Consider the following 144,179-nt stretch of genomic DNA (forward strand, 5'->3'; position numbering starts at 1 on the left):
GTGGCAGTTAAAGCGGTGTCAGGCTACACTGATTCTGCAGTGTGGCAACAGCGTGGACTTGAAATGGAATTGCTGCTGTGAGGGCATTTCCCATTGTCAGCTCAGTTCCCAAAGAGGGATTCTGGCCGGCCTGGAAGTTTGGAAGCGACTTGAACTTGCTGGCAAGTACATAGGGAACAAAAAACCTGAAAGCAGAAGAAATTAGCAGACAAAGAGAACTACAAAGTGGAGTTTAAGAAAGGGAACAACGTGAAAAAAAAACATCCCTTTCCAGAACATGATGTTTTGTGAGCTGCTTTATTATTGTGAAGCCAGTGCCAAAATTGTCTCCTAAATTGCCCCAAATATAATATAATTTACTTCTGCACAGAAGGAGAAAAGGAAGACATGCAACTCTGTTGGAAACCTTAAAACCTAGTGCTTCAGTGAACCCGACAGTCATTCATGTACTAAAGTGTTGGATTTTCTTCAGGCAGACGTTACCATCAACTATAGTCTATGGTTGTCAGTAAGGATGAATCTCACCAGGGGAGACTGTCCCTGTGAAGAAGGATTGTCAGTCTGATTGTACTGACTGAAAAAGTCTACTTTGTGAGAACCATGAAGGCTTCTTCTCTAGTTCTTACCAACTAAGGCTGCATTTGTACTGCAGAAATAGTCCAGGGTGACACCACTTTAAATGCCATGGCTCAGTGCTATGGAATTCTGGGGAATTATATATTTATTGTCTCAGGAAGTCCATTTTAGGAGAGTAAAAAAAGGCAAAAGAAATTGTCATATGCTTGGTTATAAGAGCTACTAAAAGCTGGCTCTCACGTGCAGGTGTAAACTAGTTGTCAGTATATTTTTGCCCCAGGCTGTGTAAAATGTCTCAGGTGCATGCAATGGGTTAAAAAGGAAATGCTGACTCAGAGGAAGCTGATGCAACATGAACATGGAGATGAGTCATAGCAGTTCCAAACTGCACTGTCATTGCGACTACATGACAGGAAGTGATGAAACACTAGCAGGGGGTTGGATCAGAATTCTAGCTGTGTTTGTGTATATAAGGATGAATGCTCCAGTACACAATGTGGTGGTGTGGATGTTGGTTGATGGAGGAACATTATGCTGGTTTGTGTAAATATTTGCTGCAACTAAAATTTAAAACATGTTCGGAAGAACTTCAGCAGTTGTGAACTACTTCCAGACTCTGCAGTGGTGTTTGTGTTCCTGGCTGGCAGTCTTCTGCATGTGGAGACAGTTGTATCCCAGCACTAACGCTAGTATCCATTCTTGGGGATGCAGCCTCATGGGTTCCCGTTGAAGCAAACAAAGGCCCAGTACACACGGACCAAAAGTGGCATGCCGCTGCCGATACTAGGGTTCGGAAGTGCACAGCAACCTCATGCTCCTGAACCCTAGTATGTATGAGTGCCGCCATGACTGCGCTGCCCTGCCACATGGGGCATACATGTATGATACAAGTGCTGCACAGCGTCCATATGTCACTGCACTGCATTTGCGTCACTGACATGCCACAGTGCACTAATGGTGCACTGATGGTGGCGCAAATGCATGCCCTAAAGAACCCACTTTTAGCGGGTTCTTTTTGGAGTTGAGGGAACCCATGCAGTTTGGTTGCTGTGGGCTCCCTCCGGAAGAAAAACAGGCAGCTACAGACTGCCCTTTTGGGGCAGTCTGTCGAGCCCCAAAGAGAACAACTAAGGACCAAAAATGATGGCCATATAAGGGCAGCTTAACGCCACCCCTTTGAGTGCTGGATCGTGGCTGTGGCAACTACACACCACAGCCCCGATCCAGCTCTTCTCCAATACAAAAAGAAGTGCTAGAAAAAGGGCAGCCTTTTGCCACCGCCATGGCTTTTTGGCGCTCCTGCGGTGTGCAGTATTTAAACACTGCACCACCGAAGCATCAAAAAGCTGCCACCGTGTAAACAGCTGGGGAGCTTCATGGCAGCTTCCTACCAGCTTGAGGGTGAGCATCTTTCATACACCACGCCGCCAAGCTACTGGGAAGATGGTATAGTTTGCTGGTCTGTTCTGGCTATTAATTCTTGAGAGGAGGAGGAGGCAATGTCTCCAGGTAGGAAGGCAGCGGAAGGCTTGAATACACAGGCCAAAGAAAGATATAGAGAGGCAAAAACAAAGCACTGACATTATCTCCTCTCTCACACTAATTACTTTATACCAGTGTTGATGCCTGTTTGCTTCCAATAAGAACCTCCACTTTTGAGCAAATCATTTCAATAAAAGAACAGAGTTTGGAAAAGTCACTGTTTTGGTCTTTAGAAATCTGGGAGCTGTGGTCTGAAAAAGTAATGTCTCCGAGTTCTGTGCGGTGGAGCAGCGAAAGTAGAGAGGGACACCATGTGACTGCCAATCATATGAATGCCCCAGGCAGTGTGTGTGTGTGTGTGTGTGTGTGTGTGTGTGTGTGGCGTGCACCAGGGTGACACCCCAAGGGTGGTGGTGTGGGTGACACCACTGCTCCTCAAACATCTGCATTTGGGCAGAAATGGGCTACGGCATTCGACTGTATCCCTTTAAAATGCTGAAGAAATGGGTGAGTGGGGTGAGGCTAGTGGGAGGAGAAAGGAGAGGCCCTAGGTTTTTTTAAAAATCAAATTTCAAATTTAAAAATTTAATTTAAAAAAAATATACGGTATATATTTTAAAACATCACCAAATTTTCCCATTAACCCCTTGGAACTATGCATATGTAAACACATTTATTCTGTGCCTATGATATTATAATTTAAAGGCATAATTTTAAGTTTGCTAGTTGTTTATGTCACAACTATTGCATTACACTGAGGGATGTATGGGAACTATGATTTATGAGTAACATTGGTACAAAAAATATTACTAAGGATTCTGTAAGGTGTGGTATGGGAGGAAGTTAATGTGGAAGGTGATACCATGGGTTAGCGCTCCAGGTGACACCAACCATAGTGATGCCACTGGCCCTGGGAATGGCTTTTCATACTTGGGACATTGTGCAACTGGCAACTCATTCATGATTTTCCTCTGTGAATGAAAAGGAACCAGTCAGGGACAGGGCAGCTATGGGAGGGTGCCATGTGATCAGCATCATCGATGCTGCTTCCCTCCCAATGAAATCATAGTTTAAAAACTGGGTGATGGGATAGTACCATAAATTGACAGGTTTATGGCAGTAAAGGCAAAAGCAAACCATAACATCAGTACATGTATTGATGCAGCTTTATGGTTTTCCAAAAGTCCATTTAATGAAATATGGATACCTTGATACATAACTATGCAAAAATATGACAATGCAATTAGCTCAGCAATGAAGTCTCTTGCACCAAGCCCTTATATATATATATACGGGTATATGATGAAGTCTTATTACAGATTACGGTACTAGAAATTTTGATCAGTTTTCCAAACTTACTAAAAGTTATTTAAAAACAGTTGTTCTTACTATTTTTACAAACAGAAAAAAACCCAGCTTAGGAAACCTTTTATTGCCCACCCCTGCTATGCTCTCTCTCCTTCCACATTTGTTTCCTCTCAACATTGTCTTTTTTTTAAGGTCTAAAACACACTTCAGAAATAACCCAGTTTGAGACCACTTTAACTGCCCTGACTCAAAGCTAGGGAATTCTGGGAACTGTAGTTTTGTGACGCATTAAGCCTTCTCTGTCACAATTCCCAGGATTCCCTAGCACTGAGACAGGACAGTTAAAGTGGTCTCAAACTGGATTATTTCTGCAGTGTTTTGGACCCCCATAACTTCTGGTGATTGCTCAGCTCTAACCTCTGTTACTTTCCTCCAGCTTGCCATCAGTACTCTCCTATATCTTCAGTGGAACCCCATACAGGTCCTCTGAAGTAATGAATAGCTCAGGTGTCAGGTCTGGTTCCAACTTTGCTCTAAAGTAGGTTGGGGACATCTCCCACCTAGTGAACCAAAAAGGTAGTGCGTGCTGCAGACATTTTTATTAATTTGTCCATTATATAAAACAAGACAATTTCAAGATTCTCTTAGCATCCAAGCAAAGTTTCAGTCTTAAAATATTTCCCCAAATTTTGATTATGTATGTGAATGTTTTCCAAAACAGACAAATAAGTGTCTCTGTATGTTTTTGGATGTGTGCCTGGTCTAGTGTCCCAATTTATCCTTCCTTCGTCTTGGGTGCATTTGAAAGTAAATGCAGTCGCTGATCTATTTGGGATAATAGTTCTGCTGGAATTAAAAACAATAATTGAACCTTTTCTCTTCTGGCAAAACATGATAAGAGAGGAGGCAAAATGAGCCTTATGGGGGCATAATAATAACAATATTCAGTTTTGCAGTTATGGATTAATAATGTACAAATCCATATCTGATCTGTATTCAGCAAGACTATGCAGTCTTACTGGAAACCTATGTAAATACCACAGAGCCCCTGTTGCATGTCCATGTAGTAGGATAGCTCATGGAAGCAGAAATGTCCTACTTGCACACACACACAAAAAAGAAATTGAATGGATATCCTTTGCTTAGTCCAGTTCTTGGCTCTTAAGGTGAGCTGGGGGTAGTTGGGCTGGACAATGTTATGTAGTTGTGTGTGTGTGTGCCTTGTGTGTGTTTCAAGTAATTTCTGATTTATGGTAACCTTAAGGCAAGCCTATCATGGGGTTTTCTTGGCAGGATTTGTTCTGAGGAGGTTTACCATTGCCTTTCCCTGAGGTTTACAGCATGTGACTTGCCCAAGGTTACCAGTGGGTTTAAAGCTGAGTGGGAATTGAACTTTGGTCTCAAGAGTTATAGTTCAATGCTGAGACCACTATGTCATACTGGCTCTCCAGTTACATTTATGCAAATAAATAGATGATCTAGGATTCTTGATCACCATCATCACGACCACGACCATCCCAATTACTTGTGTGTGGCCACTGAGAAAGCTTTCCTCTTACACCCTTATGCCAGATCTTTTGGGTAGCTTAGACACAGAGGCCATCTCCACTAAATGTTGGGATGTTTGTGGGCAAGTACAGAAAAAGGTGGGTATTCTAGATTCCAGTTATTTAAAGCCTAGTTTAGAGGAAGTCACTAACACTTTGACTCACTCCCAGAAACAAGATTCTTAACTAGTCAGATTCTTGCAGGGCACATATAAGACTGCTAGACTGAAGACCCACATGCATCTTTCCTGCATATTCTGGAGCCACTGTAGTCCAAACCCCTTTTCCCAAGGTATGATATTTTTGTCAAACATAACAGTGGTCAGAAAGAGCTCTGATTTTCTAATTGTACATCATGGCCAATTCTTCACCTATTTGCCTTCCTGTGATTATAGATCTTTTTCCTCTGAGGAAGGGAACAAACTGTTTTAAAATGTACTTCCCTTCTGATCAACTTGTGAAGTTCAAAGATATGGGAGCCTTTAAACTAGGGACAGTTCAGTATTATTACTAACAAATAACACTAGCTATAAGCCAGTTAGGGGACATATTGGTGTGGCAAATAGCTTCTACATTAGTATCTCTGAGTGAAGAGGAATGTAGGTTAATGGGATTAATAGCAATCGATCCAGTTGCTATGCATGTGACAGTCCTGTTAGAAAACTGGCAACGTCACTGATCAGATAGGGTGAGAAAGGCAGTGATAGTAAAATATGTGTGTGTGTGTTTGGGAGGGGGGGTTGGTAATATTAAAAAAGCTGCTTGAATTAATAACCAGATTTCTAATGGGGTTCCATGTGCACACAAGAGTTGCATCAGGGCAGTTTTTGGTGCCTATTTGGAACAAATTCAGTACTTCCATCTTGATATACTATAGATGCTTAATATACACTATACACATTTTTTTAAAAAAAAGAAAGCTCATTTTTAATTGATATTTCTCAGAAGATTTTTTTTAAAAAATACATTCATGAATCATGGCAGATGAATAAATGGAAATAAGATCATGCTGTTTTAGAGCTTTTCAAATCATTATGATTTAAAGGCTTCATTTAAAGACATTCACATTAGATCTACAGACCCTAAAGTTAACGAATATAAAAGTGTTTTTCCTCCCAGACATTTCAGTGCAATTAATTTTTCTCTTCTGTTATTACTATAACATGAGCTAGAAGGTGTCACTTTAGCTTATGAAAATATCAGTAAATCAAAACATTGCCATTTAAGAAGCTATGTTTCTTCCACTCACAAGCTAAATTCTAAAATTGCTTAAGCATTCAGGCAAATCAAGCCTCTGTATATGGCACAGTATAGTTGAACATCAGATAGTCCAGATAATAGAAGTCATACATTTTCTGCCTCTCACTGTCAGGAATCTCTTCTAAGTGCTTTCTCACAACTTCTAAATTTGTCCTTTTGTCAGTGGAATGTCTGTCTTTGAAATTAGGAAATGTCAACCCTTCTGGAGCACCTATCAATCTCAAAAAATAATTAGCATCTTCTTCCACTGTTTCAAATTTGCCAATGAAATCATAACCGATAACACAAGGATAGCAAAGTTTGTTGATCTGCTCCCAGTGAGTGTCCATACCTACTGGCCGATGGGAATCTAATAAATATTGGACAAATTCTTTAAACCTGACTCCTGAGCCTGTTTTCAATGCCTCTCCGTCAGCATTAAGTCTGTATTTCTTAATAATTGCCTTGCCAAACACAGGATGGTAGTAGCTGTTTGGATGCTCAAACTTATCTCTAAATGCAGAAACTAATCTTTCCATGGGATCCCGTACAAATATAACTTTGGTGTATGTCTTTAAACGCATGTGTATTCCTTTCAAATCATAGCTGTCTAGTTTCTTCAGATGTTTTCCATAGTGCACAGCATCATGGCTAATATTAGCAGCTGATTTGGCAAGGCCACTGAGAACCATCAATACTCGTTTCCAGTTGGAACAGCCTGCCTTAGGAACTTCGCAGTACAGGAGCTTGTGTTGTTCTTCCACATATATTCTGGAAACCATGCGCATAAGATGAGTCCGAGGTCTGTGTTCTCGAAGATATTTTTTGCAGAAATTGTATAGGAAAGACCTTCGTTCCTCTTGCATTTCATCTGTGGCTTTCCAGCGATCATCTTTGATGAAATTCTTGTTCAGAGGGTGCATGGCTGGTGGTAAATTTACTTGCTTGAACTGTTTAAGCAGAAATGTAACCTTCTGCAGCTCTTCGGATATTTTGGTGGTCATAGAATCTGGGCTCTGTAGCAGAGGGCTAACATTTCCTAGATTATGTCCATTCTTAGCAACAGCTTTACTTGGTTTGCTAAGATTCCCAACAGCGATCCAATATTTTGTTCTTTCAGATTCCTCTGCCGGATAGATTTTGAAGCCCTGTTAAAAACAGACGAAGTTTAAATTTATATAGAAGCTAACTTGTTCTACTGAACTTGTTAGAACTTTTTCTAATTTGTTCTATAGAAACTAACTTGTAAGAGAATGAAAAGAGAATCAAGATGTGAAAATATGTTATGTTGTATTGTCTTGCTCCAAATAAAAATCATTCCCCAAAAAATCATCTGACAAGTGTGAACTCAACTCCAATACTTACATTTATTTACTTCATTTTATTAAAATATTTATATCCTGTCCTATAGTCAAAGATTTTAGGGAGGTATACAATAGAAACAGTTTAAAATGGTTTAAAACAGCTGGGAACAATAAAAATCAACATAAAAACTAAAAACATATTAAATAATTTCAGAAATTCAAATAAGACAGTTTCAAATCAACTGAACCAGTTAAGGCAATTAAAGTATGCACATATGCAGATTTGGATGAAATCAGTTACACCCTGAAGGTTTTAGTGAAAAGGCGTGTTTTTACTTGGCACCGGAATGATGCCAGTGGTGACACCAACTGGGCCTCGAAGGTGCAGTTTTCTACAAATGGGGTGCCACAGAGAACTACACTTGCTGCTCTTGGAAGGTCAAGCTAAGCGTGCTAATATCTGCCCCTGAACTTTCGCTAAGGAAGCCTTAAATAATCCAATTTCTCATTAAAATGAAATGAGGAGACAATTGCAGCTTGTAAAAGGTGAAATATTCTTTCCATGGGAGTGGCCAGGCCATGTAAACCTGTTGCTGAAAACAAACAAACAATCCAAACAAGTAAACAAATTGAGAAAAGCAAAACAACAAAGGCATGTAGCATTGTAAAGACATATTTTATTTGGCGTTTTTATTTGTATACTTCATTGGTGTTGCCTCCACTGGCAAATTCTCAAATACATCAGGGACCAGGAACATCTAGGAGCCCTGGTGGCGCAGTGCTTAAATGCCTGTACTGCCATCACTCACTCAAAACCACAAGGTTGCGAGTTCAATACCAGTAAAAGGGCTCAAACTTGACTCAGGCTTGCATCCTTCTGAGGTCCCTAAAATGAGTACCCAGCTTGTTGGGGCAATTAGCTTACAGTTGTAAACCGCTTAGACACTGTTAGTTCAGTATGAAGCGGTATATAAATGAAGCTGTTTGTTTTTTTGTTTAGGATCTGGGGGCTTGGATTGGCTTCCTGCAGGATACCAGAAGGCCATTCTCCCTACCCTCAGAATTTTTCTAAACCTTTTTTCAGTGTTTAAACTAAAAAGTGGGTATCATTTTTATCACATTAGTTGGACTTCCCGGCTGCTTTAGGCTGAGGAAAGACCTTTAATTAACAGGAATTAACTGGCTGTTTACTTCCAGCATAAATAGTTTTTCTTAAATTTTTATTTTTAGCAAAAGTTTAAAAATGTGGGTTTTTTTTTGGGGGGGGGGCAAAATCCAGTGTGTGGGTATGTGTGTGTGCAGTGGGGAAGGGCCAGGATCTGCAAAAATGACCAGGAGGGGTACCATGTGGCTTACAGGGTACACTTTCTTCAACCTTAATATACATCCTTGGTTTTGTAGGTATAAAAATGGTAGACAGGAATCTGAGGGAATATTTGTTACTGTTTGATATTGGCTCCCATTAAAGTAATGGTTAATATTTGTGGTCCCTGCATTCCAAAAAGACAAAAGAAGGGCTGACCTTGAGGACAAAGAAAGGAACATTTACTACCAACATTAACAATAATCCAACAAAGAAGAAAAATTCAGATTTGCTGATGAAGCAAGAATACTACATTATTATATTCAGAGCTTGAATGGTTTCAATCAGATTATATTAAGGGCTTGGCCACTGCCATACCCTCCAGCATTTCATGGATGAAAACTGAGACATGTATGGCAAAACAACATCAAGATGGCTATATTCATGAAAAAGAATTTACAAACTAGGAGAGGCTACAACAGTTTGCATTTGCCTCCACCTTCTTGGAAGAATAAGCCTCTGTTCTCTTCTCTCCTCTGCTCTCCTGTCTTCTCCTCTTCCTCTGTTGAGTTGACTAATTGCAATTACTTTTGCACAGAAATTCTTTATAGATACTCAAACTGAGGATAAAGAGGTAAAATGGGAGGAGGAGAGAGAAACTGTGCCATTTTAGAAGCAACTGAAAATATGGGATGATAGCGAATTAACTGAGACTGTCCTTGTGAAATCAGGATAGTTGGAAGGGATGCCACTGCCGGCCACTGCTGGCTGGGTGATTCTGAGGACCGCAGTCCAAGAAATAATCCTTCCAAAATCTGAATATCGAATATGATATTGTAGTGCAGTAAAATACCTCTGAACAAGAAAAGAGATGTAAAAAGCCAGGGGATAGCTATTATTGAGGGAAAATTTGAATAAGCTGGGACTCCTGACTAAAGTTCAAAGTTATCCCTGAGGGTATTGGGGAGAGGTAACAGAAAGTGACCAAAGGACTTCTAAAGCAGCTACCTGAATAGTAGAAGATATACTTGCAGCAAACAGATGTTCAACAGATGTTGAACTATTATGACAGGAGTGACTTTTTTTTTGCTAGAACAAGATCAGTGGAGCTTCTCACAAGTGCCTTAGGTAGCTTTCCCCAGGTTCAACTGACAAACACAGCAGGAGTGCCTTGAAACTGTTCCCCTCCCAGCTCTCAGAGAGAAATCATCAGTCAAGAGGGTAGCACTCAGTGGATGAGGAGTGGCATGAGAAAGACCCCAAAAGAAATTGATGTTGCAAAGCAAAGATTACATTATGCCAAGTGCTATTTCTGATATTTCATGGTTTCTGCACTTAATTTTTCTATAGTGCAAATGTTAATGATAGTACAGACATACCTTAGTCAACACAGCCCCTGACAGTGAAGCTCCTTTTTACAAAGACTTTTATTGCCTTAATTTCTCTCTCTTTTCATATAAGTATTTTGCAGACCTCAGGAAAACATATTTTTCGGACGGGTTGAAAAAGTTGGAGCATCGCTGGGCCAAGTGTATCGAGCTAAAAGGAGACTATGTTGAAAAATAAATTGCCACTTTTCCAAAATTTTCGTTTTTCTTTTGTAGGCTAAGTATTTATTGAATGACCCTCGTATACTTTGTTAACTGTGTTAAGGGGAAATGCAAGGCTGGATCAGTACTGATAAAAGGCAGCAGGCACAAACTTATTGTGGATACTGATATGCTCATAATCCAGTCCTGCTGGGCAATACAGGGGTTGTGTGGTTGGAGGGAGGAGGAAAGGTCACAACATGGGTTTTTCCTTGCACTTTTGAGAGCTAAAGTGAAAGTGCTTCACATCTTTAGTGCTAAAGTCTGATCATGTGAAGATCTGTATGTTGAGCCAAACATGCTTACAAAGTCCCTGACACCTTAGCATTAAATGTACAAATGTACAAAGAAGGGATTGATTGAATGTACTGGAGACTTGCAGTCGGGGCAAGGGGAAGTCATTTTATTGTACCAGGGCTACAGAGAAAGCCCCAGCACCTGCTTAGAACACAGACTGCTACTAAGTAGATGCCTACATCAAAGGTGGAAATCATGTGGCTTTCAGATGTGTTGAACTGCAATTCCCATCATTCCTTGCCACTGGTTATGCCAACCAGAGATTATGGGAGTTGGAGGTCAACCACATCTGGAGGACCATGTGATTCTCCCCCTCTGTCCTATATGCTCTCAGTATTTCTCCAACAATCACAAGCTGAGAATCTGCTTTATTATGTACATATTTTAGATTATGGTGATTTGCTGGAGACTAAATAACACTAGATTTGAAAATCTGTTACATATTTGTAATTTGAGAAAAGCAGAAAATTAATGCTGTAATCCTATAATGGCTACATAGAAACAATGGGCTTTACTCTCAGGCAAGTGGGTACAAAACTGCCGCCTAAGCATATCACTTAATGGCGGGTTACAGACCGCGCATTTGGGGTGGGCTGTACCCGCCCATTTTCCCGGTGTATCGGGGCCTCAGCGGCCAGAACAGCAGCCGCTGAGGCCCCGATCCGCCGCTTTTCAGGCTGTGGGGAAGAGGCAAAATGCCACTTCCCCGCAGCCTGAAAAGGGGTGTCCCTGGGGCTTCAAGCCCCAAGGACACCCTGCGGCAGCGGGGAGGAGGAGAAAGGGGCCGCTTGGCCCCTTTCTCCTTTGGTCCGCTGGGCGCAGCCGTGTGAAGGCTGCGCCCAGCGGACCAAACCAGGAAGGAGCTCCGAAACGGAGCTCCTTCTTGCTCCGCGCTAAGGGCGCACTAGATGCCCTGGCGCGGAGCGAGGACGTCACTTCCGTGCCGCCCCGTATCAAGGGAGCGCGGTCGTGACGTCCTCATGGCGGCGGCCGTGTGGAACGGCCGCCACCATTTTGTGTGCACTCCGCACGTCCTAGAGTTGGGGGCGTCCGGAAAGGATGCCCCTTTTTAACCCTAGCATGCGCGGAGCGCATACTAAAGTGCCCGTCTGTAACGGGCCTAAGTTTTCTAAATTGTATGAAGTTCTGAGGGAAGCTTTGTTTAAGAAATTTCAGTTGACAATAAACCTGCTAGCATATTGGTTATATTTTTAATTATTAAATGATGAGCAAAAATATATTACGAAGATAACTGCTGAATTTGCTGTTCAGAGTAAGGGAGTCTTATGTCAATTAAAATGTTATCACTGTGTATATGACTGCTTTCTAATGCCTTTTACAGTCGGCCCTTGGTATACGCGGGGGATCCGTTCCGGACCCCCCCGCGTATACCAAAATCTGCATATGCTCATCCCGTTGTCCCCAATGGCGGCGCGCGTGCACGTGCGCTGCCATTGGGGACAACTTCCCTCCCTCCCCTCTCCTCCCCCCTACTCTTTCCTTCCCTCCCTCCCTCCCTCCCTCCCTCCCTCCTTACTTACCTTTTCCTTCCCGGTGCTGCGTTGCTGCTGCCGCCGCCGCCGCCTCGGCCGTAGCAGGGGGAAGGCCGGGTGGGGGTTTTGGAGGCAAAGAAGCCTCCACCCTTCTGTGGCGGCGGCGGCAGCAGCAGAGGACCAGCGGCAGAGGCCTTTTCCAGGAGCAGTACCCGGCCTTTCCCCCGGCAATGGCAGCGGAGAGGAGGAGGAGGAGGAGGACGAGCGTCTGGGGCCTCTTCGGCCTCCTCTCCGCCACCGGCGCCAGCACCTCGATGCAGGGGCCGAGTGGCGGACTGGAGGCCGAAGAGGCCCCAGACGCTCGTCCTCCTCCTCCTCCTCCTCTCCGCTGCCATTGCCGGGGGAAAGGCCGGGTACTGCTCCTGGAAAAGGCCTCTGCCGCTGGTCCTCTGCTGCTGCCGCCGCCGCCGCAGAAGGGTGGAGGCTTCTTTGCCTCCAAAACCCCCACCCGGCCTTCCCCCTGCTACGGCCGAGGCGGCGGCGGCGGCAGCAGCGACGCAGCACCGGGAAGGAAAAGGTAAGTAAGGAGGGAGGGAGGGAGGGAGGGAGGGAAGGAAAGAGTTGGGGGGAGGAGAGGGGAGGGAGGGAAGTTGTCCCCAATGGCAGCGCACATGCACACGCGCCGCCATTGGGGACAACTTCCGGATTTGCCATGCGCATATGCTCAAATCCGCGCATAAGGAGGGCCGACTGTATTTTGTTCTGTTTTAATTAACCATAGTGCAAAATGTAAGCAATATGTCTTAGACTTAGATCACCCTACATGTTACTGTTATATCATATGTTTAATCAGATTGTGTGCTGCTGTTACCGATGAACTTTTATCTACAGGATCGCCTTCTCCCGTACAATCTGCCCTGAACACTGAGGTCCTCTGGAGGGGCAGTTGCTACAGCTTGCAAGAACCTGACTGGCAGCCATTACTCAGAAAACCTTCTCATCGGCCACCCCAAGACTGTGGAATGACTAGCTGGAAGAGATCCAACAGCTAAACCAGCTGTTGTAATATAAAACACATTTGAAGACCTATCTCTTCTGGCAGACCTATCCAGGCAGTTTTTAATCATGAATTTTAAAGATGAATTTTATATTTAATTATTGTCCTACATATTGAATATAACTATTTCGACATCACTATATGCTATTCTCCTTTAGGGACAAGAAGGTGTGTGTGTTTTGAAAACTTATTGATGTCTGAATTCTTGAGCAACCATTTGTTGCTGTGTTCCTTCAAGTCATTTTTGACCAATGGTAACCCCAGGGTAAACCTATATTGGGGTTTCTTGATGAGATTTGTTCAGAGGGGTTTTTCCTTTGCCTTCCTCTGAGGCTTAGAGAATATAACTTGTCCAAAGACACCCAGTGGGTTTCCATGGCCGAACAAGGATTTGAACTCTGGTTTCCAGAATCCAGCACTCAAACCACTACACCGTACTGGCCATCACTGCTAATATTCATATAGAGCAAACTGGGCTCTGTTAAATGCTTTGTCTTATATAATCTACTGATGAGCAGGAGAAAGACAAAAAATAAACTAAAAAAGGTATCTTGGTGCCTATTTATATTGATGCAAGCGACAGGTGTTGGATTCTATTTTAATGCTTTCTATATAAACAGAAAAACAAATTGGAAGCCAGTAGTGATTCTCTGATACTCATGCTCATCTCTGGAAACCGCTTTTAGACCCCTGAAGGGGAAAGCTGGGTACTTAAAGAAACCAGCAACAATCAAATGTCAGGACATAAGAAAGTTGCCTCATAACAGCCAGACCATTTCTTCAACTAACTGTCCAGGTATCCTTATCCAAAATGCCTGGGATTTTGGAATATTTGCATATGCATAATGAGATATCTTGGAGATGAGACCCAGGATCTAGTGTAGCCAGTCCAAGAAGTGGTCCTAGGGCAGCAATGGAGGCAGTGCCAGGTATGCATTTTTCAGGTTTCTCCACCTTCAGAGAGCCCACCAGCTGTCCAATTCTGTCTTGCAAATGAACAAGCGGGAGCACAACATTTATGATCTTTAAGGCAGAAATCGGTGGCTGGTGGGCTCTCCAGAGGCATCATATAAGATCAAGTCTGGTTGTGGAATCATGTCAATGAACAAAAGATTTGGATTTTGGAGGATTTCAGTTTTTTAGATTAGGGATGCTCAAGCTGTATAACCAGCTCTGCCCAGATATGCTGGGGTGCGTATTAGGATCTTCTGCATGAAAACAAATAGGCTATATGTGAGCTATGACCTCATTCCCACTTACAGATAAATCAATAGATCAATGAATCAATTTGATAGCAGAGTGCGGTTCCCACTACATTTGTCCCGATCGCATTCCCCCCCTCTAAATAATCCACTTGTGGTTCACATTCATGGATGAATTCATTAAAAATGGACTCGCTCCAGCCGGCTGAAGAGCAAATTTAAATTGATTCCAATCTGCTTCTGGTTCACACTTGCAGAATCGATTTATCAAAAAAGACGCGGAAAACATAAGCATCAAAAGGACGCAGGTTAAATGAGTCTACCACATGGCCCCCCTCTCAGAATTGCTTCAGCGATTCAGTTTAAGCGGGAACCAGGGTCTTTTGAATCGGTTCAAATCAATATGCGATCCGGTTTAAAAGGTAGTGGGAATGAGGCCTAAGTTTCAGAAATAAAATCTGAAAAAATACCTCTTCATGAAATGAGGAACTATGCCTAATCCAGTTCAACAAAATGATCTGTGTAGGCAGTAGGGCAGAGAAGAAGGGTAGGCAAGTTCCACCATGTCTAGACTCTGAAGCAAATGAGAGGCCCGCCCTCTCTCCCAACTGCTGCTGCCCTTGCCTCAGAGGGAGAGAAGAAGAGGCAGGTCTGCTGGAGTTATTCCTCTCTCCCACTGCCATTCCCTTTTCCTTGTGTATCATGGTGTTTTATTTAGATCGGAAACCTGGGAACAGGGTAATAATTTGTAAATGTCTTTGTGAGCCTTTGTAGCTGAAGAGTAGGGCATAAACAAATTAAATAAATAAATAGTCTGCACAAAAGGAAATTCATATTTAATTGCATTTGCCAGTTCTTGTTAAACTACTGATTAGCTTCTCTATTGTCTTTCCATCTAGAATGAAAACAGTATGTGAAGATTGAGGAATCCCGAATCTTTGCCAGCCAACTCATAGTACTAAATTAGGGCTAGGCTCCATGAAGTTTTAAGAGAATTCATTCTATTCCTTCCTGCTGATATACATACTTATTTAAGTGCATGAAGCTCTTGGGCCGAATTTAGAGAAAGCTAGCGACAATTAGGTCTCACTGAATTTAACAAGGCAAGCTATTTGCAACTAATTTAAGCCCCATCAATTTCAATGGATAAAGACCATGGATAGGGACCATTTTGTTCTGTAACATTGCAGATCCCATGGTTCAAAATACTCAGTGAGAAACATGCAGAAGCAACTAACCCAACCCAACAATTTCAGCAAGGGTCTTCTTGTCTCTAAGCCCATATGGTCAATATTAAAAAAGTGGAAATGGAATAATTCCAGCTTTGAAATAATAAACAAATCAGAAAACCTTTTGTTTTGAGAAACTCTAAATTAATTTGTTTTACCCGACATTTTCAACCAAAATAGTGGCACTGCTATTAATAAATCCAGTATCCAGTGGTGACATTCTGCTAATGCAAATAATGGGCACATGGGCACTAGTTCTGAACTATGTGGAAGACTGGAATCCAATACCGTTTCCAGTTATGCAAGTGGTTGGACAACCCATTATGAAGCGAGTTACACAAATGTGTCCATTGACCACAAGAATAAAGGCATTATGTTCATATAGGTGGAAAAATCTATAGCATTTTTAAGCAAGTTACCTGCTAAAGTTACCTTGGATTTAGATCTAAATGTTTCAAAAATTGTTCTAATTGAGGGAAAAAATACCTAGGTTTTCAGACACTTCCTGTGTTACATATAGTTCTGTCCCTATAAGTGAACCCCATCTCCAGTCTTCTAATTGATTCCTTCTGGTCCCTTCTCTGGACTAGATAGGATTGCTTCTCTACTGCCTATTTTCATCCAAAATGTTTGGTGTTCCCACTTTTATTTTTTAACTGGGGTTGTTTAATTTGTGTGTGCATCTTTTAAGATAAGGAAAGTTGTATATGCAAAGAAAAACATGTCTCTATATACATTCCCAAATGGATTTTGTCCTAAATGTTCAATCCATGCTCAATCATCTTAAGAACTGTGCAATTCAAAGAAAGGTAAAATCATTAAAATACCTGATTAATTGTTTGCGATTGTAATTTTTCTTCAGAAACTGAAAGAGAAAATTAAAAATAACCATTAGTGCACATCACTGTTAATGGTTAGGAAAAAACGCTGTCAAACAAAGTATAAGAGTATTGCAAAAAAACATCCAAATTATACCGACATTTTGGAATAAGGTTTCCAGCCTCTACTGAATGTTAAAATACTGTTTGAATATGGGATTGGATCTGGGATAATATAGTTGAATTTAGTTCTCACTGAACTCAATTGAACTTAAGTCACAACCAATTTGCCTGGCTGATTTTAGCAAGACCTAAGTTCAACGAACTTGGCTCCAATTCATGGTCAGTCTATGAGAACAGTCAAGCTGTAATTGTGAGCAATGCTAAGTAGCCCTTAAAATATCCATTCAATTATAGTAAGAAAAATAATAAAGCAATTAGACTTAATATTTATAGGAGACCCGTCCCTGACCACTTTTGACAATCATCATTCTGCACTCTGTATAGACTCCTTTAAAAACTCTTCCTTGAGGATTAAAGTATATTATTAAATACAAAATAATAATAATAATAATAATAATAATAATAATTCATTTATATTTTCCCACCTCTCCTGAATGGTTCGAGGTGGGATTACAACCCATAAAATACATATAAGAACACATCAATGAAATACATTAAAAATAATTACATTAAAACTAGCTCATCGTCATACAGCAATACAATACAATTATACAGTGATCAGAAAGTGGAACAGTATTTCTTACATGAGGTCAAGTGGGTAAGCTTGCCGGAAGAGATCTGTCTTAAGTGCCCTCTTGAAGGCTTCCAAGGAGGCAATAAAATGGATCTCTTCCAGGAGACTATTCCATAATTTTGGAGCAGCCGCAGTGAAAGCTCTTTGGGAAGTCATTACAAATCTGGTTGGTTGATGTTCTAATAGATTCTTCCCAGTTGTTCTGAGATTGCGAGGCGTTCCCGCAAGTAACTCGGATCCAAGCCATGTAGGGCTTCAAAGGTAATGACCAACACCTTGTATTGCGACTGGAAGCTAATTGGCAGCCAACTAAGAGATTTTAAAACAGGTGTTATGTAGTCAAACCTGGATGAACTGGTAACCAATCTAGCTGCCGCATTTTGAACCTATTGAAGCTTCCGAACTTGGTACAAGGGTAGCCCCATGTAGAGCGTGTTACAGAAATCAAAATGAGAGATTACCAGTGCATGTACCACTGCTTGAAGGTCCTTTTGGTCTAGGTAGGGATGCAGTTGGCATATCAACCAAAGTTGGTACCTAGCACTCCTGGCCATCGCTTCCACTTGAGATAATTGTAGAGATGAATCCAGGAATACTCTTCAACTGCGAACTTCATCCTTTAGGGGAAGTGTGACCCCGTCCAGGACTGGTAGACAAATCTCCTTCCCCAGACTTGAGGTACCTTTCTCAAGTACCTCTGTTTTTTTCTGGATTCAGCTTGAGTTTGTTTTCCCTCATCCAGCCCATTACTGACCCAAGACAGGCATCCAGAGGAGAGATGCCATTCTTAATCTCTACTGTAGTTGGGGTCATAAGGAAGTAGATTTGGGTGTCATCAGCATACTGATAACACCACGTCCCATGTCTCCGGATGATCTCACCCAGCGGCTTCATGTAAATGTTAAATGGCATGGGGGACAGGATGGCGCCCTGAGGGACACCAGATATCAGCTCTCTTTTTGAAGAGCAGCTGTCCCCTAGCATCACCATCTGGAATCTGCCCGAGAGGTAGGAATGGAACCACTGGAGTGCAGTGTCTCCAATACCTAACTCCCTCAGGTGTTCCAGAAGGATATCATGGTCTATAGTATCGAAGCCCACTGAGATGTCCAAGAGCACCAACAGGGTCACACTACCCTATTGATGCCCAGACGGAGATCACTGACTAAGGCCACCATGGCAGTCTCAACTCCGTATCCTGCCCTGAAGCTGGTTTGAAATGCTATGACTACCAATTGCACAGTATTTAACATTTTACAACGTAAGGAATTTTCACAAAGGGCATTCTCTAAACAAGCCATATCTTAACCATTGCATTCCTCTTTCAATAGAGGATGCTCCCAGAAGCTGGCTTTTGCAGTCGAAGCAGACACAAAATAAGTTTTTTTTAGCCATTTACTGTAAAGAGTGAAGTCATGAAACATTTCCTCTGCTGAAGTGTTGATATGAGCTGTAATTGAGCCTTTTATAGGAAAGGAGATTTAATTGTATATTCTTTTACAACTTATATTTCAACAACAATAATAGAAAATGTCTGTGCCTCATTTGAGGCAGGTAAGATAGGAAAATGTTTTGACAGAGATAAGGATCTTGTTCTTCTAATCAGAAATGACAAGAGAAAGCCAGCAGGGTCACTTAGAAGAAGTAAGTTAGAGCTAGACTAAAATCCTTTGTTCCCCTATTACACAGTTTAAAAGAAGGTAGAACACACTGAAAATTAAGGCAACAAAGGGATATTTTTGGCTTTTCATGTGCACTACATTACCCTCACTACTGAAAGACTTTCACGTCGTTTGTGGGAATTTCAGTCGAACTTCATCAATCACAGATTTCTGGGGCAAGGATGTGTGGATGGCACTCCCTTTACTGCTTGTCAGTGTCACAATTTGTGTAGCTAGAGGGACTGCTGTGGAGCCACATGAGGCAAACTATCAAACTGGCAGGTTTAAAGACATTGACAAATGCTCTCACTTTTGTTCTTGTTCAAATATAGAAGGTTGAAGATTTGCTTTCCTGTTTACAGAACTGCAGTTTGTCTTTGCAAGGAGACAAATAGACTTATCAAATAGAAAGGGGGGGGGGGAGGATAGAAATATGTATTTTCCCCATCTGATTCAAAGGTGCTAACCTCTTCATAAGGTGTAATGTCATTACATTTGTGGCTACCTCCATTTTTTGAGCATGTGCTATTCAAATATATTGCTGTTGTGATACCATCATAGGGAACTGTGAAATTAACATCCCTTCCACAGGGTTCCCTATGTCTGTTGATATCTCAGTTCTTTGTGCATTTACCTAATCAGATGATATTTGCCATAAATCTCTCTGCCCTCAAGAAATGCCTTGTTATTCTGGCAGAAGCTGAAGATTTCTGACTACATGCCTCTGTGCACTTAGGAAAAAACAGCCTATATGCACTTTGTACACACACTGGAGCAAGTCATCACTATATTCAAACCTACATATTCAATATCTCTATACGTGATAAGGTCTTCTCCAATACTTCCCATATGGGTGGGGAAAAATTGGCACTAGCTCTGGCCAGTGCAAACAGATAACCCACTGCCTAACCACAGTGGAACAGCTTTGCATACACAAGATGCTAGGTTCACTTCCTGGATCCCTTTCTAGTGTAGAAAGATCTCTGCTTGGAGAACTACTGTCAATAAATAAACAAATAAGTATTATTATTATTATTATTATTATTATTATTATTATTATTATTATTACGTTAGATAGTATTGTAAGAGATGGGTGAATAGCCCCATGCAGTAAGACAATAAGTGACTCCTTCTTTGAAATATATGAGCTTCAGTTTGGTGTAGTGCTTAGAAAATCAGACAAGAAATGCCAAGATGTTAAATTTCCAAGTCAGCTGTGAAGTTCATTGGTTTATCTTGGGTGCATTTGCACTGCAGAAATAACACAGATCGATACCAATTTAAGTGCTTAGCTCTGTCCTATGGAATCCTAGGATTTATCATTGTACAAGAACTTTAGCCTTCTCTGCCAAAGAGTATTGGTGTTCACAAAACTACAAATCCCAGGACTGTGTAGGCTGGAATCATGGCAGTTAAAGTGGTGTCAAACTGAATTATTTCTACAGTATGGACGCACTCCTTGTGATAACACTACCTCCCACTCTACCCTACAAGTCATCAGATTGTGACACAGATAAAAGCTGAGGGGAAGACTCAGAACTTATAAAACGCTGTTTTTTGTTCAGAAAGAAATAACCTAATGACAAGGAGTGGTGGTTAAAAAAAGTGAAAGTTTTTTTTTATTTAAACCCAATTTTCTATATAGAATCACATACATAATGGCTTTCTATTGTTAGCCATGAAACATAACATGAGCATGCAGCCATAATTGTTCTCTGAATTACAGAGGGCTTGAAATTTGGATTTAAGTTTCCAAGTCACTTATTTCCAAGTCAGTTGTTTAGAATCATAACATAAGTAACTATTCTGGTACAGGTAGACTTTAAAGTGAAAACTTGTCTAATGATCTTTTACAATAACTATCTTCCTAAAAATAAATAAAAAAATAAAAACCAAGATAACTTACTGCTTTAAGCTATGACAGAGGATTGACTCTTTATGGTAATTACTTCCTGCATAATGGTGTACTGTTTTGTTTTGTAGATACAAGTGTTACTTTTGCTTGGAGAAGGAAAATTAAACATTATTTAGGCAGACTTTCAGTAGAGAGTGCTGTGTTCACTGAGAACCTCATTGTGACAATTGAAATCACATCCTGAGGCTAATTTTTTTTAAAAAAACAACCAAATAAGGCTCCTTCTCTTGCTATTTTTGTTTTTAGTAATAAAAGATTGAGGAGTGTGTGTTTTAAGCATCCTTTAATGATGTACAAAATGCTAGGAAAGACCAATGTTTGCAATCTCTAGTTGGATCAACTCGTATTTTGCTCAAAGGTTTGTGGACTTTGAATACTGATGCTTTCCTGCTTCCCAGTACATTTGTTTTTAGGCTATTTTGATTCACTTTAAAGGAATTTTAATAACTTTGTGTTGACAGCATAGACAGCTGGGGCTGAGAATTAAAGAAAAACTCACTTGCTGATGGAGGAAGGAAGTGACATCAATGAGTTTCTAAAGACAGCCCAGAGGGGAAACTGAGCTTGTGCATGTGGCCTCCCATTCCACTTATTTACAGAGATGGCTACAAATGCAAATTGGATTATCAAATTTATGGTACCTACCTCAAACTAACAATGAAACAACAGAATTCTAGTAAGACATTTGGCAATTTCATTGGCAAAAAGGTCAGTACCCTGAAGCTTTCTTACCAAGGGGAGTTTCTTCAGAATATTTCTATTGACACCATTATCAAAGTTCTTCCTAATGTTTAGCTGAATCTCTTTTCCTGTAGTTTGAATGCATTGCTCTGGGCCCCATTTTCTGGAGCTGCAGAAAACAAACTTGCTCCATCCTCAGTATGACACCCCTTCAACCATTTAAACAGGACTATCATGTCCCCTCTTAACCGTCTCTTCTCCAGGCTAAACATACCCAGCTCCCTAAGTCTCTTCACACAGGGCATGGTTTCCAGCCCTTTCACCATTTTGGTCGGCCTTCTCTGGACATGCTCCAACTTGTCTAAATCCTTTTTAAATTGTGGTACCCAGAACACAGTATTCCAGGTGAAGCCTGACCAAGGCAGGTGTTGTTTGCACCTATACTGCTTTGAAAGCATTTACTCATTACACTGAAGTCTGAATAGAATAATAGAAAATTATGAGTTGGAAGAGATCCCAAGGGCCACCCAGTCCAACCCCCTGCCATGCAGGAATACACAGTCAAAGCACTCCCAGCAGATGGCCATCCAGCCTAAGTTTAAAAACCTTCAAGAAAGGAGACTCCACCACAGTCCAAGGCAGCATATTCCACTGACAAACAGCTCTTATGATCAGGAAAATCTTCCTTATGTTTTGGTGGAATCTCTTTTCTTGTAGTTTAAATCCACTGCTATGTGTCCTTGTCTCTGAAGAAGCAGAAAACGAGCTTGCTCCATCCTCAGTTTGACACTCTTTCAAATATTTAATCATGGCTATCATGTCACCTCTTAGCCGTTTCTTTTCCAGGCTAAACATAGCCAGCTCCCTAAGCAGATTGCGATAGGGCATGACTTCCAGTCCTCCCAGAATAGTAAGAGTAGCCTTGAGTAATGGTTTCTTTGCCTTTGGGCAAGGGTTTCATTTTAATATATTTTTATTTTTATTATTGTTTTGGTTAAGGAGTATATAAGCTGGGAGACCAAGGAATCTCTTCACCTCACTAAACAGTGAACCATTATTAACTGGTCAATTTTTTCTTCTTCATTGCAATATACTTTTCAAAAAAAGAGAAAACTTTGTTTAAGCATGCCACCTCTGCAAATGTTTTAGAATGCATCATAGCCTCATCATGTTTATTAACAAAACCTTGTGTTCTAATTGTACAACTGGGTATGATGAGAAGGTCCCACAATACAGTAATTACTTTTTCTTTAATATTGCATAATCCAAGCAAACTGTCATAGTGCCAATTCACCAGTTATGCTGGCAGTGTTAAACATAAAAATGGACCCTAAGTTGATACTGATTGGACCAAATGAAGGAAGGTTGGACATTCTAGAGCAACTGATTTCTCACCGCATTCTATGTCCTTCCCTGGCTAATTTTTGGTGATTACTTTTGATATGAAAACAGTCCTTTAATTGTCAGTCTCTAATAAGGATGCAGAGCTGTTCCTAGGAGGTTCAAAGAACCCTGGGAACATAAACATTTGCAGAAGCTAATGCAGCCAAATATCTTGTGCCCACTATCACGTGTCCACTCTGAGCTTCTGACTAATGAAGTCATTATAAATAATACAAACAAGGACAAAATAAGATGTTCTCTTCAGTCTGACAAAGAGGATCTCTTGTGAATACAATTTAGGAGTACACATTCATTAATGCTTCTGGGAATGAAAAAGGAAAACTGAAATTTGAGCCAAAATTCACACTGGCTTCCAGTTTGTTTAAACAGAATAACATTCAAACATAGTTTATATGTACATAAATCAAGAGAGCTGACATATTATTGTGTCTAAGAGACTGAGCTGTGAGTGATAAGTTGCATCCAACAATAGGCCAGCAGAAAAAATGCCCAGGAGGGTTGGGTTCTGCCAGCAGTTGTCCAAGTGCTGGAGGAAGTAGTAGTACATCAATGGTAGCTGAAGAAACACCAATCCTAACAAAGTTACCATGAATGTGCAGTTGCTTGTGGAATCAGAATCAAATTTCATCACCAAAATGGATTTGACACCTATGTGAGAATGAAAATGGGATTTGCATGAGACATGGAGGCTTTGTAGTAGCCATATAACACTGTTGGATAGAATCCAGGACATTTTTGAGTTGCATCAATTCACTAGATACCTTTCGATCATCCATTCCAGTCTTACCCCCCCCCCCTCCTAATTTACAAGATACAGTTCTTGATATCCACAGGCTTGCTATCCACGGAGCTGCCACTGAAGACAATGAGATCTTGAAGTCTCATAGAATTTGGCATTGAACCGAACAGAACTGAACCCCTGTGGATATGAAGGGCGACTGTATATTGAATAAGATGCCTGGTATACATGTAGTTATGTATTTTCATTCATATGTTATATAGTATACTGTTTGAGCATATGCTTTAAAGATGATTAGTGGTATTGCTGTTAACTGTGTGGTGAGAAAGCACCTAATTTCTTAATTTTAACTCTCTTGAAGAAATTGTTCTATATACCTAGATACTGAATGCATGAGTAATCTGAATTATGTTTGTCATAGAGATTATGTTTTAATTTGGGGGGCTTGTGGGATGATTTTAATTCAGTGTCATAATGTGTCTTGCAGATCACTCAAAAAGAGTAGAAAATTAATTTTTGAAAAGCAAAAACACATTCTAGGGCATGGTGGGCAACTGCAGTGGTTTGGGGGATGGATTTGCTGCATCTGAAATGTTCTGGAGGATGCATAGAAAATGAAAACCCAGAAGTAGTCATATGTCCATTTCTGGCTTTGAAAAAAAAATCAAAATGGTAAACAGTGCATGGGTAGGGGGAGAACCTATACAAAAACTGAATTGCCACTTCTGGAAATTTCCAAAAGAGGCAATTCACCTCCTTTTTTGGACCAAACAGGGCAGTCCTGGGAGTATGAAAAGACTGAGGTTTATAAGAATGGCTATAAGGCCCCTCTCCCACCCTTCTACTTGAGTAATAAATTTAATTAGGGACATTTTTCTTGGCTTTTCATGCTACATAATTATAATACTTTGTTCCACTTTAACGGCCATGGCTGCATCTCTTGGATTTCTGGGGTTCTAATTTGGTAAGACACTAGAGCTCTTTGGCTGAGGATTCTGAATGCATCACCCAGGAATCTATATGATGGCATGGCACTTAACCTGGAATTCTAATCATAGTGTGGAAGACCAAAACATTCCAATCTGATCAGCAGGAGATTGTGGTTCTCTGACCCCAAGGACAAACTTCCATTGCAGTAGCATGTGCTGTCTAAACCGTGGTTGTATAAGTGTCCCCCCCAATGAATGATACCTGTGAAATCAGAACTAGCAAACAGCACAAATGTGTTCCTTCATTCCTTCTGTCTTCAGGCCATTTGGTGATTATCTGTAGAGGCCTGTTTTAATTCATGGAGGGGTTGAGTGCTTTCCTCGATACTAAAATGTAGAAATGTTCATGTACTCTTTAAAAAGAATGACCTCAGTCTAAACTTTTCCTGCTTCCTTCACTAATGCCTTGCTATTCTAGGAACTCTGTAGTTCCTTAGACCTTACATACCATGCATTTCTTCCCATATGCCCTGCAATTATAAAGAGAAGCAATTAAAAATGCCTTTCATATTCTGTTCACTGACCAAATGATTCTTTTAAACTTCCCCCTGATCAAAATTCTCCAGACAGTGTACAGTCCATTAAAAATACAAAATACATCAGTTAAAAAACACAGTGAAAAAAGAAGTAACATGCCTTCTTAGAGAATCATTATGTTAATGCTATTTAATTTATTATCTAGAAAAGCTGATTATTATTATTTCATGTAAACTCTACTTTTCCTTCAGCACTGGTACTTGAAGTGACAAAATGTGACAAAATTGCAAAGGTTAGTGAGAAAACCAGCCATTATAATTAATAACAATAAAAATAAACTTCATAAAAGTGAATAAACATGGACCCAGACTGCACACTTGTTGAAGCCCACATTGAGCTTTAACTGGTTTGAGATTAGATTTGTAGGAAAACAGCAAGCTAACATAAATAAGTCTCCTAATTAATGCCTTAACAAGCAGGCACTAAATATTCAGTCCAGTGAATAGGAGATAAAAATGCTTTCTTCTCTACAGTTCCACCGAATTTTTTTTTTTCTAATGAAGGAGCAGTCTATAAAGCATCTTATTTGTAGAGAAATATGGCTTATTGCTGGAAAGTGGAAGCAAACTAATTTGGACCATCATCTTTAGATCTATTTATTTATAATGCAAGAATTTAAATGATAATGATTGGACCAACACCTTACAAAGACCTTCAGACGTCACATGCTGCCAGAGGAAGGGAATAATTTTATCTGCATTTTGCATAGTTGGATTATGACCTTTCAAGGTTTGTATTTAGATCCCAGCTGCATTTATTGGAAATAATTTGTTAAAGGTCACTCATGAATGAGAACACTAGTTTTTATATATGCAGGATATCAAGCTGGTACTGCTTTACATCCTAAAGTTCAAAAGGAATAAGGAAGAAGATGATAATTACAACAGATGTCTGTTCTTTGGGGGAAAATAACTTGTGAAAAATTGAGAATTTATATTCAAGAAGAGTACTTAAAAAAATAGTGTGGAAAACACACTTCAGGAGAACTGCATATTTGGTGATGCTCCACCCCTCCCTATTTCCATATCTCATGGTTAACACCTCAAGCTCATGCTGAAAGGCTCTCCCTCAATTATTACTCCTTGCAGTTTTTGACAGTCAGGCAGTCTAACCAAGGAAAGATTTGCCACAGTTTAGACCCTGAATTGGACTTGACCCATTTAGAGAATTTCTTCCTAGTAAATTGGTTGTTTTCTCCCTTCAGATCTTGATCCAGCTTCCATAGCTCAACAGATGAGTATACACTACACAAGCAGAATCCTCCAGATTCAGTCCCTACTCCATGGATAACCGGCAGGTATCTTGGACTATAACTCCTATAGCCCATGGGACAACACAGCCAACAATGAGGAACTATGGGATCTGTAGTGTAAAATCCCTAGGGGACACCAAGTTCTCTGCTGCCTCTGTGAAACCAATCAAGGCAGTGTACAGACCAATGTTTCTCAATGTTTCTTTGCAGGGCTTCCCTGAGACCTGAAAATTACTTCAAGGTTTCCTCGAAATTAAAAAGATTGGGAACAGACATACCATATAGACTAGAGTAGTGGTTCCCAAACTTTGGTCCTCCAGATGTTTGCGACTTCAGCTCCCAGAATTCCTGATAGTTGGCCAAACTGGCTAGGGCTTCTGAGAACTGAAGTCCAAAACACCTGAAGTTTGGGTAACACTGGAATATAGTGATATTCCAGGTAACAAAGTCTCTGATAGCAAAGCTCCTTTTTTAAAAATGAAGTCTTTTCATACTGGTCCAGCCTCTTTTACTGCAACTACTTTTTGCAGTTAACAAAGCAATAACGCTTCAGATGGGAAAGAATGGAGTTCTACTCTAGTCCATCCTACTTAGCCATGTGTGCCTGCCTAGGTAAGGTAAACAACAGCAGCCTCCAGAATCCCATAATGAACATGTGCAAATAGGAAAACCTAAAGAAAAGTTACCCCCAGCATATTAAAAAAGTTTTGGTCTGAAAGTCTGACCTCCAAAATGGAAATAGTAAGAAAAATTGAGGTTGTTGAAAGAAAGGTTATTTCTAGGTGCATTTTGACTAAAGTTTTCAAGTGATCTCTAAAATGTTCAATTTCTTTGTGTATTTATGCAAGGCTTACTTGACCTAGTTATTTCATTTCATGTGAAACATATATTGTTAGTTTTGAATTAAAAGTTTGCTAAAACATATTCAATTTGTATTCTCTTTTGCAGTGTAGGAAGCTATCCCTGTTTTCCCCAAATCCTTTCTTCCTCTGGTCTCAAATTTTCTACTAAAGAACTAATGCCCAGGAGCGCATCAACTTTGTAAACTGAGGTATACATGTATTTAAAAAAAAATAAAAATCATAGCAGGGCACTAAAAACAACATTAGAATCAGAGCAAGGGAGCTAGTTGCCTCTGTGCCAGTAGAATGGTGAGTCTGCTCTGGTGCTAATGCACCCTGGACAGTTCTTTTACAGTTCCAAACTAAAACACAGAGTAGCGTTACTGCCCCACTGACATGGAAGCTACTAGCCACCACTGAATCCATGATAACAATTGTAAAAGTTAGATTGAAAAGATGCTAAAGAAGGGTATCTTTAATGTTGTTGTACGCCTTCAAGTCGTTTTCAATTTACTGCAAATGTAAGGTGAACTTATCTGTGGGTTTTATGAGGCTGACTTGGCCAAAGTCACCCAGTGGGTTTCCATGACTGAATGGGGATTTGAACCCTGGCCTACTGAGTCTTAGTCAGACACTCAAACCATTATGCCACGCTCTAATGACACAAGTTAAAGGGGCTTCCCAAGGAAAACAGCTACCATATCTCTGGAATTCTTGTTTTCAAAGGGAGCTTGACATTTTTATAATAAACATCTGGAGTCCAGAATAATATCTGCTTCATCCTTCAGGCGTTTAATTGCTATCCTCTTGCTTTTCCTATCAGTTCTATCATTGGTTTTTATAGTGGGCCCTTGGCATCCACTGTAGCTTGGTTCTAGGACCCCCTCCCCCACAGCTATTAAAACCTATGGATGCCCAAGTCCATTATATACAATGATGTAGTAAAATGGTGTCCCTTATACAACATGGCAAAATCAAGGTTTTTTCTTTTTAATAAAAATAAATAATAAAAATTTTATTTGTATACCGCCCTTCCAATGATCAGGGCGGTGAACAACAGGTTAATAATACAGTACAATACAATACATATTAAAATACAGTACACTACACAACACTACTAAAAACAGTATTAAACCCCATCAGCCAGCAGCCATTGCTGTCGGAGGGGGGAGGACTAGCTGGAACTTGATTCAGGGAATGCTAATTGGAATAGGAAGGTTTTTAACTCCCTCCTGAACTGGGCCAGGGAGGTGGCCGAGCGGAGCTCTATGGGCAGCGTATTCCAGAGGGCCGGGGCGGCGATGGAATATGACCTCCTCATTGTGGAGGCTAGTCTAGCCCCTGGAACCCTCAGTAGTTGCTGCCCAGATGTTCTGAGGGTGCGGGACGGAATGTATGGAGAGAGGCGGTTCTCCAGGTATCCTGGGCCCAGGCCATATAGGGCTTTATAGGTTATTACCAACACCTTGTATTGTGCCCGGAAGCGAATGGGCAGCCAGTGCAGATCTTTAAGTACAGGTGTAATATGACTGGCCCTGGAAGTGCCAGTGACCAGTCTGGCTGCCATATTCTGTACCATCTGTAGCTTCCGGGTGTGGTACAAGGGTTGCCCCATGTAGAGCGCATTGCAGAAATCCAATCGAGAGGTTACCAGAGCGTGTACCACCGTTTCAAGGTCTCTCTGGGCCAGGTATGGGCGCAGCTGGCGAATAAGCCAGAGCTGATAACAGGTGCTCTTGACCGTCGCATTCACCTGAGATGTAAGGTGAAGCGACGAATCGAGAAGCACCCCCAGACTGCGCACGGAGTCCTTCACAGGAAGCGTGATCCCGTTCAGGACAGGTGGAACCACCACCATTCCTGGACCAGGGGAAACTATCACAAGTACCTCCGTTTTCTCTGGATTCAGACTGAGTCGGTTTTCCCTCATCCAGCCCATTACCGACTCCAGGCAGGCCACGAGAGGAGAGACGCCATCCTCAGTCACTGCATCAGTCGGAGACATAGAGAAGACTATTTGGGTGTCATCAGCGTACTGATAACCCCGTGCCCCATGTCTCCGGATGATCTCTCCCAGCGGTTTCATGTAAATGTTAAATAGCATGGGAGACAGAATGGCTCCTTGAGGGACCCCAGTTGTGAGGGCCCTCTTATCGGAGCACACGTCTCCCAGCTGCACCATCTGGAACCTCCCAGAGAGGTAGGAGCGGAACCACTGGAGCGCAGTGCCCCCGATTCCCACCTCTGCCAGGCGCTCCAGAAGGATACCATGGTCTATGGTATCGAAAGCCGCTGAGATGCCCAAGAGCACCAACAGGGACACGCTTCCCCTGTCGATGCCCAGACGGAGATCATCGACCAAGGCGACCATGGCTGTCTCAATCCCGTAGCCCACCCGAAAGCCAGTTTGAAATGGGTCCAGATAATCCGTTTCATCCAAGATCGATCGAAGCTGGATTGCAACCGCCTTCTTGATCACCTTCCCCAAAAATGGCAGCAGCGAGACTGGCCGATAATTACTATGTACCAGGGGGTCGAGGGAGGGCTTTTTTAGCAGCGGTTTTATGGTGGCCAATTTCAAGCTGGTTGGAAATTGCCCATCCCTCAGTGATGTATTTATAATCCGGTGTAACAACAAGGTTATAGCCGGTCCCCCCTGAGCCGCTAGCCATGAGGGACAGGGATCGAGAGAGCAGGTTGTCTTCCGAACACTTCCAAGGATCTTGTCCACATCATCTTTTCGGGAGGGATATTTTCAAGCTTGAATCTGTGGATGCAGATGCAGAGTCTATGGATACGGAAGGCTGACTATGATTATTTTAACATTTTAAAATTAAAACAGCTGTATCATTGTTTTGGTTATTATTTAAGGAATGTCTTGGAGTTGTCTGATTGTAAACTACCCTGGGGGCCTTTTCCAATTAAAAGTAAAGACCTCTGCTTGCAGCCTTGCAAGCCATTGCCATCAGAATTAGACAAGATAAATGAATAGTCTGACTAAGAATGAAGGCAGAGTGCCTTTGCGATGACAATTTGCTCCAGAACCAGAGGCAGTGCCACCAAAGTCCAGGCACATTATCTAGATTTTACCCCAAACCTCAGCAATTTTTTCAGATAGAGGTAGCACCAGTAACTCCTTCAGAAGTTGCCTCAACTCTCTTCCTGACCTGTCTGCTCAGAGCAAATCAAAACCTCCTCTGCATTACACAAGCGGTTCACACTGTGGCAGGCCAGTTGCATTTTTGGATAAGAGCTTATCTTGCTCGTTCATTATTTTAAGAAGAGCAATTTTATTCTAGGTTTGTTCAAATACAGAATATAAATAACTGCACATATCAATATCTATTATAGAATTGTCTCCTAGAGCAGAATCCAATGGCAACTTTGCACTAGTATAACAATAGGTGTCAACAACTCAAACAGGGATGACTACTTCTCCCCACTGCATGTTCTGTGATCATGGATTTCAGGAACCAAGAAACACATGGGAACCAAGTTTTTGCTGATAAGCAAGTCTTAACATGATGGGATGGGCAGGAAAATGCCACTGTGGCCACCAGTGGAATACTGATAAGATAATAATATTAATAATTTCCTTAAACACACTCAAACCCCTCATATTTAGGTACCTGTGGTTCACAGCTCCCTTAACAGACTGTGAAATTAACTCATAGTTTACCATATTCTTTCATATTCTATCTAGCCAGTGCTGAGTGTGGAACTGTGAGACACTTAAAATTTGCTTCAACAAACATTTTGGCAGCTCTCAAAGAGTAAAAGAGGAGGCCTTTGCAATGCTAGGCAAATTTTGCAAAACAATTTCTTACTTTATGTGATAAGGTATCTCCAAATCAGTCTGACAAATTTTAGGGCTGCAGCCAAAAATGGAAAGCAAAAGAAAAGGAAAGAGTCAGAAGCTAGTGGATGAATGAAGGGAAGTTCTTGTGTATCAAGTGTGCATTTTGAGTGCATTAAAAAGAACAGAATTCTACCACATGTGAAACTGGGGATGCAGTCCTAAACACGCTTAATAGAAAATATGTCTGACTGAATTCAGAAGGACTTTACAGTAAGCATGCATAAGATAGAGATGATCCCCCCCCCCCCCATCATACTAAGGGCATGTTTTGACTTTGCTATTTTGTATCACTATGATTGGATTTCAGTAATGTTCTGCAACCAAAAACAAGCTACAAAAGAAGTAGGAAAATTTCTTAAAATGTATCTGAAACATACTAAAGAACTCTTCAAATCACAGGACCACCTCCACAAAAATATGCTCAGGTTTTTAATTAAGTTTGCAAGTATGTTTTGAATTAACAAAGAAGACATCTTTGTTAATTGTGGCATTACCGGGGGGGGGGGGATTTGCAAAGAAAATTAAGGTATATTGATAAGGTAAACCAATAAAAAAAGGCAGCATATAGGATGCCAAGAGATGTGTGACTAGAGAGAGACGTGGCTGGAGAGAGACATGAAGATCTGTGAACTGGCAGTAGGTGTGTGGATTTGCACCATACACTACACTGGATTCCTGTCATTTCACAGATCTTCATGGCTCTCTCTAGCCCAAACTGTGCTCCTGTTCTAGCCATCTCTCTCTTCAGCTCACATCTCTCTCCAGCTTTGCAAATACAGTGTGTGTGTGTGTGTGTGTGTGTGTGTGTGATTATATATATATATATATATATATATATATATATATAAAAAAACCCTGTAAAACACTTCTGGTCCCAAGCATTCCAGTTAATAAGCCTGTACTAGCATTACTATCTGATTAATTAGTAAGTAGTGACAGGTTAACATTTTCAGCAGGAACCGCAGCTAGGGAGAGAAGAACTATTATAACAAACACATTGTTACAGTTGTGTCCCAGGAGGACACAAAGACTGAAGTATTTGCAAATTAACACTTAAGTTGATTGCATAACTCGCCATCAAAATCAAGAGCATTACAATCCCAATAGGCTTTATTTGCCCTTTGTGACTGGCAGCAGCAGCAGATTGGCAAAGCACAGCAAGGTACCAAAGTATCTCTCAATTTACTTCTCCTCATAGCCTGAATAGCTTGCACACAGAGCAGAGTAACAGGAGTAAAGACTTTGGCTAGCTGCCTCAGCCTGTACTATTGCTAGTTACTGCAACCTACGCACAGGGACAACTTTTCAGTCCTGCCAGCAGTTAAGAGTTGCAAAATTTCAGAAACTTTGTACAGATTTCATTGGAAGGGGCAAAGTGAAAACCAAACAATTCATGCAGTAAATCTCATTTCGTATCCAGTTTTATATCAGTTCCATGATTCTATATACCAAAGGCTTGTGGGTACGAATTATGGGAACATATGCAACAACACAGGGCATTCTTTCACGGACTGTATCTTTATGCTACTTTCTTCATCCCACTAAATTGTTTTCTTGTTCCAAGAACAGAAACAGTGGCATCCTATAAAGTCTGAGCTCTGGCTTATTTGAACGAAAGTAGCAGTGGCCCTTTCACACTACAAAACTGTAACAGTATGATTTCACTTTAATTGCTTGGCTGCATGCTATGAAATTCTGGGATTTGCAGTTAGGGAGGCAGTAGCGCCCTCTGGCTGAGAATGCTAAATACCCCTTCCTAAACTGCCAATCCCAGGATTCCATAGTGTGTTGCCATGGCCACTGAAGTAGAAGCATAGTGATACAACTAGTGTGAAAAGTTCTGGTATCGCTTCTTCTATTTTTCATGTGAGAAGAACTTTTTCTTATTTAACTTTCTTAAGAAAGTTGCAGTTTCTAACTTTTGCTAAGATACACTTTTTGGATGTCTTCCTCCCCTTTAAAGTATTATGGCATCTTTTCCTATTCCAGTCTTGTTTTGGTTAGGATAATTATTCATATCTCTGGTTTGATTATTTCTAACATGATATTAGAAAATCCAAGAACTAATGTCCAGCATTTAATTAAAGATATAAAACTATCTGGAGGGGTGCACTAATCAGAATAGGGTCATGGCACTATTTTCCTAATTAAATCAACCCTGAAAATATTGGTACAGCACAGGAGAAGGGTTAAATTCCCCTACTCAAACCTAATGGCTTTGATCCAAGTTTATGTATCTACTCTCACTGTCAATTTGTGGCTACTTTTAACAAACACGGTTCAAGCATCACATCCAGTCTGGTTCTCAGTTTCACTTTTTCTCATTAATTCTCCTATACATTTGGTTTGTTATGCATATTTTTCACATTTCTCTTTTGATATATTTTGTTTCAAAGGACAAATTTCTATGTCACATTCAGATTTTTAAAACACAGTAATTTAATCTCTTGCCTCTTTAGGTTCTTTTTTTATTTACTCTCCCTCTTCTCTTTCTCTCACCCTTACCAGTCTTTACTTTTTCCTCATCTAAATCTTGGGTTACACCTTATATTTTACACCTCCATCTTTACCTGTCTACATCCAAACTTCCCTGTCTGCAAGCATTTAAAGATGTGACCATGTATGCAACCACCTGGATATAGATCCCAAGGAATTTGGAGCACCTTTCTAAAATATACCCATTGGCTTGCCCCACAAATCCATATTTTCCTTAGAATCTTCGACTTCTGCCTCTTTCCTCTTCCTCTTATGTTTGTGAGTTCGTTGGCAGGATCTGCGCTATCAACTTTGGATCTTCCCTGTGACAATTCTGTTTGAATCTCTCATTCTTTTCTTCTCCATGATGAATGTACCCATTTCACTCTACTGTTCTTCATGGGGCTTGATTTCCAGATATGTTATCATCTTGGTAATTCAACTTTCCATTCAAACATATTATGTGTTTGTGTGCCTTCAAAACACCTACAGACTTAAGATAACCCCATTAATTCCATAGTTTTTTTTTAATGCAAGGAATACTTAGAGGTGATTTGCCACTGTCTTCATCTGAAATATAGCCTAAAGCACCTGGTATTGGTTGAGACAGTCTTCCATCTTAGTACTAACTAGATCTAACCCTGCTTAGTTCCCAGGATCAGATGGAATCTGGTGCCTTTAGGGTATCCACAAACAGAAGCTCAACAGTGCATTGTACCTGTCTCTGAACTAGAGCTTGAAAAATTTGCTTTTGTAAATAACAAGTGTTATTTTCTCCAATCCAGTTCTCTCTAGTGCCTGTCTTGCACAAAATCACCTTCAAACATTGGGCAAGTCTTATATCTTGCCTTTATTTTCAAGTTATCTTAATTGGGCTGGGTACACTGGCAGCTTAAAAGTACCAACAAACATAAAATATAAATAAGAATAAGAATAAATGCAGCTATATCACAGAGAAGCCCCTTAAATAGAAAGTCTTGAAGCAAATCCACAGTTCACATGCTTTCTCTCTACGTGAAGCTCATATGCTGGCAGTAGCATGTTAAACGTTTGTTCAGGTTGTACAAGTTCAGCAGAGAGCACCTTTGTTTTTCATGTATACCATGAAGGTGGGGTTTTAACATTCACCATGTTGGACATTTTACAGAACAAGCTCTGAAAAGAAATAAACGGGATCTCTCATTTTTTGCCTCTCATATGAAGTTTTAACTTGTATGAAATTTAGTAGAATAAATGGATGAGCACTGTAAAGTGTTTCTTTGCTGTGCCATGTATTCAAGAAGAGCCTATGCAGTCACCAATGCTGCTTCCCTTTTAGGTGTATTACTTATCATTTTTTTTGCATACAAATAAATTGGAGTTTCATGCAAGGAAGCTTGTCTGAAGAAAATGCTCCATTTTCAAGGAAAGACCCAGAAAAATGATTTGGTGTGGTGAAGTGCCCTCTAGTGACAAAATAAAAATGAATTCTTTTTAAAAACAAAAGCAAAAAATATTTCATTTGGTTTTCATTTTTCAAAATATCAGCTTGGGTATCATTTTTCTCCATCATCTTTCATATAAGACTAAGTCGTAAGTATCAATTTATTAAATTAATTCCATCTTTCAAATTAATCTGGAATAACCTGTATGTTCAGTTAAATTACAGCACTATTACTTTTTAGGGGGTAGTGGGAGCATAGGTAAGAAGATGTAAACATTTTATTTATCCTTTAATCATGTCCTTTCTACATAACCATCGACTTGCATGGATGGTGCTGTACAAAAATAACTAAAACAATAAAACACTCAGTATGACAGCTTATGTTGCTGCAGCAAAAAATTATGAAATACTTAACAAAACAACATGCAAAGTGATTTTATAGCACTTCTGAGACTAACTGCAAAATAAGTTGTAATATAAGCTTTTGTAGACTTGTTCTCCTTTATCAGATGCAAGCTGACCTCAGATGCTAGCTCAAGATGCAAGATGAAAACTAATAACCAAACAGTCACTTCGTTATTTCTAGAGTGAAACTCCCAAATGAGGACTAAACATACAAACTGAATAATACATAGTCTAAGATGATCTTCATCATGCAACTTACATATATTTAAACTCATGCCCACTACTTATCTTGTTTAAGATAAAGTTGAATCAGGTGTGTGAGAAAGTAATACCTAAGATGTGGAATAATGCAGTTTGGTCTGGGCATGCCCTTTGTTCAGAGATATATCCTAAAAGAAGTGGTAGCAACTATGTGGCTCTTGAGATGTTAGACTACAACTCTGATCAGCCCTAGCCAGCAGAACCAGTTGTGGGGGATGATAGGGGTTGCAATCTGGAGGGTCCCATGTTCATCAAAACTGTAGTGCAATTGTTGCTCCCTATCCATGGATTCAGCCACACACAGCTTGAAATATATAAAACAAACAAAACTTTCAAATGCAAACATTGATTTCGCCATTTTACACAAGGGACATCATATTATTGTGCCACTGTATTTAAGGGGACTTGAGCATCCACTGTTTTTGGTCTCCATTGGGGAATATGGAACAAAGACCCCGTGAATACTAAGGGCCCTGTGTAGGAAGAGCGGGATATGTTAAGAGTTTTACACACTAGGTTATTCACATGAGGGCAGGGATAGGGAAATGTGGTCCCCCAAATCATGTTTTCTATGATCTCTCACCATTGCCACTTAGAATCCCATGTCAGAAGAAAAGCAGGGTATAAACTGAATAAATAAATAAAAATAAAATTCTAGATATGGTAACCCCCAGGGAGGCCACAAACTTTCAGAAATATTAATCCACTAGGGATGCATCCATTCTGCACAATTGCAGCAATTTCATAGCAGATAGCAGTTTAACTGCTTTGGATCTATCCTAATGAATCTTAAGAGTTACAGTATAATGAGGTTATATAGAATTCTGTACTGTGGTCTCCTGACCTATAGCACTAGTTTTCTGGTAGGGGTTTAAGTCCCTCACCAAAATACAAACCCCAGGATTTCATAGAATTCCACAGAACAGATGTTAAAATAGTATTGGAGTACTGTAACTATGTAGTGTGTATACACCCTAGTACCCCAGGACTATGATGAATCCTGTCTTGAAAAATCAAAAGGGTTAAAAATAAATAGGAAAAAAAACTTAAATTATTGTGAAATTTTATCCAAATTTGTGGTGGCTCAGATCAGAACATTTTAAGTTGTTATGTTGTACATATGAAGAACTCCTTTAAGACAGCTCCTTGGGTTTTTCCTTTTCTCTTGAATTTAAGAAATTTGGTGAAAACAATTATCTTTTCTACAAGGTATTGTTCTTTGATAATGAATTTTACATTGTATGCTCCATAATTCAGTTGGGTTTTGATACTTGTGCATCTTTTGAGTTTTGCAGAAGTATGGTCTAGACAGTCTAACTTTAGTCTTCCAGGTGTTTTGGACTTGTTTACATACTATGACATACCAAGATTTAGCCATCAGACACTCTGGTTGGTAGACCTGAACCCTCTGCATCATTCTGTAACAGAACCTTCCTGAGCCAGCAGGTAGCTCAGATGACTCAGATTGTTCTCACCTAATGATGCTGCTTCTACTTATTTCTATACAGATTTGGACACCTTAAAGAAATACAGAATTGGTATAACATCAATGGTTTGTATTGTTGTTCTGGGTCTTCAAATCACTTCTGACTTATGGCAATGCTAAGGCGATCCTATCTGCGACTGAAAGTGTGTGACTTGCACAAGGTCAACTAGTGGGTTTCAAATCAAACCTCAGTCTCCAGACACATAGCCTAATGCTCAAACCAATACACCACTAACCCCATATCCATATCTTTTTTTGATCATGTCACTAGTTTGGTAGATGGTGCAATGCTGTGGATGCCATTTCTCTGAATTTCATCAAAGCATTTAAGAAGGGTCCCCATAATTTTCAAACTGCTATAAACATGGAATACATGGGAACACTATCAGATGAAACCATAATTGTCCAAGATCACCCAATAGGTTTCCATGGCCAAATGGGAATCAAACTCTGGTCTCCAAAATCATAGTCCAGTGCTCAAACCACTACACCATGCTGGCTCTTTCAGTAAAATGTTTGCCTAAATAAGATTTTAGGTTTGATTCAGTATTGTCTTGCTTGTAACATACTCTAGACCATTGATTCCCAAACTCTTGCTTTGCAGTAGCTTGGGACTACAGTTCCCAGAGGTCTCTGCCATCTTGGCCAATAGTCTTGGTTTCTGAGAGCTAAAGTCCACAACATGTGGAATTCCTGAGGATGGGAATCACTGCTCTAGGCTCTCCTTAATGTCATATATTCCATTTTTTTACAATTTGGAAACAACAGGGAGTCTGCTTGTATTATGCTAACCACTATATTTATTGAATATGTTATCACAACAGCCAAATGTTTCCCTCGGGGGCAAAGCATGGTTTCATATCTTTCCTTTACAAAAATGTTATTCCATATCTCTGGAATTCTTGTTTGCATGGGGAGCTTGACATTTTTATAATAAACATCTGGAGTCCAGAATAATATCTGTTTCATACTTCAGGCATTTAATTGTTATCCTCTTGCTTTTCCTATCAGTTCTATCATTGGTTTTTATAGTGGGCCCTTGGCATCCACTGTAGCTTGGTCCTAGGACCCCCTTCCCCACAGCTATTAAAACCTATGGATGTCCAAGTCCCATTATATACAATGATGTAGTAAAATGGTGTCCCTTATACAACATGGCAAAATCAAGGTTTTTTCTTTTTCTTTTCAAAAGGGATATTTTCAAGCTTGAATCTGTGGATGCAGATGCAGAGTCTGTGGATACGGAAGGCTGACCATGATAATTTTAACATTTTAAAATTAAAACAGCTGTATCGTTGTTTTGGTTATTATTTAAGGAATGTCTTGGATAAGAGCTTATCTTGCTCAGATTTTATTTAAACTTGTGTCCTCCCCTCTAAATCTGAAAACTTTAAAAAAGAGACCTTAATAATTCATCTAATTGAAATCTACCTTTAAAATAGCCATATTGAAGACACAGAGCTTTGGGTTATTCCAGCCCTGCAAAGTGGTCCATATTTTATGTTGATATTGTTGTGGGGAGTTAAGAGTGTTTTATGACAACAAGATGGTTTCATACACAAAATAAATATTGTATCCAAAATAACATTTGTACAGCTAAGAGTTCAAGCAATGCAAAAGGTTTTTTTAAAATTTTCGTTGACATAAAAAGTGGCTGATAACAATTGGAAAAATAAGATGAACATTCCAAAAATCTCTAGGACCTGAACCACATTCAAGCATTGGCATGTGCCTTTCTCCTCCTTTCCAGAGATAAGGTCCTGTTGATCCTACTGGAGCTCTCTACAGCAGGGAGGGGCAAAATATGGGTCATATGCAGCTGCCAGGGCTATTTTTGAGGTCCCCAGAGGTCAAAAAATAGGTTGCTCCAGAATGCTCCAAAATGTACACTTCAGAGTGTAATGGCCAGTTCCACCATGTTTGGAGGCCTCCTGGCCACTCCAGGATCAAAAACAATTTATATAAAATTAGCCAAAAAACTTTTTGTCCTGAAATTCTCCAAATTATCCACTAGGTGCCATGGGGTACATTTCCACCACATCTTGTGGAGTCCCTGAACCAACTAACTCCCAGGAGAGGCCTTTTGCAAGAGCCCAAGATGATGAAAATGCCTCCATAAATCCTTAGAGGCATCTGGGGGCAAAATTTGTTTTTAATGTTTTGTGTATGGGAGCAAGTGCAGCCATCCAAAGTCTCCAAGTGGGCTAATAAGACCCCAACAGTCTTCCACAGTTACAGACCCTTGTTTTACAAAATGTTTTCCAATGTTTCCCATATGAAGGAAATCATTCCAGCACATGGAGACCCTTTTCCTGACAAGTCTTCTGAAGTTGTCAACAATGATAGACAGTGATGTCAGAAAATAACTAAAATGTATCTGGCTCCCTCTTCACCCTGCTCTCTACTTAATGCCCCACATTCCATTAAAAAAAAACCCTTCTGTTGGGAGTTCATGGTGCCTCTTAGTTACATTCTGTATTAGGGCTGTCAAAATTGGAAGCTCTGAAGATTTTCCTTGCACTTTTTGTAGGTTTCTACAAAATGTCACACTGAATGTGACACTCAGGATCAAGGCATGTGCATGAATACACAAGGAAACCACAGAGGTGTGTTGTAGCAGCTTGTGCTGTATGAACAAATTACAATTACATTTGTTTATACCACTATACAGCTTTGCTCCCATCTGGGAAAACAAACAAATAAACACATGGGCATCCATGATCTGAAACTGGACAATAGCAATAAATGTCCATTCTGCGTCTTCATTACAAACCTTATTTTGACCAAATTTTACATTTTTCCTTCTCAGTTACAGTAAAGGATAAAATACTTTAAGCTGCAACCAAGTCATGTCATGACTTCAAGACACCAGTAAGGGGAGTAGTTACACTTTGGGAAACACTCTCAGTCTGGCTTAAGAGAAATATGCTAAAATAATAAATATATTGGTACTGGGATTTATAAACAATAGGAAGGACAGACATTTTGATGTCTCAAAAACATCCACCAAAAACCTGATCCTTTAATGATTGTTCCTGAATGAGAAGCAAAAGCACAAAGGAAGCAGAAATGCATCATTAGAGAAACACATTAAAAAATAGCACAGTGTGTAAAGGGAAAGAAAGGGGAAAAATAAGCATGTAATTTTTTTACTCCCCTCCCCCCTTTTAACTTCAATAGTACTGACCATAATCTCTGAAATTATATGTTATATAGTGTTGTAAATTATTCTATAGAGTTGCTGTACGCTACAATCTTAGTGCTTGCTTTCATTTACAGGTTGTCTTCCTAGAATCATAGAATCATAGAGTTGGAAGAGACGGCAAGGGCCATGCAGTCCAACCCCCTGCCATGCAGGAACTCTCAATCAAAACATCCCCAACAGATGGCCATCCAGCCTCTGCTTAAAGACCTCCAAGGAAGGAGACTCCACTACACTCCGAGGGAGTGTGTTCCACTGTCGAACAGCCCTTACTGTCAGGAAGTTCTTCCTAATGTTGAGGTGGAATCTCTTTTCCTGTAGCTTGCATCCATTGCTCCGGGTCCTAGTCTCTGGAGTAGCTGAAAACAAGTCAGCTCCCCTCCTCAGTATGACATTCCTTCAAGTATTTAAACAGGGCTATCATATCACCTCTTAACCTTCTCTTCTCCAGGCTAAACACCCCCAGCTCCTTAAGTCGTTCCTCATAGTACATGGTTTCCAGACCTTTCACCATTTTAGTTGCCCTCCTTATCCAAAATGCTTGGGACCAGAAATGTTTTGGATTCTGGATCTTTTTGGATTTTGGAATATTTGCACACATATAGTGAGATATCTTGTAGATGGGACCAAAATCTAGACATGACATTTATTGTTTCATATACATCTTCAATACAAAGCCTGAAGGTAACTTTATACATAATATTTTAATGATTTTGTTCATGAAAAGAAGATTGTATAGATGGAACCATCAGAAAGCAAAGGTGTCAGTATTTCAATCACCTAATTCTAAAAAAAAGTTTTAAATTTTGGAGTATTCTGAAATTCCTGATAAGGGAGACTCAACCTAACTCTTAATTTCCTTTCAGAAGAAATATTTGACCAAAGATAATGGTACCATTCATGTTGCCTTGTACTATCTTGACTAAAACAGTCTCGCAAAATGGTACTACATAGCCACTCCCATGAGGGCGCATCTCACCCTGTGAAAAACTCATGCAGCCAATGTGTTTTTGAGAGGGAAACAGAGATGTCCTTTACCAAGAGGTCTAGTTGCATTGCTTTTAAACAACTAGAGCAAGAGAGGCTGGGAAAGGTAAGCCTATTGATTTATGGTAGGCTGCTGAAATCTGGCAGCAATGAACTGCTTAGGGGATTAGTGGGGAATGTGTCTCCCTGGATACTGCTAGATTCACAGTTCCCATGATCCCCTCATCACTGAGTTGTTGTTGTTGCTAACTGCCCTCCAGATGATCCTGACTCATGCAAACCTCGTGTACGAGACATATCCAAGATCCCCTATCCTCCACTGCCCTGGTTAGGTCCTGATAAATATCTAGGGAAGTGGAGAGTAAGGCCCTATACAGACCGGCACTGTGGGTCAGCATGGGGGCAGAGTCAGGGTGTAGTGTCCTCACAATGCATGCCCCGACTCTGCCACCACAAGATCCACAGAAGAGATGCACAATATAAATGATACGCATACCCCCACATATCTTAATCAGAAAATTCATAAATATTCAGTGAAAGGGCAATTTAGCTTAATTATCTCCACACAAAGTCATGAATTAATAACTATATATAAGAAATTTGCTGCTCATAGGACATGAAGTAGAGGTCTCTTTTCTCCTTGGGAATCAACTACTTAAGCACCATCATTTCACATCCCCTTATCTGCAAGCAAGCTATTCACCTTCTATCCTTCTATCTGTTGGCATGCATTCATTCTTGCAAACCCTTACACAATTTAAAGTTCAATAGGCTGAAATAGTGGTGTCACTGTCCAGGGGGTAGGGAGGGGGTAGGGCTTCTGGGTAGCGGGACCAAAAGAGTATGCTTCCCCACCATCTGCCACATGCTGATCTTCTCATACGCAGAACGGTGCATGGAGGGGAGGTGGGGGGTGCTGTTGACTGGGTATTACCCCTCTTCTGGGATGTCACTAGGTGTGGTCTGTATCTCCTGCACCCTCCTGGTGACACCACTGGGCTGAAACAGAATATACAGTGGGCCTTTCCCTTACACGGGGGATCCATTCCGGACCCCACTGCATAAGGGAAATCCAGCGTATGCTGGAGCCCCATTACTTCTTCCAGGGTGCACAACAGCTTTTTCCGGCATGGCTTTCAGCAGAGGCTAAAAGCTGCATAAGCTGCGCCCACATATAATGTGTGCACACTGTATATCAAAGAGAGAAAAAAATATTTTGTATATTATAAGAAAAAGAATACTGGCCATAGAATGGCACTTCACAGGCAAGGTATTCCATAATATTGGTTCAGTCATCATCTTTTTGTGCTGCTATCTATCATGTTTTTCTTCTGATCCTTCTGATATGTATCCACGTTGGTTCAGAATTCAGTCACAGTGAGTTTCAAAGGAGTTTTGTCCCAGGTTAATATACATCTAGTTGTAGTCTTAGAAATACAAAGGTTTAATGAGCTTCTACAACAAGATGTTTATAAGGGTTGAAGAATCTGTAGATAAGCCTTCTTTCCACATCTAACTGAAGACATAACTTTTCCATAGATGATAAATACAGTCAGCCTACCATATCCACAGATTCTGGTCTTTGTGTATGAATTAAAATCAAGACAGATGCTTTCCACCCACTTTATTAGATTATATTTGAGTGACAAACTGTTAGATAAATGAGTTTCATGTTCTGCTTGAAGGCTTCCCATAGGCATCTGATTGGCCATTTTAGGAACAGTATAATAGACTAAATAAACCTCTGCTCTGATGCAGCAGGGCTCTAATGTTCTTATGTCTTTCTCTCGGGACCAGGTAAAAGTAATACCTTGGGGGGGAAATGTTGCTGAATCGTTTATGTTTTTTTTTAAATCAATTCAGTTCCTGAAGCTAACCCCATTTCTATTTCTTTCAGTGCTCAAGGTTTGCAGAACCCATGGCATTTATGTTTGCCTTTCATCCACTTTGTAGACAGGTGCTAAACACACTGTTTGCTTCCTCATTTGTCACACTAATGAAGATGCTAATTATTCATTTAAAACCTAGATCCAAGGATGATCTTTGCAGTGCAAGATTATCTTTCCCCAACCCAGTCTGTTCATTATCATTTGTCACTGTCATTTCAGCCATGCAACTCATTCTCCATTTACACATCTCTTTTCCTATTTTCGTTTAGGTGATCTTCCATGCAATAAAATTTGAGCTATTGCAAAGTCTTGTTATTTTCTACTTTAAAGCTGTGAACAGATGAAGCAATTTTAAGAGGTTATCTAGCTGTACATCCTCACTCACTCTTTTTTTGCCAGAGATATAATCACCTGAATGGAAGGCAACCACCCTCCACTCCATGCATCTCAGAAAATAGACTCAAGTCCATGAAAAACTCATGCTACTCCCATTCTTTTTAGCTTCCAAGGTGCTACAAACTCATGCTACCAGCTTCTTTCTTAGCTTCCAAGGTGCTACAAGATCCCTTTGCATACTAATTTTTCAGACTAACATGGCTATGTCTTTGAATTCAAGTCATGTTTCCAGCAGAAAATGGCTCGAGGGCTTTTAGGGCAATTAGGGAAGAGAACCTCAATGTGCCTCCCTGTAAAGTGATGTGTCTTTTCACTGTCCTTGTCACCAACTAGTGTTGGTCCCCTTGCCTCCCCTTTCTCATTATTGCTGCACTTACTTGCTTTACAAGCAGAGCATGAACAATTAAACAAGCTTCATCTATCCCCCCCACCACTGTATAGGGAAATGCTTGGAAAAGTTACTTCTTTGGTCTACGAACCCCAGTTAGTATGGCCACAAGTGAAGTAGATAAGCCAGTGTAGGTGCCTCCTGTTAGTAGCAGTGAGTCCCTACTAGACACCAGTTTTGCTACAATCAGAAGGCCAACTGGTTGATCGCTGTGACATGTACAAACCCACCTACCTCCTCCTTCCCTTGTGTCAGTTAAAGACCTGAAACATAATATAAATGCCAAGCACTTGAACTTCAAGGAGAAAAAAGAGAACTATTAAAGCATGAGGGGACAGTAAAATGCAGGTGATTCTGAAGCAAATGTAGGTGATCCACATCTTAGTTCCCATTGGCATATGCACACTGTATTCCAACTATGCTTCTTACTCCTATTGCCAAAAGATTGAGATAAAGGAGTACGAAGATTTTTTTTTAATTTAGTGCATCCAGTGATGTAATATTACAGCATGTTGTTTGTAAATTTATGTTAAAATGAACCAAGTTGCAAATATATCCAACATTAAAAAAAACACTATGATTTCATTATGATAGGCTTTGCAATTTGCTAGGTATATCACCCAGGAATAACCTTTTCAGATTACACAACTAAAAGTGAACACCAACAAAAAAAAGTGAATCCATATAAAAAGCATAGGAATGGTATCTGAAAGGTTACCTGGTTATTACTGCATGCCTTGTCTGCTTTTTTTAATCTAATTCTATCTTTTATTTTTTTTTTCTGTTGTTTTATATGTATTTTGTAGAATATACGCCATTGGCAGTTATCATTTTTATCGATTTTATTGTTTGTATGTATAGTGCTGTGTAAATCTACAGCACTATATAAATAAAGTATGGTGGGATACAGACCGCCCAAAAAGGGCGGTCTGCCGTCGCCTCCATTTCTGCTGGTGGGAAGCCTCAGCTGCCAAACAGCGAGGCTTCCCGGCGGTACAAAAAGAACCCGCAAAAAGCGGGTTCTTTTTGTGACACGCTTGCGACACCTGAATGCGCAAATGGTGCACTTGTGACATTGCCAGCGTGATGGGACATGCAGGTGCTATGAGTCCATCGTGTCAAAATGGCAGCACCCATGTGTACAGGGAACCGCCATTTTGACGCCCCCGTCATGTGCTAGGGGTGAGGCCGGATTGGACGCTGCGTCCTCGTCCAACCAGTAGCACGTGATGGGGGCGCCGTATCCGCCAGTCTGTACAACGCCAATAATAATAATAATAATAATAATAATAATAATACCTCTTGTTATTGTGTGCCTTCAAGTCATTTCAGACTTATAGAAGCCTTAAGGCAAAAATATCATGGGGTTCTCTTTGCACAGTTTGTTTAGAGGGTGTTTGCCCTTGCCTTCTTCTGAGGCAAAGAGACTGTGACTTGCCCAAGATCACACAGTGGGTTTCCATGGTCAAGTAGGGATTCAAACCCTGGTCTCCAAATGTCCTAGTCCAATGCTCAAACCACTACATTACACTGGCTCTATATTAATACTACCAGCTAAAAATTCTACAGCCTGTGCAACTCCAACTGGGGAGCTAGTACTGGACATATCCCTCTTTCAGCCAGCAGAAATGTTATTTTGTGGGCAGAAACCTCTTCTGCCAGATGATCTATGAGATATGCCAACAGAGCAATATAATGGCAGAAGTGTTTTGCTGGGGAGGGGGAAGAGCACAAACATAAGAGTTTTCCAAAGAATCAACAATTCCACTATGTAGTTTCAGTACTTTCAAGTACTTAGTACTAAAAGTACTAAGCAAAATGTAAAGGACAAACCAACGAAGACATATTTGTGTGTGTGTGTGTGCTTTCAAGTCTCCTACAGATTTATGGCAACATCATTAATTTCACAGAGTTTTCTTAAGCAAGGAATAGTCAGGGGTGTTTTTTCTTTCTCTGAAACATAGCATATAGCACCTGGTATTTGTTAACAGTCTCCCATCGAAGTGCTAACCAGAGCTGATCTTGCTTAGCTTCCAAGATAAGATGGGTTCTCGGGATCTTTGGGGTATTTAGGCAGGTTATATACTTATTGCTGTATTTGTCTCTCTGTCTGTTCACTTTTAAGTAGTGACGTGTACCTTTATAGTACAAAAAGGCTGAGAAACAAATGCCTGAAATACATATTTTTCTAAAATGCATCTTTCTCCAAATCCACCCACAAATTTTATCTATAATCAAATTCACACCATTCTTTGCTACCTCTTTCATGCAACCTATGAAGAAAATGAAAATCAAACATTTCCAGACCACTTAAACATATGGGAGTTGCTTCTATTCTCTTCTTCTATTATATACCATGAAACAGCATAGTCAAGCCTTAAGGTATGTGAATACAGACTAGTTTCCAGCTCTATGAGGAGTTATACTGATAGAAATAAGAAGGAAAAGAGGTATGGGAAGGAGGTGTTTGGCAGCACCAATGGTGGGATACAGACCGCCCAAAAAGGGCGGTCTCCCGCCACCCTGGTTTGCTACGTGAGGGACAAACTGCACGGCTCCCTCACACAGCAAAAAGACTTATTTCCTCATAAGTGATGCATAGTGGTTTGAGCATTGGACTGACTCTGGAGACTAGGGTTCGATTCCCAGCTTGGCCATGAAACCCACTGGGTGACCATTGGCAAGTCACATGCTCTCAACCTCAGGGGACGGCAATGGCAAACCTCCTCTGAACAAATCTTGACAAGAAACCCCCTTGATAAATTTGCCTTAGTGTCACCATAAGTTAGAAATGACTTGAAAGCATACACAACAACTTTTGTGGTTTCTGTTTTATCTGATGCATGAAACGAAGCAGCTGTGGACAAAGGCTAGGCAGAGGTGGGTGGGATGGAATGTTATGAAAATGCAAAACATGTTGGTGTGGTGAAAAAGTATCACTTTAAGAAATGTCATAAAGAATACAAATGTCGTAGAGGTGGAGACATGTTGTGCATACAAGCATAGATAAGCAAGTAAACACAGCTAAGCACATGTGCAGTGAAAAAAGTGCATTAGTATGGTTACTGAAACAGTAAAACATTTTCATAGAGCAGACAAGAGGAGACCCCCCTTTTTTTTGCATGCGAAGCTGTGATGAAAACATGTTTGCATACACATAGCATGCCCAGAAAGAAACCACTCTCCTTCCAGCCACTGCTAATTGATTGGAATTTGTGTATATAACCCAACTAAGCTGCTTTTCTTTCCAATCTTTCTTTAATTTATTTTGTTCAAGCAAAAAACTGAACAGGAGTTCAAATTCAACAGTTGTTAGCCTCAAGCAGAGGTAACCCACTGAATCAATGGGAATTTGGTAAGTCAATATTTATATAAATTTCATTCACTCAATGGGTCAAGTTTATTTGGGGCTAATAATTAGATTTAAGCAATAGCTTTTCAGGTATTAAAATTTGGAGAAATCTATCTATATTTTGCTGAAATCAGATGAGCTATATTTAAAACCAGAATAAAATCAGCTGCACTTACAAATCCTTATGTATTTTAAAAGAAACTAGCTGAAGGCAACCAAGTTCTGTATCAAAAATTGCTGAAACTACTTTTGTAGGGGTTTCTTAAATATTAAAAATATAGAACACCAGCATGAAAAATGTTACTGCCCGTAGCCATGGAACAATGTGAATTCAGTATCAGGCAATGCAACACTGCTTTTCAGATAACCAAGGGACAACAAAGATTAAGATCTGAATGGTACAGCTGAATACTTAGCAGATAGGCCAGCCAACTAAGTTCCAGATCAAAGTGCCATTACAGCCTTCATTGAAGAGCAGAGGTGAAAATGTTCTGTTGTCTTGTATGAATTTACCACACTGACCAGGGTCTGAACAGACAAAGGTGATATTGGGAATTTCAAGAGAACAGGCATCTGAGAAATGGGGTGGAAGGATAATATGAAAGAGATATGATATTATATATATACTATATATATTATATCATATCTCTTTCACATTCTCTTTCCACCCCATTTCCCTGATGCATTTGCTATAGAAATTCCTAGTATTAACTTTGTGTCCTCCTCCCTGCTCCACAAATGATGGAAAGATAGATAGAGTAAGAATAAAACAATAATGTCAAGAAGAAATGTACACAAATGAAATGAAAATGGAATAAGGAAAAGCAAATTAAAGTTGGGGAGAAGGCAGAGAACAAGCGTTTAATTTTTTAAAAAATGCTAGTATATCAGAAGAGAAGAAAGCAACATAAAAATATTAAAGCAGAATATGTACGAAACCCTGCCTTGATAAAAGTAGCAGTAACTCTTACCATAAGTATGACAAAAGAATCAGTGGGGAAGTGAACACATGGATGAATATTTATATAGTCCTGTTTTTAACTGCCCCCTCCTATAGAAACAACAATTATATATCTTGAGGTTCATGCATAAAATGTCTATTCAAGTATGACTTCTGTGAATTCTCCATCATGTTTATATGCATGGGCCATATGCATCATTTCATTTGCACAATGATTTAAGCCAGCCCTTTTAACTGACAGCCTTGGCAATTGTGTTATTGCTGGCATGGCATGGCATGGCAATTGGTCATGTGAATGGGCCAATGTGATAAGTGGGTGCATTTAAAATGATGTGCCACACATGGAATACACTGATTATCATTTCAAGAAAATAGTTGAATTTTGCAGCAGGAACACTTGCTAGAGCATACCCTCCAAGTAGCTATACAGCTTGTTTTCATTGTTCCTTTTTTTAATAACTACAACGTGCATGTTACCACTAACTTTACTTTTATGACCTGTGTTCTTGATATTAACCAATTTGTCACCTTCCCTTGTCTCCTTCTTAACAAATATATAATGGCTGTTAACACAACAGACATTCCAGCCTAACTTATATTCTATATAAGTTAGTAAACTATCCCTCCTCCCGTTTTTCTGATTCCAAGGATGGATTTGTTACTGTTGTGTGCTGTTTCTGAGGGATAAGAAATACATCTAGGAGAGAGAGAGATGCAAGAGAAAATTGTGGTGGGGTGCCAGCCTATATGAAGGGTACATTCTAGATCTGGGTTCCACAGCTGCTATTCCTTTCAAATAGATGCCACCTGGTTATGTGTCCCTACTTAAAGATGTGACTAATATACTGCCATAATATCTATTCAAAGATGGTGCAGATGGTGTTACTGGGGGCAGCAAGTCAAAAAACCACATTGTTACCAAATAAGAATTCTGCCCCACAAGAATTTTTTATTCAGTCTTGACATTTTCAGCATTGCAGTAACACAGAGTCTGGTAAGGAGTTCAAGAAAGACAACTTATACCTGTTTCCCTAATTTTTGGGACTGTCTTGTTTCTGACAATCACATGCTGATGAAAACATGCAAGGGTAACCAACAATCACAACAAAGGCAAAACATGCCAACAGAAGTCAATTTATTTCACTTTATCTTGTGGAAATTATTATCCAGTATAAAATGATAAATATTTCACTTTCTCCAGGTTGGAATCTCCTGCTCATCAGTTCAGATGGGTATCTTTAAAAGCAAAAAATGCAGGGATGGGTGGCTATGTTGACTATATAACAAAATCCAAAGTAGTGATTTATTAGGTCAACAAACTTAATGGCATGGGATTATTCTGAGGTTATCACTGAACATACAGGCCAGGGACAGATCCATATTTCAAAGGGAGAGACTTTGTGGCTGCAAATGGAAGAAGTAAAATGTAGTACCGTTTCTTTTACTGCCCTTGTTCCCAGTTACTTCATCACCATTTGAGGAGAGAGGTACAGCCTGAACCTTCTATCTCCATAGACCCTCTCTCTATAATGCCTCAAAAGTGGGCAATCAAGCAACATGCTGATCTGTTATTCTATTTCCCCTTTTCTTCCCCTGAATTTTTTAAAACCTTCTTTGCCTGCTGCTGAAGAAGCTAGTACAGTAGCCCCTTCCTATACACGGGGATCCATTCTGGACCCCCCACCATATGGGAAAAACCACATAAAGTTAAATCCTTTCATTTGATATGGAGGTGCGTTCCTGTGTGTGGTGCTACATGTTTTGTACTCAGCAGGTTGCTGTATGCGTACGCTCAAATCCACGTATGGCCTGGGCACACTGTATAATAATTTCTGCACCTTTGAAAACCAGTGTAACCATTTATGCACCTTGTGATTGACCTAATAAAGGTATCACAACAATGCATACTTAGAATCCTATGGCAACTGAATATAGGTAGTCTTTACTGAGTTTTTGCAGGGTGCTGGGTGGCTTGAAATAAGAGTTTATACTTCTACAAAGTTTGTGATTGTTCACATATGGACACTTTTTTACTTGTCAGCAATCATCACTTGAATTTGCTGTTAGATTATAGATTCTCTGTGCATGACATAGTAGATCTGTTAAATCTAAGACAATACAAACAAACAAACAAACAAGGGATGATGATCATCTTCTTCTAGTTCTGGCTGTAAGATTCCTGAGAGACATTTTCTGTTAAAGAGGTAATACCCAGGAAGACATCTACTTTGTTAACTGAAGCTTACCAGTAATTAACAAAATTTTTTTACAGTAATTAAGACAAAAGCTGGCCTTAATATCCTAAAGGCACCAGATCCTGTCTGATCTTGGAAGCAAAGCAGGATCAGCGGTAGTTAGTACTTGGATGGCAGACCACCAACTAATACCAGGTACAGTAGGCTATATTTCAGAGAAAGGAATTGGCAAAGCCCCCTCTACTGAGTACTCTTTGCCTAGGAAAACTATGAAATTAGTGGGGTCACCATAAGTTGACAGGTGACTTGAAGGCACATCAAGGAGAAAATGCAAGAGGAAAATGTGAATTTCAAATATTTTTTAAACTAAAACAAACAGGAGTTCAGCTAAATGTCAAAAGGAACAGAATTCCACACATAAAAGCCTATGAGACAGAATATGGAGAAGATAAACAGCACAAGTGGAAATTAGTAAAAAGTTTAGTGACTGATGTACAGGATGGGGCAAAACCATGAAAAGGCAAAGATAAGAAGTGTAAAAAAATAAATTTAAAAAAGATAGGTGAAGAAAAACATAGAGAGGCATAACAGGATTAAAGACAAGGAAAAGGGGCCTATATCCAATTGCTAGTTCCAAGTGGAGTAGATACATCGAATCAATAGTTTATATTTAAGTGTTTAGTAATTGATTCAATAGGCCTACTCTAATTTGGACCAACAATTAGGTTTAAGCCATGATTTATTTTATTTTGTTTTATTTACTTAATTTATATTCTGCCTTTCTACCATCAGGGACACAAGATGACTTACTCACTGAGTCTATGACAATTATGAGATCGTGACAAAGCCCTTTCCTGAAGAGCTCAAGATACAGGGAGGCTTGTATGTACAATTTTTCAGATAGTTTGGACCTATGCCAGATTGATATTTATACTTCATAACCAGCACTTTGACTTGCACCTAGAAATGAACCAGTAACCAGTGAAGCTGTTTCAACAAGGGAATGATATATTCTCTGCAACCCAGAGTTCCCTGATTTCTGGATCATGACAGCTAGGATCTTGCTTTAGAAAGAAAGCACACAAGCAAAACTTACCATTGTACAAGAACCTACCTTATAACTTCTGAATTTAAACTAACTTAGTATACCAACAGCCATGGTGAAAAATTCAGTAACTGAAGTAGAAGAAATGCATGGAAATATCTTTCTAGCTATATTTTGTCAGCACGAGGCAAAATGACAGTTTCTTCTGCTTTACGCATTTATCATTTCAGATTTGTTTTGCTTGCATAAACACAGCTATGCTAAAACAATCAAATCCCTTGCATTTGTAAAATAATGTACCATGGTTGCATTTTTTTTTAAAAAAATGTTTTGTGTCCTAGAAGTGACTGCTGAGAAAATAACGTTTGCTTCTAAGTATTTTGGGAACTCCTGGATCTCTTTTCTGGCATCTTTTTAGAAAATGTTTGAAAAACTGCTTTGCTTTCACCAGGAGCATGATCCGTATTAATTCCTAGTCTTTTTTAATGTTTTAACTTTTAAGAATTGGAAAGTTATAGAAAAAATAACAGACTTAGGAGAGCAATAGGAAATCCTATAAAGTTACTGGCGCTGCCAAAATCTGAAGACTCTTGTCAGAATGCTAAGAAAGAAGCAGTTTTGAGACTTATTCTGCACAAAAGGTGCATGTGGTTGTTTTACATAGGAAACAGCATATTTCTGCACAGAACATAATTTTTCTATGCAGAAATACTTCTTGCACAGCAAATACTGTAAATGTGAATTTATTCTGTGCAAAATTTGCACATGGTCTATGGAAAATAGTAGTTTCTCTGCAAGAAATGGTCTGCCATTCATGTGTGGAACTCAATGAATGGAATCTGGTACTGCAAGGGCCTCTTGTACACAGAGTAGCCTATTGCTCTTCTGATTGTGTTGCCAGGTTCACAGTGTGTACTGAGCAACAAAAGTTTAAGGTGGAAAATAGCACCCTGAACTGTCCTAGAGAATCTCATGCAACTTCATTTTGAGAAAAATTAAATACTTTAAACAATACTCCAATGCCTTTAATGAATATAAATCAGGACAAGGAATCAGTGACCCTGGGTTGTTGAAGTGCAACTCCAATAGCTGTAGCTAGTATAGGCAACCAAGGGGAATGATGGCAGTTAGCAGTCCAACAACATGTGGATGGCTATACAATTCCCACTCCTGGATTGAAAGGGAAAACAGGAAACACAAGATGAGTTTGGGAATAGGGGATAAATCTAGCAATGGACTGAACTGCCAGAAAAGTTCTAAATAAGAGAAAATCCTGTTGAACACAATTCAGGTATCATTTCAGATGTTAACCATACATGATATTCCCCTCACCACACCCCTAAAAAACCTTTGCAAATCAAGATTAATAAATTGAAAGTGCTGCTTTGACATTGAACAGTAGTAAATAGTTCTCTGCTTGTTCCATACAGGCAAGAAGCCAGTATAATTAAACACTTCATAAAAATGGATCTGACAGCAGCTGATCTATAGTCTTTGTGAACATTGTGCCCCTGAACTGGAATGGTTTTATTTCTGCTCTAGTTATAAAGGCTGATAAAACATCCAGGCTTTAAAAATAATAATAATACCCTGCTGGAGAAAAAACCTCTGGTTAATGATCCATGCATTTGATTATCAGATCTTGAAGTCTCCAATAAGGACATCTTAAATATTGCCAGATGTCCCTTATTGCAAAGAATTGTATTCTTTACTCCAGGAGGAAAAAAAAATAAATCTCAGTTTCACAGTATAATATGTAGGCCTTTAGTGTAGCATATTTCTAATCTAAAAAATTAGTATGGTTTTGCAGTATTTCTGTTTTAAAATATTTCAGCTTAAATTACACAAGCATAAGAGTTAAAAGTTAAACAAAATATAAAGCAAGTAAAACAATCACAAGCTCCTTTAGATATTTCCAGGAATCTCATAATTTTAAACATAATAGCCCAGAAGCAAAATAGAGACTGTTAACTGCTTTACAATATTTCTTCCACTTTCAGTATATATTGAATGAGTTTTTTCTGTGAAATCTCTCTGCCCCTCCTCCACCGAACAACCTATTTTATTACAATATGATGTAAGTAAACAATGACATATTGCAAGGATAGGAATTGTGCCACCTTCCAGATGTTGTTGGACTGCAATTTCCAGAAGACCTAGCTGACACAGCCAAGGGCGAATACTGCTGTGAGATGCCATTAGTAACTTCTGCCAGAACACACAACTCTCATTCATGACTTATTGGATTGCAGTGACAATCAACCCACCTGCCAGGTTCAAGATCTGAATGCATAGCATCTGTAGGGTTTGTGGCAGATAAGGCTGTCAGGCTGGATATGGATAGGGCTCCTATGCCTTTCTTCTAACAGATCCTGGACAGGAAGACACAATGTAAAGCTCTCCCTCACCCACCTTTTACGTGCTGAACCTACCCCCTCCCAGTTTACATATCCAATTACTAGTATGTGTGTGAGAGAAAGAGGCATGAAGTATCAAGCTATGCTCATGTTGTTGGATGCACAGCACTGAAGGACAGTGTCAGTGCTGTACATCCAGTGGTAGGAGCTTAGTTGGACACTACCACTGGTCCACAGCTCTTCAATGGCCAGTACATAGCTGTATGGAGTGGGTGGAGATGAGGGAGATGTCACATAGCTTTACTTAGTAGAACCTTATGCTTTACATCTTTGCTTTATGTCTCTGTGCCCTAGGAAGGTACGGGAGCCCTGAATTATATATTCAACCTGGCAATCCTGGTATCACAACCCAATAATGTTATTAATTATTACTGTAGTCCAAAAGAGTTGTTATAACTCTTTTGGACTACAGTTCCTAGGATTCTTGGGAGTCAAATACCAGAAAACTAACTTTTCCCAAGCTTTGGTTTGGGTGCACTAAATGAGTGTGATTGATTCCTGAAAACTGCATGAAAATATGCAAGAGGAGAAATATCACAATCTCTGCCCTTCTAGAAAGCTCCTTTACCTTGAAATGTTACTCAAGTGCCTTGTCTAGGATTGGAAGAAAGGAGGAGAGTCGGGAATCTGAACTTGCACAACTTTCCATTTAGCTCCTGCAGCATTCATAGTACACAGTGCCCTGTACAGCCCTGTATACTGAACATTTTCAGGTGCATATAGATCAACTGGTACCAGGCAAGGATAGCAGAAGGTGTAAACAAACTTACACCTGCCTGATTATGCTTACAGCTTACCTGATTCTTCTGATTAAGAGGGCTCTTAAAATCTGATCAGAAACTGATCCACCCCTTCTTCTCCTGAGACGCTAAGGCCCCTGTCTCCTGTGAGCCATGATATGTTTCCCAGTCAACATTTGTACTGACAACTGTTGGCACCTAGGGGAAAACTCATATGACATTGTAACAGGAGTGCATGTATTTTCCCCCATGGGAGAAGGACAGAGAATTCATCTGACCAAGGTTTTAAAATGCTGAAGCAACACCCCAGTTCATCTTGGGAATTAATGTATGAATAAATGTGGTAGTAAGAATCCTGATCTGTCAAGTCAGGAGCATGTTGCACCTGAATATCCTCTTTCTGAAAATGAATATGCATCACCTCCATGTGTATGTGTGTGTGTGTATAAGTACTTATTTTTCAGTGACATGGCTCTATGGATTTTTTGCACATTGCCAGTAACTCTGTCAGAAACTGAAAGAGCTTCTCATCAACTAGCTAGCACTCATCAGAAATTGCAGATATTCAACAAAAATGTTGAAAACACTGAGCCATCTTGTCTACTGAGTGTGAACTTGTAAGGGAAATTGACTTTGGGAGATTAATACATAAGATTGCAAGGAAAAAGACTAGAAAAATACAGCTTCAAAGAAATTTGGTTTAATGTTTATAGCAATATTTCTCCTTTAGAATATTTTTAATTATCAAAAATATTGACAGGATAATCCCTTCTTTTATGACCAAGTTGCAAAATAATTAGCGTGCTTGTATGTCTCAGTGTTATTAAACTAAAGTAGCAAAGATGAAAATCTTCTTGTAAAACATGTAATAGTAATTTCATAATTAAAATGAACTTTTTCATGGCTCTGGTGATATATATGTATATACACATGCATACATAAACATGTATAGGATGAGGAATTGCAGTATCAATGGGGCATGCCAAGTGACAAATTTGTACAGGCCCCTTAAATAACATGCTCGCTTCCAGATCAGGTTTGCTTTTTGAGCTACAGGACAAGATTGCAGACTTTCCATATCACAAATTATCTTCATTTTGATTTGTTTCAGAGGAAGGAGGCATAGTTTGATGGCAGAGGACAAGCTGAGCATATAGGATGTCCCAGCATCACTCCCTGGCACCTCTGCACTAGGCTTTACAGAACTGTTACTGTTCAGTGCAGACTGTACTGAGCTACATAGTCCAATAGTTTGACTAGGTGTAATGCCACATTCTCTCTTCCTGCTGTAGGACTGGGCACCCAATGAGAATGTTAACATGTCCAAGCACATGAAGAGTAGAAGTATATCCATCCATCCATCCATCCATCCATCCATCCATCCATCCATCCATCCATCCATCCAATTTTCTTCCTTCAGCCATACTTCTATAGTTAAAGCTATCCTTTACTCCTTCTTGTTTCTTACAAGCTTAATTACAAGTCCAGATCAGATGCTTCTTCCTGATCACTAACCAACCTTTCACTAATCAATTCAGAATTTATCTATCCTCGATTTACCTGGAAAATACGATTAATCGTAGCCAGTTGCTAGGATACAGAGTGAAGATAACTTTAAGCAGCATGTTTTTCTTTCAGAACAATGCCATAAGGGATTCAGAGGTTGGTGACAAAGAAGTGACCTTACACAAACACTTAAAAAGCAACCATTAAACCCAAACATATTTGAAGGCGGTTTAGGAAGGAGAGGGGAATGGAATAAAAGTGAATATTTAGTTTGCAGAGCACAACTTCAAAGGAAAACAGATGTTATGAAAAGTGTCAAATGTATAACATGAGGAGGAGGGATAAACAGCTTTATAAATTAAGTACTAAGGAGAGAGGGAAGTGTCTGATAATGGTGCTGCAACATTATTATTGAAAACACTACACACAATGAGTCTGGCCCAAAATCAAAGAAATGCTGAGCTCTTTCCACATAAATTCCTTTATTGAGACCATAATACAATGAGCCACATGGCATCACTAAAATATATTACACTACTTTTCTTTAAACTATATAGTATAAAATTCCTTCTTAATTTTTATCTTGCCTTTTCACTAAAAAATAAACCCAGGACACCTAACATGGATAAAAGAAAAACAACAACAAAACAATTAGATAGTTTGTGGTTTGAAATGCACCGCCACGCTACTAGCACTTTATGAGCCATATAAAGATGAACCCCTAAATTTCAAAAAGTGAAGCTGCAATAAGAGAAATGGAGAAAAACAAATCAGCAGGAACAGATGAAATTCCAATTGAATTACTGCAATTCACACTGACAGAATCAACTCCATTCCTGACCAACATATTTCAACAGATATGGAAAACAAAATGGTGGCCAACAGATTGGAAAGGATTAATATACATCCCCATCTGCAAGAAAGGAGACACAAAAGAATGCAGCAACCATAGGACCATAGCAGTTATCTCTCATGCAAGTAAAATCACACTCAAAATTCTGCAACATAGACTCCAACCATACAGGCAGTGAGAAATCCCAGAGGTCCAAGTGGGATTCAGGAGAGCAAGAGAAACTAGGGACCACAGTGTAAACGTATGATGGCTAATGGAGCACACCAAAGAATTCCAAAGAAAATCAGCTGTGGTGGTGCAGTAGTTAAATGCCTGTACAGTAGCCATTCGCTCACAAACCACAAGGTTGTGAATTCAGTTCTACCCAGAGGTTCAGGGTCAACTCAGCTTTGCATCTTTCCAAGGTCGCTAAAATGAATACCCAGCTTTGGGGGGGGGGGGCAATTAGCTTACAGTTCTAAACCGCTTAGAGACTGCTTAATGTTGTATGAAGTGGTATATAAATAAAGCTGCTATTGCTATTGCTTTATAGGCTATACCAAAGCCCTAGACTGCATAGATCATGAAAGACTATGGAATGACCTTAAGTACATGGGGCTGCCAACACGTCTGATCTTCCTGATGAGGAATCTGTCCCTGGGCTACTGTTAGAATTGAACACAGATAAACCAAATGGTTCCCAATTGGCAAAACAGTCAGAAAGGCTGCATTCTTTCACCTGATCTTTTCAACTTCTATGTAGAACATATGATAAGAAAAGTAGACTTGGATATAGAAGCAGGAGGAGTGAAAATAGGAGGAAGGAACATCAACAATCTAAGATATGCAGATGACACCATACTATTAACAGAAAACATTGAAGACCGAGAGCAACTACTGAGGAAGGTCAAAGCAGAAAGTGCAAAGGCAGGCTTACTGATGAACATAAAGAAAATAAAAATAATGATCTTCACAAGTCCAATCTACACAACAAGGACATAGAAATAGTAAGAGTTCCTATACCTTGGATCAAACATTGATCAGAATGGGGACTTCAGTCAAAAAATCGGAAGAAGATTAAGAATGGGCAGGGCAGCTATAAAGAACTAGAAAATCTCCTAAAGAGCTAAGACATACAACTAAGCATGAAAGTTAGAATCGTACAAGCAATTGTATTCTCCATTACCATGTATGTATGCAAGAGCTGCACAGTGGACAAAAGAGAATAGTCATTTGAGAAAGAGTGCTGAGGATACCATGGACAGCAAAAAGAACAAATAAATGGGTCCTAGAACAGATCAAGCCTGAAATTTCCCTGGAGGCAAAGATAACTAAACTGAGGCTGTCGTACTTCGGCCACATCATGAAAAGCCATGACTTATTAGAAAAGGCAATAATGTGGAGGGAAGTAGAAAGAGAGGAAGACCACATGCTAGATGGATTGACTCAGTTAAGGGGGTCACGGGACAAATCTGCAACAACTTAGAAAAATAGTGGAAGCTAGGGAGTCTTGGAGATATCTCATCCACAGTGTTGCTATGAGTTGAGATCGACTCGAGGGTGGTTAACAACAACAACAACAACAACAACAACAAGCACTTTATGTGGAGTTTAGGTGGTATCAGGGATGCCCATGAATTAGTGATGGCGAACCTATGGCACGCGTGCCAGAGGTGGCACTCAGAGCCCTCTCTGTGGGCACACTTGCTGTCGTCCTAGCACAGGGTTTGCCAGAATTTCTTACTAGAAAGCAGAGGGACGTGGCACTTTGCAATAAATAAGTGGGTTCTGGGTTGCAGTTTGGGCACTCGGCCTCTAAAAGGTTCACCATCACTGAATAGCCATCTCCAAAACCCATTTGAAATGTATTACCAGAGGCAAGGTCAGAATAAGGTAGTTACCAAAACACTGCCCTTTTAAATATAAAAAGCAGATCAAGCAGTTATAGCATTTTTTGACCTTCTATGTGATATAAGAACTGATTAAACTTGTTGTAACACTGGCAAGGATTACTGGCTTCATATTAAGGAAGCAGGTGTGAAAGTTGCTGCTGCAAATTGACAGGATTCTGTTCTCTAGATAGGTTACACTGATAATATTTCTCATGTACATCATAAGCTTAAGACCCCTAGCTCTCAAGAAGACAGATTACCAAGAGAGGTGGACATTAAGTGAACAATCAGACATCTAACCACATTGTATTCAGGAAGTCCCCACATTTTAACACTTTGCTTTTTGATGTTTTGCTCTTTTGAGGCTTACAAACTACAGACAAGTTCCATTATTTTGATGAGGAGGTCTTCTCTTTCTTCAGTTCTTCTTGTCTACAAGGCTTGTTTGGCACTGCCTGCTCACATGCACATGGTCACAAGACTTGCCTTCAGAAAGAGAAGACACCTCAAATTAATAGAATTTGTGTAACTTGCAAGTGTGGAAAGCATAAGCTTGTGTCAGTTCTTCTTCCTATGGAGGCTCATGTTGGACTGCTTGCACATATACAATGCTTGCAAAATGAGCTGGGGTGAGGAAGGCACCAAGACAACATTTTACTTTTCTTTAGTGTGTGTACATGTGTGTATATATATATTATGTTATTTAACATTTGCACACATTCAAAGGTGATATGTAGTGTGTCATTTACATTTTTCAGCAGCCAAAATGCACTTGCAAGTTTTTTTTTTAAACTTGGATTCTGCTTTTCAACAGATTCCACTTTCTAACTGTGCTCTGATCCTTACCCCATCAGATAAGCAGGGGCTTCCTGTATTCATTCCTCCAGCAAAAGGTGAACTTTTTGATTAATATGTATAGAGATTTTGTAGCACCTTTGAGACTAACTGGGGGGGGGGGGAGAGAAGTTTGTAGCATAAGCTTTCGTAGACTTTAGTCCACTTCTTCAAATGTTTATGGTGGAGTAGAAGCCTGGTACAGACAGGAGTACAGGCGTTTAACTGAAGAAAACTGAAAAGGAATATTGGCTACTGCAGACTCAGTCAGCATGAGTAGAACCCATGAGCTCTACATGACATTTAGTTTGCAAAGGGATCTCCACACATAGGTCTTTAGGAACGACATCCTGTTAATAACTGAATAACTGAAGTCAAACAGAGGTAAAGGCTATCATCTATACAAAAACAGTTCACAACAGTAATAATAAAACCTCTAAACATCAGGTAAATATATAAGCATTCATAACTAGCTTATGTGGTTTAAATAACATTTACTTTTTGTAGAACCAGCTTTCATTTTATTTGTATTTTTTTCTTCCCAGGTGAGTTTAGAGAACATTTTAAAAGAAAAATGACATTAAGCCCAATTTAACACAGATCCAAATAATATGCTGTACCTAGCACAGTGCATTGGCACGTTCTCTTATTTAGGACTTTAGGCCCCTATGAGTCAATGTTTTTTGCTGTTCTTTGCTGAACAACAAAGACACAGAGTTCCTTCCAGCTGGTTTAATCTTTTAATATATAAAGTGCCTATTTGTACTGCTACCCTCACCATGCAACACACAATTTAAAAGGACAAAGTCCTTTGAAAATAAAACATACCCCAGCCCACCATATGATACTGTTTCTTCCACTTCAGGTAACTGTTTCTGTGAAATGTGCAATTCTAAGGCAAGGCTTAGAACACGTGCAGTTCTAAGCATGTATACACATGGAAATCATGCTTAGTTCAAAAGGCTGAATCTAGTATTGTGATTAATGGTCTTCTTAACATTTTGACAGAGCACTCCTATAGAGGTGGTATTCATGGGAAGCTCACACAAATGAAGGTGAAAAGAGGACAAGAGTGTTTGTGTTCTTTTCCACAACCTTTTGTTGCTTTGCTCAAAATTTCCTTTAGACTGCTTCCATTGTGAGGGAAAGACATAATGCCATAGTGAAGGAATGTCCAAGGAACAAAAGAGGGAAGATCAAGGGAAACTTTGGATCTACTGCATCCAAAGCCTACCCTTCTTTTGTTCTTCCTACCAGACAGTTGCCTGAATACCCCAAAGGAACCAGATTCCATCTGATCATGAAAGCGATGCAAGGTCAAGCCTGGTTAGTACTTGAATGAGGAACCATCAAGGACTCCCAGGTGCTCTAGAATACATTTCAAAGGAAGGAAATGGCAAACTACTACTGGATATTGTTTACCTAAGAAAACCCTATGAAATTAATGGGGTCACCATAAACTGCAAGCAACAGTCACAGCTCAACACCCTTCCAAGAATGCTGTGTCTTATCTGTGGAGAGACCATTTCCACATGCAGAAGAGATGGCCTATAGTTTTCTGTGGCCCCAGGGCATATTTATTAATGAATAAATAGCTCACCATTAATGAATGTTTATGTGAAGAAGAAAAAAGCAGCAATGACTATCTTCTGCCCCTCACCCAACTACCACTATGAACTAAGAGGGCAAACCTCAGATATTCCAAGTATAGTCTAAGCATTTCTCAAATAAATTTTCAGCCTATGGTGAAATATCACACAAAAGATTAATTCTCCTGTTGTTGTTTTTGTTGTGTGCCTTCTAGTAATTTCTTACTTATGGTGACACTAAGACGAACCTACTGTGGGGCCTTCTTAGCAAGATTTGTTTGTAGGGGTTTTGCCTTTCACCTTCCTCTGAAGCTTGGAGAATGTGACTTGCCCTAGGTCATCTGGTGGGTTTCCATGGCTCACACAGGTTTTGAAACATGGCCTCCAGAATTGTAGTGCAGTAAAAAAACAAACAAACAAACAAAAAAAAAACCCCTACACTGCACAGGCTCTCAATGCTTCTGTAAAATGAAGTTAATAGTAACCACTGGTTATTTAAAAAGTAGGAAAGATATCTAGAGCAACCTGGGCAGCAAGTGATTGTTGCTTTATGGTCTGTAAACTCAAATGGATGCAAGAGACCCAGTCTGGTTCTGCTTTGCAAGGTATACATGAAGAAGCAACTTAAACTTTCTCTACAGGACCTGCCTGCCCTTCTAAGTGTATTGAAGGCATTTAAATCCAAACATTCCATTTAACACAGACCCAGAACAATCTAGACAGTTCATTCATCACGGAATTATTTGAAGGTCAGGGATTTAATATCGGAGAAAGTGGATGTAAACTCTTTAAGGTATTAATGCAAAATCCTTGAAACCACAGGCATTGTTGACTCACATTCTGTCACATATTATGGTAAATAATTGAAAATAAAATACAACTTGCAAATAAATGAAATGTTGTGTCATTTTTTCTTTGATTAAGAAACCAAATAATCATTTAAGCCAGTAACTGCAATGGATTTTCATCCTATTAGTGTGGATTAAGGAGGCTTTTGTGCCCAATAAAAGGAATTTGTAACCCATTAAAATGACAATACATTTGCATGCGTTCTACAAATACTGGGGGGTGGGGGGAGATTTTGCCACATACATTCATATCTTCCATTTTGAAGTTTGCTTGATGAAACAGTACTAATGCAAAATATTTTTTTAAAAAAAATCATCTGACCTCTGTTGTTGTTAAATGCCGTCAAATCAACTTCAATTTAAAGCAACTCTATGAATGAGAGACCTCTATTAGCCCTGGCTATCAATTGCCTTGTTCAAGTCTTGCAGACTCCAAAGGTTGCTAAAAATGAATCCCATGGACTTTAAAAATGAAAAGGTGCATATTGAATAGGACATTATACACCTAATATTTGTATCTTCCATTGAGTCCAGTGCATTACAGTATGCACTGGAGAGAGAGGGGGGAGAGGGGGAGAGAGAGAATAAGGGATTGGAAAAATTTTGGACTTCAGCTCTCAGAATCCCCCACCCAGCTATGGAAGCAGTAGCCCCCCTGCCCTCCAAAACCCAATGTTTCCAAGCTCAGACAGATATGGATCAATACAACTGCATGAATATTTGTAGTCTCTTCAAGGAGCTGGCTCTGAGGAATAGTATCACACCACAATATGTATGTGTGTGTGTGTTTTCTGAGCTACACAGAGTGCTTCTTTAACAGACTATATGGGTTGAATTGCAACACATAAGGAGTGGAACTGGAAAACTGATCCTAATTTGTCTTCACTGTATCCTCCTCGTAAACTATACCAATAATTTCCCCCTCTGCTGTGTGATATTTTCTGTTTTGGGGTTGACAAATTTGAATGCAGTCATTTGCAAAACAACAATACACAATTGTCAATATGCAAAGAAAAAATTCTTCTGTTGCTAGATTTTCCTGACTTGAAGATTCACAGATTCAGTTGCACCCCTTTTATTTAACTGTTTGAGATAAGTAAAGAACTGAAGCAATAATGGAATAAAAACATCCAGAACACTGAACTTCAAATAGGTGCTGACCCAGTTATTTTATCTGAAACTGGAATGGTGATGAGACATTTTGATTATCTTGCACTTCACATGCAGGGAGAACAGAAATAAAACTTCCTGCCCTTCTTCAGAGATGAGAACTATACATGCAATTTACATCACTACCTCTGAGCACATCAACAGCTGAAAGTCCTTTCAGCTTGAGGCCAGTTGCATCATTTACCAAAGTGCTACTTGTACTTGTCATCTGCAATTCCCCAACAGCTTACTGAGTGTCTTCTGATCTGGGAATCTCATCTTTTGGAACTTTCATTACGGATTGTTTCATCATAGGGTTTTTGTAGTAAAAGAACGACAAAAGGAGGTTTATTGGTGCCTCCCTCCGAGCAGTACTAAGAACCATTAGATATGGTGCCCCTGCTGTTGACTGAGATCCTCTGCCAGTGTCACCCTCCACTAATGCTGTTGCCCAGTATCTGTTTGGCACAGTTAGTCTGACTCCTCAGCAAAACACGGGAGACCTTACCAGCAGCACTGCTGCCATCAGCATAGGCTCTTGACTCATATGTATACACATATATTCCTTTTTAGTTCTTTGAAAACCAACCAAACATGACTACTAGAACTGGCAATGATTTAAAATTATTTTAATTAGAGGAAAAAGCGATAAATCATTTTCAGTATCACAATCATTTTTTTATTTAAAAAACTGAAGCAGTGAATATGTCATTCTGCATGAAGTAGACATCATTTAGCTTGGTCTATCTTTTGATTTTTCAGATAGCATGATTATAGAAAATTCTGCCAGTCCATCTCATTTCTAACCTCATTAGGTGAGGCAGAACACATTCCGTGTGATCCATGCTATGCTTCTTAATCTACTCTTGCAGGAATGTGCTGCTCAATCGACCCCAAGAACCCTAGGGCCAAAAAGATCCAATACTTTAAACATTTACAAAAAATAAAGGAAGTGCATGACAGAAATATTTATATCAGGAATATAGAAAGGCTAGAGTGAAAATGGAAATACATCTCACAGCTAATTATGAAATAATGATGCCTAGATGACCACTGTACTTTTGACACTTTAAACATGAATCATTATTCCTACTTTAGCAACCAAGAAGAAGAAACATATAACTTTTAAAAAGATGAAATACACAGATCCCTCAAGTATACAGAAAAATCACACCAAACTATGAAGCATATATAATTACTTGGCCCCTAGGTTTAAGCAAATATGTTTGGGATTGCCTGGCATGCCCAAAATATACTTTAATATGAATCATTTTTAAAATGTAAATATTAATATTTAATAAATAAAAATGAAGGCATTTCCAAGTTCCACACAGATCTTGGCTATGCCTTTGAAGAAATTTATAAACTCTTCCTCCTGTACTACAGGGTCTTAATACTTTGCTGTTTTCTTTCAGTAGAGCTTATGGAGAATAATTCCTGATTTGCCTCTACAACTATCATGAAAAGGATATAATACATCTAATTTTTTTAACTACAGAAAATAGATATGGGAAGAAAAATATGCAATATAAATCTGATATATTTATATTTTCCATCTGTCTCCCACAATGACAGCTGTATTTCAGGTGGGAAACGTTTTGCCTATTTCAAATTCTAGCATTAGGGAAAAATGTACACATTTCCTTCCTAATGACTGAGTTTAGACATTAATAAATGTAATACCAGTAATTTAAAGCACATCTTTTACAGTGACAGAGCACTTCAATCTATTTATTTCTGTTTCAGTTTTTTATACAGATGTAAAAATGTCATCAAATGGGGAAAAAACATGCAAAACCCTCAAGGCATTATTACAAACAACCCCTACAAGGTACAGTATTCTTATTACATACAAATGTTTATGGAAGCTCTAGATCTTTTATGTGAGCCAGTGTGACATAGTGGTTCTGGAGTCCAGGGTTCAATTCCTAGCTTAGTCATGAAACCCACTGGGTGGCCTTGGGCAAGTGACATGCTCTCAGCGTCAGGAGAAGGGAATGACAAACTTCCTCTGAACAAATCTTGCCCCAAAAGCCCGAGGTTTTAGGGTCTCATAAATCGGAAACAACAAGATCTTTTATAAAGCAAACTACCCATATTTTTCAGAGAAATAGCCTAAGACAGTTATTGTTTTTTTAAAAATCAAGATAAAACATACATCAGAAAACGAATGTAGGGTCAAAAGTACTGAATAGAATATTTATTTATTTACTCATGTCCAAGTCAACCTCATGTATAAGTCGAGGTCAACTTTTGGGGCCAAAAATATGGATTTTCATATGACCTGTGGATAGGTCGAGGGTGTGCTCTCCTCAGCGTCTCCCTCACTGGACTTTCCTCACAAAAGAAGCCCAGCAAGAGAGAGGCTTTTGGGCGATCGCACGCCCACTTGGCGTCTCCTCAGCCAGGCCCCTTCGCTGAGGAAAGAGCCTCACCGAAGAGAGGCTTCTGGGGAAGGCGATCGCCCTCCCCAGTGTCCCTTTGGCGGGGCTCCTTCCCAAGGGAAGGGGCCTCGCTGAAGAGAGGCTTCTGGGGAAGGCGATCGCCCTCCCCAGCGTCCCTTCGGCGGGGCTCCTTCCCAAGGGAAGGGGCCTCGCTGAAGAGAGGCTTCGGGGGAAGGCGATCGCCCTCCCCAGTGTCTCCTCAGAAAGAGGGGGAAAGAGCCTGGCCGAAGAGAGTCTGCAGGGCACACAAGCGTCTCCCTCGGTGGGCTTTTCCCATTGGAGGGAGCCGAGCCAAGGGGGGGGGGCTGCGGGACAATCGATCACCCTTGCCAGTGTCTCCCCAGCTGGGCTATCTCTTGCAGAGGCAACCCGGCTGGGGAGAGGCTTGGTCAAAGTACCGCATTGCCCCATAGATAAGTCGACCCACGATTTTGGATGCCATTTTGAGGCAAAAATTTCTCAACTTATAGTCGTGTATATACGGTATTACTGTATATAAAATATTTATTAGTCTCCACTAGAGTAGATCCATTGAGTCAACAGGATTTACATAAGTGTGGAGAATTCACCAGTGGATTCAATAAACCTACTGTAGTTGGGACTAGCAACTGCATTTAGGACAAAGAATTTCAAAATCATTTAACTAGATTACTAAAAATTAAACATAAATAAGAACACTATAAGCATGTCTAGACCAGTCAGAGCATCGATTCAATGAACACTTACAACTAAAGCAATTTTTATAAATTCAACAACAAGATAAAATATTGTTTAAAAGGCCACAACAGAAAACTCACAAGTGCTTAGGGACTATCAGAAGATTATCACACGGGGGAAGAAGCGTCAGAGAAGAGCATTGTTACCACCATTATTGCACAATTGGGGTAAAGTTTTTCACATGACGTTGTCCTCCTATTCTTGTATCGTCATGGAAGTGTTGTGCTAGTGGGATAACTCATTGACAATTGAAGATTATCACACGAGGGCTATTTTACAATTTTAAAATGCTATTCTAATATTATTAAGAAAGAATGATTCAATTATGATATTAAAACGCTTACTTTCACACTGGTCGCAATAATGGGGCTTTAACGATTCACAAACAGTAAAAAGTACAAAAGTACTTATACATTCCACACGTTGGCAGAAGTTAGCAGAGAGAAAAATGGGTCCTCTCTCACTGCTGAGGGACTCTCCACAAAAAAGGGAGCAATTTCCCGGACAAACTGGGGATTCAATTTAGGAGATTATCCTCTTGTTGCATTCTGGTACTTGTAATTTAGGAAGGCCCATTTAGAATATCCAGCCAGAAAGCTCATAAGCTCACTGAACTACAAACTTCAAAATACAGCAGGAGGCAACAGCAGCAGTAAAAGTAGATTAGCCCTGTTTTAAGAGTGTGGTGCGATAATCTACTCTCCAGAAGTTTTAATAAAGAAATATCAATAGCGGTACTGAACTTTAACTCGTTTGCAATAGCGCTAATTAATCATGATCAGCAAGTCATTTATGTTTTTTTTTATTATCAGTGAGTTATTCCACTAGCATGACGCTTCCATGACGATACAAGAATAACAGGAGAGGAGATCGTGTGAAAATCTTTGCCCCAATTGTGCAATAATGATGGTAACAATGCTCTTCTCTAACACTTCTTACTAAACAGCAGTTAATCTTAACTATGATCAGTTCATAATAGATTCATAAATTACAGTTCAAAGATTGCCTGTTTCTATTAACCATAATTAAACAGACTAGACACAGTTTGTTCACATTTGATACCAAAGTGATTAGTGAAGCTTCACTGGGTAGTTTCGCTGACTTGTAATGAGAATTCTCCTCTTTGGAGAAGGCTCTCTTCCAATCTTGGCAAGGCTCTCACAGCAAATAATACATTTCTTCTTTCCTTTCACAAGACACTTGATAATTTATGCAGAGTTTCACTTGTAAAATAAACTCTCTAAAATAAATTCACTAATAAACTCTCTGTGTTTCCCCCTGTTTCTCTGGATGAACTCTCTAAGCTGCTAAATTCTTCCAAACCTACTACCTGTTCTCTTGATCCTATTCCCTCCCGTCTCCTAATCTCTATAGCCCCTTCTCTTCTGCCCTCACTCTTCTATATCTTTAATCTTTCTCTCTCTTTGGGTTCCTTCCCTTCTGACTTCAAATATGCTCTCGTTTCCCCAATTCTGAAGAAACCCTTTCTCGACCCCTCTTCTTTGTCTAGCTATTGTCCAATTTATCTTCTTCCTTTTCTTTCTAAGGTCCTAGAACGGGTCGTTTATTCTCGCTGTATTAAGTTTCTTGAAGCCAACTCCATCCTAGACCCCTTCCAATCTGGCTTCCACCTACGGCACTCTACAGAGACAGCCCTCACCAAGATCTCAAATGATCTCTTGCGGGCCAAGGCAAACGGCCTCTACTCTATTCTCATTCTTCTAGATTTGTCTGCAGCCTTTGACACTGTTGATCACTGTCTCCTGGTTGATTTACTTTCTGACCTTGGGTTCGCTGACTCTGCTCTCGACTGGTTTAAATCTTACTTGTCAGATAGATCTTTTGCAGTGGTCATGGGTGGTCAGACTTCATCCTCTGTTCTGCTATCTGTTGGAGTTCCCCAGGGCTCTGTCTTGGGTCCCCTTCTGTTCTCTCTATACACACTGTCTCTAGGTAAACTCATCAGTTCTTTTGGTTTCTCCTATCATCTGTACGCCGACGACACTCAGCTGTATCTCTCCACCCCTGACCTTTCGACGGGGCTTGAACAGCAAGTTTCTTCTTGTCTGACTGCCATCTCTCAGTGGATGCAGCTTCGGCGCTTGAAGCTCAACATGTCTAAGACTGAGCTTCTCGTCTTTCCACCTAAACCCACCCTTCATTATTCCTTTTCTGTTTCTGTTGACGACACTTCTATTCAACCGATTCATCAAGCCCGCAGTCTTGGCTTCCTTTTTTACTCTTCTCTGTCATTTATTCCCCAGATCCAGGCCACCGCCAAGACCTGTAGATTCTTTCTCCACAACATTGCCAAGATCCGTCCATTCCTCTCAATCTCTACTGTCAAGACTCTGGTCCATGCCCTAGTGGTTTCGCGACTAGATTATTGTAACCTCCTTCTAACAGGGCTTCCTCTTTCACACCTACATCCTTTAATCTCTGTCCAGGATTCAGCTGCCCGTATTGTCACATCCGCTTGCCGCTTTGACCATGTTTCTCCTCTTTTATCCTCCCTTCATTGGCTCCCCTTCCCCTTCCACATCCGGTACAAGCTTTTGTTACTGACTTTCAAAGCCCTCCATGGGTTGGCCCCTCCTTACTTATCTGACCTTCTTTCTCCTTACATTCCTACTCGCACCCTCCGCTCTGGTAGTCAGGGTCTCCTGTCACAGTGTAGGACTACCACTGCCCCCTCCCGAATTCGTCCCTTCTCGCTTGCTCCCCCTTACTCCTGGAACCTTCTTCCCCCACATGCACACCTCATCACTTCTCTACCCAGTTTCAAAACTGAATTAAAGACTATATTGTTTAGAGAAGCATTCCCAGAGGTGAGCCCCTCTCTGACCCAGGAAGCCTCCTTCTAACCATCCATCAAGAAGCCAAGCCCTTCCTCCAGTCCATATGCCTTGGTCCAGGCCTCGGAGGTGGAGAAGATCTGCTGGACCTGATCCTATTCCCCACCACCACTCCCTTCTCCTTTTGTGTCGTGTCTTTTAGATTGTAAGCCTGAGGGCAGGGAACCGTCTGACTAAAAAATTTATGTACAGCGCTGTGTAAACTTACAGCGCTTTATAAATAAATGTTAATAATAATAATAATAATTGTACAGTACTAGGATTTATAACACACTTTATTAAGCAAAATAAGATTGGTGTTATGTAGAATCCAGTTCAATATGACAGATTATCATGCTACCGTGACTTATTGGAATAGGATATTCCTTCACTGGAGTTAAAAGGATAATCAATCAGTATAGATTAAATAGGGAGTTATAATAAATGTATAGTTTGATTAATGATATGCAGCAGTGACCTCTAAAAGTTTTTTAGGCAGTTTAAAATGTGTATGTCAGACAGAGAAGAAGACAATCAATAATCAATACTTGAATATTTGCTATATATGTAAACCTTACTGAAAAAGTTTCAGTTTCAGAAAAAAAACCTTTTCAGGAATATTTTGTTAAAAATAATACTCATCTGATCCTTAGAAAGAGCTGTACATCCACACTGCAACTGTACAATTTTATCCTTGAGTGTCTTCAGGTCATTTCCAACTCACTGTGATATTAAGGGGAACCTATCACTTACAGTTTTCTTGGAAGATTTGTTCTGTGAGAGTCTGACATTGTCTTCCTCCATGGCTGAGAGTGTGCTACTTGCTCAAGGTCACCCACTGGGTTTCCACAGATGAGTGGGGATTTGAACCCTGGTCTTACGCATCTTAAATGTAAATATTTCAAAGCAAAGTAATACATCAAAACTTGAGAAATCACCTATTTAAAGCATTCTTCCTACTTTTTATTCCCTTCTCAAAGCCAAAAGAGAATGAAGAGAACTGACTCCAAATAAGGCAAAAAGTGCATACAGTTCACAAATCATAGGTCCTCTCTAGACGGGCCTTTTAGCACGTACCGAGAACGTGCTAGGGTTGCCTCAGAGCATCCTTTACAGATGCTCCCTAACCCTAGTACGTACTCTGTATGTAAAAATGGTGGTGCCCTGTACACATGGGCGCCGCCATTTTGACATGATGGCCACGGCACATCCAAACACCACGGTGTGGGTGTGACATCTTCGCACTGCGTCAGGCTGCTTGTGGCGGCCTAACAGTGGTGCAGAAAGGAGCTCCGAAACTCCAAAAGGCTGCCCTGGCCCCAATACGTGGCGCAAAGAGGCAGCTGCAGGCTGCCCCAAATTGGCGGTCTGTATCCTGCCTATATTCCCTGCTGTTGGATTCAAATACCACAACATTGGATCACACAGTGAGACACAATTATAAGTCAAAATGGCATCCCCAAATGTTGACAAGTGTAAGAATGCAAAAAACAATATATAATAAACTTTGAAGGGAAAGTGACATGGTACTTTCTGCAGATGAAATGACTTTTTTTTTAAAAAAAATCACTATCAATCTGAGGTCCTTAATAGGTTGCTTTCGTTGTGTAGGTCCCTTGTCTCCTAAATAATCATACGGTGAAACTCAGACCATGATTCTAGACTATCCCACCAAATACAGACTTGAATTTTTTTTAATGCTCTAAAGCAGGGGTTCTTAACCTATGATCAAGTCTGCAGACTCTGAGGGAGCCACAATGTCCTCACAGGGGTCTGCAAAGCTTTGAAGATATGTTGTTAGCTTTTATAATTAAAATAGCCCCATTTGAAATGTTAAGTTCTTGCCCAGCTGTGGGCACTGAATGGTAGACACAAGAACCCTAACCTAGGTGACTGAAGGACATCACTTCCTGGGATTAGTGACCCTGCAAACGTAACTTGAAACAACACTGCAGCTGGTGATTCTTCTGTTTTTGCTGATGGTTAATTTAAAAAATAAAGAAGAGAAAGAGGAGCTCAAATATGCCTGGAAACCCTGACCCAGAAATCTTTCTCCCTACTTTTTCCCTACTGACAGGACAAATGGACACTTGAAAAGATACTCTGCCTTTCCCCCCCACACTTTCATTTATTCCTCAGAGTAGAAAAATAAAGAGTTCTCAGCATTGTTTAAAAACAAAAAAAGAAATCACGAAGGCTTAATTTTTGGCTAACAAGGCTGAGAAAGGGTGAAATAGGCAAAACCCTCTAGGTCTTAGAGATGTCTGGATTGTTTTAGGAGTAAGAAGTCAGAGACTTCTTATTTTCTGTAAGACATCTGGGTTACCGAGAACATTTCAAGGATGGGTTGAAAGCAAAAAAAAAAAAAAAGGAATGTATGTATCTGCTACACTCAGAGACAGAGGTTGAGTTCAGGCTACAATTGTGGCTTACCATAGTTATTGCAGTAAAACTTAGCTACATAATGCCTGTTGACTGAGGATGATGTTCCACAGAATTCACTGGGGCTTACTCCTGAGTAACCGTACATAGGATCTCAGCCTTGGTGCGATGGCTTCAGGAATCTTTCTTGTGTGTTTCGAGTTGGTGCTTGAAGTAAACTCTGTGCTTTCATGTACTAGAAGTTTCCCAAAGTATGAATCATGTTCTGGGGGTTTGCAGATTCCACTCTGGAGAGTCTATTTCTCACTTTACTTTCTGGAAGTGCTTAATTATTTTTTGTTTGTTAAGTAAATGTGTCAGCTTTCCAAGTAGGTTCTGTAGCTGGGCCTTGAATGACAGTTTAATATGCAATTAGCAAATGAGCAATGCTGAATCTCCATGTGATTCCCCAAACTGATTCTCCAGATATTGTTGGAATGCAAGGCCCACAATCCATAAATCATTGGCCATGCTGAGTTCGGCTTCTGCAGACTGAAATCCAGCAGGAGCTGGGGACTCACATTTGGGAATCAGTGGCATAGCTTCACCTGTTTGCTTGATGCAGATCAAGCTTCTGTTTTAAACTGTGTCCTTGATGAGCAACTTTAAATAAATATTTAATGCACCTTAGGATTTTACATCTTGTGTTAAGTCTTGGTGGTCTGTGGCAATAAAAGCTATTTAAGGGGGTCTGTAGTGAAGAAAAGGATAAGAACCACTGTTCTAAACTTACCACTCTAAACTAGGTAACAATGTTTTGATCTCCTTTCTTAGTACACTACCATCTGAAAATACAAGTTAAAGACTTGCAAAAGCAAATGTGATGTTATAGAAGGCTTCATGGCTCACCAGAGGTAGCTGTCCTGTAACAGAAGCCCTCCAGAGCCCTTTAAGAGAGTGATGAGTTGACAAGTTTGTCTCCCTTTTTAAAAAAAAAAAACTGTGTGACAACAGATGTTTAGCATTTTGCTGAGCATGTGTGTCCTTTGAGAGGACTAATTTGAAGCTGTGTCATGCCTAGCTAAAGTTCATCCTCCTAGTATAGCACACACATCATTTTAATCAGCAATGAAACATAATTTACAGCAGACACACACACACACACACAAGTCCAGAACAGCTTATTGCAATACAGTACACTTTGCTGTTTATCTATACTCTCCAGGGCATCCAACTAGCTGCATTTTATATATGCTACCCAGAGAATTTCTTTTACCATACATCAATAAATATGTCTTGTTGAATGTCACAAAATACTGAGAAACTACATGAAGGTGTTCCTTGTTGCAGATCTTCATACTGTAATGCTGTAAATATTGTCATTAAAGTGGAAAAATAGCAATGTTTTTCTGACAAAGGTGCAGAAGAGAGTTTTAAAAATTGAAGGAGTTGGAGCAACTCCTCTATGAGGAAATTTTACAAGTCAGGACATTTTTAAAGCTTAGACGAAGGCTGAGTGGAAAGGGATAGAAATGTATACAATTATTCATGTTGTGGAAAAAATGGAGAAGGAGATATTTTTCTACTTCATTATATTAGAACCTGGAATTACCCAATGCAGCAGAATGGAAGCTCAAGGTCAAATAAAAGGGAGGTATTTTCAAAAAGTACAAAGCTCAACAGTTACCAACTTGGTTGACTTTAGAAAGCGATTATACAAGGTTACATAGCACATTTTGTTATGCTACAATGCCAAGAGATTGAAAATTAGGTTATGTAGCAAAACCTAGGGAATGGCGCAGCCGTGACATCACCACACCATCTCTGGCGCTTTGTGGCACTGCAGCGGCACCACAAAAAGGAAACGCTTCTGGGTGCTTCTTTTTTGCTGTGCAGCAGCACTGCACAATTTAGTTGTTGTGGTGCTCCTGCGGAGCAAAGAGAGACACCGGGGAGGCGCCTCTTTTTGGTGCTCTGTACCGTGCCAAAGTTTACAACCAAGCATCTGCATCTCTATTTATTTTTTTTGCCATCCTCTGAGTACTCAGTTACTAGACTTAACATTCCTATAACAATGAATGTGCAAACGAATAAAAGTAATTCTTCTGCTTCAGTCTCATTTTTGCTGGAATACCCCCACCCTGCATTGTAAATTACAGTGTCCACCCAGCTAGATTCTCCTATTGCCTCTTTAAATACTTTTCTTTTCTACTTAAAATCAATTATAGAAAGATAAACATTATGCACACTGGGTGGTCTATTCTGACCACAAGGTTAAATACCATGTAATTCTGTAAATTCCATTTAATCAGAAGCCATTCATTTCAGATAAGTGACTAACAATAGCTGCTTTGAGATTTTTCAGTGTATTAGTTATTAACTTTTAAATTCATAGAAATCTAGACATATTTTCTTGCTCAACTAGTAATTGCAGATTATATAATTGCCATATTAAACCTCATAGCCATTGTTTATGTCTTAGATTTGTGTCATTTCTGTGTCATATAACACAATTTAGCCCAATTCTTAAATGGTTATTGTGTTCTTTTTCTGTTGTTTTCTTTTTCTCTCTTTTGGAGGCAGTTATACAACAGGCCTTGGTGATGCTTGCTTATCTAGTGAACGCCTTAGACACATGTATGCACACATATAATGATCTCCCTTGGGACAGATTTGCAAAATCGGGAGATTAAGGGTGTATCCGCACTTCAGAATTAAAGCAGTTGACACAACTTTAACTGTCACCACTTTATCCTACAGAATTCAGGGACTTGTAATTTGGTGAGAGATTCAGCCTAGTCTGCTGAAGAGCTGTGGTACCTCAGCAAACTACAAATCTCAGGATTCTGTAGGATGTCATAGCACTTAAAGAAGTGTCAAACTACAGTACCCTAAGAGAAGCATGCAGTTAAAATCAAGAGGTGGGAAGGTAAGAAAAGTAGCAGTTAGCAATGTTGTGAGGTTTTTGAGATCCCTTATACCTGTATTGACAATGGACAACAACTATAGGTCCTTAATTCCTGAACAGGACAGCTGTTCTTAACCATGCAGCTCCCTTGTCTCCTATGCTAAATGAATGGCCTGAGAAGCAACAGAAAATAATATCTGTACCACTTCACTCTAAAGCCTGCTGCGACGTTTTTAACAACTTCTTTGCGGATAAAATCTCTCGGATAAGGGCTGATCTCGACGCCAGTACTTATGCAGATCATATAGGAGAGGTGTCCGAAGCGTCCGTGGTCCCTCTTATACTGGATCACTTTGAGTTTGTTAGTACCGATGAAGTGGACAAGATCCTCCGAAGTGTTAGGAGGACGACTTGCTCTCTTGATCCCTGTCCCTCATGGCTGGCAGCTCAGGGGGGAGATGCAGTGCGACTTATGTTACACCGCATAATCAATACATCTCTAAGTGAGGGTCAGTTTCCAGCTAAATTAAAATCAGCAGTGGTTAAACCCCTGCTAAAGAAGCCATCCTTAGACCCCCTGCTTCATAATAACTATAGACCCATCTTGCTGCTGCCTTTTTTGGGGAAGGTGATCGAGAGAGCAGTCGCCTTCCAGCTTCAGTCGATCTTGGATGACACCGATTTTCTGGACCCATTTCAAACCGGCTTCCGGGCTGGCTATGGAGTTGAGACTGCCATGGTCGCCTTAGTTGATGACCTCCGTCTGGGCATGGACAGGGGGAGCGTGTCCCTGTTAGTGCTTCTGGACATCTCAGTGGCCTTCGATACCATCGACCATGGTATCCTTCTGGGACGCCTGAGGGAGTTGGGAATTGGGGGCACTGCTTTGCAGTGGTTCCGTTCCTACCTCTCGGGCAGATCCCAGATGGTGGAGCTGGGGGACTGTTGCTCCGATAGGAGGGCCCTGACATCTGGTGTCCCTCAGGGAGCGATTTTGTCCCCTATGCTATTGAACATTTACATGAAGCCGCTGGGAGAGATCATCCGGAGACATGGGGCGCGGTGTTATCAGTACACTGATGACACCCAGATAATTTTATCTATGTCTCCGACTGATGCAGTAACTAAGGATGGCATCTCTCCTCTAGATGCCTGCTTGGCGTCGGTAATGGGCTGGATGAGGGAGAACAAACTCAGTGTGAATCCAGGGAAAACGGAAGCACTGGTGATAGGTTCCCCGGTTTCGGGTGGTGAGATCTGTCACCCGGTCCTGAATGGGGTCACGCTCCCCCTGAAGGACTCGGTGCGCAGCTTGGGAGTACTCCTTGATTTGTCGCTCCAGCTAACTTCTCAGGTGGATGCGACGGTCAGGAGTGCTTGTTATCAGCTACGGCTGATACGCCAGCTGCGTCCCTACCTGGACCGAAAGGACCTTGAATCTGTTGTACATGCTTTGGTAACCTCTCGATAAGATTTCTGCAATGCGCTCTACATGGGGCAACCCTTGTACCAAACCCGGAAGCTGCAATTGGTGCAGAACATGGCAGCCAGACTGGTCGCTGGTAGCTCCAGGTCGGACCATATAACACCTATTTTAAAAGATCTTCATTGGCTGCCTATTTGCTTCCGAGCTCAATACAAGGTGTTGGTTTTGACCTATAAAGCCCTAAATGGCTTGGGCCCAGGGTACTTGGAGGACCGCCTCTCCCCACATAATCCGCCTCACATGCTCAGAACTTCCGGGACCAAATTGTTGGAGGTCCCTAGGTCCAACTTGATGCGGACCTCACAGAGGGCTTTTACTACTGCTGCCCCTTCTCTCTGGAATAAGCTCCCTGCAGAGCTTCGCTCCGCCGCCTCATTAGCTGTCTTTAAGACACAGCTGAAAACATATCTATTCCGGCTGGCCTTCCCACCTTAGACTGTCTGTTTTTTCCTGCTCTCCTTTTCCCTTTCGACCCCGGACCGTTGTAAACTCCTTCTCTCTTCTCCTTGCCCCTGACATGTATATTTTATTGTCTTCCTGTTCCGTTTTTGTACTAATGTTTTTAACTGTTATATTGTATTTTTTATCTTGTATTGGAATGTTTTAATAATTTTGTAAGCCGCCCTGATCATACCTATGGAAGGGCGGGGTAGAAATAAAATTTATTTATTTTTATTTTTTATTTTTGCTTTACTTCTCTGCCCAATACCCATACAATAAACATTTGTAAGGAGCCTCTCTTCAACCACCCCATACCCCACTAAGTGCAGGGATTCCAGATCAAAAGCATCCCCAACAAATGACTGCCTGTCTCCATTTCAAGAACTTCCCAGTGGGAGAACCTATCCACAATTCCATTAATACCTATATGCTATATCTGGTACAGCCAGCTCATTAATAACAATATGCTGTATTTTTATATTATATGTTTGCTGAGACAGGAAGCATTCATTTTAATATTTTCAATAAGATAGCACATACAAGCATGTCCTGTTTATGGGCTTCTTACAGGCAACTGATCAGCCACTGTTGTTGGCAAATACTAGACTATATAGAATGCTAGACAGAATGGTGGTGGTGATCAGCATAATTATTCTAATATTCTTAAACTGCCTAGCTTTCATTATGTTTTAATTTCCAATAACTCTATAATTATCCATCAGGAATGGGGCAGAAATTCATCAATTTCCTGAATAAGGTTGAATTTGGCGTTCTTGACCCTTCGAACTACTAAGCAGGAAGAAACGCAGCACATAAAAATTTTCTGAAACTTGTCAACTTTTGTTCCCAGCAGAACATAAAAAGCACACTTTTCCAGAACTCTGCAGTTTTGCAGAAAAACATACACATGCAATCTTTTCACTATGCACAGAAAACTGCACAGCTTTCTGAGGGGGGAGGAACCCTACTTATGTCATTTTTTGCTATATAAGTGAAAGTGTGCAAAATCTGGAACTAAATTGCATCGTACATTCCTATGCAAAATATGTGATGAAGACTGAACATTGTGGCAATTCAGGGTGGTGGGAAAAGTGATGAAAAATCAGAGGGATATAGATGGAGGGAGAGTCTGAGCGATTTTAAATAATTTATACTTAGACACACTTTACACAGGAATTTGGAATTGTCAAGGGGAAGGGAAGATAAGAGAGCTAGGTTTGAGCACTGGACTACAACTCTGTAGATCAGGATTTGAATCTTGCTCTACTATGGAAACCCACTTTGTGATCCTGGACAAGGCACATTTTCTCAGCCGCAAAGGACAGCAAAGGAAAACCTCCTCTGAAGAAATCTTGCCAAGAAAACCCTGTGATAGCTTTACCTTAGGGTAGCCATGAGTTGGACATGACTTGGAGGCACACAACAACAACAACAACAACAGCAGCAGCAGCAGCAGCAGCAACAATGGGAAAATAAACAATGCTCCTTGGCAACTGGAAAAGAAACCTGGGCTGACTGAAATGTTGTGCAATGTAATGGGGAAAGATGGATCCTCAAACCAGGAGGGAAAGGCTGAGTATTTGGCAAGGTAAAGGCATCATATTGTAACAGAATCCCATGGGGGACTGATGCTATAGCTTTGGTGATTTGATATTGTGCAATCTAAATGCTACAAAAAGAATGGAGAACGGTAAACCACCCTTGGTCACAGCCACTCTTGTTTGGTGACCTATCCTCCTGTCCATTTCATATACAAGTTCTCTTGGTTTTCAGCTTCTCTCTTTTTGTACCACCACATTATTTTTGGATTTTTCTCTCTCACCAATAATGAGAATGTGTAACTGCATATTTAGTTATTCTTCTTTCAGTAGTCCATCTTGGCCCCCTTTCCTTGTTCATTTATTTATCAGTGTAATCCCACCTAGCATTTCTTTACATTTATTGAAATCAGCCTACCTAACCATTCAATATATGTACACAAATCCAACCATGACTCCTACACATTTTAATTTTAATTAAAAATTATCCAGCTTTCCCCATGCAGAAAGCCCTTCTTCAGCAACAACATTAGTCCCATCTCTGCCACTAATTGGGAATGACACCATGGCCTAAATCCACGTGCCATCCCCAAATAGAGCAGACCAGGTAAATCAGTTACTGAGGAGTAGATCAACACTTATGTACATGCCAATGATTCAATGGATCCATTCTGGCTGGGACTGATTTAGGACAATACTAGATGCACAGCAGAGTAATTAAGAGGCTGTACAGACCAGTGTTATTTTTATTTTATTTATTTATATTTATATTATTTATACACCAGCCTTGGGGCAAAGTGGGGGCATGGTGTCCGCATGACACATGCCCCGACACTGCCCTGATGCTGCTGTCATGCTGTGCGCCTGACTGCACGGCAGGCAGCATCACGGGCTCATTTGGCACTGTGTCTAGATGATGCAGCGCCAAAAAGAGTGCCGAAAAGTTCTGCCACTGCAGCAAATGCACCTTTTCCCCAGCATGAAATCGAGTGGCATTTTGACATTCCTTCTAGCATCGGGGAAAGGCCGGATCAGGGCTGCAGCATGAAGTTGCCGGGGTCCTGATCCAGCGCTGAAAGGGGCAGTAGCAGGACACTCCAATGAGCCCTGGTGGTGCAGTGGTTAAATGCCTGTATTGCAGCCAGTCACTCAAAACCATAAGGTTGCAAGTTCAATACCAGCAAAAGGGCTCAAGCTCAACTCAGGCTTGCATACTTCCGAGGTTGCTAAAATGAGTACCCAGATTGTTGGGGGCAAATAGCTCACAGTTGTAAACTGCTTAGACACTGTTAGTTCAGTATGAAGTGGTATATAAATGAAGCTGTCTGTCTGTTTGTTTGTTTGTTTGTTTTGGTCTGTTTAGCTCCTAGGTCTCCAGTCATTTGCAGGTTTTTTCCTTCCAGGGATTCCTCCAATAAATTGTACCTTTTTGATTCTGTCATTAAAGGTTCAATAATCTCAGGTCCAATAACATAAGGCACCATGTTCACTGACAGACCTAAAACAGAATAAAGAAAATCCTTGTCTTGACCTAGTCAATCAGTTATGTTACCTGTATGTTGTTCTTCAATCCAGGCTTGCAGATACATGAAGAGGAGTAGACCTGCTACTCCAAACATCAGTACAGATATATAGACTAATTTTAGGTTCATGGCCCTACCAGAGGACTACATTTCGACCAACTTCAGAACTGTCTGTGGCTCACTTCATGCAAGTTTCCACTTTACTTGGAATATTTTTCTTCTCTTGTTTTTTGTTGTCCTGGAAAAGCCAATCTGTAAAGACACAAGAAAGATATTAATGTTCTAGTGTGCTTTATGTACTAGACAACAGCTCTTCCAAAGCATATTGTTTTCTAGATCTACAAATTGAAGGGAAATTTGCTCCTGTTCATTCAAGCTTAATTTACAGCACTCTACAGCTGTGCTTACTATAAATCTTATATATTTTCAATTTAGATTATATCTGCATGGACCCAGTGGATTAGATGTATTTTATGCTAACTTTAAATAGATGTAGTCCTGTGAAGTAGTTGAAGGGGTGGAAACAATCCTGTCACATTTGCAGATGGCATAGGATTGCTCAAAAGATATCAAAAGACATTTTGAAATTTAAAATGACTTTGATCAAATGAAAAATTGGGCCAATACAAAATGAAGTTTAATGAAGAAATGAAAAAAGGTACAAAGAAAGAAAGAAAACAAAAGAAAGAAAGAAAAGTAGGCAGAGGCATATGGTGAAGAGTATTTTGATTGATAGCAGCACATGTGATAAAGATCAAGCTGGTAGTCAATATCAAGTTGAACAGAAGTAAGCAGTGTGATGTAGCTGCTGTGCTGGCCAAATGGCTGTAATAAAGTTATTATTATGTAGCTGCAAGAAAGCTAATTTGATTTTAGACTGCCTTGGTATGACTGTCATTACCAAATTAGAACAAGTAGTGATTCCACTAGTTTAATCCCATCTGAAATAATGTGTCTAGTTCTGGGTGCAGTACTTTGAGAATAGTGTACATAACAAGTTCAGAAAAGCACAACAGTTGGTTTCAAAAAGCTCTAGATTTCAATTCTTTGGCTGTTGACAAGACAACTGATATGATAGCATCTTTACTGTTGTTGTTGTTGTGTGCCTTCAAGTCATTTCCGATTTATGCATCTGGCAAGATATAATGTCATGTGGAATTTCAGGATCTTAACATCAATGAGGAGCTGTGGTAATACAGATGTTGCACCACCCATGCCTGGTTTGCGGAAGGGACTTACAGGCCCTGCATCAGATTCATCCAAATGAATAGGTACTACGGCATGGCACTATCCCTCTGGAGATTTATTGTATAATTTCCTTTGGAATGAAAACAGTCATTCCACATTTGCTTTACCAAAGCTAGGAAACTGAACAGTTATCAGTTAATGGAGCTACTGAAAGGCCTCAAAACAGAGTACTGAGATTCAGTTTATTATTATCTGTCCAAAATTCTGAACTACACAGTAGCAGTGGCCAAATGATCAATTTACTTTAGCTCAAACACTCACTTACCTGAATAAAATTAACTAACAAGAACCTTTCTAATTAAAAAAGAAATCATTTATAAAAAATCATTCATAAAAATTATAAAAACAGAAAAAGATTGCATTCATTAAAGATGTCTATAGTGAGACATATTTTGGAAGAAGCATATACAATTTCAGAATTCACTTGATAACTGAATAAATTAATGCAGGGAATAATTTTCCAGAGGTTTTATGGCATATGTCTTTGCAATCCATATCACAGTGGCCAGAGAAGTCACTTGGGGGGGGGGGGGGAATGAAGACCCAAGTAGGTGACACCCTAAGAGGGGTTGACACTACTGCTTCTCAAACATGTGCCATTAAAATGCTGAAGAGATGGTGTGAGTGGAGTGAGTCTCAGTGGGAGGAGAAAGGAGAGGACCCAGGTATTTTTTTAAAAAAAATAATAAAATCTCAAATTAAAAAAATTAATTTTTGTAAAAATAAATTATTACTTTTTAAAAATATCATTAAAAACTTAGGGTCTGCTTTCCTGCCCATCCAGCCATCCTTGGTTGTTTGCAGCTGGCCTGTTTATCTCCTCACAAAAGATGGAGAAGAGGAAGAGACAAGTGGGCAGCTGCAAATAATCACTGGTGGGCTGATGGGCAGTATGCACCTTTCCTCTCTCTCCCGAACGGACAGCCAGGCTGAGCTGAGGCATCAGGGATGGACACCTGCCCTTCCTCCTCTTCCTCAGCCTGGCTGTTTTCTCAGGAGATAGCTGGGCTGAGGAGAGGCTATAGGGGCAAGCATCTGCTCTTCTTTCTCCCCCCCCCCCCCAGCCTGGTTGTCTCCCAAAAGAATAGCCAGGCTGAGGAGAGGCTTGATAAATATATTGACCCGTGTATAAGTAGACCCAGGATTTGGGGGTCAATTTTTGGACACACATTTTTTTATTTATAGATGAGCATATACGGTACATATATGTAAATACATTTAGGCTGTGGATATATTGTAATTTTTAAATATAATTTTAACTGTGCTTTTTTATGTCACAACTATTACCATTACATTCAGTGCTATATGGGAATTATGATTTATCAGTAACATAATACAAAAACATTACTATGGATTCTGTATGATGTGGTATAGGAGGAGATCAATGGGAGGGTGACCCCATTACTTACTGCGCCAGGTGACACCAACCCTAGTGATGCCACTGACACTGGCTCCACAGTATTGCACAGAGATCTGAGAAGAATTAAATTCCACTCATATAAAATTTGAGCACAGTATCACCTCCAAGGTGAAAAGATTTTCAATGTAATTTTCCTTAACAAAACTGACAAAAAACGGATAAATTTTCTAAAAGCATTTCATCTATATCTATATAGTAAATGTGTTTAGTCATCCCATTATAAATATGTCTAGATTTTGTCTGATTCATGAAGTGTTCACTGCATTAAAAGAGATACCTTTCAACCTATCTTTTAATTTTGGATCAACAGTGGGAAGTAAACATGCTTTTGTGCCACTACCTGATTGTCCCAGATGAAGCAGGGAGCTGTGACCAGTACAACTACATAAAGGTGGTTTATGTGTTACTCAGAAATGCATGCAATGCACTATTTTGATAATATGAGCAAAACAGGTTATAACTGATAGGATGGAAGCAGTTGGTAACCTCTATTGATATCTGCTCTTCCCATGTACACATCATTACAATGTAAGATTTATATATGCAGTGTAGTAAAAATGCCCTTTGCTCTCCAAGCAGTTTTCCTGATATTAAAGCCACATAAGTCTGCCAGAAATCTTGGACTCCCTTAGCCATCAGGGCCAGTGGTCACCACTGCTGGGAGAAGCTGGGTTTTGTAGTCCAAAAAAAGAGAGTAATATTTGCAATCTCTGCTAGAATAGTCACTGGAAAATATCAACTAAGCCAATCAAGATGTCCATTATATCAACTGCTATTAAACAAGGCTTTCTATTTCAGGCTTTGGATTCTGAATAGAAGACATGATTACACATCGATAGTGTGCTACCTCGGTCAAAACAGTTTTTCCCTATCCACTTTGGCTGTGGCTTGACCAAGCTGCCATCCCTGTACTGTCCCTGCCTTGAACTGTGAACCAAGCTTTATTAAAAGTCTGTTTATGATCTACAGTCCGTGGAAACAGAAATGTTAAAATATTCTTGCAAACAAAATCTTCCTGGATAGTGGCCCCAAGAACTAAAAGCGTGACCATGTTTTCTATGCCCAGAGTACCCAAGCAGCTATCTTGACTGAACAGTGTGACTGTATCACACAGGGCTTTTGTCAAGATGAACAGTTAACCTGAACTCTTTGGAGGCAGGGTGATATATTGATGCAGTCATATAGAAAGCAAAAGCAAGCCCTACTCCCTCAGCAACATTCATGCAGCAGCTCCTATTTAAAGCACAAAGCTCTACAAGGCATACCCATCAAGGAGTTATTTTTTATTTGCCACTTCAGCACTCATTGATTTAAACTACACAAGAAACAGCACTGTTACAAGCCACATTCTTACCAGTGGTTTCAAGCAGAATAGGCTCAAGCCCAAATCTTTCTGAAGAATAATCTTACTTGCAACACAGAGCCTGAGGAGAAGGAAATCATTAATTTAAATGCCCTTCACCTGCCACTCAAAACCAGCAGGATGTTAGGTTACAAAAATGCAATATAGAACCTTTTGTAGAATGCAGTGGAAAATAAAGCTACTTAGAGATTGCTTTCAAATTCTAGTACATTGTAATTCAATTGAGTGTAGTACAGAGAGAGTATTAAATTGTGTGTGGGGTTGGGGCAAACTTGTACTGCCAATGGGTAGAATGAGCCTCTTGAAGGGCTATTCAAGTAAAAAGTTTCCAGCAAATTAAAACAAAAGTAATAAGGTATAATAAGTCACTTGGGAACAATCATTTGAAAAAATATTATTTGATGTTTTGTTTGCTGTTCTGATAAAGAGTTTCTATTTCTAGACCTAGATGTCTGCAAAGAAAAAGGCCTATAAACAAGTTATTATCAGATTATCTGTTGAACACCATATGGTTTGCAGACAAATGCAATTACATGAAAACACCAGACTTTTAATCATTTTCAGCTTTTTGGATTTTATTAAGCAAACTGTCAGCATGTAAACAATAGCTGCTGAAGGAGTGGCTCCCCCCCCCCCCCTTTTTAAAATCCAGCTAATAAAGTGGTTATGTATTAGCAAAATATGTAAAGAGAACTAGCATGGTGCAGTCGTTTGATTGTTGGACTAGAACTCTGGGAGACCATGGTTTGAATCCCTCCTTGGCCATGGAAACCTACTGGGTGACCTTAGACAAGTCACACTCTCAGTCCCAGAAAAAGGGAATAGCAAACCCATTCTAATAGTTCGAAGAGACTCCCTTTCCTACAACACAATTATAGCACTATGATTGAACTTTAACTGTTATTGCTGCATCAAAGGAATCCTGGGGTCTGTAGCTTTGTGAGGCAATATAGCTCTTTGGCTGAGAATGTGTTTGCTCCCTACATTGTAAATAAGAGCCAGTGTGAGGTAGTGATTTGAGTGTTGGACTAGGACTCCAGGAGACTAGGGATGAAATCCCTGCTTGGTCACAGAAACTCACTGGAGGATCTTGGGCATACTCAGCCTTAGAAGAAGGGAATGGCAAACCCACTCTGAACAAGCCTTGCTGGAAAAAAACTCATGATAAGATCACTTTAAGATCCAATGAGTAAAAAAAGACTTGAAAACAGAACTGGAGCGTGGCTTTGGTGTGGCTTCCAGACTCTTAGGACACATACATCATTTAAACAGCATACCTCCAAAGTGACCTGAAGCAGCTTTATTTTGGCCTGCCTGTATGGGGCGTAAGAATCTTCACATTGAAAAGACCAAAGTCAGGCTCAAACTGCATGCCATGTTAAACAAGCCTGCTAATGTTTATCATTGAAAAGGGGATTAGGCATGAGATAGATTTTGTTTTTAACAGACACTTTCCACCTTCCATGATCAAAACCTCTTCCTCAATAAAGCCTATTTCTACCAGAAAGGAAGCTGCTTTTAGACATAAATCCTGTTTAACTTCACATAACTATCCAAATATAGTTTGGAACAACCCTCATCCAGTCAAAAATCTATCATGCCAAATGAAGTTCTCTTTTTCCTATTGATTTATCAAGTTCTAGCTCAAAGGCAAACATGTCCCCGGATACAGATCTGTAATGAGAAGTGCCAGTGATAAGCAGCATCACATAAAGTTGGACGAGAGTCAGATATATTTCCTTCAGCAGTTTAGATGACTTTAGGAAGAACCCAAAATAAAGTCAGTCAACAATTGTCTTTAAGAGATAACAGCATCACTGTACCGAGGGCTGTATTCATCTATCTGTCAGAGCAGCTGCATTGATGCTGCTTGTCCTGTATGCCCTATGGATTTTTGAAACATGTCTCCTGTCAACTAGTTCCATGTAGGTTTCCAGTCCTTCACTCTGCTGTTGTCTGCACATATATTTTTATTCATTAATGTAATGGCCAGGATCAAAAGGACCTTACAATGAGCTCCATCTGACATTTTCTGCTTTTCAAAAGGCAGTCCCTTGATCACCAGAATCAGCACAGGCCAAATTGCTTTAGAAAGTGAGGTTAGATGTAAAAGCTGTTTTAATATGGCACACTGGTCAGCTGACTATTGGGAAAAATCAAACATCACACTATGCATGTCCAAGTCCTTACACGCTGCAACTTAAGGCAGAACCCAAATGTAAAGCACTGGCACCCATATGAACTGGGAAACAATTCAGGGGCTGTATAGACAGCCCCTGGGGAGGGGACACCTCCCCTTTCCTAGCCAGATTGGGCAGTGGCAACCGCACACTGTGGCCCTGATCTGGCCTTTTTGTGCCAGGGAAAGGGCACCATAGCTGCTGGTGCTGTGGCTTTTTGGCATTCTTTTGGTGCAGCATGTGTACTCACTGCACCAAGGGAGTGCTGTGACCACTCCCGTCATGCAGTGGAGTGCACAGCATCACACCAGCATGGGGCAGAGTCGGGGTACACAGTGTGTGGTTGCCACGTCCCCACTCCAGCCCAATGGTGGTGTTTATCGCTGTTCTGTACAGTCTCTCAGTTATCAATGATAGTAAGGTAACGTTTTAAGTTAGTTGTTTCTTAAATAGATTGTTACAGTAGAATTCAATTAGGTTCTTCATAGTATTTTGAGAGAAAGTGGGCAACAATAAAAGGCTGATTTGGATGATGTGATCTATGCTTGAATGAATTCTTTGTTATTTATCGCACCAGTTTTTCCCACCGTTAACGGGGGAAAGGTTCTTAGACTATTCTAAGATAAAGTTCTTAGACTATTCTTATGCACTGTCCAGGGGGATGCTCTTGAAAAGTGTTTGCAAGCTTCAGCATACTACAATATGCAAAAGCCAAACTGCTTCTGCCATGTGCTTTAGAAATCATATAACCTGAACTCAATGCTCTAACTTCCAATTTGTTTCTGAGCTCAGTTCAAAGTGTGAGGTCTTCAATAGATGCCCTGCAGCATATACCACCACTCAAAGAGGCTAGGTGTATGAAAACACAAGACAGAACCTTTTCTCTGTAGCAACACCTTCAGTCCTGGAATTCCTTCTTAAGGGAAGTCAGGCTGATTCCATTCTTATAGAAGTTTTTGCTGAACAGCCAAAACTAGATTGTTGCATCCGGCTTTTCTTTTCTAAAGGCTAAACAGAAATGATTTTAATCTGTATTTAAAGAATGCTTTCACATTTAATTGTACATTACTTTGGGAGACCCAATGGGCAGAAAAGGAACCGGTACTTTTAATGAACAATACAGAAATCTTCAATGCAGTACTGAAAAAGTAATTTTTTTTAAAGCCAAGAGTTGCTGAATTATAATGAATGACTATGTATATAAATATATAGAATCTGAGTTGTGGTTTATTTCCACAATTTTTCTTTCAGTGCCCCTTGGGAAGTCTTCCCCGAAATATGTTGAATGTTTTGTTATTTTATGAACCTTACTTTTTCAGCATCATTTTGTAGCTTTGCCCACCTTTTAATTTCCCCTCTCTTAGATTTGGTGCTGTTTCTCTTCTCTCACTTTCTTGGCACAAATCACAAGAATAATACAGAGAGGCTACATTTAGAATATTTGTTGGCATTGTTCAGACAATATTAAAGAGACTCCCAGACCCATTTTGATGCAACTATGAGCTTAGCCCTCAATTCCTCTTTAAGAGTTCTGGCAGCAGCAACACTAATTAAAATATGTGATATTTGAATTTTATTGTGCTTAGGCAGAGTTTTAATTAAGGTTCTCACACTTCAAGCTCAGACTTTCTGCACATTAACTGAAGCTTTATTGCTATTCTTCTACCTAAGATTTGAGAAAGTGTCAGTCTGATTAATTACTGCAGTTAATACAATGATTTCTGATGTACAGCCTGTGCTCATAAGCTTCATTAAAACTGAGACTATGACACCAAGATAGATCACTGCCTTCTGTGTCAAACACAACAGGAGGTGACTTTTCCATTAGAACACTCTATAAGAAATCTCTTAAGTTGATGCCACTTGCATCTTGATAAGCAGTAATATCAATCCTCTTTGTATAACATACAAATCCCAGAAATTCTATACTCATCACTCCTATCATCTGGGAAATCTACCTTTATGGTGAACATGTTTCACTTAAACCCAATATAGATGCAGTGGAAACATTTACATTCTTATGAAAGAGGGATGCCAAATTAATGACCTTGGTTGGACAATGTCATACTATCAAATGCCATAGAGCATACTGGACAACCTGTAGGCTTTCAGGGATAGCTGGACTTCAATTCCCAAACTGTAAAATAGTAAGGACTGACATAAGTTGGATGTTTGCAACAGCTAGAAGGTCATAAATTGAGCTCTCTCTCTCCCTGACTTAAGAGGAACACTGACTGGCACAAGGCTAACAAAGACTTGAAAGATATTACAAAATAGGTTATGTCTTTACATTTATTTTAAAAATAAGTTAAAAATCATAAGCCAAATGATTTTTGAATACATGAGGTTGAGAACAGTAACTTTTTCAAGTTTTATTTTACTTTACTAAGCTTTCCCATCAGAGTACTGTAAAACCTTTTGTGAAACAGAACAGGGATGGAAATCATGTGGATCACCAGATACTTGCTGGCCCTTAACTCCCAGCTGTCCTTCTACCCAGAAAAACCAATAGTGAGGAGTACTGGGAGTTATAGTCTAAAACTGGTTCAGAGAGGCAGTGACAGCTGTCAATTCCTGGGTGTTAATAAGAACAGGGTGAAATACTCTCAGTTGTAGACAGTAAATAGCAGATATGTCTCAGTTGTGAACTGTGGAAAAGTACCTTCAGAAGGAACCTATTTGAAACCACTGTAGAGGGAGACATAGTCAACCCACAATATTAATAGAAGTGAGTAAATAAAGGTTGGAATGAATCTACACTGCAGACCCCTCCTGTCAAAAGAAAATATTGACACATTGACACACTTTGACACATTCAGTTGAGTAAGGCATAAATTCATTATTAAGTATGTGGAAAACTAAAACTAACTTGCCCACATGTATGCAGAAAGTTCATCGAAAAGTTGAGAATTTAATTCATTTCTAATTTTCATGCTTTGTTGTTGTTTTAGGTGCATTCAAGTCATTTCTGACTAAAGGTGACCCTAAGGCGACTCTAGAAAGCACAAGCTCTCTGGCTTAAATTTATCATCTAGAATATTTGATGGTGACAGGCAGCTTTCCTCCTTTCTACTACTGCTTAGACTTACATGAGAAAATTAGCATACTATTTACATTAATATTGACATGTGCACTTGTTGGCCAACTGCGTGCTATAATCTTATTATAAACTGTAAAAAATAAAGAGGAAAGGCAATCTAAAATATATAAGAACAACCAGTCTAGGGAGTAATTTTGGTTCTATGATGGCACTTATGTAGGAACTTCATTTCAAATCAATATTTTAACAAAATGGGGGCAGTCCCATCATATGCACACTCCTACAGAAGATAAACCTTGTGTGTCAATGATATTTGCTCCCAAGCGATTAGGATTATGGCTACAATCCCAAAGCCTACTGCATCTTTCTTTCTGTTGTATGCAATGCATGAGTCTGTTGACAGCAAAGGTGATCATTTACAGTGAACAATGGTAACTAGAAACATCATTTCAGACAGGAGCTGAAATGAGATCATAAAATCTCTAAAACAATTGCCTTTTAATTTATTTTTAATAGATCTATCTATTCTAAGACTAAAAATATTCAGTTACCTTTGTGAAATTTATTTCAAGAGTCTTAAATTAACATTTGTTATTTTAGTTCTTCACTTGGTATCTACTGGAGTTTGGTTCCAGGAGCCCCCCATAGATAACAAAAACCGTGGATGCCCAAATCCTATTAACTACAATGGATGTGGTAAAATGGTGTCCCTTATATAAAATGGCAAAATCAAGGTTTGCTTTCAGGATTTATAAATTTTTAAAAATACTTTCAAGCCATAGAGAGTTGAATCCGTTGATATGGAGGGTCAACTATATAATGAAAAATGTTATAACGAAAAACCTTCAAGACATTATTAAATTTGTTATAAGACAGTTAAACTTGTAGAAAAATAACAGAACAAGGGTCTGTCTTCTAGAATCTTTCTTGAATTGAATATGAATCTCACCTACATGCAAGTGGCCCTTACTCTTTGCTTCTTTCTTTGAATTTAATAATTCATTGTTTTTATCTCTGTTCAAACTGATTGTTATTCACTAGGGACTGCTGAACGGCTAGAAAAATCAGAGAAGAATGAAGGAATTGAATTTTTTCTCTCTCCACTCTTTTCCCCAGTACTTAAATTGATTTGGATAGTAGATGAAGCAGCAGGACTAGGAATTATTCATCCCAATTCTGCTGACAAAAGCCTTTCCTTTTGAGACTGGAGCTAGTGGGAAACAATCTTCTGATATAAGCACAGGTATCAATCCCAATCAGAGAAGACACTCTGCATCAGACTCATAAATCAACAGTTACATAAATTCCACTGACATAATGAGTCTACTCTTGTTAGGACTACCAAATTGGATTTAGGCCATTTATTGTACTATTGAAGCCTTTGTTAACCCTTCCTCTTACTCATTCAAAAGAATAAAAGAACAATGGACTTGATCCAGGACTCTTGAGAGATCAGCCCTAGAATGTATTCTGGAAGCTCCCTCTTAACTAAAGGAAGGGGTTTAGAACAATCACACTTAATCCCTAAATGTGCAGAACTAGAAATTAGAGATTCCATTTTGCAGTGTGTGCCTTCCCACCAGAATTGAAACCCAGAGCTTCTTTCCTACAACTAATACTAGTAAAAATTAAATGATTGTGATGTTTTTCTGGGTGAACAAAAAGAATGTTCAGGTTTTGTAAATGGGAAGGTATCTGCTTCAAGCCAAAGCACACTTTTGTCAAAGTCAGTGACAGCAGGAAGACCCATTGACTTTAAGCCACTACACAGACATACCTCAGTTAACAAAGTCTCAACAAAGAAGCTCCTTTTTTACAAGGTCTTTTTATGATTGCCTCCTCTCTTCCTAGTCTTCTATCTAGGATAGAAATTATAAACAGCATCTACTTTGGGAAGATGGTGAAGGAGCACTGGAGAAACAGAGGAATCGTTCACACTATGATTTAAAGCAAATTGCTGATGGGTTTATATGACCATTGTTCCTATTTGAAACTGGTTCTGATCCTAGTGTGAGCAGTTTCAATCAGGATGAAGCGAGGCAAATGCAAATGCAAATGCAAATGCAAATGCAAATGCAAATGCAAAAAAAAAAAAAAAAAAGAAAAGAAAAAAGAAAAAAGAAGAAGAGCTCTTTCCTGTCACTAGTTCTTTGGTGGTTCTTTTGGAAAGAATTGGTTCTGGAGCGTGTTCAACAAATGGAAATGATGGATCTGAACTGCATCATTCTGGAGGGGAGGGACTAGTGATAGAGGAGCGTTTACCATCCCTCCTTAGTTTTTGGTAGATCCACCCTTCCCTCCTCTCTCAGCACTGCCTTTGTGCTTGTGGTGCAACCTATGGGTGCATGTGTTTGTTTGTTTTTTTTAATTAAATTCATAGAAAATGAATCAAGTTATCTGAATTTATTTTTTAAAAAATATATATATATCTATGGCATGGCATGGCGGGGGGGAGAGAAAGACCCCCACGGATCCCCTCCAGATCCCTATTATGCTTGGTCATTCTCCCCTATGCCTTGCCTGGATCACCCGATCTAAGCATGGCAGGGAGTTGGAGGGGACCTGCGAGGGTCTGGAGGGAACCCACAGGGGTCCTTCTCCTCCTTGCCATGCCTGGATCAGGTAATCCAAGGATGGCAGGGGGACTGGAGGGGACCCGTGGGAGTCTTTTTCTCCCCTGCCATACCTGGATCGGGTGATCTAAGCATGGCGGGGATCTGGAGGGGATCCCTGGAGAGTCTTTCTCCCCCCCCCCCCCCCCCCCGTGAAAGCACTGCCTCCCCTCAGCATGGTAAAAAGCAACAGATCTGTCCATTAGGCCATCAAAATGCACCAAAAATAAGAATGGGGAAACATAAGGGGGGAAAGATCTCTTGAAACAGTTTAGAGAAGCTTTCAAGTGATCTCTAGAAAGTTCAAAATGTTTCTGTTTACTTGTGCAAGGGATATCTGACTTGTTTAATTTCACATGTCCATATTATTATTTGCGAATAAAATATTTCCCAAAACATGCTTAACGGTTTTGGAGTTTTGTTTTTGTTTTGTGGTGTACAATCCTATCCCTATCCTTTCCATCTTACTTATTTATTTAATGAACTAACTAATACAGCATCTTCTTTGTGGATTGGGAGCCAGGGCAGCTCATAAAAAGCATTAGCTAAAAACAAAACACAATTAAAACCATCATATTAACACAATACATTATAAACAATATAAAATCATTAAATAGCATACAAATGATAAAACACACCACCTCAACCGCTAAGAAGCCCCCTTGCAAATACACATTAAAAGCCCACTAGAACAAAAAGGTCTGCCTATTGGTGAAAGGAGAGCAGGAATGCGGCAGAATTTCAGAGGCTGGGTAGAGCCACTGAGAAGTCACTCTCCCATGTTCTCACCAAACAAGCCTGAGATGGTGACAAGACTCAATAGGAAGCCCTCCTCTGTGCATCTTAAGACTGGAAAGTCTTAAGACTGGATCTATGCCATATAGGACTTTACAGTTCCTGAGCAGCACTTTGAATGACCACTGAAATGCATGGGTAGCCAATGAAGCTGTTTTAACAGAACAGGTATGTGCTCTGCCTGTGATATCACATTTTCTGTTAAAGAATAATGCTCGGGAACAGATCTCTTTGTTAAATGAAGTATACTGGAGCTGCCCTCTTTGTCCAGGGAGTGAAGTGGATTTAAACTACTATAAGAGGAGATTATCGCACCCAGGAAAGATCCATTTCCTTGTTTTAGATCCACGTCTCTCCCGCTGGGATTCCTAGGTTGGTCCAGCAGTTAACCATTTCCTCAACAGCTAGGTATCTCATGTCTTGGCATGCTGAGATACCTAGCTGTTGAGGAAATGGTCAACTGCTGTGAGATATTTATTTATTTATTTGCATATCAGGTCTTTTATCATAAAGGATATCCCATGCACAAGATGCTATTCTCTTTACAAAAATGCCCCCCCCCCCCCCAGCAAAATAAAAATCCAGGTCTTTTGAACAAAAACAACAAAATATTTGCACACATTGATGTTTTACGAGAATAATGCTAAATAAATTTGTACAATTCTTATGTCACTCAGTAGGAAGGAAACCTTTGATATTTTTCATTCTTGCATACATGAAATAAACTTCAGCCCTGGGGCATATTTGCTTGCAAAAATAAAGCAAGTGAAGACTTAGCACATTACCGCACTTCACTCTTATAGTGCTGCTATTCCACTTTTACTGCTCTGGCTGCCTCCTGTTGCACTCTGTTTTTTGTAGTTCACTGTGGCCTAAGAGCTCTCTGACTGAGATTTCTAAATGCCCCCTTCCTCAACTGCAAATCCAAGAATGCAACAGGATGCAGCCAGAGCAATTAAAGTGGAATAGAAGTGCTATAAGAGTGTAGTGCAGAAACCTTTCATGGAGGTTACTTAAACTTCTCCACAGACATTTGCTACATGTCCCTGAAGTTCCCATCCTCTACATCAAAGTGGAGTACAGTGGTGCCTCGGGTTACGAAATTAATTCGTTCCGCTGTCAATTTCGTAACCCGAAAGGCTTTCGCAAGCCGAATTCCCATAGGCGCTAATGGGGAAAAGCCGCGATTTGGTGTGAAATCGCGCCGAAAAGCACCAAAAGTTTTTTCGTAACCCGAAAAAACTTTCGTAACCCGGAACAATGTTTTCCAATGGGATTTTTTCGTATCCCGAAAATTTCGTAACCTGGGTATTTCGTATCCCGAGGTACCACTGTACCTCTTTCAGTCCACATTTCATTTCAGAGAGTTCTTGGGGGCTGAATTCTAATGGCTAGGCATGCCAAAGTCAAAAGGATGAGACCAAAAATACTATCATATTTTCAGTTTAAATTTTTACCACCTTTAGCTAGGGCTACATTTCCACTGCAGAAATACTGCAATTTGACAACACTTCAATTACCATGGTTCAATGTTATGGAATTCTGGGGTTTGTAGTTTTTTGAGACATTTAGTCTTCTCTGTCAAAGACATCTGGTGCTCTCTAATTAATGACAAATCCCAGAATTCCATAGCATTCAGCCATGACAGTTAGATAGTTTCAAACAGCATTATTTCTATAGCACAGATACAGCCTAAGCCTAGGAAGTAAATTTCAGAATTTTGCAAGTGGGTCGAAAACAAATAAAAGCAGGAAAATCGACAAACAGTGGTATCATGTAAAAAGGGGCATGAGATTCAGACCCAGATGCAAACCACCCTTGCTATGTGCATTTCCTTGGGAAGAAGACCCACCAAATTCAATGGAACTTGCATTAGAAAATGAAAATGAAAACTTCTTCCCTGTAAGACACTTTTTAAAAATAGGACCATTGCTTGGACAGTGAAAAAAGTAGCTTAATAGTAAAGAATTTTAGAAAACTTTTTTACTTTAGTAAATAAATGTTAGCATGAATTTTAATCAATGACATTTACATTATTTTGAACAGTTAGTTTGAAGACTAAAGGACATTTTTTTAAAATTCATTCACACATGTTAAAAAATTATCACTTGCCCAAACAGGGGCAACTATTTGGCAAATCAAAAAGCTATGAAACTGAGCAAAAGTTCGAGTCCTAGTCTTAATTTAAAATATAAACATATAAATTAACTGAAATAAGAAAAAAAACCAAGGAAATTAAAATATTGTTTGTGTGTGGATAAAAATATTGAACAGCTACTATTTTGATGACAACAAGAAAAAACTCTTGTAGGGCATCAAAAAACTGTGATATTTCTTAAGACACATACTACTGCAAATTACTGTTGCATTTGTTTACTCTAACTCAACAAACACTTCATTTGTCAAGTTGCCTGTTGACTTATGGCAACCTCATGAATTCTATAGGATTTTCTTGGGCAAGGAATACTAGAGGTGGCTTTATCAACTGAATAGTATCTATATATTTAGCCTTTAAGATGCCATATAGTCACTGGTGTTGCAAGAGTAACATGGCTCACATTCTGGAAAACCATGGCATCTAGTTTACTGCACAATATTCTGCATGTCTGCTCAAAAAGTTTATTCAATTGAGGTCAATGGGACTTATTTCCAAGTAAAGTATAGACCTACAGCCCCAAGCAATCTCATCTGTGTAACTAAAGTTGGGCTCTTTTTAAAGCAGTTGCTACATAGTTTACTTTCAAATGTTCAGTTCTTAAATCTTCTCCAAAATATAAATAATGTAAAAGGAGATAATCAAAGTGATTGAATTCTCCAAAAAGCACAATTCTCACAGGTCCTTTTTCTGCAGTCTTGACAGTATTTCAGAAAGATTGTCACTTATGTCCAAATAACATTAACATAATTTTGCTCTAGGACTAAACATTTGACTTTGTTGCCCAACAGTACTTGAAGGAGTCAAAATGACTTCCTTTTAAAGCAGGATGACTGGAATGTTTAAGTTCAATAACTTTCACATTCCATACTGAAGCCTATAAAAAACTTACTTTTATGAGTTTTCTGCAATGGCTTAACCATTCCAGTCTCTTGTTTATACTGTAATAGAGGTTATGTGCATACTCACAATATGTGAGAGAAATGCATATATTACATCTGCCACATTTCCACTGATCTCTGTCAAGCCTAAATCCCAAGACAAGGACTTTCAGTGACAACCATCACTGCAAACAAACATTTATTTTTTTGGAAAGGACAATTTAGGCTCATTCACAGTTGTGAAAACACTATAGAAACAAGGACTAACTTCAGCCCAAAATCCCTAAGAGAATTACACAAATTTAAGAGATCAAAGCAATCAGTATCATTCAACAAATACTTAGTGGTGGTGGTGGGAGCGGGGGAAGAACCCTCAACTTTGAGGAAATAATATTGATAGGATGCTACTGATGGGGAGAAATCCTGAAACCTTTGTAATGGAGCCATAGAGTAAGAGCTAGAGGACTGTAGACATACCTGGCTAGTACAGCTCCATGAAATCAAGTCTAGGACTTGAGTTGAGGCTGTTATACTTTGGTCAGATCGCGAGTTCAAGGAAATAGAGGTACTGGTCTATACTAACACAAAAAGAGATAAAGGAATTGAGTGCGTCCTAGAACAGATCAAGCCTGAAATCTCCCTGGAAGCCAAATTGATAAAGTTGAGGCTGTTATACTTTGGTCAGATCGTGAGACTCATTGGAAAAGACAAAAATGCTGGGAAAGGTGGAGGGATGTAGAAAGAGAGGAAGATTGCATGCCAGTTAAAGAGGCCACAGTTATAAATTTTCAGGACCTAGGCAGAGCAGTGGAAAATAGAGAGTCTTGGAGTTGTCTCATCAGTAGAGTCGCCATGAGTCGGGATTGACTAGAGGTCTGTTAACAACATCAACAACAAGCCACCTTAGAGAAATCTTGTAGCACCTTTGAGACTAACTGAAAGAAAGAAATTGGCAGCATGCGCTGTTGTAGACTTTAGTCTACTTCCTCAGATGCATTACTGATTCTACAGACTAACACAGCTATATGTTTGAACAAACCGCCTTGTGAGACTAACTGGAAAGAAAAATGCTAGCATGTCCATCAGACACATGGAATGAAGCAACTGTAGACAGACATATAAAGCACCTCAGATAAGCAGAGTTAAACACATGTGCAGTGAAAGAAATGTAGTGCACTGGATGAAGGTGAGGACCAGTAAAATATTATTGTAAACTAGACATGAGGGGAATCCTTTTGTGTATGTGGCTATGTTGAAAACCAAGGTTTTAATATATCTAGTGTGCCAAAAAATCATTGTCTCTGTTGAAACCATGAAAAATGAACTGGAATTTTTGTATACACCATCTCAGATGTTAACTCAATAATGCAGATAACTTTGTAAAGCAGGTCAGTTATTGTTATTGTTGTCATCCTGCAATGACAAGTGCCTTCTCCAAGAAAGTCCACTGAATTTGCAGTGAAGTGATGAACCTGCCCTGTCCCCAGCTTGATCAGTATGGGATCAGCCCATAAGCTTCAAAAAATTGTCCCAACCACCACCACCACTTTCCTTTGACAAATTCAAGAGAGGCAGAAACATGACACTTGCAACCTTCATGGAACTTTTTGGTCAAGCAAGGGACCGAAGGCATGAGGCCAGGGAGGGGAAGCAGTACCCCAAAACACAAATGAACACAGTTTGTGGGCGGAAATTCACTGCCTCCCTACTATTGTTGGTGTCACCCGGTGCAGTAAACCATGGTATCTCCACCACTCCACACTAAGGCCTTCCCATACCATACCATACAAAATCCTCAGTACTAAGTCTTCGGCCATTGTTCAACCCACTACACCATGCTGGCTCATTACAGTAAGGCCACCCAAAACATCTAATTTGAAAAATAACATTTACATTCCCATTTACCAGTAAATTTTAATTACTGGTACACAAACAGCACACATACACATCTGACTCCTACAAACCAATGGCTTGTTCTACTAAATGTACTTTCATCCTGTCCACCTCATTATCACCTCCACACACACATCACTGAGCACCAGATGCATTATGAAACAGCACTTAACCATGTGATACCCCTCCTCTGCTATTTAATTAAACTATACTCCCATAATTATAAAAAGTTAGGGTTACAGTATAAAAGGTATAAAATTGTCCCTTGCTACAATCATATTTTATTGGCAGAAAGTCCAGATGGCAAGGAACGGATTACAACTGAGTGCTTCCTGGTGTGGTGGTTTGAGTGTTGGACTAGAACTCCAGGAGACCAGGGTTCAAACCGCCAACAGCAATGGAAACACACTGGGTGACTTTGGACAAGTTAGCCTCTTTCTTAGCCTCAGAGTAGTTTGTTTCTACACTATATAATCCTTGAAATTCTATCTTCTATTTGCTTGACCTAAGCGTGTTCCAGGTTCTCTATTTGATAGGGCTTTTGATAGCCAGCTGTAAGGTTAAGATTGGCTAATATTTGTGTAGTGGCTCAATGCTACCATTGGTGGTAAGGAGTGTTGGACCTTAACAGCAAAAGGGCTGGAATGTTTCCCTGCTGTGTACCATCTGCTACATTATTTACCATAAATAAAGTTTATGCTGTAGTAGTAACATGCATCAGTGTTCAGCAGTGGGAAAACTCTTGGGAGGAAGGAACTACACCCCGTTCTGGGACAAGGCACATGTAGCCAGAAGTAAGAGTTCTACTTTATTGTGCTTTATTACTTATTCATTTTGTTGACTTTTGCTGTTGACTTTAACTTATGGTGATTGAATGACTTCAAGAGCCCTGGGCATCAACTACCCTGCTTTGGATTTGCAAACACAGGGCCATGGCTTCCTTGACTGAATCTTTCCACCTGCAGTGTGGTCTCTTTTTCTGCTTTGCCAAGAATTATCATCATTCCAGTGAGTCATATTGTCTCATGATATGTCCAAAGTATGAGGACCTCAGTTTAGTCATCTTCACTTAAATCAGGCTCTCAGGCCTATTCCATTGTAGAACTTTCCCCCAGCACCACATTTCAATATTACCCAGAGTGAAATATCCCCTTCTGATTTCTCCACAAGACAAGACAGGACAGAAAAGAAACATGTGCAGAAGGTAACAAAGATGCTCAGTGGTAAATCTGAACCATGTGCAGAAGGTAGCAAAGATGCTCAGTGAAAAAAACTGCTGTTAAGAAAAGGTTGAAGGAACTGATTGTTTATTCTAGAGCAGGGGTAGGCAACCTGCGGCCCGCGGGCCGGATGCGGCCCGGCGAGGCCTTGGGACCGGCCCCAGCCCGGTCCTGCCGCCGATTGCCGCCGGGGCCTTTGGCGTCTCGCGCGAGGGGCATGGTGGGGCAATTGTCTATAGAAGCCTCAGAAACATGCATTTATCTTAACATTTTTTTAAAAATCAGCAAATTTTTTCACGTGTCCTCCATTTTTTATTTAAAAAGTGCCCTCCATTTGAAAATTTTGTCCTACATTTGTCCCGGTTTATTTATTTATTTAATTTTTTAAAAATTATTTAATTATTTATTTTTTGGCTTCGGCCCCCCCAGTTGTCTGAGGGACAGCAACCCGGCCCCCGGCTCAAAAGGGTTGCCTACCCCTGTTCTAGAGAATAGTATAAACATGATTGTTGTGTCCCTTCGAGGCATTCCTGATTTATGGCGCCCCTAAGGTGAACTTATGGGGCTTTCTTGGAAAAATTTGTTCAGAGTGGGTTGGCCCTTACATTCCTCTGAGGCTGAAAGAGTGTGGCTTGCCCAAGGTCATGCAATAGGCTTCCATGGTCAAGTGGGGATTGGAACCCATGTCTCTAGTGTCTTAGTCCTGCACTCAAACCATTACACCTCACTGTCTTTCTTAATGTAACATATCACAATTTTAAAAATAAGTGTCTCTTTCTGGGGTTTCTGATGAACCTGGATGCCAAAGTAATTGACACTGCATGATTGTAACTTTTTTAAAATCTGAGAACACTGGAATTCACAGTGGTTTCAAAAAACACAAGTATTAAACATTAAACCTAATTCTTCACACAATATTAACCTTATTCTAACCCTCAGCATATTGGAATTCAAAAGGAGTCAAAAAATAACCCACAAGTCACTCAGTCCAAGTATCATTAAAAAAACAACACAAATCCTGTTGCCTGTCCTTCCACTTATTAAAATATCTCAACTAGTTCTGCTTGAGGATTGTGCTGAACTTTCAACTTTTCATGTTTTAACTGTTGATGGTTTGGAAGCTGTCTTGGGGGGGGGGGCAGTCAAGTGCCATAGATCAAGTTATCCTTGCCTTACCACCTCCTACAAACGTGAGGTAACAACCCACCTTGGCTATTCAGAAGCTCCAGAAAGAACTGCAGACATGCTCAGGAGTGCCCTATTAATTCCTCCAAATTTACATCCCATCATCATCATCATCATCATTAACAAAATAGACTCCCCTGAGAGAGCTTTCCCACTCTGCTCTTCTTGCTCAGGGTAGGAATACAAAACACTGGGAAGAAAAGGGAATGGAGATGAAGCAAATTGGTTTGCCTCAGGTCTATCTGTGGACTCAGGGGAAGGCTCACAACATGTACAAACAAAATGAAAGTCATAGGAGTTTATCACACTGTGGCTAATTTTGACATTAAAGAGAGATTAAAGCACATTTAAAGCATCCCGCAAACAAAGTGGAAATGGTGAGTAACTGCGTGAATGATTATTACACACAATTGCACAATTGTAAGCCTGAGGGCAGGGAACCATCCAATTAAAAAGATTGTATGTACAGCGCTGTGTAAATTTATAGCGCTTTATATATAAAGGTTAATAATAATAATAATAATAATAATAATAAATAAAGTGATATTGGAAATGCATTGTCACTGAAATTCCAAAAGTAAAAAGATGCACCTTAAGGCTTCTTTGTGACCACTTTAATGGTGGGTTTTGTCTGTCATCCTGTGAAATCGTTACGCATAATTACGTGATTTTTTTCCCTGGGACATTCATGGGATAAACTCCCGATCTCCTTCGTGGGATAAACTCCATTGAATCACAGAGTTGGTAGAGACACCAAGGGTCATCCAGTCCATCCCCTAACATTTGGGAAGACACCATTGAGTCAAGATGGCCATCCAGCTTCTGCTGAAAACTTCCAAAGAATGAGGCTCCAGGGCTCTCCAAGGCAGCCCCCTGTGGAACAGCTCTTACGGTCAGGAAGGTTTTCCTTATGTTTAGGTGGAATGAGACCCCGTAAAACCCAATTCGTGTGGCCTTTACAAACAGGTGGCCCTCCAGCTGTTGTTGGACTGCAATTCCCATTATTGCTGACTAGCAGTGGGGGCTGATGGAATCAGAGTCCCCAAATAGCAGAGAGGCCACTCCATTAAAAATCGTACTCTTTAATAATAATAATAATAATAATAATAATAAAACTTGCTTCACACTTATTATAATTATATTTATTTGTATCCCACTCTTTTCCCAGAACTGGGACTCAGAGCGGCTTTGCAACATTAAAAAACAGTACAATTAAAAACAGAGAAATATATAATGCTCCGCCACTATATCCACCAATATACCCAGAAAGAGAAATGCACTCACACAAACCGGGGAGGAAGAGGTTGGGTGGGTGGGTAGGACACCTTTCCCCTCCCTCTCTCCCTCTTTTTTAAATCCGTAGGCAAGTCACACTCTCTCAGCCTCAGGGGAAGGCAATGGCAAACCTCCTCTGGACAATCTTGCCAAGAAACGCCCATGACAGGTTCACCAGAACCTTAGACTCAGAAACCACTTGAAAGCACACAACAATAACAACAACAACATTACCAAGATTGTCAAGAGGAGGCTTTTTTTGCTTCAGCCAACCTTGCCCAGCACTTCCCAAGTTTGGAAGTTTCTCCCAAACCAGGCGAACGTGAGCAAATTCTGTTCAGAAGGGGGAGTTTGCCAAAGCCACCCTTGAGGCTGAGAGAGTGTGACTCGCTCATGGTCGGTTTCAGTGGCTGAGCCAGGATAACCCTGGCCCCTTCAGTGATGGCACTCCTGGCACACAGATGTGTGGGTGAAGCAAGCGCTTTCCTCTGCCTTTAGCAGCCCCCCCCCCCGTCTTTGTCTAGCTCAAGGCTATGGAATTCTGGGAGTTGGAGTTTGTTGTGGGCCCAGAGCGGAGCGGAGCTCAGCTCTGGGCCCCACAACAAACTCCAACTCCCAGAATTCCATAGCCTTGAGCCAGACAAAGAGTTAAAAGCTGTCCCAAACCGGGTTATTTCTCCAGTGTGGATGCAGCCGTAGTTCTGCGAGACTTTTTAGCTCCCCTCTCCCTGCCAGCAGAACTCTGAGGCCACAATAAACGACAGTCCCCTGGATCCCCTTTGCACTAGAGCCAGGGCAGTTAAAACGGTCTCGAACTGGGTTATTTCTGCAGTGCGTTTTGGACCATTATCAAAGAGGGCTGGGGCTCGGAAGCAGCCTTGCCAGGGAAAGCCCAGGAGGGGCTCGAGCCAAGTCGGAAAGTGGCTGGAAGGCACCCCCCACCCCCACCCCCAGAAGCCCAGAGTCTCTAGGAGAGAGTCTGCCTGGGGCTCGGGAGGGGCTCCCTTACCTGCCTGAGAAGAAGGAGCCTGGAGGGAGACTTCCAAGGGGCCCGAGCTCCTTCTCCTCCTGCCGGGCTCTCCTTCGGCAGCCTGGGACTCTCAAGGGCTGCGGCTCCGGCGGTGGCTGCTTCCAGGGCAGAGCAAGGCGGAGGAGGGAGCCTCTGGCTGGCTGCCTTGCTGCCTTCCTCCTGCCCAGCCCTGTCACTAAGGGGGCGCGGGGTCTGGACCACAACAGGGGTGTGTGTGTGTGTGTGTGTGTGTCTGTGACACCACTGCTCCTCAAACACCCCCCTTTCTGCCCCCCCCCAATTTATTTCTGTTACTTAGAATCCTAGAGTTGGAAGAGACCCCAAGGGCCATCCAGTCCAACTCCATTCTGCCATGCAGGAACTCGCAATCAAACATACCTGAGAGATGGCCTTCCAGCCTTTGTTTGAAGACCTCTAAGGAAGGAGACTCCACTACACTCCGAGGGAGTTTGTTCCACTGTCGAACAGCCCTTACTGTCAGGAAGTTCCTCCTAATGTTGAGGTGGAATCTCTATTCCTTTATCTTTCATCCATTGATCGGGGCCCTATTCTCTGGAGCAGCAGAAAACAAGCTTGCTCCCTCCTCAATATGACATCTCTTCAGGTATTTAAATAGGGCTATCATATCACTTCTTAACCTTCTCTTCTCCAGGCTAAACATCCCCAGCTCCCTAAGTCGTTCCTTGTAGGGCATGGTTTCCAGACCCTTCACCATTTTCCTGCCCTCCTTTGGACATGCTCCAGTTTCTCAACATCCTTTTTGAATTGTGGTGCCCAGAATAGGACACAACATTCCAGGTGGGGCCTGACCAAAGCAGAATAGAGTGGCACTATTACTTCTCTTGATCTAGACACTATACTTCTATTGATGCAGCCTAAAATCACATTGGCCTTTTTACCTGCTCATGTTCAACTTGTGGTCCACTTGGACTCCTAGATCCTTTTCACATCTAATCTTCTTAAGCCAGGGGTTCCCCAAGTAATAATAATAATAATAATAATAATAATAATAATTTTATTTTTATCCCGCCTCTGATGCAATCAAGGTGGCTTACAATCATAATAAAACACATACAATATATCCTCAAAACAATATAGTAATTGTGATGTGAAAGGCTTTCACAACCGGCATCCATAGTGTTTTGGAGGTATTTTCAGGCTATGTGGCCATGTTCTAAACAAGTTTATTCGTGACTTTTCACCAGAGTCTGTGGCTGGCATCTTCAGAGAATGAAGATGCCAGCCACAGATGCTGGCGAAACATCAGGAATAAACTCTCCTAGAACATGGCTACATAGTCCGACCCCCCCAAAAAAACCAATATAATCATTCCCACATAACAATACTGAAATCTAATGAAATCATTGTAACCATCAATTGCTACCAGCCTGCAGGTACCCTCCCTAACATGTGAACTAAGACCAGAAACAGAAAATGTAGGCCTAGGACTAACATCTTTGGTTTCTTTCTTTTTTCTTGTTTGCCTGATGAAGAAGCCTGTGTGACTTTGAAAGCTTGCAACATGTAATTGTGTATTTTGGTTGGCCCGATAAAGGTCTCATTGTTTGGATGTTATTGGATTCGCTATGTGGCCAAACACAGCTGCCCCTAATTTTGGGGGGGATTTCAAGATACCGCATTCTAGCCATCACAGGGGAATCCTATGAAGAGGACCAGTGCACTGGGACCTTGCCATCTGAGGCTTCTGCCGCTAACAAAGCTAAAGCAATTTTTTTCTAATATTGGGACTGAGTGGCATACTTTGCCTCTACACCACCTAAAGTTTTCCTGATGCAAAACATGAAGACATCTTGAGAAATTCAGTGTTCTTTACCTACTTAGGAGCCTGTGGCTTCACAAAGGAAAGGGACATGCAGGATTCCAAGGAAACATCTTCTTTGAATTGCAAATAGACATTAAATTTCCTTGACTTTGTTTTTGTTATTTGCAGGACAGAATTATCACTGGCCACACTGTTTGGCCCAACTGAGATTACCAACTGGGTTGAAACCTTTAAAGATTTAAAGAACCAATTGCCATTCCTCACAGAGTAAGGCCCACAGAACAAATTGCTATATTTAAAATAAAATAAAATAATTATTTTAAGGGGTCTGCTGGCATTGGGATTTGCTGTTATGTATCTTCATTTCATCTCCAACATGATGATCCCCACGTGGTTTTGTTTGTGTGTTTTGCAAGATTTATTCAAAGGAGGTTTGTGGTTGTCCTTTGAGGCTGAGAGGGTGTGACTTGACCAAGGTCAACTGGTGAGTTTCTACGGCTGAGCAGGAATTTTGATCTCTTGGAGTCTTAGTCCAACATTGAGACATGTAATGTCACACTGTTTGGCCCAAATGGGATTACCAACTGGGTTGAAACCTGTAAAGAAATCTGACTATGTTTATGCAGAAAAACAGATCATTCTCTTCAACAGATATTATTTTCAAATGGGTGTGTGTTGGATTTCTGGGAAGAAGAGAAGGAAAAAGTTCCATTCCATGGTATTGGAGCCATTCTATAATTTAAAGTTAACAAAATGTTCTTGCTCTCATAGTCCAAACTGAATCACAACAATAGTAGTTCCAGTCCTGTGTTTCTTGCCCTTGGCCTTCTCTCTGTTGTTTTCCCTCCTGGTTATAACAGCCTCCAGGAAGCTGTTGTCCTCTTATCCCTTAATCTTTTTCACTCCAGGCAGAGAAAAACATGGTAGTGGATTTCCAAAGCATTTTTATCTCTCACTTCTCAACAATTTATAGAAATGGCAGTCTGTTGGTCAGGATACTCTTGGCAAAACTTCATCCTGCTGAGGACAGAACTATTTATTCTCCTTTCACCTACATCACAATTCAGTCTAAAACGGCACATTTGCCATACAAAAACAATAAATTATTTTGGATGATGAAGGAATTTTTACATTTGTGTAGTTTTAGTTATATTGCATTTTAAAGATTTAACTCCTTGTGCTTTGTCTCTGTCCTTTGTCTAGGAGAGGCTTTTGTCTGGTTGTTTATGTTTGCTTTCAATGTTCTGTTCTTTTTCTTTGATTTTAATGGACAGGTAGAAGAGAAAGTAGTTTCTTTGTGTAAAACTGTTTTGAAAGCATGTAAGAGCATGTAAGAACATGTAACCATTTATTTCAAAGCAAAGCAAAGGAAAAATGGCTCAGATACAAACATCCAGTCTATATAGATACAACTAAGCTGATTCAATGTGCTGATTTTATTTTAAATAAATGTGTTGATTTCATTTTGGGGGGAGGTTTTTGTTTTATTTTTAAAATGGTTGCATGTCTCTTATGTCATAGTAAAGTATGTGATATACTCCTCACCCCAGTAACCATACATGAATTATTCTGGCCAGGGATCAATTTCTTTTTTCTGTATCAATTACTTTCCAAATAGAGAAGATCATCTGGTTACTGTTGCTGCGGCTTGCAAATCTGATCTTGTATGAGCTTATTCTTTCTAAGGTTATAAAGTTTTTGCAGCACAATCTTCTGTGTGCTTACTGAAAATGATGCCCCACTACAGCTTTTGCCCAGAAATGTTACATAGAATTGCAGAATTGGAAAACTATGGACACTTTCACATCACACATTTATAGCACTGTGATTCTACTTGAACTGTCACACTTCCATCCATTGAAACCCTGCAATTTATAGTTTAAGGAGGGGTATTTAGAACTCTCATCCAGACCTCCAATGCCTCTCTGAACTACAAATCCCAGTTTTCTCTATACCAAGCTGAACATGTCTAGATCCTTCAAACTTTCATCATATGTTTTGTTTTCCATACTTCTTATCTGCCTTATTGTCCTTCTCTGAACTCCCTCCAACATGTCTATATCCTTTTTAAAATGAGGCACCTAGAAAGCAGTACTCCAGTTGGGGCCTGACCAATGCAGAATATAGAGGTACTGTTATTTCCCTTGACTTGGAAACTGTGCTTCTATTAATGCAGCTGAAATAGCATGCACTGCCTTTGCTGAAGCATCACACTGTTGGCTTATGTTCACTTTATGGTCAACAATAATCCTAAAGTCTTTTTGCATGTAGTACTGATGAGCCATGCATCCCTTATTCTGTGCATTGGGGTTTTGTGGCCTAAATGTAGAATTTTTGCATTTGTCTCTATTAAATTTCTTTTTATTAATTTCTACCAAATTTTCTAGTTTATCTAGGCCATTTTATATTCTGTCCCTATCTTCCAGTGTGTTAGCCACCCCTCCCAGTTTTGTGTCAACTGCAGACATGATAAGGATTCCCTCCACTCCTGTCATCTAAGGGGTTGTGCATACCAGCCATTAAGGCCAGTCTAGGGGTGGAGTTGGGGCTTGGCAGGGATGTTGCCAAAGGGGGGGGGGGTTCTTGGGGTCCGCCCCCCCCTTCCATTAGAAGAATGAATGGTGTGTGCTGCTGCGCCGCCACACCCAAGCCCCATTATAATGGTGGCACTTAGTCTGGACCCCCCCCCTTCCTAAAATCCTAGCTATGTCCCTGGATTTGGCATCCACATGGTGGCATGATGCCAAATGATGCTGCACCAAAGGAGTGCCTTAAAGTCACAGAAATACAGCTAATACACCCTTTCCAGGGTACAAAAGAAGCTCCTTTTTGTTACTCTTTTTTGCGCCCTGGAAAGGCCAGAAGGTTGCAAAAGCCCCATCTGGCACAATTGAAGGCAGCTGAAGGCAGTCTGCACACTCCTAAGTTACTGATAAAATTGTTGAACAGGAAAGGCTCTAGGATAGAGCCCAGAGGTTTTCCACTCAAGACTTCCCTCCAGTTTGTAGCACATCGATTTATGTCAATTCTTTGAGCATGGTTTTCCAAGAAATTATGCTTTCATCTGACAGTGTTCCCATCTATTTCACATTTATACCAGTTTGCTCATCAAAATGTCACGGGGGATCTTATCAAAAGCTTTGCTGAAATCCAGAGAAATGTTATCCACAACATTCCCACCAGTGACCTGATTAAAAAGAAAAGATACAAAATTATTTTGACATGATTTCTTCTCTACAAATTCATTTCAACACTATAGAAACAATGCAGTTTCACACCACTTTAAGTGCTGTAGCTCCCTCCTATAGAATCCTGGGCTTTGTAGTTTCACAAGGTCTTTCACCTTATCTGCCAAAGAGTGCTAGCACCTCACCAAACTATAAATCTCAGGATTCTGTAGGAAGGAGCCATGACAGTTAAAACATGTACTATTTCTGCAGTGTAAATATACCCTGGAATGTGGTTCATAAACACCTATTTCATGCAGTTCATCTGACCTTGCAGATTTGAACTCGTTTGGTTAAGTGGGTGATTTCTGACTAACTCCCTATCAATCAATTTGCAATCCAGATTCCTTGCCAAGGTCTCAGTTGCTGCATAGAAGCTCACAGTTCTCTTTTTGGGAGAAATCTGGAGCAAAATAGGTATTATTTTCTCCCTTTTCATTGCAGGTCTAGTGGCCAACAGTTCTGGGTGTTAAACAAAGATCTTTCCCAGCACTACCTGGACATGTCAGAAATTAATTCAAAAGCATCGGCCAGTACCTTTTAAAAACCATACTAGAATTTTCTGCTAATCCATTTATAGAAACAGGTTGAGAGAGAAAAACAAAAGGAAAAAGTTTATGGAGAGAACCAAAGTAAGTTCAGTTTTAAAAAATAAAAATAAAAAATTACACACTTGAGTCACAATGCTGAAGGGAAAAGCTTACTTTTCCGAGAACATGTACTCACAATGTTCAGATAAAACATTTTAAACCTGAACTGTAGAGACCACTATATTTGCACAACATTACATTGACAGGAGTGGCATGTCATATCTTGGAAAGTAATGTAAATACACTGTTTGACCTTGCAAAAACTTCTTCCTGAACATAGCATTTTGAATAGTATGGGTTAGTGTAATCTGCAATTTTATTCCATACTTGAATCACAATGCTGAGGAGAAAGGCTTACTTTTCCAACAACATGCACTCACAACATTTTGATAAAACATTTTAAACCTGCACTGTAGAGGCCACTATATTTGCACAACGTTATATTGACAGGAGTGGCATGTCATATTTTGGAAAGTAATGTAAACACACTGTTTGACCTTGCAAACACTTCCTCTTAAATATAGCATTTTGGATTGTATGGGTCAGTGTAATCTGCAGTTTTATTAACATTAAAAGCATTGGGGTAGAGGAGCAGGGCTGTTGTATAAGAGAAAGATTTAACCCCTTTCCCTGTGTGGTTTTCGAGATTTAGATCATTCTGTCCTTAAATCTCCTTAAATAAATAAACCAGGGAAAGCCCAGAGGTACTTTTCCAATAAAGTGGGAGGCAGTAGGAAAAAGAGAAAGACTGGATTACAGGTGGATAGACTCAATAAAGGAAGCCACAGCTCTGAGTTTTCAGGGGCAGAGCAGGACAGTGATGACAGGGGCCAGGGGAGGCATCCCTTGTTCATAGGGTCACCTCCTAAATCAAAGACACCTTGGTGATAATTCACTGTATGGTAGGGGTGGGAATTATGTGAATCTCCAGATGTTGTCAATCCATGCCATACTGCCCTAAATGGCTATTAAGTCACAGCAGGCAGTGAGAAACACAAGTAGCTTTGAAAAATGCAACTAAAAAAGCTCAGCGGGTTTCAGTCTGGATGCCAATTTTCTTGTCAATTTTTCAAGGAATCTAGGTTGGAGGGCTGTTGTGGTGGTGCTGATGGCTACTATTCCACCTTTTCCCTGAGCCTGGGACTCAAGGAGGCTTACAAAAATTAAAACAAATGCAAATAAAAGCTCAGATTAAGTTAAATTTAAAAGTAATTTAAAAGCATATCCATTGAGAAGCAACTAATATGGAAAGTGCAGAACATAATTAAAAACCCTTGACGTATGAACAGTCACTTCCTAAAGGCCTGTTGAAAAAAAGTTTTTGCCTGCTGCCAGAAGGGCTCCATGGAAGGTGCCAAGCTAATCTCTCTAGGAAGAGAGTTCCAGAGCCTGGGAGAGCAGCCTCTGAGAAGGTCTTCTGAGAAGGTATTCCTACCAGATGTACTTGTGGGAGTGGTAGGAGAGAAGTGTTATCTCCCTCTATAGAGAAGAAAATGACATATCCATTCACCTGCAGAGAATGAGATGATTCACATTGCTCTAGCATCTTTGCTTAATGGTCCTTTATTATCCATAAGATCATACAGGCATCCAATAAACTGGGACAGTTGGACTTTTTTTGGGCGGGGTGACAAATCCAAATTATCTGGCAGCTGTAGTTCAGAAAAGCAGCATTTACAAACAGTGAATCTAAGATTACAGTCTTATGCACAATTTGCTAGAAGTCTCACTGCACACAATGGGACCTACTTTGAAGTATATATGCACAGGAGGATCACATGCTAAGGCTTTCAAGAATGAAGTAGGAGCAAAGAAAAGCATTTGAATGATTCCCACCACTGTGATGAGCTCAATATTTTTAACATTTTCCAACATGCAACATGTTCCCCTGGCCTTTGATAACACAACATCTCTTAACTCTGCACCAACAAGCCTTACACTTACTATTCTCTGAGTCATGTGGGGTTATGCTGGTGACAGGTGATTCGAACCACAATCTGTTATCTTGCTATCACTATCAGCTTTCTGGTAGTACTCTTCTTAACGGCTACAGTTTTGCAGTTCAGAATATGGGGATGGACAGACTTACAAGCCTACTTGCAGACTTTTTTTACCATTAATATAAAAAATACTGTAAATGCCTGAGGGATGAAATGGTTAAATAATGCACAATCAGCCATGTAGAGATTTGCTACACTAGAGACACAAAACAAAAGTTCGGAGATCTCTAAAAAACTCTAACCTTCACTACTCCATTAGACATTGCAGAGAATGATGATCCATAAACTTTAGTTCCAAAAGTATACAACCTGAGTTTCCTTTATCACATGGATAGAGAAACCATTTTAATGCAGCCATTTATTTTATTGAAGTTTTTTATCTTGGCCTCTTCATGTATTCCTGCTTCACAGAATGCATATAATATAATCATCACGCATCAGTGGATTGTTTCCATTTAACATGTTTCAAACTGTCTCACACACTTATCTAAAGCAAATGATTTGGGATTACCTCATCCAGCCACAATGAAAGAAGTGAACCAACAGGATAAAATTTATATTGTTCAACTCTATCTTGCAGCTATAGATAACAATTTAGTGTGGCAAGAATGAAACTAGAATTGCTAGGAAGATTTTAAGAAGCTACATAATTACCCCAACTAAAACTGAGTTCTTACCTTAGTGCACAATGAGACATTGTGCCAGACATCCCATCTTTCATAAAAGGAACTCACACCTTTGAGTTATGCAGTTAGCCTTCTATATTTGTAGTTAAGAGGATTTAGTCTTTTCCATCTTGAAGTTTACAACATTCTAAACTGGTCCCTTTAGCCAGAAAAGACCTTGATATTTCTAAACTGCTGCTAGATGGTATTAATTTTCAGTTCTGTGCTTTCCAACCTTGACTAATTGAATTGTTCAACAATGCTGTTCATATTGGTCAGTCCCCATGTTAGTATTGGTCTGTCAGCCACTTCTTCTAGCTGTATTGCTTCCATCCTTATCAATTTAATGCAAAAATACTCAGTTCTGGAGATGCCCTTCTCTTGAAATTTCATTTAGAAATGAAAAATATAAGCTGTGACCAACTTGATTTTAAAAGAAATCTGCAGGTCTTTGAGGCTGTTGGTTGCATTTGCTGGATGTAATTGAGTCACACGAAAATACTTAATGGAGTTAGGATACATTTCCATTTGAACTTCCTCAGAAAGTCCTGAGAACACTGTAGTTCTGACTACAAAGAGACATATCTCTTTGGCTTCATTTATCCACATTTCCTATGTGTCAGATAGATTCATGCTAATCTTCAGAAAACATCCAGTGCCTCAAAGTATATCTGAAGAAGGAAAGAGAACACGTGCCTTATACTGAGAATAAAAATCAAACAGAAAACCCAAGAATGTATTGCCATTTAAGAAACTCTATGTTGGTTCACTGAGTCTTGCTATGATATTACCACAGAGGATATGTTCAACTGTCATAATAGTCATTGGCATAGCCCTGAAGTTAAGCATGCTGGGCAACTAGAAAAATTAGACACAGCATTTCCTAATCCAGACATTAGTATATGTGCTGTACAAGAAAAACCATGTCTGGAGACTGAACTACTTTTTTCCTGAATCAGCTGAAACATATAATTTTTTCCAGATTTATTGTTTCAAGAAGAGTTATGTTTTCTTGTTACCATTCCTATACTGGTTTCCTTAAAGTGGAAGTTTGGGGTCAGAAAGAGAAGTAGCAGAATTTGATAGAAATAGGCCGTGATCAGTCAGAATTGATTTGAATACACATGACAACAATATGCCACAATTTTTCCTTTATTAATTTTATTACTAAACTCCACATAGTTAAAATAAATACATAAATCTCTAAAATTGTATTTTATCTACAATCCTGAATACATTTATTACATGGTATATTTCTTAGAACTGAGTGAGATTTATTTCTGAATAAATATGCTTAGATTGCATAATGTGTGTTTTAAAGTGTATGTGGTAAACCTTTGCAGAACTTTTTTTGTGTGTGAGAGTACTTGCTTTTTGCATTTTGAGTGAAGGAATGTTTTGACAAGTAATCTGCACAAAAGTAGAAATTTATATTTTAAGCTCAAAATGATTGAAATTCAGTTAGGTATTAAGCACCATGTATATTATACAGAATTTAAATGGCTCCCTCTATCTCTCTGTTTGCTACAAATCTCTTGGTACTGGATAACTAGAATCTGCATAGTAACCATTAATATATACCAAACATATACATTACCAAGCATATAAAAATATCATTCCCATCTTCCTTCAGTCCAATCAAGTTCCATGCGGGTTCTGCATCCATTAACTATCCTAGTATATACACTCTATAGATAAATGGAAGCACAAAATGATATGTGCAGAAAAATGTAATGGCAAGAAGACTCACATCTGTTGAAAGATATGACTAGACCATTAAATATGGGCCCCTTGGATTAGCATTCTGCTTGATTCCTAAACTTCATAAATACTGGGAATAAACACACATCAGAAATATGTTTGTAAGACAGACCAGCAACTGCCCTACAGTCAAGTTATAAAACTAAATACAATGAGAAAAGGCTGCAGGTAATAAATATTATATTGTTTTCTTTGCTCATACATTTCTCTTTGGTGAACTTTCACATAACATACTGGGAGTGGGTGAAAAATTGTTCTACCCAATCCAACATTTTGAGCAAAAAGGTTGAATGCATTTGCAGTTATTGAATCCACTCTCTACTACAGACATTGTAACTATAAAAGTACTGTGAAGTAGGCGACTCCATTAGAAAACACTAGGAAAATAAAATATTGTCTAGATAGAATGAAGGATTGAAAAGCAGTATATCTTGCAATGAGGAACCACAGTCTTGAGGCTGACTCTATCCCCTCCTGTGGTCCTAATCCAGCCCTGTGAGTTTTCCAAGATGGCACACCACCTTCCCCACAATACCATCATTTGATGGTATTCCAGTATTCACACATCTTTTTCCCATTCTAAAATGTCATAATTGCTTTTTCCTGTCATATCGCTACATCATTCCTTTAACATCCCAAAGTGTAGTGGAATCGTCATAACAGACAGACGATTCCAAAAGATTTTCACACAAGGCTGGTAGTGTTCTTAAAACGTTGATATATCAGAATTCAGCAATAAATGATTACAAAATGATTTCAAAACAGTTGAATTGATGAATTCTGATATATCAACGTTTTAAGAACACTAACAACCTCATGTGAAAATCTTGTGGAATCGTCTATCTGTTATGACGATTCCACTACACTTTGGGACGTTAAAGGAATGATATAGCAATGTCATGTGAAAATCTTGATAGTTACATTTGTAAAAGCTTTAACTTTTAATATGTTAGAATTTTTTAGCCTGCCCACTTTTCTTGGGCCTGGACACCACTGGAATGTGGTCCCTAAGGATATCTCTGAGACAGAATTTGGCCCTTGAGCTGAAAGATGTTCCTAACCTTTGATATATGGCATATATAATTCAAACTTTGGTATACAGGATTATAACACAAGCAAACAGATTCCCACTTTCAATTACACACCTGGTTGCTTGGCTTCTGTATTAGTAAAGATTTTGGAGAAGAGGAGGGTGACAAAATGCTCTACAAGAAAACTGAAGTATTGTGTCAGTACAGATTTATAAAAAATATATCATGCCATACCAATCTATCTGCAAGAGCCAATTTGTTTAATCTTACGTGTAGAGCCAGATAATAACATTTTATCCCGGAGAACAGTTAATGTGTTTGTGATTTTCACAGTATCTGAGCATGCTGACCAGAACACAGATTGCAGTACACTGTAATGATGGACAAATTATTTTTGGGTCAGACAGTATAGGATTTATTAACTTTATTGGTAAGAGTTTGTAGAGGAAAGGCCCTCTGGAATGATGCTGAGTTATTATTTACACATGCATCCAGATGTGCTGTCTGCCACCACTGCTGCTGGCACAAGTTTCTCCCTTGAGATCATAACAAGGTGCCTATTCATGTGATTGACTGGGTACTTCATTTTTTACCTCAGAGGGAGTAACAGTGGCACTGGGTGGACAGTGGGATACCTGTGGACATTGCCACATGGCATTGCCTCAGAGTGCATGGGTAACAGGGATAATTCAGGGAAACTCCAGGAGCAGCCTGGAATATTCTGGCCAATGTACACCCACCCTATGCGTGTGACCCTAGGCTTTGGGAATTTCTGGCTCTCAGGTGACACTTTTGGGCCTATACAGACCGTTACTTTGTGCTTGCCTGTGGCTGGAGCCAAGGTGCTGGATGCTCTAGCCCCTCCCTCAGGATGCCATTTTGGCGCACAACAGTTTACACAGCATGATGATGCGACTCCAGTGCTGCATCTACACAATGCAGCACCAAAGGGGTGTCATAAAGCCATGCCACCATGGCTTTGGCGCGCTTTGGAGAGCACAAAAGGAGCTGTTCTTTGTGGCTCCTTTTTGTGCTCTCTGGAAGTTGAATTGGGGCCACGGCATGCAGTTGCTGTGGCCTCAATCTGGCTAGAACAGCCTTTCATACAATGTACAGGTTACTGCTGGCTTCCTTACATTACAGGACAATATGGAACATAATGCATATTTCAACCAATCTATTAATTTTACAGTTAACTTTGGTTAGGAATAACTCTTGCTGTTCTGTCATATTTAGAGAAATTATTTAATTAAAAAACAAAACATTTAGAAATCACTTTAATTTCTTAGTTTCATACAGTGCTGTTCTGCACACTTTTAAACTTTTCCTTTAAGCAAAGTGCCACGACTAATACATACAAAATGGAATTGGAAACAACTTTGCAATTATTAGAACAAATATTGACTCTTATGCCTTGTTACATTTGCTTTTCTTAAAAGAAACACACACAAAACTGTTATAAACATCAACACCATTACCTAGGGTGAAAATTATATGCACATCTCATACATGTTGTAGCACAGCAATTATGAAAGGTTCGTTACTTATGCATTAGAAACCACAAAGAATGGAAGAAAGGGGAACTGTAGTAAGCGTGAGTTAAAGCTTTTGATTCTGGTCAATCTTGCTATTAAAAACATCAGCATGTAATTTTCTGGTATTTCATCATGAACAACCCCTCTTTATAGCCAGATAAACACTGATGGGCATTTCCTTTAAAAAAAACTTTTACCCTCTAAATTAGACAGTCATCTCTGAAGGACAACATTGTTAAAAAACCATTTGAAATTCAAATAGAGAGAGGCTTCCCCCTCCTTCTTACTCCTCCCACCACTGTCAGATTTGCATTATGTACACTTGTTGTTAACTGCCATCAAATCAACCCTACAAATGAGAAACCTCCAAATCACCCTATCATCAACAGCTCTGCTCTGGTCAGTGCCATGACTTCCTTGATTAAGTCTGTCCATCTGGAATGTGGTCTTCTTTTTCAATTGCCTTCTACCTTACCAAGCATTATTGTTTTTTCTATGATGACATGCCTTCTCATAATATGGCCAAAATACAGCAGTCTCAGGTTAATCATCTTTACTTCTAGGAGGAGTTCAGGCTTTATTTGCTCTAGGACCCATTTATTGGTATTTTTTAGTAGTCCATGATATCTGCAGAATTTTCCAGGACCACACTTCCAGTGAGTTGATTTCCTTGCTATCATCTTTCTTCACAGTCAAACTTTCAGAAGTATACATAGAAATAGGAAATATGATAGAATGGACAATCCTGACTTTAGTATTAAGTTATCTTGACATTTCATTATCTTGTTTAGTTCCTTCATAGCTGCCCTTCCTAGTATAGAACATCTTGTACTATTTCAATATATTCATTGTCTACTTTAAAGTTATGCAAATCATAACTTTTTTGTTTGTTGTCATAATGTTCAACTGTAAATCTGCCTTTCACTTTCTTCCTTGACTTGCTTCAGTAATTGTTGCAAGTCTCTGCTATTTTCTGTTAGCAATGTGATGTCATCTGCATACCTTAAATTGTTGATATTCCTTCCTCCAAATTTTCATGACTCCTTCCTCTGAGTCTAATATTGCTTGATGTATGATATGTTCAGCATACAAGTTAAACAGATAAGGTGATAAAATGAAGCCTTGCCTGGCCTCCTTGCCAATTGGAAACCATCCTAATTCTCTGTATTCTGTCCTAACAATAGCCTCTTATCCTGAGTACTTATTACACATCAGGACAATGAAATGTTGTGGCAAACCCATTTCTTTAAGAGTGGTCCATAGTTTTCAATTTCTTATCATTCTCTGCTCACATTAGTGTGCTACAGAAAAATGCCAAGCTTTGTTTTCATAAACTTTCCCAGGCTTTGAAATGCAAGGATTTCAAACAATCATGTGCTTGTAAGCAAAGTGTTTTGTGCATACCATTTCAACATGTACTGGGGCGGGAGTGGCGGGTGGGAAGCAAACGGTTTTTAAAAATAATTACCAGGTTCCAAAAACTACTTTAATCAAAACCAGTGACTCACTCATACCCAGTCATACTTACGGAATGTGTATGTGTATGTACTTCCCCACAAGGTTTGGCTCTCAAACCAACAGAAAATCCAATGTTTTTTCCTCTCTCCTTAACAGGGGATCACCATTCCATCTCATTTCAGTACTATCTGAGATATGTCTAAGAAATATCTAAGATACTATTCAGTTTCAAACATTGCTTGTTTTTTGGGGAGGAGGATGCTTCTCGTAATAATGTAGATACACTATAAATATTTTAAAATTATGATGACTACAAATATCACAAAAAATAAAATTATAACAATAACATCTGAAGAGTAGGGGAAGAGATGTAATGTTAACATCACCTAGTGCATTCATTATCTAGTGTCTCTCCCAGAAAGAAGTAAGAATAGCTCTATTTATCCAGTTGCTCAGGTAAGGAGAGACCCTATCTCCAGGAACAACCTGTCTGTTACCAACTGACCTTTGTTGCAAGGGCAATGTACCCTCACAAGGGCTGTTTCCTCCCAGGCTATCATGGAACCTTGAAAGAGAGCAGCTGGAGCAGCAGCTACAAAACTATTTATTTATTTGTGTTTCTTCCACTATCTTTCCCCTAATGACACTACCAATACCAGTACTAAGTACCAAGAAGAGGTTGCCTCACATTAAGATTGCCAGACTAAAAAATGGAGAAGGCACCTGTACCTTTAATGGTTGTATAGAAGAGGGGATTTCAACAGGTGTTACTTGTCATGAAACTTGCCAAGAAGCAACAACTGATGAAATTCCCGCTTCTATTCAATTTTGGGCCTGTTACAGACAGCCAAAATAAAGCTGCTTCGAGTCACAGTGGAGGTATGGTGTTTCAATGATGCATGCGTCCTAAGAGTCCAGAAGTTGCACCAAAACCACGCTCCAGCCCTAAGGACTGGAGTGTGGCTTTGGTGTGGCTTCTAGACTCTTAGGACGCATGCATCATTGAAACACTATACCTCCACTGTGACTCGAAGCAGCTTTATTTTGGCTGTCTGTAACAGGCCATTAAAAGTATAGGAACCATGTCCAGTTTTCATTCTAAGAACCCTACTTCATATCATCTTTCCCACTGTGGATCAGAGGCTAGCTCTCTGTTGCCAGAACCACCAAGTAAGGACACCATCGGAAGACATTCCAGTGAGATCATAATCTGCAGCCAATTTATTATTAGGAAACCAGATAGTTTATTATGTTTGCTAAAATGTTCAACGCCATTCACGTACATTTGTCATCTTGTAAGACATTTTCATCAAGGTATGCGTCAAAGCATATCAAGACACTATGAGAAGGCTTATAATTTGCATTGATTATGATGAATAGAATATCAGAAGCTACTTTATATTAGGATATGTTATTTGTCCATCTAGCCCATGGTTAGAAATTCTTCTCAGGACCAGATGGAATCAGGAAAACTGCCTTGAAAAACATAGAGTATGTTGTGGTCCATTAACAACTAAAGTCCAGGCAATTACACTTAACTGGATTTATTTGACTCCCAAGTTATTTTGATGGGATTCCAGTTAAGTTCTGAGTCTCCCCACACTATCATCAGTTGAATCTTTTGCAGTGATAGCATCCTACTAGCACAAGAGTTTTAGAGTCTCAGCTTACTACCAGCATAAATTTAACCTGCCAGGATAATCTACAGTTCATACCTGAACATATCTATTCTGAAGTCATGTACAGGACTGCCTCCCACCTAATATATGTATACCAGGATTTACCCTTAGTGTTTTACCAATAAGAGTTTTTTCCTGTCACACTAAGGAGTTACAACTCAAGGACAGGCACAGGCTGTCTGAAATAGAACAATCCTACCTACACTGATTCAGAGGAAGAAGAATGTAGGAACAAGTTGAATCTGCTTCTGAATAGAAAGCCTAGGATTGTACCATTAAAGAAAAAATGTGCCTGTTTAAATTCATTTACATGATTAGGGATTTAAGTACAAGGCAAGTTGTGCATTTGAAAATCTGCCCAAATACATTATTTTGAAATGTATAAAGTAAATTGATTTTTGTTTAATGGAGAAAATGACCTCCCTCTACACTTGCAACATGCTAATTTTAAATAATAATGGTTGATAAAATGTTTTCTGACAAAAGCTTATATAAAAAGCATTCATTTAAGGAAGTTCATGGATAATTTGAATTTTCTGCCCAATGAAATTTGAGGCAGTCTGAGTTCTGAGAAAGCTGGCTGCTATGTTGTCTGTATGTTATGTGCATTACTTTTAAATGGAAATATTTAAAGTAAATAACCACATTTTTATTATCAAAGGTGAAATGTAATGATGTACAGTATAAATGTCTAAGTTCATACCTCTCCTCAGTAACCTGTATTCTTGTGATAGGCATTTAGCACTACTCCTAAACTTTGTAGGCCAAAATAATCTGAAGGCACCAGACTGCATCTGATCCTGGAAGCTAAGCAGAGTCAGACCTGGGCTGCATTCTCACTTACAAATAAACCACTACACTACATTTTCCCTGATAGCATTTGCTTGCTGCAAAATAAAATAACCCATTTGTGGTTCGCATTGATGAATAAATCATTTCAAAATAGACCCGCTCCAGTTGACCAAAGAGCAAATTTAAATTGATTCCGATCCACATCTGGTTCACACTTACATGGAACTGATTTATCGAAAAAGACGTGAAAAAAAATCAGCGTCAAAATGACGCGAGTTAAATGGGTCTAGCACGTGGTCCCCCTCTCCAAACTGCTTCAGCGATTTGGTTCAAGCGCGAATCATGGTCATTTAAACTGGTTCAAACTGATTTGCGATCTGGTTTAAAAGGTAGTAAGAATGAGGCCCTGATTAGTATCTTTATGTGGGACCACCAAGGAATACCAGGTGCTACAGGCTATATTTCAGAGGAAGGTCTCTGAAAATTCCTTGCCTAAGGTTGCTGCTATACTGATGAAAAAATTTGGCCTCACCTTGCCTTTTTCTGGTCCACAGTGGTTGCTCTTAGTTAATGCACTTACTGGAACTCATGCACTGCTTTTTTGCCACCAGTATTATCAAGTTGCTGTACATGTTAAAATTAAAGACCTGCGTTAATGTAGCACTGTGCATTAATAAAACTTGAAGAGAATAATTAGATGATGCAGCTGTATGAGCTGTATATGAGTTGCAGTGGGGGGAAACTCGAGGAGCAAAAATATCTGTGGAACAAATGGACATTTTCTTGCAAGCTAAATGTGCTGAATGTTGTTGTAAGACATATATCACATAAGACCATTGGTCCATCTAGCACAGTATTATCCCACTGACTGTCATTAATTTCCCAGAGCAGGAGACTCACCCAGTCTTACTTGCAGATACCAGGAATTAAATCAGAGCTTGTAAATGCTATTTATTGGATTACGTTACCCAGCCATTATTGGACATGCTGGCTGTGGAATGCTGGGAGTTATGGTCCTATAGCTCCCTTTTCCAGGCTCTAGATTGAGTTTAAGACATTTTTACATATAAATTGTGTGCTCTGTAGCACAGAACTTTGGTCTTTTCCTAGCAATTTAAATTTCTCATCCAAAAGGCATCAAAATGAAATCTAGTTTGTAATGCTGGCAATCCAAAAACCAGCAAATCAAGACCCATACTTGAAAGGCTCCAGCCATTCTTCACCAAGATGTGTTGTTGACTCCAGGGATAAACTGCTGAAGCAAAAAAAATGGAAGGATGTTTTGAACAGACTTATTTGGTAATAAATCCTTCAGAATACAGGGAGACTTAAATCTGAGTGATCACATGTAGGATTATACCATTAGCTGACTACCTGAAGTGTAATTTATTTCAATGGATCTACAGGTAGTATGACTAACCACTCTGAATTTAACAGTTTATTTATAACAAGAGTGGGGGATTTGTGGTTCTCTAGGTGTTGATGAACTGCCGTTCTCAGATAAGTTAACTCACCAACATTAAAAAAGAAATGGATTCCAGTGATGTCTTCAGATCTACAAGTTTTCCAACCTTGATTTAGGGGTATCATCCTTTATGTTATAATTTCATTCCCCCATACTTTTGGAGAATTCATCAACAGTGGAACATCAATTCCCTCATTTGCTTTATTAATTACTTTTTCTTCTTACTGAATTGACCAGATCCTGCTGTGAATTATATCTCATTCAAACTCAGTGACTTCACATGAGGTTGAACTCAGCCTTGAATTAAGCACAAGCAATTTCTCTCTTTAAAAAGCAGGCTCAATAAAGCTGACTTTATTTGTTCAAAATCCAGTGATTAATATTAATTTGAAAATGAAATGCACCACAGAAGCTCTAAAGAACAACATACCAATGCCCTACATTATATTACAATTTATTTTCACAAAGAAAATCCTTTTCTATGCCTTTAAGTTAACCTCAGTATAATCTTTCAAAACAATAGGAAATATTTTCCTAATCCTACAGGCTAAGCTAAACATAATGGTAGGAGGCCTGTGCCTTCAAATGTGGTCACCCCAATATGTGTAAAATGCCTATATCACTGCCATCCCCCTCCAACGTAACTGGGGCAGACTTGTGTTTAAAGCAACTGGTCTCCTACCCTCATGGATAGCCTCTCCCTCAGGAGGCACAAGGGAACATTGTGTAAAGTATTTAATTTCATTTAATTGTATCCCTTTTAGTTTTGGTACTAATCTTTGTATGTTCCCCAGACGTTTTTGTTGTTAACAGTTTATTAAGGTTTTCAATCATATACAAAATGTAAGATGAAGAGAAATGTAAAACAATTATTCCAGCCCCCAGAATGACTATAAAGGAACAAATTAAACTCCTGCTACCTCCTGGAGTTACAAGTTGATGTTTATTTTTTCTTCTTTGTCTCTAGATATTGAAATTGTGCAATGTTATCCATGCATTGAAACACACCCTAGTGCAATTTATTCTTAAATTTGAGAAAAAATTAGAGGGTATGCAGTACCTAGAAACAGAGTCCAAAAAAGCAGGTATCACTATTGATCTATTTTATTTTTAAAAAATAATCTGACTTGAATCCCATTTTGAGAGAAAGGAAGGATGTAAAATAAATAAATAAATAAATAGGATCTTTTGTAAAGCTTATAGCCTTTGCCCTCTCTCATAGGCTAATCCAGCCAAAAATATTATAAAATAGACTAAAATATGTTGCTGTGAAAATCCATTTCACCTCCAGCTACAGTGGAAAGAAATTAAACTAAACTCAGAGGGAAAAGGCGAATCCAAGAGTGGTCTAAAGCCAGCATGGTGCAGTGGCTTGAGCATTGGATTATGACTCTGGGGACCGTGGTTTGGATCTCTGATCAGTCATGGAAACCCAGTGGGTGACCTTGGGCAATGCACACTCTCTCAGCCTCTGATGAAGGCAAGGGGAAATCCTCCTCTGAACAAATCTTTCCAAGAAAACCCTGTGATAGGTTCAACTTACGGTGACTATGGCGGTTTACAGACCACCCCTTTGGGGCGGTCTGTACCCACCCCTTTCCCCAATGGATTGGGGCTTCAACTGTCACAGCGGCAGCCCTGAGGCCCCAATCCACCACTTTTCCAGGCCGCGGGAAGTACGCAGAGTATGTACTAGGGTGCCCTTCTGGAAAGGGGCCATAAGTCAGAAATGATTTGAAGGCACATACACTAACAACAAGAGTGGTGTGCTGCACATCCTTGTCATTTCTATTAGCCTGTGCAGGAGAATTCCCGATGGGTTGTATCTGGAGTCTAGGTTTTTAGTGTCCTACCAAATGGTACATTTACTACTATTTAATTTCCTTCCAGTCTTGAAGTAAGAGACATTTGTATTCTTATGTATAAACCAGGCATGTAAAACATTTCATTCTTTGACATTTTTCTCATCACCATTAGGAAATTATATAGTCAATTTACTAAGGCTGAAATACCTTCTGAAGAGCAGATTGCCTAATTCAAGCTGCAGAATCATGATGCAAGTCTTGTGATAATAATAATAAATAACAACATTTTTTCTTCAGTTAATTAAATCAATGGACAAAATCCATTTGCTTTTCTCATAATTTTTTAGAGATGAAGAAACTATTTCAATAAAGACATATCTGAACAAAGGAGCAAAAAATTAACAAGATTTTCCAAGCTAGCAAATGTGTTATTAAGAGAGAAACCAGATGATAGGTAGGATAATGCATATAAAGTTTGTTTCAGTTCTCATGAGATTTGCAAAGGTCATTCCTTCACAACAGTTTTTATTTCCTTGAAACTTTTAAAACAAATGTTGAACAGATGAATTTTGTAAGCTTCACTTGCAGGAGATTTGGGACAAAATGACATTTTCATCCATCATCTGGAGGAACTGTACCACCCTAGGTGTAAGGTGCAGAACTGAACAGGTGACACATCTTCACAGCTTGTGCTTCAGAAATTATAGTGGAAGGTCACAAAATATTTAAGGCTGCCTTTTAAGCTACCATCTGGAGTTTGTTTAAATATTGCTTAGCACATCTGCCATTCTCTGAATCAACTAAGATTAAAGTGAAAGTGAACCTTTCATTGACTAAGGAGTGTCTCAAAAAAACTGTGGGTTTTTTGGTGTTGCATTTGTTTCGTACATAGGCCTCCTTCTCAGAACTAGCTCATATCTCAGTTACTGTTAGACAGCACTTCTATGGTGCTCTACATCAAACAAGAGCCTGAGTGGCAGGAGTCACTTGACAGCAACAGAGACAAGGGGAAGCTGACACTGTGCAGATACCCTTTCTACATCCTCAAATAATCAAATTGGGTCTCTTGTGGGAGAAAGGCAACATACAAATGAAGTAAATATATCATGTGGATGGCTTGCTGTGAAAACAAGGTGAGACCATTTCATTTGACCCATGTAAATAAGCCCTAAGAAAGCTGTATCAGACTCATCAGGTCGACATGCATTACAGGTGCCTTGAATGTATACACACTCATCCTTACCTCTGTATGATTTGTGGGGAAAATGGTTTTTTGTGAGTAGCTATATCTTAATCTAGCCTTCCACAACATAATGCACTCTATACCCCTTCCTCCCTGCTTGGCGTAGCTTTATACACATGTAAAACCACACCAGCAGGGAGGGAGAGTCCCAGGGCACCCCATGCCCAGCACCTACTTTTTGTAACTCTTAGCAAAATAAAAGTTCTGGAGGACTCAAAATCTGGACCCTTTTTTAACCATTTATATTGTTCCTAATAAAGAGAATGCCAAAGACATGAAGCAAGAAGGAATAGAGAAAAAAAACAATGAATTGGACATAATAATATTAGAAAAACAGAAAAAGAAAAAGATAACAAAATATTATAGGGAACTACTAAAAAGAGATTTGGAACAGGAAGTGGTTAAAGAAAACATGACAAAGTGGAGTCAAATAATACAACAAAATATATTCTTAGAAAACTGGGAATTGTCATGGAGGAAAACCTGTAAGTTCACCATGGCACAGAACCTGAAAGAAAATTATTTTAAAATGTTTTATTTTTGGTATTTGACACCGGTAAAGCTATCCAAAATGTACAAAAAGGTAAACAAAATGTGTTGGAAGTGTGGGAAAACAGAAGGAACGTTTTACCACATGTGGTGGGTCTGTAGCAAAGCAAAGCAGTTTTGGGGGGAAATATATGAAGCAATGAAAGAAATGTTGGAAAGGAATTTCCCGAAAAACCCAGAGTTATTTTTGTTAAATATGACAGGCGTGATAGGAAGAGAGACTGAAAGAACATATTGGAAAATTGTGTTATACATGGTGACAGCAGCAAGGTTGTTATACGCTCAAAAATGGAGATCTACACAGACCCCTACATTAAAAGAATGGACGAATAAATTGTTAGATATGAGAGATTCAGACAGATTGTCTAAAAGGTTAAAAGGAGAGAAAGAGGAAGAGGATAAGGATAAAGATGAATGGAACATAGTAATACGGTATGTGGAAAGAAGAAAAGAAAGTTAGTAAAAGGAAAATAAAGGAGAGAAATAAGAAAAGAAAAGGAAGATTAGGAACGTAAAGAGGTAAAGAGCGAAAGAAATGACTTGTATATAGATATATGTAAAGGAAGAATGATGATTGTAAAGGAAAATCGAAAGAGTAATATGTAATCTATAAAGGACTATATAGGTTGGAAGTACTAGGATGTGTACAGGGGGAAGGGGAGGGGAAGGGTAAGAGGGTGGGGGGTTTAAGGGGGGAAAGGGAGGGAAGGGAAAGGGATAAGGGAAGGTATAGACGATATGTATGATCTTTTATTGATGATTACTGAAAATAAGGATGTAAAGAAAAGAAAAACCAAATAAAAATAAAATTAAAAAAAAAGAGAGAATGCCAAAGCTGAAATTCAGTACATTTTGATTTTGTTTTGATTTCCAAAATGGAACCCACTGTCCTTCTATGTGAATCAGCATTGCTGTTTACCCAATACTTTATTCATTTCAGCCTTATAATGTTGTTGTTAAACAGTTGGGAGTTAGAAATCCTTGCCAAATTCTTGACAGCTACCCAGAAATCTATCATTTGATCCAGATCCTCTATCTGCCTACTCCTCTTGTACCATGCATGATATATCCCAATAGCATTATTACTGGGTTATACCATGCATAATATAACAATAATGAATTAGAACTGGATGCAATAAACATTTTAATTTCATAGTTATCTACTCAATTGCTGTGGAAGATAAATATTTATGTGCTTGTTTATTGCATCCAGTTCTAATTGTTTGTTGTTATATCATGCATGGTAGTTGGACTGACAGTAAGCATGGTATAATGGTTTGAACATTAGATTACAACTCTGGAGGCCAGGGTTCAAATCCCTGCTGGGCCTTTGGCAAGTAACTCTCTCTCGGCCTCAGAAGAAGGCTTTCTGAACGAATCTGGCCAAGATCCCAGGATAGGGTCCAACAAGAAATTGGGCTTGGAAAATAAGAGAGTCAATACATAGTAAATGATTATAATATATACTACCTGCAAAATTATCGTAAGAGTTCATTACCTGCAGGACTTCCTATTGGTGAAATAGCTATTCCACCCCCACCCCTATCCACCCCTGAGAATGGGATGCATAATACATTTGAAAGACTGTTTTAATTCTCTTAACAGGTCACAAGAGGGTCTGAGTTTTTTGAGATTTTAGTGCTTTCATCTGATGGCAAAACAATTTTTTAAGAACAAAAAGTAAGTACAAAACCAAATCTTGTTTTCTGTTAGCCTCCCTGAATGCGCAGAAATTTCTTTTTTAAAGGAATTTAGCCACACACAGTTTTTCGAGAGAGATTTTACTCAATCTGCAAGCATATAGCAGCCTTCCCGAGACAGATGCATTCCAGATGTGATGGACATCAGCAACCCTTGTCATCTAAAGCCAGTATTTAAGTGACAGCTGCAAGTGCTCTGGTAATGCAGGAAGAGATCACTCTACTGCCATTAACAAATTCCATGCTAATTCTGTAATAGTGAGCCAATACAGAATCCTTTATTTATTCCAATAGCATTATTACTGGATTAAGAAGTATTGCCTATTCTAAAATTAACCCATTTCTATACTGAAGCTCCCTCCCACTAAAGAAATTTGAGTGCGTGATGACTAATATGATAACACAATTAGTATCATGTTATGCCCATCTCCAACACTGGTTCGATCTGTTTAATATATTGTATCTGTTGTGTAATTCTGTGGTTTATCATAGTTTAGATCCTAAAGTCCAACTTGCTCCAACTTGGAGATCAGATGCAGACCTCCCATCCCTCTTTCCACATTCCACATTAATTTTACTCTGCACTTTATAATGACTACTATATTTTGTTTGCACTGCCATTTCAAAATACAACATGGAGATCCTATTCACTGTTTTAAAAGGAATATATATATATATATATATATATATATATATATATATATGACATGTTTTTCCTTTCCTTGCTTGATAGATGTAATTGTTTACCATGGCAGAAAATGGGTCCCTAAACCAATGCTGAAGAAATGTTAAGGTTCTTTTATCTCATCCACACAGCAGTCCCCAAATAATAACTCTGCTCATGGAACTTTTCCATGGTTGATGCATGGTCAGGTTGTGGATACTGGGGGATGGAGAGAAAGTTTTTGAAGGAAGGAAATGGGGCATGTGGTACACCCTTCATTCCAGAGGTAGAAAGCCTGTTGCCGTTGGATGTCATGGATGATGCTGAGCAGTCACCAGTACTATATATATAAAACAACATAACAAAACTTTACAACCATCTTTTGTCTAACAAACATCAACTACCCTACTTCCAAAGGATATTCTATTTCCCATTATACTTTATCTTTTAATTATCACTAACTCTTATCTATTCTTGCCAAAAACCTTAAGATTCATCCATTATCTCTTTATATTTGTGTCTATATCTTTATCTTTCTATCAAATACCTTATTGTTCTTTATACCACCTCTAATATCTTTATAGTCTTTCCAGGAAATACCTTAGTCATCAAAAATAACCATCTGTATATGCTCCCTTTTTTCTGTTTGTATATACTTTTCCCATAACTCCCACTCCTTGTGAAACTCTTTTAAAGACTTTTTCTTCAACAAAGAAGTTAATTTGTCCATCTCATATAAGTCCATTATTTTCAGTCTCCATTCCTCCCATTTAGGTACTTCTTCTTTGTTCCAATATTTTGCAAGCACTATTCTCGCTGCCACTGTTGTGTGAAATAGTAGCTTTCCATTTTGTTCTTCCAAATTAGTATTATCAATTATGTTCAAGAGGTACATTTTGGGTTCTGCACGTTCCTTAAAATTAATTTTTTTTCATTTCTATATGGATATTTTTCCAGTACATTTTAATCTTTTCACATTTCCACCAACAGTGTAAGTATGTCCCCATTTCTTTCTGACACTTCCAACATGTGTTTCTTTTGCTCTTATCAATTTTTGCTAATTAGTAAGGGGTTAAATGCCTCTTTTTCCAAATTCTCTCCCATTGCTCTAATTGTATAGATTGATTTAAATCCCTTGCCCAATATATATATTATAATCATAAATTCTTTAATTGTTTTCTCTTCTAATTCAAATTTGACCGGAAGTCACCAGTACTTTAAGCAAAATGCTTCTGGCTGTCTAATCAGCTTCTGTATATGAAATGTGAAGGCACCATCTTCTCCCTCATCTCCGACATACGATATCTGGGATTGACACTGGAAATTTTGCTAAGGGGAACCTAAACATGGGAAAACTGCTTCTTGCTTTTATACATAAGTAACATTTGTATTTTGAAACAGAAGACCTCCATTTGTCTTTCCATCCCAGCATGAGTCTTTGTAAACTGTTTCCCTCACCAAAAAGGCATTTTTCTAATCTAATTAGTCCACACGGGATTTCTTCATTACTATCTAATATTCAAATAAATTGCAGACACATCTTAATTATATGCTCTCCTACACAAATGTAGTTGCCCTACAATTGTTTTTAAATTCTTCCCCCCTTTATCAGCTGGAACTTTAGCTGGTATATTTCAGTCTCAGTTTTCGTACAACTCTTGTCATCATACATGGTCTCCTGCCCAAACACTGACCAGACTCATCTGTTCAGTTTCAGCAAGGTGGCTCATTACATGGTCCTTTAAAGCCATCTTTGCCCTGTGATTAACTTTTCTTGCCAGCTGTTTTCTAGATTGTTGTTGTTAACTGCCCTTGAGACCTATGGAGACCCTGTGGATGAGACATCTCCAAGACTCCCTGTCCTCCACTGTTCTGCTTAGTTCCTGCAAACCTCGTACATATGATCCCTTTAATAGAGTCCATCCATCTAACATGTGGAATTCCTCTCTTTCTAACTCTTTTCTAGTTCTTTCATCGCTGCCCTCCCCATTCTTAATCTTCTTCTAATTTCCTGGCTACAATCCCCATTGCTATGAATGCTTGATCCCAGTTACCTCGGAATTTTTCTATTATTTCTATTTCCTCATTGCCTAGTTGAATTTGTATAAATTGTCCATGGTCATTATAGAATCACAGAATCATAGAGTTGGAAGAGAGCCCAAGGGCCATCCAGTCCAACCCCCTGCCATGCAGGAATTCTCAATCAAAGCATACTCGACAGATGGCCATCCAACCTCTGTTTAAAGACCTCCAAGGAAGGAGATGCCACCACCCTCTGAGGGAGTGTGTTCCACTGTCAAACAGCCCTCACTGTCAGGAAGTTCCTCCTAATGTTGAGCTGGAATCTCTTTTCCTGTACCTTGCATCCATTGTTCCAGGTCCTATTCTCTGGAGCAGCAGAAAACAAGCTTGCTCCCTTCTCGATTAGACATCCCTTCAAATGTTTAAACAGGGCTATCATATTACATCTTAATCTTCTCTTCTCTAGGCTAAACATCCCCAGCTCCTTAAGTTGTTCCTCACAGGGCATGGTTTCCAGATTTTTCACCATTTTATCGCCCTCCTTTGGACACACTCCAGTTTCTCCACATCCTTTTTCAATTGTGGTGCCCAGAACTGGACACAGTATTCCAGGTGATGCCTGAGCAAAGCAGAATATAGTGGCACGGTTAATTCCCTTGATCTAGGCACTATACTTCTATTGATGCACCCGAAGGGGCAGTACAGATGGGAGGCTGCAGCACAGACATGCCATCCAAAAGGAGCTGCTCTAAGAGGCTCTTTTTTGTGCCATGCAGCTTTCTATCTTGGAGCCCTATGACACCAGAGACGTGTGGGCGCTCAGGCGCCCTTACGTCATGAGGCTGAGCCCTGTGTGGATGGAGCCGCAGCCTTGTGACATAATGGCGCCGATATTAGGGCTTGGCGCATATGGATAATGCGGTTTTGAGCCCTTATATTGGCGCAAATGGCCCATCTGTACCAGGCCTAAAATGCACTGGCCTGTTTAGCTGGCGCATCACACTCTTGACTCATATTCAACTTGTGGTCAGGTTGGACTCCTAGATCTCTTTCACACATAGTCTCATCCAGCCAGGTGTCCCACATCCTATATCTATGCATTTCATTTTTCCGCCCTAAGTGCAGTACAGTATCTTACATTTCTCAGTGTTGAATATTATTTTGTTAGCTTTGGTCCAGCTTTCCAGTTTATTCAGGTCATTTTGAATTTTGATTCTGTCCTGTGGGGTATTATTTTTGTTTTCTTTATGTTCAATAGTGAGGCTGCCTCTGCACTTTCTTCCTTGATCTTTCTTAGTAGCTGTTCCAGGTCTTTCAGATTTTCTGCTAGTATTATGGCATTGTCTGCATATCTTAGATTGTTGATATTCCTTCTTCCTATTTTCAGCCCTTCTTCTGCGTCTAAGCCTGTTTTTCTTATAATACGTTTTGCATATAGGCTGAATAGGTCATAGAATCATAGAATCATAGAATCATAGAATCGTAGAGTTGGAAGAGACCACTAGGGCCATCCAGTCCAACCCCCTGCCATGCAGGAAATCCAAATCAAAGCACCCCTGACAGATGGCCATCCAGCCTCTGTTTAAAGACCTCCAAGGAAGGAGACTCTATCACCCTCTGAGGGAGTGTGTTCCACTGTCGAACAGCCCTTACTGTCAGGAAGTTCCTCCTAATGTTCAGGTGGAATCTCTTTTCCTGTAGCTTGCATCCATTGTTCCGGGTCCTGTTGTCTGGAGCAGCAGAAAACAAGCTTGCTCCCTCCTCAATATGACATCCTTTCAAATATTTAAACAGGGCTATCATATCACCTTTTAACCTTCTTTTCTCCAGGCTAAACATCCCCAGCTCCCTAAGTCGTTCCTCATAGGGCATGGTTTCTAGACCCTTCACCATTTTTGTCGCCCTCCTTTGGACACGCTCCAGTTTCTCAATGTCCTTTCTGAATTGTAGCGCCCAGAACTGGACACAATATTCTAGGTGGGGCCTGACCAAAGCAGAATACAGTGGCACTATTACTTCTCTTGATCTAGACACTATACTTCTATTGATGCAGCCTAAAATAGCATTGGCCTTTTTAGCTGCCGCATCACACTGTTCACTCATGTTCAACTTGTGGTCTACTTGGACTCCTAGATCCCTTTCACACGTAGTTTCATTCAGCCAGGTGTCACCAATCCTATATCTGTGCATTTTATTTTTCCGCCCTAAGTGCAATACCTTACATTTCTCTGTGTTGAATTTCATTTTGTTAGCTTTGGCCCAGCTTTCTAGTCTATTCAGGTCATTTTGAATCTTGATCCTGTCCTCTGGGGTATTAGCTATTCCCCCTAATTTGGTGTCATCTGCAAATGATAAGATAAGATGATAAGATGATAAGATGCAGCCTTGTCTGACCCCTTTGCCTGTTGTCACAGTAGCCTCTTGTCCTGAGAATAGATTCCTTATCAAGACTATCAGATGGTCCTAAATATTTTTGCTCCTTTATAAAAAGTAGCAAATGCCCCGGCTCTAGTCAAGGTATATAAAACCCAAAGCCAGCCACATTTATGTGGCACAGGAAACAGAGTATCACACAAACACATCTCCCTATGCCTGCCAGTACAACAATAACAAAGTTGTGTGTGGGGGGGGGGAGGAGACTTGGCAATTTGATGCCTTTCCACAATGCCCCCAATCTGCTGCATTTTGCCTAATGGTAGGACTGGTTCTATTTTCCTATTTTCCATCTATAATCAATTTTGTATTTCTTTTGTATGTTCACCACAAGGTAGAAACAGAAACAAGATCATAACACAAATGCAACGCATTTCAATATTTTGAGAAATTATCTAAGACTAGGAGATTACATTTACACTTAAGAGGTTAGTTTTCATATTTAATAACTGAGACAATAATTGAGACAATGGGGGCTCAGTCCTGTCTGAGATTAATTGCTTTTGTCTGAGTCAATAAAGCACTCAAACAATTATTTTCAAGCACATTATGTCCACCATGCACTCCTACACGAGAAGGAGAATTTCACTAGTTGAATTCAACAGTGAAGAAAATAATCCCCAATACCTATCATGCCATCACTTACATTCAGGGGGGGGGGAGATTGTCATGCTATTGAAATATGTGAAGGGATATAACTACAGGAATCAATAAATGAAATGCTCATTTTAAAAATGTCATTGCTGTCCATGCATAATCCAGAGTTATCCTTTGGATTTAGCTATGCATAATCAGTTCTTACAGGTACATTCTTTTATTAAATAGGGGAAAAAATCATCTGCCTAATGTGGAGGCCATTAAGAAACCAGATAAACTGCAGTACTGAAATCTGAAACCAAATGTTTTTCCATGAGATATGCCGCCCAATGCAACGTATCATTTACTCATGTACACATTGCTTACTCATATTTGGTTAGATTAGAGATGGGCAACCTGGGGCCCTTCAGATGTTGTTGGAATACCTCCCATCAGCCTAGGCACTGGTGACAGATGTGAGAATTGCTGCCCAACAACCTCTGGGGATTCACACTCTGCCCACCACTGATCCTGACTGAACTAATTTAATTTAGTTCCAATTAAAATGAAAGGGACAAGTTCTTCATTATTTAGTCTGTATTCAGCCCATTAAACAGAACAGGGTTTATTTTCTAGGATGAATTGATAAGCATGCAGCCTAACATTAAAACATATTGACTTGATTAGGTCCTGCCTTGGCTATCTTATTAGGTAAAATGCTGTGATTTGCATAGGATTATCATCTCCTGGAGCAGGGGGAAGAAAAGTCTCTGTACAATCAGAGGTGAGGAAAGTGCAAGTTAAAGCTTCAGTAGCTTCCCACTGAGTTACTGGTAAAAGGGTGGGTGGGCAGGGTTTAAAAATCAATAGGTGTTAACAGCTAGATGATGTCACAGGATCTTCTTTCTGACTCAAGACCAGAAAGGGAATAACCATTTGCAGAGACATGCTCCAGATTTAAAGGCAATTGTGACAAAACAAAATCGCTGATTAAAAACATGACTTGGTAGTCAAGTTGGCTGTCCCAGCCCAGGATTTCCTCTGCCCCATCTCGGATTCGCCCCTTTTCACTCGCTGCCCCTCACTCCTGGAACCTTCTTCCCCCGTGAGCAAGGGCCATCACTTCTTTAACCAGCTTCAAAACGGAGTTGAAGACCATCCTGTTCAGAGAAGCGTTCCCAGGCATTGCATGATTGTCATTTGCTACCTGATGTTCTTTTGTTGCCTGTTTTATTGAACCATTTCCTGTATTGCGATGTATTTTATATGTATTATCCTATTATTTCTTAGATTGTACGCCATAGGCAGGTTTACTCTTATTTATTTACTGTTTGTACATACAGCGCTGTGCAAATCTACAGCACTATATAAATAATGAATAATCATAATCATAACCATAAGTGACTTGAAAAGAGGACAATGAGCTAACTGCTCTTTCAAATTTTAAAGTGGCAAAGGGGAGATTAAATATTTCAGAGTAGATGCAATAGCTGCCATTGTATTACCCCATGATTCTTATTCTGTAGTCATTCTTCAAATAGACACTGAAATACACTCACCCCTCCATATTTGCGGCTTTGTTATTTGAGGATTTGATTATTCACGGATTTGATTAATGTGTTCTCTCTAGGAATATCTAGGTCTTCCAGTGCAACTCTATGGTCAACTTTAACTAAAAGTTGCACTGAAAGACCTACAGATTCATAGAGAGAATACTCTACTAGGCATTTGTAGCTCCTCCAGTGCAGTTCTGTGGTCAGTGTCTGTCAGACGTTGACCACAGAGTTGCACTGGAGGACCTAGAGATTCCTAGAGAGGTGTCCTCTCAGTTAAAAACATAGTGTTTTTTGTTATTTGTGATTTTTCCATATTCGCGGGGGGCTTGTGCACCTAACCCTAGCGAATATGGAGGGACAAGTGTATTTTTCTGTCAATAATTTTACAATCTCAAAATGCTGTTTACAAAAGTGTAACAGTGTTATAACACTGCAGTTTTTATTGGGGGGGGGGAATAAAAGTGGGAAAATATTTTCCATTCGCCACCACTTTAATGTAATCAGATACTTCCAGTAGGCAGATCTAGTCCAAAACAAACATTAAACACTGTTGTTGCTGTTTTTTATATTTCATAGATGGTAATGAACAGTTACAAATAAGTACAGTGGGTCTGTGTCATATGCGGACGTGCCATACACAGCTTTCATCTTACCCAGGCAAGATGGGGCTCCACCATATGCAGTATTTCCCTTACGTGGTGGGGGGGGGGGGCAGAACGGATCCCCTGCATAAGGGAAGGGCACACTGTATAAAGTAGTAAAAATGAATAAAGTGCTAAGTATTTGGAGCCCTGGTGGCGCAGTGGTTAAATGCCTGTATTGCAGCCATTCACTCAAAACCACAAGGTTGCAAGTTCAAGACCAGCAAAAGGGCCCAAACTCAACTCAGGCTTGCATCCTTCCGAGGTCGCTAAAATGAGTACCCAGACTGTTGGGGGCAAATTAGCTGATTTGCTAATTAGCTTACTTGCTGTTCACCGCTATGATCTTTGGAATAGCGGTATATAAATAAAACAAATTATTATTAATTATTATTATTAAAGGGGTATTCTAATTGTGTAGTTTTTCTTTCCAAGGCAGATTGAGGTGTTTCTGTGTGTTCAGATGGCCAATTAAACACATTAGAATACCTTCCCATCCATAGTTAAAACTATGTCACAACCATATAGGCAGGTGGAATGTAGTGGGATGGATGTACATGAAAAAGGCAATGTTTCCAACAGTGGATGAACAATGACATTTTTTAAAGGAATAGGAGCCTTATGACTGAAAGTTATTCAGAGACACTGAGAGTCAGTTCAGAAATCCTGGCTCAGACTTTAGCATTACAAGCAAGTGTTTACTGCCTATTTTGTGGCAGGTTCTTCTTATATTTTCCATCAATTTCCCCCAGCATGGTATAGTGCTTTGAGTGTTGGACTAGGTCACTAGAGACTACAATTTCCAGTTTGGCCATGAAATTCACTGGGTGACTTTGGGCAAATCACATGCTCTTAGCCCAAGAGGAAGGCAATGGCAAACCTCTCAACCAATCTTGCCAAGAAAACCCCATAATAGGTTTGCCTTAGACTCACCATAAGTCAAAAATGACTTGAAGCCACACAACCACAAGAAAGGGAATTTCAGCAAGTGTTGCTCTTCACTTGACCAGATAACAAGCAACTGAAATCCAGCCTTCTCCCTAACCGTTAAAGATACAGGAGCTCTCTCTTGTTTTCACTCTGACAATCCTAGCTACATGCATCAACTGTAGCAAATATATGATAAGCTGTGATAGATACACCAGCCTTTTATGCGCTAGTGGCTAATGGCTTCCAAGCCAGTGGGTGGTCAATCTGCTTTGGGTTTATCTGAATTTGGAAAGAGTTTTGCAAAGTGTTGAATCCTAGCTCCAAGGCAGGTTTAGCACTATGGATACATCCCTAAAACTGGGACTGAAAGCTGAAGCTATTTTGTCAACTTACTGATAAGGAAGCCACCACCCACTACTGATGTGCCACTGCCCATGTTATAACTGTTACCAATATTCTGCATCAGCTACAGATGTATAACTTGTAACATCTCCTGATCTGACTTCCTCAAGACCACTCTAAGTATCAGAAGCCACATTGAACAAAGGAGGACAGTTCAGCTGTTGATTGGGATACAAGAGGGTAATTCCAGGCTCCTACCACCAACAAATGAGGATGAGATGAGGAACTGAGGTGGAGTCTGCTTCTGATTGTTGCAGCCTATGTCACTGGTGGAAGGAAGCAAGAAACATCATCCTTCTTGTGCCCTCATCTGCAGCTGATCCAGTGTGACTGCTGGCTGTTAAGGTAGGCTTTTTGGTGGTTGTGGGCATTTATGTAGTCATACTGAATATGGAATAGTTATGGATCTGTAACTCTAGGTTATAAATCTGTAGCTGCAATACAGAATCCCAGTCCATTTTTCTTTAAAAAGATGAAATAATAATAATAATAATAATAATAATAATAATAATAATAATTTTTATTTATATTTCCCGCTTCTCCCTAAGGACCGAGGTGGGATTACATCACTAAAATAATATGCTACAGTATAAAAATATCGTTAATAAAATACTAACATTAGTGCAATAAAATAGCCAGACCATCGTCTAATCATCCAATAATCATACAGTCATAGTCCAAAGTGGAACATTTCATTTTGATGATTTCCTATATAAGGTCAGGTGGGTAAGCCGCCAGAAGAGATCCGTCTTAACTGCCTTCTTAAAGGCATCTAAGGTGGTAATAAGATGGATCTCCTCTGGTAGAGTATTCCACAGTTTAGTGGCCATAGCAGTGAATGCTCTTTGGGAAGTTGATATTAACCTGGTCTTATGGTATTCTAGTGAATACTTCCCTGATGTCCTGACAGTGCAGGGCGGATTGTGTAGGGAGAGGCATTCCTGCAAGTAATTCGGGCCCATGCCATTTAGGGTTTTAAAGGTAATAACCAACACCTTGTACTGCGCCTGGAAACTTATCAGCTGCCAGTGAAGAGATTTTAGCACAAGTATTATATGGTGAGACCTAGGTGTACCGGTGACCAGTCTGGCTGCCGCATTTTGAACCAATTGAAGCTTTCGAACTTGGTGCAAGGGTAGCCCCATGTAGAGCACATTACAGAAATCTAAACGAGAGATTATCAATGCATATACCACTGCTTCAAGGTCCTTTTGGTCCAGGTAGGGATGCAGTTGGTGTATCAACTGAAGTTGGTACCAAGCACTACTGGCCGTCGCATCTATTTGAGATGAAAACTGTAGGGACAAGTCCAGGAGTACTCCCAAACTGTGAACTTCATCCTTTAGGGGAAAGTGTGACCCTATCCAGGACTGGTTGACAAATCTCCATTCCTGGATTTAGAGTACTTATCGTGAGTACCTCTGTTTTCTCTGGATTCAGCTTGAGTTTGTTTTCCCTCATCCAGCCTATTACCGACTCGAGGCAGGCATCAAAAGGAGAGATGCCGACCTTAGTCACTGTGACAGTGGGAGACATAGAGAAATAAATTTGGGTGTTATCAGTGTACTGATAACATCACACCCCATGTCTCTGGATGACCTCTCCCAGCGGCTTATGTTAAACAGCATCGGGGACAGAATGGCGCCCTGAGGGATGCCAGATGTCAGCTCTCTTTTTCTTTTTCTTTTTAATTATAAAAAAAATTATTATATAAACAAAAAATAAACAACACATACATATACATATTAACATACCTACATTATAGCCAGTTGTCACAGTTACCCAAATTAAACAATAATCTTTGATATTCACCATCAGATGAGGAGTCTTACCCTCTTTTCCCTGTCTATATCTCTATCTATCTCCCTCTACTAAAAAAAAAACCCTGTCTAGATTCCATCGTTAAACTTTCTTCCTCTTTACACATTTCTTCTCCATCTTTTCCTCCTTCTACTTCTTTACTCTCTTTGTTCTCTTCTCTTTCTATCTAACTCTCTCTTGCTCTACCTACACTAACCTTCTACACCTACTTATCCTTTATACACTTTATCTTCCCTTTCAGACTCTTCTCATTTGACTCTTCATCTATCTTCTATTCATCTTGACAACTGTCATCTATCACTTAAAATTGACTTCCTTCCTACCAGTTAAGACCTAATGGTGTTTGAGACTTGTCTTTCTAACGTCCATTTATTTATTTGTGGATCCATCATCCCCTACACACACGATATAATACATGATACTTGTGTTAAGATTGGCTAACTTCTCATCTTATAAATTTATTACAGCTAACTTTCCCCATCTTTTTTCCAAAAATGTAATAGCCTCCTTCCAATCATCTCTTCTTGTTTCTTGGGCCTGTCTCTCATAGCTTGTGTCAATCTATCCATTTCTATTCCCTCATATAATTTCATCAACCAATCATCTATTTTGGGGCAGGCTGCACTTTCTCACTGCTGCGCAAAACAAATTCTTGCCAGTGTAATCATATAAAACATAATCTTCTCCTCCTTCCCTTTAATATCCTCTCTGAATATCCCTAATAGATAACACTCTGGTTTTAGCTCCATTTTCTTGTTCATGATTATATTAATTTGTTCGTTTATTTCCTTCCAATTTTTCTTTGCGTACTTACATGTCCACCAGCAATGGTAAAAAGTCCCCACTTCTTTTTTACAGTTCCAACAAAAATTATTTTTTGTTTTATATATTCTTGCTATTTTAACTGGTGAAAGATACCAACCCAAAAAAAAAAAAAAAAAAAAAAAAATTTGTAGAAATTTTCCCTCAGATTTTGAGACTATTAGCTTGTAATTATTTTCCCACACCTTTTCCCATTGATTCATTTGTATATTATATCCAAAATTTTTCGCCCATTTCACCATCTGTTCCTTCACTACCTCGTCTTCCATTTCATATCTTAAGAGTACTTTATACAATTTTCCAATCAATTTATCCTTTTCATCTATTAGATTTTTTTCCAATTGCGATTTCTCTTGTTTAACCTCAAATCCGTAGTTTTTGTCATCTTCTCTATATCTTCCCACCAATTGTCTATAAGCGAACCAACTGATATTTCCATCCCTCTTCTACCAATTCTTCTCTTGTTTTGATTACCCATCTATCTTCTCTTTTTCTTAGTAAGTCTCTATATTTATACCAATTCCCTTTTCTTATCATTTCCTTCCTATAAAAGGCTTCGTGCAGGGAGATCCAACCATTTATTTTTGAGACTATCCTTTTTTTATATTTATTCCAGACCTTAATTAATGATTTTCTTATGCAATGATTGTTGAATGATTTATTTTGTTTATCCTTTCCATACATCAAATATGCATGCCACCCAAAAGTCACCCCCTCTCCTTCCAAATCTAATAAAATCTCATTTTCTAGTGTTATCCAATCTTTAATCTTTTTCAAGAGCAACTGTCTCCCAGCTTCACCATCTGGAATCTACCCAAGAGGTAGGAACGGAACCATTGGAGTGAGGTGCCTCCAGTTCCTAAACCCCTCAGGCGTTCCAGAAGGATACCATGGTCAATGGTATTGAAGGCCGCTGAGATGTCCAAGAGCACCAATAGTGTCACACTTCCCCTGTCAATGACCAAGTGGAGATCATCGAATAAGGCGACCATGGCGGTCTCTACTCCGTATCCCACCCTGAAGCCTGTTTGAAATGGGTTCAGATAATTGGTTTTATCCAAGACAGCCTGAAGCTGGAAGGCAACTGCCCTCTTGATCACTTTGTCAAGAATGGTAAAAAGGAGACCTGTCTGTAATTATTTTTCACCAGGGGTCCAGGGAGGTGTTTTTTTTTAAAGCGGTTTAATTATTTCTTGTTTCAATTTAGATGGAAAATTCCCTCCCTGAAGGATGTGCTGATTATAGATTGTAGTAATTTTTTTATATTGCTTCCCCACCCTGGGTGGTCAGCCATGATGGACAAGAATCGAGAGGGCACGTTGATCTCCTTACAGTTCCAAGAAGCTTGTCCATTTCATCGGTATTTAAAAACTCAAAGTGATCCAGTTTAACATAGTCCATAGGAATCCAAAAAGTTTCTATGGTGTGCCTTGTCAGACAAAAGCCAGTGTTTCTATCAGCGGCGCTCTAGTCGTTGCACGGTCCGCTTCATTTTATGAAGATTTTCCATGTATCATGCTTTTTTATTTGAAGCGGGCTGGAAAGGACGCTTGGGATCAATAGTGTCTATAGCCCTAGTAAGATCGTTGTTCCAGGTATCAACCAAGGCTTCAACAGAATTGCCATCATTCCCAACCATAAGACCCTGTAGGGCTTCCTGGAACCTTTTGGGTTCCATCAGCTTTCGAGGGCGGACTATTTTAATAGGTTCTCCATCCCCGAGGGGGATATAGGTAGTGGCTTTCAGTCCCACTTTGACCAGAAAATGATATGTCCATGACAGAGCAGAGGTATGAATTACTTCTGCCCATGGGTATTCCCAATCCGTACTAAAGACTACATCAAGTGTATTACCAGCACAATGTGTAGGACCCGAAACTAATTGGGACAGGCCCATGGTAGTCATGGAATCCATGAACTCCCAAGCTGCACCTGTCATTTCTAATGAGCCGGACTCAAAGGGGACAAGAAGTCTGGGAGACTCCAACACCAGCTCTGAGACCAGCTGTGTCAGCTTGGCTAGGGAGTCTGTTAAGCATCAGGGTGGATGGTATACTAGCAGAAGCAGTAGCAGCAAAATATCTACACTGTGTAGACTGTGTTACACTTTAGTCCTTATTTTATAAGTTGGTACTTTCCATTACAAGGAAAAAGAAGGATAAACAAAACTCTGGAAAGATAATGGATGGATGAAGCTGTGTAGCTCTCCTGAATTTCTATTGCCATTCACACATACAACTAGCTCATTCATAGCTATGAAGGTCTGTTCCTAGGCACTTCACACCATTTGTCTGATGAAGCAGACGTAAGTATACAAAAGCATATGCTACCAATTTCTTTCTCTCAGTTAATCTCAGTGGTGCTACAAGATTGTGTTGCATACTGATCCAGGCTACTACAGCTATGTCTTTTAATTCTGTAAAAGATGAAAGAACAAGGCATAGCCATCCCTCAGTAAATGACTATAGTGGTATCCAGTGATCTCTTTTCATTAGCACAGAGTTACATTCTCTGCTGGAACCCCTGTTTTTGACCTTCTACAAGCATCAAATATAAAGCTTTGATCAGGCTTTGCTTGATCACATTGGACTAGCAGTTATCTTCATGTGTTGTTCTGGTTGTGTGTATACCAGTTATGGCTATCTGAACCCTTGTACTCTTCCTACCAGAATAATGCTGGTTATGATGACCCTTAATGTGGAAGCAGCCTCAGTACAGAAAATACTTTTTCTAACCTGGAGGGCATGATTGTAGCCAGAGCTAAAAAAAAAATATACCTGTTGGACTGTAACTGCCAGAATTTCCCTATGGACGTGCTGGCTAGAAGATTCTGGGTGTTGTAATCCAGTAAATTTTCAAAGCTGTAATTGATGCAAGTGATATTTTCTTCATGGTATTTTAAAAAGGTACATTCCCAATGCAACACAAATAGTCTTTTACAGCACAAATTTGTGTTGTACAATTGATGCGACTTGTACACAAAATCTCAAGTGTAGAGCAATGAGCAAGTCTGTTGTATGGGTAAGAAAAGCAGTAGTTTATTATTCCCTAACCATTCTGAAAATAGAAACAAAAGAGATACCAAGATGAAGGTAAACTCTGTTACAAAGTTGTACATTTGATGGAAAGCAACATGGGATCCAAAAACAAAATTACAAAATGATAAAAGACAGATACAGTGGGAGCTAGATAATGATGAAAGAAAGCCAGAAAATGGATAAAAGTAATGATCAGAAGCAGTAAAGGGGAAGACAAATATCAGCAAGCAACCAAGAAATAAGATCAGAGTTAGATGATGAAAGCTATGTAAATGAGGAAGATGGGATGCAATCAGGCTTACAAAAGTGTTAGTATTAGAATACTATTTTTGCTACAAGTCAAAGCATTTTGGAGAGAAAACAAGATAGTCGTTACTCAAGCCCCATACTTTATGAGAGAATGGGCGAATGTAGGCTTGGCTGCAAAATCCTAACTAGTGGGAAAGGGTCAAAGGCCAGCTGAATTCACAGCGGGCCATTTGAAAATACAGTCCGCTCTTGCTTTATGTGGGGGATCCGTTCGGACTCCCCTGTGTAAAGCAAATACCGCACATGCTCAAGCCCCATTTAACTGAATGGGGCTCATGCATGAGGCGGTGAGGCAGTTGGGACGTGTCGCCCCGTGCGCCCAGCACGCTTCTGCACGGCTTTCAGCATATGCTGAAAGCCGCATATAGCATGACGCGGGCACACTGTATGTTGAACCCAAATACTTTTCAGTTTAGGGATGTGGGACATTTACTTACCTTGTGCTGGTATTGTGGCTTTGTCCTTGGGCTACAGCAGGTTTATTCTGGTGTAATGTGGGTCCTCTCTTGCTCCAAGTAGTCCTACCAGCAATCTTTTGTTAGCACAGATCTCTGGAATCATTTGGTAGACCAATACTATGATTTTTCATTTCAGACATTTGAGATTCCTTCCTGAAATGGTTTGGCCATTCAAGTGAACTGAAGAGTGGAGGAAGTGTACTTCAATCCATCAAGTGTACTACAGAATTCATTAAATTAATTCTTATTTCTTAAGCAGAAATAGGATCTTATACCTTTTTTGGTTTGTTTCACAACATGATGCACAGGGACAAAAGAATAACATATAATTATTTATTTAAATATGTATTTAAACATTTCTATCCCATCCTTTATTGTGGGATCTTAGAACAGTATATAAATAAAATGATATAATCAATTTAAAACAATTTTAGATGAAAATGATAAACAATTTAAACAATATGAAAACATATTAAACAAGTCAACAGCTTAAAAGGCTACAATGGTTTAAAACCATGCCGTTTGCCCTAACAACAACAGAACCCCTCTGATATTGGATGCTATGCAGTCAGTCCTGGTTATTATGTAGATGGAAGACCACCAGCAAAGACTAGGTGCTGCAAGCTATATTTCAGAGGAAAAAATTGGTGAAATCACTTCTGAGTACTCTTTACCTAAAAAAATTAATGGACATAAACAATTCCATCCCCCGCTATCATCTTCTATCTGTAGTAAGTCATCTAATACCTCAGCTTTTAGGCTAAAGTGTTCAGTGGTGGTCTATTCAAGGTTGGTCTGTTCAAGGGTGCTTATTCCTGTGAATATGGCTTCCCCCTTCTTCTCTGCTTCATACAGGCACAGGCAAAGTGCAGCCCATGGGCCACATGCAGTGCCAACCCCCTTTTTGAGGCTCCCACCCATGTGGAACCCATAACTCATGGATTCCCATTTTTTTAAAATTGAATGCAGAGAATCAGCACCCAAACAGCCCACTCTGGCTTATTCATATCCCTTAACTCCCAACCATTCCATCTTTAAAAACTGGTTGATCTCTGTCAGGGAAGCATCTTTATATGCATCAGTATGGTTGTAGAACCAGTTACAGTATAAAGCACCAGCTAGGGAACAAATAGATCCCAGTCATTGTTTAAAATCTAATTTTGAGGACTAAATGTTTAGTACCAGTAAAACTACATTTATTCTATACCCTGCCTGTGATAAAACTGGAATATGCATTAGAATTAAGAATAATGGATGTATATACCTGTAGGGCAACCATGACAGGGCCAGGGACAATTTTCCAGATTGGTCAAGTACTTGTGGACTTAAGTGTACTACTGAATTCATTAAATTAATTCTAAAATAAATTAACCATAACTGAATACATAGAGCTTAATTTTCTGATTAATAGTAATTAGCATCAAGATTTTAATTCCAGTTTTACTTACTTGATTAGTTGGGAGAATACCTTCAGTGGAAGAACCACTATAAACAGCCAGAAGTCTCCTGCAGGCCTCCAGAACTCTATGGTTGTTGGTAGACTGATAGCCCTTGCAAGATGGCCTCCTGTGGTTGGTTATCTAGAAAGTATAGATGATCCTTTGAAAATTGTTCCCCTGTTACAAGAACAACAACAACAACAAAAACTAAAGTACAGTCTCACTCTGAACATTGAGATAGTTTTTTATTAACTGTTAACCCTCTGTAATAAATTGCCACCCCTACAGTTTGTTCCACCTAACAGTAAAAACAAAAAACCCAACAACCAACCAACAGCAGCTTTAAAACGATTTTATTTTTCACATTTTGGTGTTGCTGATTGTTCTACAGCAGCTGCCCTTCATGTTTTCAATGCAATTTCTGATGTGGGTATAAAGCTTTCAGAAGAATGGACAGCTTGTAATGTGGGAGTGGTGTCTTTCCCATATCATTAGTGTTAACAGCAGAAAAATACTATTGGTTTTTCACCAGATTTTGAGTGCAAACCATAGGGTTGTGAGACTGAGCAACTAAATTATGAAGGCAGCTTTTTTAGTTTTTCCCTAGGGCCTTGGGGAAATTTGGAAGACTAAAATAAGGTGTGGGGCTGCATGCAAATAAAGTTGCCAGAGTGAAAACCAGAGAGGGTTCCTGTATCTTTAACAGTTAGGGAGAAGGGGGAATTTCAGTTGCTTGTTATCTTGAGTGAAATTGCTTGTTATCTTGAGTGAAGAGTAACATTTGCTGAAATTTGCTTTCTTCTTGTGGTTATTAAAATCCCAAATTACACCTTACCAATGGTTGGCCTCTTTAATTTCTAGTTTGGATAGGTATTTTTTCTCTCTGGGGAACTGAAAGAGTGTTGGAATGTTTAAATGTTTTCCGTTTGTTTGCATGTCTTTCCTGTGATGATAAGAAAGGGACAGTTAGGCCTGATTTCACCAAGATGCCAATTCCTGTGAATAGGGTTGGCAGGTTAGGAGCCTTTTAGGCAATGTGATTTCAGGTCTCATACCTTGAGATCTAGGGATGGTCCTTAGAAATGTTTGAGAGAGGAAGGAGGAAGGTGAAACATGGGCCTGATGAACTCAGTGGGCAGTTTCTAACAGCTATTCCAAAGCATCCTGCAGCAAATCCAACAAAACACAGTGAACTCTCTCTAAAAACAAATATGACTAAAGTGAGGTTGCTATGCTTTGACTATAACAAGGGGAGACAGGGCTCACTTGAAAAGACTGTAATGCATGGTAAAGTGGAGGGCAGTTGGAAAAGAGGAAGACTCTACCATCTGCTAGAGTCAATCAAAGAACTCAGTCTGCAAAACCTAAGCAGTGCTGTTGATGGCAGGCTGACTTGGAGGTCTCTCATTCATAGGGGCACCATAGGTTGAAGTCAAGTTGAAGACAGCTAATAACATGTAAGTAACATGGATTTTCATATACTTAGGAACCCTTTTATACAACACAGTTGTAGTGTACTATACACTATGATTCCACTTGTTAGGAAGGATCTAATTAGGGGAATTTTAATTAGCTCAAATATAGCTGAGAGGTGGCCCTAACAACACCATGTGCCAGAATCGGGTCCCAACAGTGTATACCAGAGGTCGCCAGCAAGCCCCAAGAGAAAGAGACGCTGATACCAACTAGGTCCAATTAAAAGGGTAACATTTATTAAAGCACAGGGAAAACCACACAGCAAAAGGGGAACACACAGACACACACACACACACTCACACTCAATGCTACTTCAGGGGGTGGGTGAGTTGGGGAGATAGGTTTGAGAAAGAGAGGCACCACTATGGAATACTACCCTAGAAATCTTATCCAGGAAGTCTGATGAAG

The 144,179-nt window shown here is 39.7% G+C and overlaps 1 protein-coding gene across 1 annotated transcript; it reads right to left on the reverse strand.

Moving 5' to 3' along the window:
- Positions 1–6,033: 6,033 nt before the first annotated feature.
- On the reverse strand, positions 6,034–83,685 carry CHST9 (carbohydrate sulfotransferase 9). The gene is made up of 4 exons (XM_089517219.1): positions 83,627–83,685; positions 79,634–79,856; positions 16,454–16,491; positions 6,034–7,300 (listed from the first exon to the last, which is right to left on the reverse strand). Exons 2-4 carry the CDS (start codon positions 79,731–79,733, stop codon positions 6,200–6,202), a joined length of 1,239 nt encoding a protein of 412 aa, XP_089373345.1. The 5' UTR covers positions 79,734–79,856; positions 83,627–83,685; the 3' UTR covers positions 6,034–6,199.
- Positions 83,686–144,179: the final 60,494 nt, after the last annotated feature.

Source organism: Sceloporus occidentalis, unplaced genomic scaffold (assembly GCF_023333645.1).
Source record: "Sceloporus occidentalis isolate IW3139 unplaced genomic scaffold, rSceOcc1.0.p SCAF_3, whole genome shotgun sequence".
Lineage (NCBI taxonomy): Eukaryota > Metazoa > Chordata > Lepidosauria > Squamata > Phrynosomatidae > Sceloporus > Sceloporus occidentalis.

Coding starts and splice junctions, on each gene's coding strand:
- CHST9 (XM_089517219.1), bottom strand. CDS start 79,733: ATGAACCTAAAATTAGTCTATATATCTGTACTGATGTTTGGAGTAGCA. Junction 16,492..79,633: donor GATTGAAGAACAACATACAG/GTAACATAACTG, acceptor TTTCTCTTTCAG/TTTCTGAAGAAAAATTACAA. Junction 7,301..16,453: donor AATCGCAAACAATTAATCAG/GTATTTTAATGA, acceptor TGTTTTTAACAG/GGCTTCAAAATCTATCCGGC.